This window comes from Lissotriton vulgaris, chromosome 1_1 (genome assembly GCF_964263255.1).
Source record: "Lissotriton vulgaris chromosome 1_1, aLisVul1.2, whole genome shotgun sequence".
Taxonomy (NCBI): domain Eukaryota; kingdom Metazoa; phylum Chordata; class Amphibia; order Caudata; family Salamandridae; genus Lissotriton; species Lissotriton vulgaris.
In genome coordinates, this window is record NC_141685.1 from 806243294 (window position 1) to 806387472 (window position 144179).

General features: G+C 46.4%; 1 protein-coding gene across 2 annotated transcripts; it reads right to left on the reverse strand.

The window, feature by feature from the left end:
* Positions 1 to 6408: 6408 nt before the first annotated feature.
* On the reverse strand, positions 6409 to 120834 carry ZBTB37 (zinc finger and BTB domain containing 37). 2 transcript variants are annotated; one of them, XM_086956717.1, is made up of 4 exons: positions 120741 to 120834; positions 113020 to 113951; positions 48323 to 48422; positions 6409 to 12487 (listed from the first exon to the last, which is right to left on the reverse strand). In XM_086956717.1, exons 2-4 carry the CDS (start codon positions 113922 to 113924, stop codon positions 11957 to 11959), a joined length of 1536 nt encoding a protein of 511 aa, XP_086812843.1. In that variant the 5' UTR covers positions 113925 to 113951; positions 120741 to 120834; the 3' UTR covers positions 6409 to 11956. The 2 variants fall into 2 exon arrangements, with proteins under 2 accessions (XP_086812843.1, XP_086812837.1); XM_086956711.1 differs by lacking the exon at positions 120741 to 120834 and adding an exon at positions 120331 to 120453.
* Positions 120835 to 144179: the final 23345 nt, after the last annotated feature.

A 144179-nucleotide genomic window follows, 5' to 3' on the forward strand; every position in this document is an offset into this window, starting at 1 on the left:
GACGGGCATGCTCTCTGCTCACTCTCTTGTGAGCCTTTGTGCACAGCACCACGCACAGGCAACAGCAGCTTTGTGTACAAGGGGAGATCAGACTCTCTGTTCACTCTTGTGAGTCCTTCGTGCACAGCACCACGCACAGGCAGAAGCAGCTTTGTGCACAAGGGGAGGTCACTCTCTGCTCACTCTCTTGAGATTCCTTCGTGCACAGGCAGCTCGGTGCACGAGGAGCGGTTCATACCTTTAGAGTTCCTTCTTGTCTGGATTTTGATATATTTGGGGTGAGGTGGACTTGTGATATGCGTGGGGTGTGCAGGGTGGGCTTGACCCGTTCCCCCTTCCCCTGCTGTGTAGAAGCGGGGTTCTCCCGGGTCAGTGGGGCCGCTGCCTCCCCCTGCTGTTATTTGTCTGCCCCTCTTCTCCTCTCTACCTGCAGGGCAGGGTGGGAGGGGTGGGGCGGTTTGATATTAGTTTGCACTCGCCCCCTTCACTGGACTCCAAGCTACACGGAAGATCATCGGCCGACGCAGACGGCTGGTGCCCCCTCACCTCTTTCCCGGCCTAAAACATCGTCGTTGAGTTGGACAGGGTGGCAGTGAGCGCCTCGGTGGGTGTGGTCTCCATCGCAGCGCTTACCTGTTCCCCCACCCCAACCCACCGCTCCCCCCTAAACCCCCAGGAACTGCGGCGGGTGGTCCACGTTATGGACCGGTGCATAAGGAGGCAGTTGGTGACGGAGACCCCGAACCTCCATCCACTCTGTGTGCAGGTTATAGACCGGCGCAGAGCAGCAGGGGAGGGGGTGGGTCTGTAGAGGTCCGGGCAGCTCTTGCCCCCTCCCAGCCCCCACCTCCGCCCCGGATACCCCCGCCCCGGGTGAGAAGAGCAGCGATCAGGTGACTGGGCCAGGCTGGAACCTGACACCCCCTCCCCGGAGCGGCAGCGGGCGCAGGGCTCGGCGAGGCCTCATATGAGTATGGAGCTCAGAGAGGCGGCAGCGCACGGGGCAACGCACAGCAGCAGCGGCAGCGCCGGGTCCGAGCCCCCTCTGAGCGAGGCCGCTGGGGCCGGGGCGACGAGCAGCACCGGCAGCACCGCACATACAGGGTCCCTCCTGAACGTACCCAAGGAGCGAGGAGCTAGGAACAGCAGCCCCACGGAGCACGAGCCTCCTCTGAGCGAGGCCGCTGGGGGGGGGGGGCGGGCGGGAGAGGACGAGGGGGGGCGGGAAAGGTCACGGACGTCGGGAGGGGGGCGGGAGAGGCGGGAGACTCCTCCGCTCTGGGGGGGGGCGGTGGAGGCGGGCGGGAGAGGACGAGGGGGGCGGGAAATGTCACGGACGTCGGGAGGGGGGCGGGAGAGGACGAGGGAGGCGGGAGAGGGGCAACTAGGAACAAATAAGGAGACCCGAGCAGCAAGGGAGGTGCCGGCAATGCCGGACCAGACACGGGGGCGTTCCCGGCGTCCCGTGACGTCGGCAAAAGCCAAAGAATGTCGGGAACGCCCCCGTGTCTGGTCCGGCATTGACGGACAGGCCCCTCGTCCAATGGCAAGGCTCCGTTTACGGAGCCAGCCAATCAAGGACGAGGGCCGAACAAAGCCACCTTACAGTTCTCAACAGGATTTCGCCTGCGCCGAAAAGGATGCGCAGAGCGCATCCTTCGGCGAGGCGAAACCTAAAAAGAACACAGAAAAAGTATCACAGGTGGGGAAAGCAAGGTGGGGAGGTCGGGAAGTAACTGGGGAGTGGAGAAGCAGCAAGGTGTGGGTGTAGGAAAAACAGGGGCAGAGTGAGGGCAGCAACACAGAGGGCATGGGGAGGGAAGCAAACAGTGGGAGGAGTGTGGAGCGGTGAAAGCAAGTGGACGAGAGTAAGCGCAATGAGGAGCTGGGGTGGCGAATCAAATGAGTAGAAAACAAGAGATGGAGAAGAACACAAGGGCGTTCGCATCACGGATGGAGTGGGGAGAAGCAAATGAGTGGAGAAAGAGCAAAAGAAGTGCAACGGGGTTAGTGCATGAGAGAGACAGCTAGAAAAACATAAACACTTAGAGCGCTTAAACAAAAAGAAAAAAGTACTGTCTGAAAAGTGAGCAGTGACAAGACACAAGTAATGCGTCAGTGCTCAAGGGGAGGGACAAAGGCACGAAGAGAAAGTAAAGCACACACAAGCTAGCAAGCAAAAGTGACAATGAAGCCAACCAATGGCAAGCAACTGACAGGCTTCTAAGCCCACTGTAAGGGGACAATAAGTCTTGCAACAGACAAACCATACACTGTTTGGTAGGTGAGGCCTAAACACAACGGAGGATAAACCTTGACTAGTTTGAGGGACTCCCAAATCCCAAAAGGATGATTTAGAGGGGAAGTCGTAAAGCATTTAATGTCCATCTCACAAACATCTTGTGCGGAAAAATCATTTCAGGGCATAAAGCATTAACCATTGAAATGCCTTAGGCACATTATTAAAAAGCTGTTCACTTTTAACTCAATAATAAGGTCACTAAAAGTTTACAATACAAAAGTTCTCCAAGACATGCTTCGACAGTGCCTTGAGGACACATTTAAATAAATATCTACCCATCCTAACATTGCACTAGCCCAGCTGTATAACTTTAATTATATTATGTGCCAATGGGAGATGTCTGTTTTTCAAATCGTGAGGATGTTTGCAGTTAGATCAACGAGTTTTTGTGGCAGAAATTGTAGTGGAAAATCAAAATATTTTGGCGCACAACACATGGCAGATAACTTATTGTAAAGTTAACTTCGCTCATATGATGGCAATTTCCTCTAGTGTGTCCACTCTCTGCCTATTCTAAATGCCACAGACCATATGTGTTCCCACCTTAATCCCTAGCATTGTCACAGATACCTTCGGTATACCAATAGTTCAATTCAGTTACTATTCAGTAATACAAAAAAATAAAAAAGATTGTTCATTGCGAATGCAACCGCCTAACACTAGACAAAAACGACACAGATCACATTACTGCAACACTTTCTGCTCAGTTACATAGAAGATCACAGCTCTAAACGAAACATAAGGTTAGGTTAATTACTATTGTATAGCGCTGAAAGCATAAATGATAAAAGTGCTTACGATACTGTGGATACAGTGGCCCACAGGACGGGAAAAATACTGATGCCTACAATTACAAGGGGCATCCATTTAGAGTGGAAGTAATATGTAAAGAACACTAATCATTCTTTCCCTCATACTTTCCTCCATTTGCAGATTTCTTATGATCCAATACAACGAAGGAAATGGCCTACCATCTACCCAGCAAAGAAAGAGCTCTCTGATGTGAGAACATCATCATGATCCATCACTCTCTAAAACAAGAGCACCAAAAATCACTTGACATGCCAGAAAATTCACAGCCACGTCTTGGCAAGTGCAAGACATTTAAGAACTTAAATCAACAGAGTGGTGACCTCTTTTTATTGAAGAGACATTACTCAGCACCTACTGACTTATAATCAGCACGATACATCACTTATCTATAACATCGGTTTTAATGCTTTGTAATATGAAACGATGTGGCATACTAATCATAGGTCTGCTATTTTGAGACCGGATGTGGAAATGTCACATAAAAATTTAAAATATCCTGGAAGCATCAACAGAAACAATGCCTTCAGGCAGACAAAATAACATTCCTGAGATTTCAAGAATATTTTTAGCTCCCAAACCATCTTCAGATGTCGCACATCTAGCACCTAGGTAACAATTAATTTTACTTTAGCTCCTTTGCATGTAGGTGGAACTGTGTGCTGTATGTTAATCTAAAATAATAATAAACTGCAAATAATTTATTTCAGGCAAGTAACCTCTTTTGCAACATGAATTTACAGGAGTTTCACCTGTCTGGGTAACTTTCCGAGGAGATGGGACAGACTTAAAAGTAGACCATTGTTTTTTCAATGGTACGTATTTTGATGTACATAAAATTTAAAGTAACATTGTTCTGTGAAGATGTGTAGCATACACCACTCTGTGACTTTGAAGATTATAGTAAATGTATACAAATGTATATATATATTTCTAATTAGTGCAGTCATGCTGTCAGTTCTCTTAAGGAGGATCTCCTTGGTCCCTGATAGTTCCACTGCTATTAAGAAATGATAAGTAGCATACAAAATACACAAATTAGATCTTTGGTTCGATCTACAAAATCCTTTTAACGTCTTGGGAGAAAATGGCTGGCTAAATAAGGGATTAATACGCAAATAAGACTAACAACTATGAAATTGTATTGAGTGGAAATAATGGAGCCTACTTTATCCCTGTTGACTACTAATACTGTCAAGGGATCCTCAACAAGCCTAACCATTTGCTACGATCAACTTGAATTTAAAGGTCAGAAACTTGCTATCAAACCTCAGAATCGGCTGCACATGCAGGCAAATAAGGTCTTCCAGAAACACCAAGACTGCCTACACCAGAAGGTGGAAGGAGAGGTCTTTTGTTTCAATCCCTTCCCTAATGGCAACATAACTAATGGAACGTAGTAGGCCTCATACAATAAGTAGTTGAAGGAATTTAAAAGCTTCTAATATATGGGTGTGCAAGGTTATTATATGCCAGGCATAGTAAATATAACACTTGATAACTGAAGGGTCAGTCCAGGTATTTGCGAGTCGCCTGCATTCCTATTCAAACAATGATTTGATCAGTTTATTGTCAAGACAAACAGTGGAATCTATCCAGTCTTTCAAACGATGCTAGTCATGTACTGCTGGTCATTAAAGTAAACAGCAGTAACTTTCAAAGGTGTCTAGAAATTGCCTTATGAGAACAAACCAAACTAAAAAAAATTCTCAGTGTAGGAACAAAAGCATTGCTTACACAACCTGCACATATTGTCCCAATGTGTACACTCTAACTTGACCCAGGTGCCTGAACACCTACTCGCCCAAGTACAACTATACACTCAATGTTTTACTGAAATGAAAACCTCTTCCATTACAAATGTGAATGAAGATGGTGATGGTCTGAAATAGAAATTTGGAAGTAAGCATCTCTGAAATCTTTAACTGTCATGATATCTTGTTGTAACAAAGGAATAATCCATTGACAAGTGTGGGTACTGACTTTTTTGTCCAACAACATTACTGTTAAGTTGATTGAGATCCAAGGTAAGAAATAATCATTCATTCTCCTAGAGTAGAAGGAAATAAAGGGAATAAACTCATTACGTCAAAAGAAAAATACATTCACACTCTAAGCCTACCTTGTATATTCACTTTAAGGCGATTAATACAGAATTTCATTAACACCTATGTCATGGTAGAAAGGTTTTCCTATTGTTGCAGGCAACATGTTAGTCTCTAATCTATCTTGAATCTTGGGGGGAAAGAATGGACTCATGAAATATACACGATCTGGGAATGAGCTTACCAGAATTGTAATTTTGTAATTTGTAATTTGTAACTGGGTTTTGTATCGCGCCAACTCACCGACAGGTCTCAAAGCGCTTCTGACCAGGTACAGCAACAAGAAACAAGATGCAAGTATAGAACTGCCTAGAAATGGCGACCTCGCTACGGGGATGTAAACGCGCCCTTGAAGAGTAAGGTCTTCAGGGATTTCCTAAAGCGGAGAAGGTTGGATTCTCTACGTAGCACCTTCGGTAGCTTGTTCCAGATGATAGGAGCCTGAACTGAGAAGGATCTGCCTCCTTTTGTTGCCAGTTTAAAGCGTGGGCAGGATAGCAAAAAGGAGCCGGAAGATTGCAAGGCGCGCTTAGGTTCATATATTTCAAGCCTATCTTTTATATAGGCTGGCGCCTGTCCATGAATTGCTTTGTGGCAGATGCACATACTCTTAAATTCGACTCTTTGTATTATGGGAAGCCAATGTAGCTTATAAAGCAAGGGGGAGGCGTGGGTCCGCCTTGGGACTCCGAATATCAGACGAGCTGCGTCATTCAAGATGACCTGAAGACGGTTAGTGGAGTTTTTTGGGAGGCCTAGGTATAACGCGTTACCGTAGTCAATTCTAGACACTAACTACTTCATAGGCAAGAGCAAAGTTCCATGGACTGTTGCTGTTATCCACAACTCAGTGCCACTGGCATTGCTGATCCAGTGAATAAAGAGACCTATGGAAGTACACATGATTCTGTCCCTTCTACTATGAATGCATGTGGAATGTACACTAATTATCTAAGATTCCCCCATGTCCCAAGATTCCCTCAGTAGCTTTTCTATTGCACAATCAACGTTATGTTCTGGATCAGGGTAATAGCGAATGAATGGCAGGGTCATGTAGTTCTGGTCAAAAGGCATGCAGTGATTTCAGGTTTTTTTATGGCAAGTTTTCCAGCAACAGAATGGCTGCTGCTGAAGAGGCTCCAACGATTCCTACAATAAATATGTTTCTGTCTGATCTCAAAACAGAAGGTTATATTTTAGGAGCTGCTCTTTTTATTATGCTTCTGGATGCAATCATAAGGAGCAAAGGCTTAAATGGCAGAACTGACACTTAAAAAAAAAAGACACAAATCTCCATACATTTCTGTAATGCATGCATTCAGTATGTTCTAAATCTGGGGCGTAGGCTTCACTACATCTTCATCCTGTAAAACACAGCTCAAACAGCGTAATATCAAAGAAATAACCAGCACCTATGTGCTTTGACATTAGGCACGAAGCTGTCAAGCGATGCATGAGAGGAGAGTTCTTTGTTGATTCTGGTATAGTCAACTTTAGCGATCTTGGCACAAGAAATGGTTTGAAAGCAGATATCTATATGATACAACCAATGCAAACTGAGGTTGATAGCTTTGAGGTAGTAGATTGGTGGGAAACTTAAGAATCATCTTTTGAAATGTGATCACCGAAAGGGTTGCTGCTTTTTTCAACAATAAAGTCTTCAATTTAGAAGATGCAGGAGGTAGCACGAACTGCAAGGTCATGGCCTGGATGATTCACTTAATTTTCTCTGTTAGGTCAGCAGTTTTATTGGAGTTCAGGGTCACTAAACTATAGCATTAGCCTACACTGCATATTCCATAAAGCAGCGTGATTAGATGCATCCAATCCTCATGGACAGCATAGCTGCCCATTATCTTTTTAAGCAGAACTTGAAAGAAGCACACTATATGTCAATTCCCTGAAAACGATATGTGAAATAAAGATCATATTCAGCAAAAAAGGTGTAAATAGCTATTTTTCCTATGACATAACAACACTCTGCAGTCAACCAGATAAGACACCAGAAACAGAATATATGGTAAGTCACAATTAGTAAGAGAACATAATCAGACTGATTCTTGACTGTGAAAGCATGAATATAAATCTGAAGATGGCTTTAACAGGCAGTTATTGTTAGGTTCCTGTCAACATATGGATCCTTCCAAATGGGCAAAGAAAACGAAAAGCATAGCACCCAGTGAACAATCCAAGGTATACAATTTTAAAATCTGTAAGAGGCATCACTTTCATGGTCTACTGACTTACAGCCATCGAGATGACCTTTCACATTGTATAAGAAAACCCACTCTCACCACCCACAGACTTAATTACAACCACTGCTAGAACCACTAATATTGTGCAAGATGCATCACTCCAAGCACCAATTAACAGACAACCACTGAAAGAAGACATATCCCATGGTATCAAACATCAGTCACATGACCCAGTATCTTATAATGTTCGAAGGAGGCCTGCTTATACTAGGGACATCATTTTCAGAAACCATTATCTACCATCCAGTGAGCAATGAAGACTAATGCTGTTTAAAAGGCACCCAAAACTCACAAACCAGCCAAAGATGTCCTCCCTATTAATTTACCGGTCATTAATTATAATGCACTTTGTATAACCACTTGAGAGAACATCTCACTACAACATAAAAGATGAAACTCATGGCACTTATTAATGAATAACCAGTAAGAGAAGAAAAATTAAATCCCTAAAGGAGTCTCTTCTAATGAACATCCTGCAGCCTACAGGGCTTGCACGACGCTAACTTGTTTGTGTCTAACCTAGAAAGGCAAAATCTACACCAAACAGGCCCCCTCCTTACACAGCCTGGATGCCCCACTGAAGCTTAACATGAAGTACATTTGCGTACCATGCCAATTATAAATATTTACTCATACTAAGTCTCGCTAATTACATTTCTTTCAACTTCCTTCAGAGGCGGCATTCATTTATAAGCAGTTTGACAGCACAACTTTTACACTAAAAGATAGAGGTCTAAAGCAGTTTCTTACAAAATAGGCAACTACCTTCCTGACTAAGCATGTGCAAGTCCAATCCGGAGTGTCAGCCATGTAAAGAAGAAAACCCCACTACTATTCCATAACTTTACTATCTCGCTGATCAACATGCTGCTGTGTTCCATCTAAATTATACCGTGATTTTCCTCAGCAAGGGATTTAGAAGAAAGGATGTGTGGACCTTAAAACAGGTGTGTATATTTCCAAAGCATGAAGCTGAAGAAGTGAGTCCCAGCCAGGATGAAAGACTATTAGTCGAAGTTCTACAAGAACCAGTCCTCGCTCTTCTGAGCACTCTACAGACATTTGGCACTGAGACACCGCAGTCTCTTAGTTTTCGGGCAGCCAGATAATAGAAGTGTCAAGATGATGTTTTAAGGCAACAGCTTCTGAGGTATGTAGGGCAAAATCCCCTGCAAGTCAATGTGGTGAATCTGAGTATGTAGCACTGGGGTGATCAGTGGAATTGACAGTTTAATAACAGCAAACAACCCTCCAGACATTTTATTTGAAAGGTTGCAGTAGAGTCATGTCCTTAAAAATACAAACACCATCAAAAGTGCGAGCATCTGAAAGAATTAGCCTTGGTTTACCTTCAATTTCAACTAATCTGCCTGCCTAGGGTACGTGCATTCACAGTCTGTGAGTTGATGAAAAGCACTGCTCTTAACCTAACAGTATGGTACTGGAGACCATACCTTATAAGAGAACAGCAGGGCAATATCTTATAGCTTTATAAAGGAAGGGACAACTGGAGAACTAATGTCAACGGTTTTAACATCATCAGAAGGAATAGAGCCTACAGTTAGAGGCCACACGCAGGTACAGTCCATGATCAACATTGCCATCTGCATTTACAAGATAATCCACAACTTAAGTAACAAAAGTGCCAATCCCATCTTTTGACTTCCCAGCAAAGTGAAAGAAATCAAACAACTTGGGATGATCAAAGTGGGTGGGATGGGAACCAAGATGAGACACGCCAGTGTTAGACGACAGCAGGAAAAGCATACTGGAACACAGCTCACCTGTGGCACTCAAGGGACAACTGGGGAAGCTATCTAGCACCACCATGCTGCTAGTTAATGACACATGGGGTCATAAAGTTAACTAGCAACACAAAGTAATAATGCATAATTCCATTAAAAAAACCTCTTTCACAGCACCTATGTAATTTAAAAACTCTTCTTATGTCAGAGGCGTCCACCTGTAGCACCCCTTATTATCAGCTTCACATTAGCAGCAAGAGACGGCATCGTGCACAGAGCCTATAGAAGATTATAAAAAAAACAAGATTGATTTTGTACCAAAAGAAACATTAGACAGAGCTTAGCAATTTATAATAGCTGGGAAGTGAAATTGTTTTATACCCAAAAAGACCATCGCTTACAATGCATAATTATGAAACTATATGTTATATGTAGCATGAAGAGGCTGCTCTTCTGGCAAAGAGGACCTCACAGCCCTGAAGGATTTATAATCAGTGGGGGGACGTCATCTCTTATTATAAGAGACATCATCCTGCTCCTGTTGCCAAAGTCAGAATGAGAAGACTCCTTGCCTAGGATATACTTACCACATTTGTTCATAGCACATCTCCCTACAAATGCAGCAATACATTATATTTAAACAGTACCAAAAAATGGGATTTGGCATTAGAGAAAAGACTAATCTTTTGCAAATCTATCCAATATGCCCTCACAAGGGGCAGTCGGACTCAAATTAGACCATATTCTCTCTCCACGTAATTAGAAGCCATTTCGAGAGGCACTTCTGCCAGTTCAACTGGCGACATTACATCTAGCAGTAGCTCACCCAAGAGAGCGAAAAAAAGAGGGACACATTAGTCAAACTAATTTCCCAAGAATGCGATCTGAGGAGATTGGATGACTGTCCTCAATGAAGCATGGAAATAATGTAAAATATCAATAGGATGAAATACCATGCAACAGAGGATAGCACAAAGTCAATGAGGAGATTTGTTGCTGGCCATAGAAGAGTACTCTGTAAAGAACTGGAGAAACCTGAACATGGAGGGCCTTGTCGTCAGCCCACTGAAGAGTAAAAAAGGATGTCTGTATCAGTTTGTCTATACCTGAGAAATGGCAGCCTAGTACAGGACATGGTTCATTACTTAATCCACCACTACACAGGTAACATGCAACAGGCCCAAAGTGGAGAAAGAGAACTACAGGTTCTACTAAAATTGCACCAAAGTACCAACAAACTCAGCTGGGTTAGACTCTCTTTGCCTTCAAATTATTGTTTAAACATGCAGCCTCTCACTCATAATCCTGGGCTAATATGGAAATTAAAACTTTAGATTTAACAACAGGTGGAAGTGCACTGCTTCATCTTATTTGAAGACCACGCTTTAAAATGACCTACAACTGAAGTCAGTGATGCCGTAGAGGACATACTGATCAAAAACGAACTGCTTATGTTGACCCAAGTAACATGCACTATTTTACATAGATGCACTGATGCTGACAAGAGACAAAGACAGACAACCAACCCCACAAAAAATAAATGATTAGTGTGTTGGTGTGTCTATGTTGCAGAATCCTGACCCCAAATCCTCCCTCCTACTACCCATGCATTGTCCAAAAGGGAGAATATCTCATAACTGGATACGTGTGCAAATGAAGGAAAGAAAATCCTCCAGGATGGACTTCTAACTGCAACGCATCATCTTGACATTAGTTGTTAAATGGCAAATAAGCTTTACCTGAGAATGAACTCTCAAAGAGACCATTCAATTCAAGAGCATTGCTCGAATAAATGAACAAGAGTGAATAGCACGAGGCCCATGCTTTGAGTACCCCCCAAAGGTAAGTTCCCTCTGTCACACAATGCCACCAAACTATCCTTTGGTACATAAGCATCTCATGCTCTAATGGCAACAGTGATAGTCTGACCGCATTTCCACTTGCTGACTTAATCCTCATCTATCGCCCTTGTTACTTCTTGCCCCCTCAAATACAGGATTCAGGAATTTGCGTATGTACCTTTTGCATCTCTGCTAGCAATTTGTTTTCTAATAGTGTTACATACAGAGACAAAAGCATTATCTCTCCTTTCCAGGGAAGATTTTAAATAAAAGTAAAAGAATCAGGATTTTTTTAAATGTGAAAAATAAAGAATACTGGGGTGGCGGAAGCAAAAAAGGAATTAAAAACAATACTAGGGCAGATGACCTTTCAGCACAACCTATGTGCACTTATCAGTATGGAGATGTCAGGACGTCACATTTTTTAGGGTAAGCGGGAGCGTAATCCTTAATGTTACAACTCGCATTCATGTGCCACCTTCTGGAAGCAAACACCGGCTATAGCCGCCTACCAGAGCCTCCACCCATCTGCTCAGTGTGCTTTGGAGATGGAATGAAAACGTCTTTCTTTTCATGACCAAATAAAAATAAAAAAACTATTTCCTGAACCATGTTAAAAACAAAATCCATTGAACATTAAAAACAAAAAAGAGAGGCCCCAACAAATGAACATTGTCCTCAACTCCACAAGTGTTGATCACATGATGGAGGGTGGTAAGAAATTGGGAACGGCTTTTCACCACTTTTTTCTTTTGATCCTCAATTTGGCAAAATCTTCAGAGTTCTTGTTCCATGGAACATTTTTACCCCAGCTCTTCTGTGTAGGGATATTTGCCACAGTGAATCAAAGGACAATAGAACCATTTCATTTCTGTTCAAATTTACACAAGGCTATTGTTCAATCCGGGCCAGTTGTGGACACGGACCCCTGAACTGTCTCCCCACCATAAGTCTCTGCTGGGTATGTTTCAGCAGCAGATGATGCCCCCACAGCAACCTCTTCCTGTGGTGGTGACTCTTCCTCCACCTGCCCTCGCGAGGTTACTGTGGTTTCAGGAGAGATGCTATGAGGCCCCTCCAGAGGTAGGCAGCCTGGGTGATTCTTCCGAAAGTGCTGGTTGAGAATGGCCTGGAAAGGGAAGCTCTTGCCACAGACATGGCAGTGGAACGGTTTGTTGCCAGTGTGCTTCCGGATGTGGTATTCCAGCTGATCCTTTCGTGTATACTTTTTGCCACACATTCGGCACACAAAGGGTGTGATGCCCATATGCAGTCGCATGTGGCGGTCTAGGCTTCCCTTCTGGTTGAAAGATTTGGCGCAGTAGATACAAGTGAGACGCGGGTTGTAGCGGAACCATCTCTCCGATACTTCCTGTTCACGTAGGTATTCCACATAGCCACTCACTCCACCCACAGCAGATTCATCACCCTAGAACAAAAATAAAACAACCAAAAGAAACAATTATATTCAATAGGAAAGTATAATTATACTGTTACAGGTAGACGTTAAGGAATTGAAATTGCCACATGTGTGACTAAAGAAGGCTTGTGATTGGTGTGATACGGGGTGTAATAATAGAGACAGACAAGATCTTGATATTATAACATAATACAACATAAGCGATGAGGGCATACACCACGTGTGCACTAGTCACAATTTCAATTATTAAAGTAGTTTGGAGTTGACGCTCTACTCTCATTGGTCCACCGCTTCAGGCCACTAATTCAAAAGACAAATAATGATTTAAGTGAAAGGAACGTTTTCTCAGTATCCCCAATTATATCAGTCCATAATTAACATATGTCCAAAGAACAATCGACAGGACAGGTTCAAGTTGTAATGAAAATGTTTCAGCTTAATTCCAGCAATCTCAAAAAGACAGTATCATGTTCAATATAAAACTATCTTGACAGCCTAAGAGTTTCGTCCTGTGCTGGACGTCATCAGGGCTAGATTTAAATTCTGCATTTGGTTGGTCCTTGATATGATAACACGTCTTCCTCCGATAGTTTCGACTCAAAAATTTTGATTTCTAATTCGTTATATTGTCCGTATTTATGTTGATTTCCACATTTTGTTTACTTCATCTCTATTCCTCGCTGTATTTGGTTCCAATGAGGCAGTATATATTTTTCCACACACCACTTAATAATCTTCTTATGAGAATATACTTCTACAGAACTTTCTTTATCCTGAATATGTGCTCTTCCAATCCAAATCCTTATTATTCTTTGCAATCATTAGTCTGCAACTGCTCATGTCACAGCAGGATTTATCGGACTGGCTGTTCGTGGACATGAGCGCTTTGTGGCAATTGCGTTCTAATGATTGCAAAGAATAATAAGGATTTGGATTGGAAGAGCACATATTCAGGATAAAGAAATTTCTGCAGAAGTATATTCTCATAAGAAGATTATTAAGTGGCGTGTGGAAAAATATATACTGCCACATTGGAATCAAATACTGTGAGGAATGGAGATTAAGTAAAACAATATGGGAATCAACATAAATACGGACAATGTAACGAATTAGAAATCTAAATTTATGAGTTAAACATATCAGAGGAAGACGTGTTATATCATGGACCAATCAAATGCAGAATTTAAATCTAGCCCTGATGACGTCCAGCACTTGATGAAACGAGTAGGCTGTCAAGATCGTTTTATATTGAACGTGATACTGTCTTTTTGAGATTGCTGGAATTAAACTGAACATTTTTCATTACAACTGGAACCTGGCCTGTCGATTGTTCTGTGGACATATGCTAATTATGGACTGATATAATTGGGGATACTGAGAAGACGCTCCTTTCACTTAAATCATTAAATATCTTGATATTCATCATCTGCCTCAAACAGCATGTCAACTTAGGGTACTTTCTTTATTGCCATACCTGCAGGACAGACCCAATACTCTGCTGCATGTGCCTTAGAGTCACAGATAAACTGAGTGAAAGGAAAAAGAGGAACCAAGTAAAACAATTAACCATTTTCACAAAGTTTTTCCACTAATGAATCACTCAACAAACACGGTCTTATCTTAAATTATTCCAGTGTGTATAATGCAATAGGAAGCCGCTGCCAAAGATCGCCACTGTAAAAACAATGTTACATTTTTAATTATTTCGACCGCATGACATTGAACTGCTGAAAATATTTCTCTATGTTTTAGGATTTTAAAGTTGGAGTAAATTCTGCACTCCTGGTTTTACCTCGCTTAGCTCAGCTAAGGGAGCCATTACCTAAAGCTCCCCACTGGAGTTCTTCCATAGAAGCTTGGGGTTTGATCACTTGTTCTGTAAGTGAAACAAGGGCTATCTGGAGATTGCCATTCTGCTAATTAATTGTATCTAATTTGTATTTTAAATACCCCAGGAAAACACTGCCCTTCAAAATAGAATTCTCAGCACAAGTTCTGAGACATACACACAATAAGGTACACATTAGATTTAAAGAAATATATGCAATATATTAACACGTTACATACGAAGACAGAATAATGGGAACATGTTCTTGTTCAAATGGATTAAGGTTGTACTGATCCTATGTGAATTTTTATATACAGGTCCACTGGCGCACCTGCCACACCCTTATGCATTTGCCGGGTTCACCCACTCTATTCTTCTAGGTCATTATAAAGTGGTCACTTGGGTGTCAGTTCAGAAACATCTAGTTGGTTCAATTATTTTGGACCTGCACTAGGTGAGGTCACATAACTGTGTCTATGACATGCACCTTGTCAGTGTCCTTTTTGGCTACAGCATTTTCATTCAAATGTATAGGTCTCTTGTTTAACACATGGCACAACTTTCCTTTTTTAGTGACAACCAACTGCATCTGCAAGTCGCAGGAAGGTGCGTGATGACATCACTCTATGTAACCACCTTACAAGTGGAAAACTATACGTATACATCACAAAAAAACTGAACAGCACAAGGAAGGAATTGGTACTTAATAGACATCAGCGAAGTTTTCACACAGTTAATCAGGCCCTCTATTTTTCCAGTCAATCTCTGTTGTGCAGAAAGGACCGGGTGCATGAGATTCTGAAAAAGATGCCCTTACTGAAGAACCGGTGTTACAAATATGTAATATTCTTTCTACAATCTAGGTCGGATCTTTCCCAGATGCTTAAGTCAAGTGTCTAGTGGTACCATAAATATTAAGATAGCAGGATGAAGTAAAAATGGACTATCTCAAAAACGGCATCGGAGCAGTCTGATCCATTGGTCAAACTGCAAGGGTAATAGAATTGTTACTTCTGAACGCAGTGGTAGACTATCAAGTGGCAGTCTTGAATATTTAAGAGAGATTAGATCTACCCAAGAGCAATACAGTTGCAGATTTTCCTCAGGGTCTAGGGATAGCCCAGAATAGTCTACGCCTCAGAAGCTTACAGAGTTTAATAAAATCAGCAAACTACCTGTAATAATATCAAGGGGGAGTGAGAGGTATGGAATTAGACTGACAGACTGTAGTCATCTATACGCATATTTTTATGAAATGCATGTAAATGTTATGTGTATCTGTAAAGTGCACTATGACCTGCTTGGTTAGGGAAAGGAGATTCGACTGTTCAAGTAGGTGGGGCCTGAGTTGTGGAGTGCCTTGAGTGTGTGTGTGTGTGTGTGTGAAGAGTTTAAATTGAATGCTTTTGTGTATTGGATGCCAGTGTAGTTCACGGAGGTGTGGTGTAATGTGAGATCTGGGTGGGAGGTTGAGGAGGAGTCTGGCTGCCGAGTTCTGGATGGTCTGTAGTCTTCTAGTCTGTTGCTTGGTGTTCCCGGTATAGAGTGTTCCCATAGTCCAACCTGCAGGTGAATAGGACACGAGTGACAGTTCTTATAGTGTTGCTTGAGGGCCATTTGAGGATCTTGCTCAGCACCTTAAGGGTATGGAAGCAGCATGCAGTCATGGCATTGACTAGTACAGTCATGTCAAGTTTGCTGCCAATGAATAATCCAAGGTTACTGGCGTGGGTTAGGGTGTGGGTATGAGTTCTGCTGGCTACCAGATGGAGTCCCATGGTGAAGAGTTGTTGCCGAAGATCACTACTTCTCTCTTGTCTGTTCTGAGCTTGAGGCAGTTGGCTTTCATCCAGTTAGCGACTTCAGTCACGCAGGCTGTGAACTGGTTTCTTGTGCTGGCGGTCTTGGATGAGAGGATGAGAGGGAGAGTAGAAGTTGTGTGTCATCTGCATAGGAGAGGATGTTGATGTTGTGTGCCTGGATATCATAAGCCAAAGGGATCATGTATGCATTGAAGAGAGTGGGGTTGAGCCATGAACGAGGGACACCACAGATACAGATGAGTTTGCAGGATTCAGAGGAGTACGGTGCCTGGCTGGCAGCATGTGTTCTATTCATTAAGAAGGAGCAGATCATGGTGTATTCACCTACGCCCCTGACCTCTCTGAAGAAAAAATGGAAAATCCATGTAGGGGAATTGGACATGGCAGATTGGAGAGATGCCTGTATGGCCCATCATGCTTTAGCGATCTCTGCTAGACTCCACTTTATACAGTTTAAGTATTTACACCAAGCCTACATGACTTCCCTCCGTATGCAAAGAGCAGGTCTCACCACTTCTCCAGAGTGCTATAGGTGCAACAACACTCTGGGGGAGTTTTTCCATATTTTCTGGCAATGGCCAGTGATTCACAAGTGCAATTTTTGCTGCGTTGTCTGCCGTTGTGGGTGAGACTGTGGCTGCTGACCACAGAATTGCTCTGCTTGGTATGCTTTATGATATGGGAGGACCCAGGGGGGACAGAATACTGGTGGGCGTGGGCACGTTAATAGCCAAACTGAACATTGCCCGAGGCAGGACTTCTCCAACGGCCCCTTCGATAAAGGCGTTGACTCTGGCATGGATTGGTGTGGCAAATTAGAGGAAACCATTTATGAAGCTTGGGGATGCCCGCGCAAATACGATAGAATCCGGAAACAATGGTGGGACTATGATGGCTTATCGAATAGATGAACCTCAAGGGACGACCCGTAGTATTGGGAAAGTTATGGAGTCAGACTTAATTCTGGGATCATAGAACAACAGCGATGTAATGGGTTTTGGTTTTAATGACGAGCAAGGCATTGTTCTATTGTTAACATGTAAACTTGCAATAAAATCTTGCTTTATAAAAAAAAGTAGGAGCAGATCCAGCAAAGTAAGGGTCCTTGGATGCCAATCTCATGCAAGCGTTGGATGAGGTGTGAGACAATGCCAAATGCTGCAGAAAGGTCAAGAAGAATGAGGGCTGCAGTGTCTCCTCTGTCAAGGATCATGCGAATGTCGATGGTGGTGGCAATGAGTGCTGTGGCAATACTGTGGTTGGGCCGGAATCCAGACTTCGTGGCATAAGGAGGTGGTAGTTGCTCCATTGGTCAGTGAGGCATCAGGTGATTAGTTTCTCTAAGACCTTTGCCAGGTATGGTAAGAGGGAGATGGGTTTGTAGTTGGAAAGTGTGGCTGGGTCAGTGGATGGTTTCTTGAGCAGGGGAATGACAGTGGCATGTTATCAGGTGTCTGGGAATGGGACCGAGTCGATGGAGGCATTAAAGATGGGTGTTAGTGCTTCACTGATTGGTAGTACTTTGGTGAAGGTGTGGTGGGGGACAGGGTCAGATGGAGCCCCTGAGTGGATGGTCTTCATAGTGGCAGTGATTTTGACAGTGGTGACAGCAGGCCATGTGGTCAGGGCCCGCTCATCAGTTGTGATGGGAAGTTGACTTTGAACAGTAATGGGGTCCGGTTGAGGGTCAAAGTTGTTCCCATATCTCTGTGGCCTGTTTGTTGAGTGAAAGGGTGCTGTGGAGCATGTAAGTGTGTCGTTTTGCAGGGTAGTGTTTGTTCGGTGTGAGAGTGAGTCAGCAGGGTGCTGTTGGGGTGCGAGTATTGGTTGTAGGGTGTGGGAGAGTGCCTGAGAACTTGCAAGGGGTGCAAGTGAATGCTCTTTCTGTGTTCTGTGGTGCGGTATGGCACTAATGCAGCGAGCTGCAGCCAGGGTGAACAGTATGGAGAAGCACAACAGGGTATTGGTGAGTGGGAGTGAACCAGGGTCCCTGGCATTGGTTGTGATCCAGGTGCAAACAGGCACAAATAGGCTTCTCTGCAACCACTGCCAGTCAGCACTACAGCTCCTAATAAATAGGTCTTCGAAGGAGTGAAGAGTAAGGTGGGTGGAAAACCAGTGATGTCACTTCCTTGTGAAGATGAATGATGAGAAATGAAGCCCTCTTACTGGACTACTTCTAAATGAGACAGCAAGGATGTCTTCAACCTAACAGGAAAGGTTTTTATAAATACAGAACCCTGTTGGGTCCTCCTGGCAAGCTGAACAAAATAGGCAAATCATTTCAATTTGAATAAAATATAGCATTAGAACATCTAAGAGGTCATATGGTTGAACACATATTGTCTAAATCCTTTAGCCTGCATATTATGGAGGCATCTAGACCTTTTTTTACGAACACGAAGACTTAATGCCAACATTCCTGACCAAGACACCTGTATAAATGGACCACAAAAACATGTCAACTAATAGAACATGTAAACACTAGACCAGACTTCTCCAACTAGCAGCTCGTAAGCTACTGGTAGCTCTCCAACTACCTGAAAGTAGCTCTCCTGTGCTTAGAACCTTTTGTTTGGTTGAATCAATATAAGTATGTCAAAATTGAAAAGTGTGTACATGAGATGAAAATGTGTGTATTTTCCGAACCCATAATTTCAAAAATATATTTAAAGCTGATATTTGAATTATAAATCATGCAGCATTGGGAGACTTTTACTAACATTATTCCCTTTGTGTTGGCTGCATTGCAGCTGTGGCGGTTATGCATTACCCTTGTAGAGGTATTCCAAACTGACTAAGCCTTTTTTACTGCTGGCAATCTTGTACGGATGTGATCACTACTGGTAATCTTGCACTAATGTACCCTTGTCTTATGTGTACCACACTAATACTTTTGGTAGCTCAGTATGATTTTCGTTGAACAAAAGTAACTCGTTAGTGAACAGGTTGGAGACCACTGCATTAGACCCTCTTTTTAATCTTGCGCCACAAAGAAAGAAAATCTAGAATACCAGCTCTCAATTTTAATAGGTTCAGATTGTGGTGACTAGGACAAGAATTACATATAAGGTTATGGGATGAAAGTTTGCAAATATTTTAACTACTGTTGGTCGATTGGGGTAGCATTCTCACCAATCGCTTTTCGCCCACTATGCTACTCTAGACTAAGACCGCTACCATCCTGCAGCTGGACCTGCTCAACATGGGAATAAGTCTATCTGTAAATGCCAGGCAGGGACCCCTCCAGAGGGGAACGCAAGCAGCTCGAAACCAGTTTTGATCTCATCAGTGAGGTATAGCTAGGCTCCTAAGGCAAGGGACCCATATTTGGGCATATCATTGGCCACTTAGGGAGTCCCATCAAACACACAAATGTTGAGAAGGATGCTTGCAATAGGCCTAACCACTGGCAATCATTCAGGGTAGCATTACAACCCACTGTTCTTTTGCCCACCATGCCACCTCAGATCAGACCGAGCCATGTGCAACCCGTCTTGGTCCAGCTAATACCGGTCAAGCCAGGTCCTTTCTGAACCAGAACGCAAGTAACCCAAGACCAGTTTTGTCCCGATTAGGTCTCTTTAGTCAGGTGTAACTTGGTTCCAGTGGCCAAGTGAGCAAGGGACCCACATCTGGGCATAACCATGTCCACTTAGGGCATTATATCGAACACACAAAAGATGATGAAAGCAATGTTGCAATAATTGGCAATAGTTTGCCTACAAGAGGTTAGACTTGATGTAAACATTCCTCTCAAAACCTTTTATGTGTTTGATGTAACACCCTAAGTGGACATCAGTATACTCAGATGTGTGTCGCTGGAACACTGTGCCACTGGAACCAAGCTATCCTAGCCTCAAGAGCCCCAATCACATCGAAACCGGTCTTCTATTGCTTGGGGTTTTAGTTCATAGTGGGCCTGGCTTGGCAGTACGGGCTGGATTATTCCTATCGGAGAAGGACCCAGACTTTGCTAACAGAGCTACACCCGACTTAAGAGACCCAATCAGGTTAAAACAGGTCTTGGGTTGCTTGTGTTCAGGTTTAGAGAGGACCTTGCTTGGCAATTTCGGCTGAACTGTTCTTTTTAGAGCAGGAAGAGGATTGATTTGCATGCGGCTGGGTCTCATCTAAGGTTGCATGGTGGGCAAAGGAACGATGTGTTGGAATGCTACTTCAAGTGACTGCCAGTGATTAGGGTTATAGCAAGCATTTCCCCTGTTGGGACGGAAAAGTCCTCTGCATGGTAACAGATATGCACCCCTACTCTGAGTGCCCCAACTATACGGATGTCTGACCCCCAATAGTGATTTGTCTTATCATATACAAACACGGATCAAGCATGTGCGCCATGACATAGGTCTGTCTCACGGTTTGCAATCTTGCTGGACTAGGAGGGGTGCCCAAAAAACTGCCTTCTTAGTGGTGATAGGCTATAGCCTTTATCAGGAGTTAATCAGCACAGGTGCGGTGGTGGCAGCATACCGTGTAGTAATCAGAAAGAGTGAAAACAGTCCTTTTTAATCCGTGCCACTGAAGTGAGGCCTACAGGCTCACTCGCTCAAAGTTCAGCTATGGTGTGTTTAACTTACCCCTTGGCCTACATCAGATTGATTTAGATTGCTGCTCTGGGCACTAGTGATGTATCTGCGCTGGGTGTATATGTGCCTGGTAAGGGTACAATACAGCGATAATGCAGTACTGTGTAATGCATTCATGTGCATATACTGGGTGTAGATGTGCCTGCGAGTCAAACAGCACATGAAGGATAGAGTGCTGTGACGTGCGTACAAGTAAAATACATGTACTGGGTGGTCACGTGGTCAGGATAGGCCTGGTAAGGAACACTGCCATTTACATGCTCATGTTTAAGTTGCCTACTCTTTTATTCACAATGACTTTTGACATACATGTGCTTGCGCGACTATGCCGGATAACATCCTCTGAATCAGCATTGCTTACATTTCTACTTCGTAGGCACATCATCACGACACCTTGAACATTTAGTATAAGAGATAAAGTTCACTGTGCAAATGTCATCATAGTTATTGTCCGGTAGACGACAACGCTATCCAACTAGAATAAACAATTGCGGCCTGACAGGGGTTGCGACATGGCCACATGGGTGCGGTTTATTACATATACAGAACAAATTCCTTGTTACGGAAAGGAGCACTCCGCTGACACTGCCAGGTCACTACATGCCAGAATTCCAGCTCTCAGCTGATTTCTGTTTACCGACATGAGGGATGTCCAGCTCTACACCATGACGGACAGCCTGATGACACTTACTCACAGGTAATAGGGAGTTAGTGCACCTGGCAGGGACTTGGCAGATCACCCACCCCACGCATGAACAGGTTAGGGAGCGATAGGCAAAAGTACACTACAGTACCGTACTCATACGCCAGCATATATTCACCGTCTTAGCAGCTTGGTGAAAATGTTCATTTTTTTCACTGTTCTTGCAATGCTAATTTTGCTAAATCGGTTTCAATCTATTGATTATCGCAGTGCCCGTATTATATGCAAGAATCACAATGTTTCAATAAATATCGAAACACCTTGCTGAGTGTTTCTTGAAAATTTCTTTAGGTATGTGGAAGTCCAAACTAAAGGGTTCTAGATCTGTTATCACAATTTCTTTGGGGTATCAGGGTTGTCATCTTCTAAGGTTGCACACACATTTGTTACCCTGTACGGTTATGGGTGAGACCGGTGCACTGTGAGCTAGCAGGACTATAGGCCAACATATCCTGAGAGTGTGCACGGATTCAGTCTGGCACAATCCTGCCGTTTATGTTGTCCAACAAACACACAGTTTTACCAGACAGGTACAAGCCGTATGACAGTGTGTATGCGTGCCTATGAATGGTCCAATAGTTTCCATCTTGGGAGACCTAGGGCTGCATAGTGAAACATGGAGCGGGGGCAGAGGTATCTCCCCAAACAGATTTGACTATTGCTGCATTCCTGTAAGCTGGGTGGGACACATTGAGGAGGGTAGAACCAAGCTTTCCCTGTACACTTCAAATGGTGGTTTTTGATTCAGATTGGTCACAGGGAAGGGGCATTGGCACACCTCAGGAAGGAGATGAGGCTGATAAGAGAATCAAAGCGCAGGGTTGAGGCCCTGCGCTAAACTTTTGATACATATATAACTGTGACTGACAAACATGCGTGAACTCTTGTCACTTCCATGACCTGTGGTGTGGTTCTATCAGCTTTGGAGTTGCTCCTGTTGTGACATACCACTTTCAAGGAGAAGAGAAGGCAGAGGAGTGGGCACTTAAAAAAAGAAGCTGACACCCAACATAAACTTAAAAGTTCAGAACCTAAATCACATTCGATGTCTGAAAATGGGAGCTTGAGACCCTAAAAATCGCCAACTGCTAAAAAGCCAGATGGACTGTGAGGAGGTGAAGCTCTGCAAGACTTCTACCTGAGACCAGACGGGGGCCAAGGCTTGCTAGTTTCCCTGCTGGGTGAGGGAACATCACCCAGGGAGTGCATGGCCACCTGGCCAGGAGCTTGGCACACCAGCACCTTCCTGCTTACCAAGACCAGTGTGCCCTGTGAGAAAGGGGATGGCGTTTGAGAGAGCAAGCTCCAGTGGTGAAGCCTGTTGAGTTGACTCACTGAGCATGAGGAAACAGACACTGCACCAATCAAGTCATTGCCCATGTGCAGGACAAAATCAATGACCTCTGTATGCCAGAGGAGGGCAGCCGTAACGTGAGCCTGGGAAATCGCTGTGCTGATTGGACCACAGAGCGTGTGGCAGCGAGAAATCTGCAACCCCGTATACCAGGAGGGGTCGCCACGGTGTGTCACTATCTCTGTGCTGATCGTGCCATATGTGCAATGAGGGAGCGCTGACCCCGTATGCCAAGAGGGGCTGCCGTTGATGGATTGCTTGGTAGAGTGAGCCCTAGACGGTTGCACAGTGAAGAACCGGTGACCAGGTGAGTCTGGAGGGGATGCTGTGCAGGCATCTGTTATGCCAATCGAGCCATTGCCCATGTACAGCAGAGATACAGTGACCCTGTACGCCAGAGGGGGTCACTGGAACTAGCAAGGAGTGGGACCTGACCCAGAACTTTGCCAGCAGAGTGAGGCCCCTGTGGTAACACCTACGCACCTATCCCAAGTCAGCATCAAGAACTTTGCACCCCCTTCTCCCCCACAAGGGTTGGACCAAAGACTTACTTGCAAGGAGGAGCCAGGAGGAACCTCCAGTTGCTGTGGGTGTGTGACAGTGTGCAAGGAACTCTGGGATCTTCGGGCCCACCCGGGTGCATGTAGTGAATTCACCTGAACCAGACGCTCGGCACCTCGCAAAGGGGGCACGCTTAGGAACGTTTGGTGCAGGCAAGACAGAATTCCAACAGTCGGGCCCGGGGAATTTGCTTGCTAGATAGTGCTTTGGCGCTGGTACACTTTTGATTTTAAAATAGAGTTGGAGCGGGCTCATGAGTCTCGGACTACTAGCGGGGTTTACTCTGGATGTTGCCTACAGTGAATGGGTACTAACCATTATTGCTTAAGGGAGGAGGGAGTGGGACACAGAACTGACTATGAAAACACTGGGGGACTGTGCAGTTGTTTGTGAATATCCTATTTCCATTTGTGCCGATAGCGGTAAAATAAAACACTTCTTTTATCCTGAAAGAGTATTTGGATGGACAATAATATATTGCTGCTATTGCATGTGCTTTGAGTTGTGAGCCGGTGTCCACCGCCCTGTATCCACCCTCCCCGAGGTAGTCTTGGACTGCTCGGACCACGTTATTTCTGAGAGTCAAGTGTTGAATGGGTACTGGGTTCAGCTGCTTATAATTTATAGTAGGTTGGACCGGGGGACATCAGGAGTAAAAGGCCTCAACTCCGATGGTTAGGACCCCTTCATTACCTCTTGAGTGATTGGACTAGGACAAGACCCATTTATTTATTTATTTTATTTTAAGGGTTTTATATAGCGCTAGCCAGACCCGAAGATATTGGAGCGCTTTACAGCCTCAAGTCATGTAGCAGTCGAGTACAGAGTAAAATACTATGGAACAATAGTAACATATTGATTTGTTACAAATCCTATTCAGGGAAGGGGAACAAAGGTAGCATTCTAATACAAAGAAAAGCAGTAGAACACACATTGATACGTGACGGATAATGATCAGGGAGGAGGGACAGAGTGGCGCGTCAAGAGGACAGTGATGTAAGAGTTTTCATTATCAACGTGATTATATACTCCAATGGGTAGGCTCTTGAATTTTATGAAGGAGAGGTTTGTCCTGATGTGGACTGGAATGACGTTCCACATTTTCGGTGCATTTCCAGAGAAGGAGCATGATAATGGTTTTTTTTTGCGAGTTTTTGGAGGGATGAGAAGTAGAATGTTCATACTCCTGAGATTTCTTTTCTGAACCAGCCTCGTTGAGTTTGGATGCCAGGTAGGCAGGTTTGACAGTGTGCAGAGCTTTGTGTGTGAAACAGGCAGTTCTGAAGCTTGCACGCATTACGATTGGGAGCCATTTAAGCACCTTGAGAGCAGGAGAGATGTGTTTGTATTTCTTTACTCCCGTGACCATCCTGGCTGCTGCATTTAGAGTTGATCGGAGGGGAGCTAAGTGGGCTTTTGCCGTGCCTGTGAGGGTTGCATTTCCGTAGTCCAATCTGGACAAAACTAGGGATTGTGTGGCCTGTTTGAAGTCTTTGGGAGGGATGAAGGGCTTTATTTTGTTGAGAAGTATTAGGTTGAGGAAAGCGTTCTTTGCGGTGTTCTTGATATGTTTGATCATGTCCAAGTTAGGATCTAGAGTGATTCCCAGTGATTTTACTGAGATTGCAGTTTAGAGCATCAATAGTTTTAAGCCCTTCAGTGATTAGGGAGGTCTGCTCTTTGTTGGAAAGGAGAAGGATTTCCGTCTTATCTTGGTTGAGTTTCAGGTGGTTGTGTGATAGCCATTGTTGGACTTCTCTTAGAGTGTTGTTTAGTCTTTGAATGTCGCCAACTGAAGAAGTTTCTAGGTACATATGTGTATTGTCTGCATATAGGTGGAAGGGGATGCTGGCTTTTTTGAGTATGGTGGTGAGTGGCACCATATAGATGTTGAACAGTGATGGGGAGAGAATTGAGCCTTGGGTGACACCTCTGCTTATGGGGAGGAGGTCAGACGTGAAGTTTTAAATTTTTATTCTTTGGGAGCGGTTCTGTAGAAAGGAGGTAAACCACTGTAAGACCACCTCTTCTGCTAAAACACTATCTCGGAGTACATTAATGAGCAATTTGTGGTCTACCGTGTCGAAGGCTGCCGATGGGTCCAAGAGTATGAGTAGACAGTATCGAACTGTATTGAGTGATTTGTGGACATCATCTATGAAATTCAGGATTGCGGTCTCAGTGCTGCAACCTTTTCTGAAGCCCGATTGGTGGGGGTCTAGAAAGGTGTTGCTTTTCAAGTGTTGGGTAAGTTGGAGGAGAACACATCTTTCTAGGATTGTGGCTAGGATTGGATACGGGTCTGAAGTTGTTGAGATCATTTGGGTCGGAGCCAGGTTTTTTTTTTTAGAAGTGGAGTGACTTGGTCGATTTTGAGACAGTCTGGTATGGTTCCGGTTGTCAAGAAGCTATTTATGATCTTGGTCCAGATCGGGGCTAGGGTGTGTTTGAGCTTTTTAGCCAGTTGGGCCGGGATGGGGTTCTCGAAGTGTGACGAAGGGTTAGGATCTTGTAATCATTTCGATGATTTCAGTTTCAGAGATGGGTTTGAACAATTTCCATTCGGTAGGGAGGTGCCTGGTTGGGTAGTTCCCTACTTTGCCGTGGGGCGGGCTTTCAATGGGTGGACCGAGGTGGTCGTCCAGGGAGAGCTCTATCTTGGTGATTTTATTTTTAAAATAGTTGGCAAAGTTATCACATGGGTCTTTGGAAGCCTGCACTGAGGTTGAGCGGGGCTTGGTCGTTTGTTGCCTAATGAGATTAAAGAGACCTTTGGGGCGGTTTTTGGCATTTGTCTAGTGCCCCCTGGAAGAAATAATTTTTTTCGTTTTTTAAGTGTTTTTTGTAATTCCTGCGTTCCGTTTTGAGTGGGTAGAGGTGGGTTGTGGATGTGTTATTCCTCCAGAGTCTTTTTGCAGCTCTTAGTCTTCTTTCCGAGGTTAGGTCTGAGTTGAACCAGGATCTTGATGGAATGCTCCCGATTCTTTTTTGTTTTAAGGGGGCTATTTGGTCAAGTATGTGGGCTATAGTTGCATTGTAGTGTGAAGTAAGTTCCGTTGTAGATAGGACGCATGTGGTGGTGGGAAGGATTGAGCTTATGTTTTCTTCCAGGTTGGTAAGGGGAATCTGTCTAAGATTTCTCGCCCAGTGTAGTGGTTAATGTGTGCTGGGTAGGCAATGGATCTTTTCGATGATGTGAAATAGAATGATGTGGTGGTCTGACCAGTCAACAGGAAGGATGTGGGTAATAGTGACTATCTCTTCGTGAGCTATTAGGGCATCTAGTATTGAGCCTTTGTTGTCTGTTTGCTCTGTGCAGTGTTGGCTAAGATTGTTGTGCGTAGAAGTTCCTTCATGATTTGGAACAGGGAGTTATCTTTCCAATGAAGGTTGAGGTCACCTAGTTTTAGGTTGATCGAGTCCGATAGTGAGCAGTGTGTTATCAGTGCAGAGAGGTGTTCTCCAAATGCAGGGGTGTTTCCCAGCGGATAGTAGAGAAGATGGCACTATAGCGTTCTGTTGTCAGTCGTCTTAATGGTTGATGTTAGATATTCAAATGAGTTATATTTGAAGGAGTCGGTTTCAATTACAGAGATGTTGTTCTTGTGGAGGATTACACATGGGGTACATGTAGCAAGTGCTTAATATGTAAACAAAACATATGTGCAGGGGTCCAAGCTTTTCTTAGGAGTCTGCCGCAAGTACACCTGAATGCCAGCATAGCGTAATGTCAAGGTTGCCTAGGCTTGATTCGCTCACCTTACATTTCAGAGCATAAAATCCCATACCATAACATGACATAACATAACCCAACATGTGTTTGTGAAGTATGTGTTGTCCCTTTGGGGTATCTGAGCGCTGAATAACCGGTGTTTATTGTTACCCAAATCAATTGTAGAATGAAAGGCTTAACGGACCAGCCAGGATTTGAACCTGTGCCCCTGATGTCACATACAGGTTTCTGGGGTGGATGCATTAGTCAACCGAGCCACAAATCTTTTTATCTCAGTGCTCCATATGCTTTTTAACCCTGCTTTTGTCATAGTTTTTTTTCTTTCCTATTTTTAAGTCTCGGCTAGCGTAGCTGCGCACATGCGCAGCTCGCTCGGCAAGATTTAATGTTTTTGAGTAGCTTCAGTAAAGGGCTTTATGCCCCGCCCCTCTTTTCCATTGGCTGGCATCACCGTTTATGCTAAACAGTGGCCAGCCATTGGAAAAGAGCTTGTTATGATGTGTATTTTTGGCTTTTTCCAGACGGCCCACTTGGACGGGCTTGCCTGTTTTCCTTCTGGCGTACAAGGTTTCAAGAGATCGAGCTCAGAGGCGCACAAGGTCACGGGGAGGACAAGGCAATGGTGAGCGCTTGTTTCTGTTCAATCTGACACTGTCTGTTTTTATTTTTTCATTTTTTCTTCACGGCTGATGGGCAGCAAAAGCAAGCTTACAAACTGTTACAAAAAGAGCTGGACTGGCGAGCTACATCCAGGTAGAATAGGGTAACTCAGTGTCTCAGTCTGTCCGTCATCCTGCAGGTGGGCATTCTATTCCCTGCTTCCACTAGTAACCAGACGCCTCATGTGATTCGGGGTAACCAGTGATCTCCCTGGGCCTCGCCCCCCCCTCCCCAAAGTACAGACATTGCTTTGAAATAATTAGCTAACACGCCTTGACAAGGCAATGGCGAGCGCTTGTTTCTGTTCAATCTGACACTGGCTGGTTTGATTTTTTTCTTCACGGCTGGTGGGCAGCAAAAGCAAGCTTACAAATTGTTACAAAAAAAGCTGGACAGGCGAGCTACATCCAGGTAGCATAGGGTAACTCGGTGTTTCGGTCTGTCCGTAATCCTGCAGGAGGGCAATCTATTCCCTGCTTCCACTAGTAACCAGACGCCTTGTGTGATTCGGGGAAACTCGTGATCTCCCTGGGCCTCGCACCCCCCAAAGGGCAGACATGGTTTCGAAATAATTAGCTCACACGCCTTGAAGTACACCAATCGCCCATAAATTGACGACCACACACGTCACTGCACACACATTTAGGAGTGCTCATGGCCTCGCATTTAGGAAAAACCTATATATATGTAATAACGTACACATTATTAATGTGTGCAGGTGTTTCTCTGTATGTTTCCTCGCCGATGTGCAGCTCCGTAAATATGTCAGAGTCTTCTATTAACTAAAAGTGTGGTACTCAGTTTATAGAACCCACAATTTATTTTAGAGAGGACGCCATTTGAAAGTGTAAACTACAGGACACGCACAGAACTCTGCAACTGGTCATAGCCTCTGAGCCTTCTGTTCTCTGTTGGTCTTTGACAAAGTTTACAGAGTCCCAGCAAAATGGACATGGCCCGAGCGAAATCAGGGGGAATGGACCACCCTTGCCCACCGGATATTTAGTGACAGGCGGACGAAATTGGAGTGCAGGTGAGCCTGTAAATGCCTGGTCCCCGCTGCAATTACACCTGCAGCAGCAATGCCAATTAGTGGCGACTCCATGCTGTTCAGAATGAACAGAGCGCGGACGCGCGCGCGCACACACACACACACACACACACACACACACACACACACACACACACACACACACACACAGACAGACACGCACACACAGACAGACACACACACATTCACACACTCTCTCTCTCACTCATTCACTTGCGTATCATAACACAAAACACATTTCGAGGACATCGGGGTGCTGTACATAATCAAAAGACACACACGGGACTGGTGTTTGCTTGACAGTTCGTATAGTAGGTTGAGTTTCAGATTGCTTCATTTGCGTGTAGGAGGTGCATCGAGCTTACCTCTTTCATTGTACGAAATCTATTCTTGAAAGCACCTAGAAGCCATATTTACTGTGTAGTATACAAATAATATTAATAAAACAAAAAATATATATCACATTTTATAGGAGTTGGCAAGGTGTTGAGTTTCTGTCCAAAGTTAATAAAGGGGATGTGCTGGTTGAATAGGCAGACAGTATTTCCCAGGCACGGCCGGGAACGCAGGGCTTGAGTCAGTAACTTAAGCAGGCAGAAGCCCCCGCGGGTCCCACAAGTGCAATCCGTCGGTGTCTTTGAAAACGTTGTTCAATGTCTTTTTGTAGTAATGAATGTTTGGGGGTAAAAAGTGCATTCACAGATGTGCAGCTGGGAAAGGCAGGTTTGTGAAAGAAATTGTGCGTGTGTGAGGGTGTATTTGAAGTGTGTGTGTGGGAAGTGAGTGAAGAGCGTGTGAAGTCAGCGTGAATGTGTGTGTTTCTGAGTGTCTGTGGAAAGATTGTCTTTATGTATGCACGTGTGGCTGTGTATGAAAAAGCACAGGTGGGCCCCTTAGGAAAGCATTTTCTGTGTGCCCCAGAGACTGCATGCACCCCCAGTGGCCACCACCCACGCCGATGTTTAAACTGTGAAATACAGCAATAATCATGGTTCATTGGGTCACGGTGCCCATGCACCTGTTGCACCAACAGAAGCCACGCCTCCGGACACATGGCTGGTCTTGCGACTTACAGCAGCCCCATGTGTTTGAGAGATGCGTCTTTTGTCATTCGCTTTGCAGTTGGATGTGGTGTGCGGTTTGTGCAATAAGATTCCATGACGACACTCTTACTAATCTTGTGTGGTGTTGAGTTGAATACACTTGTGCCATTATAAGAGTCTTCAGGTGGTCTATTTGTGTTTTACCCTTTACGAATACAGGACTTTAAATCCCAGAATTCAAAGTAAAAATAAATGGATCTACTACACTTGGTGGATTTGGGGCTTCTTGCGAGTTCTGCGTTTGTACGTTAATGAAGAGGCGTGTGCATGTGTCAGAAAAGCGTGGTTCTGCGTGTGTTTGTATTCCATGCTCACCCAAGCATCTTATCAAGAAACATTGTGCATGGGCTGAGCAGGCTGTACATAGGAACTTACTGGCAAATGTGCACATGAAACAGATGGCGTGAAGGAGGGAAGAGGAGCGAGAGGGACGACACATGACAGGACGGTTTACAACAGCTATGAGTTGTGGAATTTACAACTGCAAGGGGCAGGGCGTGTTTCTGGGTAGACAGCATTGCATGAAATGAGGGGCCCTGCACGTGCATTTTGGAAACACGAGCCAGTACTTGTGGAAGCATGGCACGTGGTTGTGTGTTCGGAAGAAGCACGGGCTGGTATCTTAGAAGAAGAGTGTACACTTACACCCGGGGGTACAGACTGTGCGCTCTTGTGTTAAGAGAGGGAATGTATGTGACTAGTTTGTGACACTTGTTTCGTGCCTGATGCAGCTGGAGGTAGATTATTGGCTACCAGTCGCATGGATTGGGGAGGGGGGAGAAGAGGGAGTCCTATCTAAAAGTTGCGAGGGCTACATATGTTTACGTGTACACAGGGGATGCATGTTTGTGGGGAGTTGGGGGGTCCTATCTAAAAGTTGTGAGTGAGGGCTACATATGTGTACCTTTACACAGGGGATGCATGTTTGTGGGGAGTTGGACAGTGCATGCGTATGTTTATTCTGACTGCAACCATTAGTGTGTGTGAGAAGAGTGAATTCTTGTGCATAAGATGGGGGGTGCATTTTTAGGTCTATGAAAGAAGGCATGCATAGTCGAAGGGTACACGCTTGTGCATCACAAAGGAGTGTGCGGGAGCGCGCATGTGGTAGGAGGCTGCACCACTGTGAGTTTAAAAGGACAACGCATGCTTTATATTCGGAAGGACGTTGTGTGTTTGAAACAAGAGTGTATGTTTGGGTCATTGCTATATGCAATAGGTCTCGCCTTTTATTAAGTTAAAGCCATTTGCTTTGCTATACAATACCAATATTAAAGCAAATGGCTTCAACTTGATTAAAGGCGAGACCAATTGCATTTTTAATGCTTGTTCTCCTTTGTGCTCTAGGTCAGTCGAACAAAGACAAATAAATCTTGATGCCCAAACATGAATGCCATTGCAAACAATCTGCACAAATTAAGCCAGAATACATTCCACTTCACTAGGGAGCATCTATATATGCTTCTTGAAGAACAGGGAAACTGTTACCTGTGAATATTAGGCATTAGACAATTGACTGACCCACAGCCACCTAGTGTCAAGGTGAAGCAAAATATAGGTTGCCCCTAGTGCGCAATGTGAGAACTCTATGATGACGCATGCCACCTTGTGTTAGTAAGCATTCTACTATCTTTGTAACACATGGGACGCAGGACAAAATCTATGATTTCAAGAACCCTATGCAGGGCCTACACAAGCAAGAGATAGTATAATTTTACAGGGTGCTACACTTTTGTATGTATACGGGAAACAACAAACCGGACATACATACTTGCCAAGGTATCCATAGAAGCAGACTCTGAGATCACTGTGCTATAGGCATTCAAAAGTGCACCTCAATGATGAGTCCCAAACAAGCTAAACGCACCTGAGGTCACTTAATTACCTTTAGAAGATGAAGCTTGTTAAATTGGTCTGAAGTGTCTCTTCTGGGGCACATCTAGGGCTGATTGGTCTACTGTCGGTCCTTCGTTGTGATGGCACAAATTAATTACAACCCATGAATGACAATCCCAGATTAATCACCTGTTTCTCCAAATGGCAGAAGCACTTCGATCTATCATAATTTTGCAGTATCTTCTTAGGGTAAATATTAGATTCGAATGTCTGACTGACCATTTTCAGCCTGTACAGCAGTAAATGATCGTAATTTTCAAAGCTCTTACAATACAATTTGAGATTAACCTCAGTATTGCTGGCAGGAAACCCGCCTGCAAATAAATAACTATCTCTGTGATGGAGAGAAAATTTTAAAATGAAAATCACTAAAATGTAGATTAAATGTATATTTGTAAAGTAAACATAATTTACCACTTAGAAGAAGTGTTTTATCCTGCCTCCTACTGGTGTTATCTGCTGGAGGAACTGTTGTTGGTCTTGAGTTAGTTCTTGTCTTTGTGTTATCCTTTAGTGCAACCATAGATGTTGACTGGGTGTGCGTAGGTCCTACAGAGGAGTCACTTGGATGTGGGTTGTTGACCCCTACTCTGTCCGTTTCCTCTTCCTCGTGCGCGCCCTCAAAAGGATTGTCCTTGGGCTGGTACTGCCAGTTTTGCTGCTGCTGTCCCTGGTGTTGGCCTTGGTTACCTCCTTGATAACCCTGTTGGAAGGTTTGGTGTGGTGCCACAGGTTAGGTGGCTCCCCCCACCCGTTGGTCTCCTTGAAGGTGTTTCCCTTCTCAATCCTCTGAACTGAAGTGTACCCTTGCACCTAGCGGTCTCATGGTCCTTTTTGAGTTGATTCAGTTTCTTGTCAACTGGAGAACAGAAAAGCTGTTCCCTGTTGAAGGGTGTGTTGAGGATGTTTTTTTGTACTTCAGTCTTGAAGCCTGAAATCCTTAGCCAGGCATGCCTTCTCTCTGTTACTCCCAGCATCATCTGCCTGCTTGATGTCTCCGCTGCGTCTAGGGCCGACTTCAGACATGTATTTGCTATGTTCTTTCCCTTTTCTACCAAGTGGCTCACCCTTCTCTGATCGATGTTTTAGGAGTTCGCCCACTTCTTCCCAGTGCTAGTATGCGTGCCTGTTGATGAGCGTATTGGAATTGGCGATGCGCCATTGGAACGCCGCACTCCTTTCCATCTTCCTACCCATTAGGTCCATTCTCCTGCTCTCTTTGTCTGGAGGTGGTCCTGTATTTGTGGGTATATTTGCCCTCTTCCTAGCCGTGGCTGTTATGATTGAATCCGCTGGTACTGATCCCTTAATATACATAGGGTCTTTAGAAGAGTGTTTGTATTTTTTCTCCGTCCTTCGGGTTACTGCTTTACACATAGCAAGTTCCTTGAAGGCCTCCTTCCCATGGTCCAGCACACTTGGTGGCATGGGTAGGAACTGGCTTCTTGTCTGTGATGGCAACAATGTCTCCAAGAGGAAGCAAGATTGGGGTTTCTCCTCCTCTAGCTGCACTCCATATGTGTCTGAAGCCCTCTTGATGACTTGGTTATAGACCCCAATGTCATACGGTGGCGAAGGCCTCGAAGGATAGGATTCTACCCTCTCTTCTGGTGATTCAGCGTCGAGATCCTGCCACCGCAAGTCCTACGCCTCTGAGGATGTCGAGCCCTGGTAAGTTTGTTTGTCTTCCTCACCTTCGGCATCCCCGTAATACAGCTCTTCCTCATCCAGTTCCTCAACATGTTCTGTTGTAGACGGTGGTTGAATTTCCTCGATGCACCCTTCGGCTTCGGCCGTGGGTTTCAACGGAATAGTCAACTGTTTCATCTTCTCATCTAAGTCCCTCTAGCATTGCAAGATACTTGCCATTTCGGCCTCAGGCCTTTTCTTTTCTTCTCAATCTCGGACGCATGTTCGGCGTCGAGAGTTTTGGATTTTCTCTTCGCGTTGTCGACGTCGAATTCATAGCCGCATTCAACCCTTCATTTTTTGACGTGGATGCGTCCCTTTCTTGACTGCTCTTCAACACCTTTGCCGTATCTTGGGTTTTCGCCATCTGGGAGTCCTTGTCGAAGGAACAGATGGGCTGTTTGTCCTTGGATGCAGTTGCGGACGTCGAGTGTTTCGACGGCAATGCTCCTTTTGAGGACTTACACTCACTTTTGCCAGTATCAGTGGAGTTCCTGGGGTTCGTCGACTCCCTTACCTCCTTCGGCGTTTTCTTTTCAACCTCGACGACTATGGCGTCCTCCGGTCCTTCGGCGATGTGGTCTTCTTCTCCACTAGAGCGTCCCAAATATCGGAGCGATGAAGGTGTCCCCTGCTCCTGCATGCTGTAGTTTGCTCTTCTTTGCATCTCTCTTACTCGGAGGGTCTTCGGATTGAATGCCACGCAGGTGTTGCAGTCCTCGCTTCATTGGCCGAGCGGCAGGCAGAGATTGCAAACTGGGTGTTGGTCATTTGCGCATACTTGTGGTGGCAGTTGGCGCAGAATTTAAAGGGAGTTTTGTCCATCACCGCGCCTAGGGAGCCCCCTGTGTGCGCATTTTCTGTAGAAACGTCGAAGTTCCCAGTGTTTTTCTCCTCTTTCGTCGTCCCCGTTACGTGACTCATAATTCACTATGTTCTCAGGTAATTTCTCGATCTTCCTGTTGTTTTCCATGGATTCTTCTCTCCAAAGTTGTGGAGCTCCTTCACTGACGATCCAGACCCAACAGCGGAAAAAAAGAATCTGAAGATGGCGCGCAAAGGTGGGAGCTTCCGGAGGAAGTGTGTCGACGTCAAGGACACCAAATGGTGGTATGTCAATGCCTGCCTGGGCCACGAAAAAAAAAAAAAAAAAGATACTACAACAATTCCAGACCTAACCACTAGATGGCGAAATAATGCACAGCATAGTGAACCCAGAAATATTCACGCTGCAAAATCATACACTGGAGGAAGGGTAGCAGGACGTCCTCTGTGAAAATCGAAGGTCTCTGTGATTCTAAAAAGTTACTGGTGAGTGGGGCTTGGGCTCATTCTCGGGGAGATTGTGGGTCTAATACATTTGGACTGTTGGACCAGGCAATCTTGATACAATGAAAGGCTTAGGCCTTTGAACCTTTGTGAGGCATATTTCAGTGGAAGTTGAGAGACTGGTGTGATCCTGGTTTACACGCTTGGCCTGTGTTGTAGGTCAATCAGACTGTACCTTTGACAAAGGACAGGGCAGAGGGGAGGGCACTTCAAAGGAGTTGACACTCACAACCCTATTTTCAAAGAACTAGACCAATCATACTAGTGCCTGGATTTGGACTTTAAATAGGTGAGCATGTGCCCTAAAATTTAATCAACAGCACTATTGATCAGGGACTAGAAGATTGCCAAGCTGCAGCAACTAGGACTGGGGACCAATGTCTGCCAAGCTGTCTGAGGGACCATCATCCAGGAAGCCAAAAATACTTGCCCTCTGCCTAGAGATCCTACCTACCAAGACCAGTGTGCCCTGTGAAGATAAGGAGACAGTTTGGAGCAAGCACGACCTAGCAGAAATCTTGGCGAGTGATCTGGGTGAACAGAGTGTGAAGTGCCCAGTCGGGACCGGTGTTGCAAAAGAACCATCCACCCTGTTGAGTAAGTCACGAACACCCGCAGATGGCATGGTACAACTGACATCATTGTGGCAACCACTTGTGCACATAGCCCCTGTATGCGTGGACTTTTGGAGCTGTCGCTCAAGTCAGAGCAGAGGGAGTCCAGGTCAAGATCCGAAGCGGTCCTGAAGCATCACTGCTGTCCCATTACCTTACCAACAGGGACCACGTAGTTGCACCCAGCAGCCATCAGTAATTGTAACCGCCAGAGTACGCTGCCCTGCGACCATAGAAAGATGTAGTACAACTAGCTCATTAACAGAGAGAAGGAAGACGCATTCCCATTCCTGGACACTACTTCAGGCCGCAGCTGGGTAAGACTGGAGCAGGGCAGGTGGGGCCTTCTGAGACTTAACAGATTAGTGTCATAGTGAGCTGAATTTTCAGGGCTGAAGCCAGACTGTGTTGTGCATTGAGTGTACAGGTAGCACTTCAGCACTTTCCTACAGAAAACCACCCGGTAGACATTTATTAGCGTTGACGAAGGTGGGAGAGGACCCACATGTGGGCTGCCTATGCCAGTGTCAGTTCACTTGCCCTGAGACTTTTAGTGTGCTGCATTATACTTTGCATGTGTAATAAATACAGCTTTTCTTGCCAAAAGTATTTAGCTGGACAATCAGATTATTGGGAGTCAGTGAACCTTGACCCTCCGCATACCGTGAACCTACTCCCCCCGTAGCACCTTGGAGTGCTCGACCCACGGTAGCACTGACAGTCATGTGCAGAAAGGGTAGTACTTAAAACAGTTACTCAGGACCCATGATAGATCGGACTCTAGGATAGCAGAAGAACTAGCATTTTCATTGCAATGGATCTCGCATTTGCGAGGGTTTAAGCTATTGGCATTGAAAACAACAATGCCATTTATTTATGTGTTTTTAAAAGGAACACATATATAAAAGGCACTGTTGTTTGGGCGGAGCTTGCCTGCAACCAAGATGGCCGCATAAGCGGACAGCTCAGTCCAGCTAGTGAACTATCCGGAAGGTATCATGCTTGAAACTGACAGCCCTGAATTCACGCTGGTTCTTGGTGCGGATGCGGCCACATGCAGCCTGAGCCGTCTCGGGAGAGCTGGTGCCTCCTGAGACCATGTTGGATGGGAGAGAGCGTGAAGGCCCCACGCCGGGGGCTGGAGTGAGACAGAGTGCCCTAGAGCGGCGAAGTGATCAGCAGAGTGTATGGCGGCACCGAGACCCTGACTCAACAGCCCTGGGCGCCGGCCGGCCAAACCTGCCCACCACATGCCTGGAACATCCATACAGCCTCCGGCAGTACTGTGAGTTGGCGGAGGGCGTTCGGCTGCACAGCTCTGGCCCCGATGCCAGCGAGGGGAACAAGCCGGCGGGGACAGAGGGGCCCATTTGCGGAGGTTAGGGCGAGTCGCAAGATGCTCAGAGACGTGGGAGGCAGCGCCGAGCACATGTTCGCCTGCGAGGAGTAACTTATTGCACACCTCTGCCCCAGACTGCTGCTAAGTCTTGGCGAGCGGCACAATCCTAAAGAAGCGAAGTGCGTAGGCTGCCGTCACCATCTTGGGACCTCTTCTGAAGCCGGATACGCGCAGACGATGTGCGGTGGGGTGCCTCCCGTGCCTGAGTTGGTGCGAGCTGCGTGGGATACGTCAAGGTTCAAGGGTGACCCCCAGTAGAGAGGCGCCTGGCATCGGCACATCTCTGCAGCAAAGATAGAGGCTCCCTGGACCAGTTGAAAGCCTGAGATAGCGACTGGCTCAGCTCTGCCAACTGGAGTCATTTGAACCCCGCATACAGAGCACACAGCCAGTGGCCCTGGGCATAATATTTGTGTAAAAACACACTGGAACTCAGTGTGGCCCCATCTATTCTACGTGCCCACGGGCAGCCTATGGCGCTCTCCCCCCTGTGTTTGGCCCTGCTACAACTTACCTTGCAATGACAATGCGACCTGCAAACTCCTACACGCGGGGGTTTAGCAGGCACACTGTCCAGGTAGAGGTGACACTGGTGTGACAGCCTAACTGGTAACTATGGGAAAAGTGGACAGGACTCAACCGAACCTCTACTTTGAGCAAAGGAAAACCAAACTACGTGATCAACCGCTGGAGGCGGACCAGAACACTAATGATGAGGCTCCAGAAATGGCGGAGGGGGACATCCGTAGTATATTAGCTGCTATGCAAAAGAATCGGTCATCCATCGGCAGCAAAATTGATACTCTAGTATACAGAATGGATCGGATGACCGAGCGCATGGACAAGCTGGTAGAGAGACAAGACATGACCGAGCGCAAAGTGACAGAAGTGGAGGAAGCGCAGACGGAAATGGACACAGAACGCAAGCAGATGGGCAAACTCTTGCTGACTCTCCAGGACAAGGCGGAGGACCTTGAAGTGCGATTACACAGAAGCAACATCAGAATTACGGGCCTGTCGGAGTCCACTAGCATGGGAAACATGGAACCGTACATAGAGGAGCTCTTGATGAAGCTGCTGGGCCGCGAAACGTTCTCACAGATGTTCATCGTGGAGCGTGCACACCGATCGCTGGGACAGAGGCTGGCTCCTGGGGCAGCCTCTTGGCCTATCCTTGCCAAACTGCTAAATTACATAGATAGGGACGCGGCCCTGAGAGCCGCCCAAGAGAAACAGTTGCTACGCTACGAAGGATCGCCCATTTCGCTGTACCCGGATTTTACAATGAGAGTGCAGAGGCAAGCAGGCAATTTGCCCCGCTAAAGAAACAGCTGCGTGACCACAACTTGGGCTGTCCCATGTTGTACCCGGCAAGGCTACGGGTCAATAGACAAGGCAGATACCGCATCTTCACGGGCCCCAAGTCCCTGCAGAAAGCTCTGAAGGAGTGGTCAAGAGACAAGGCACATGGGAGCGCATCTTCTGCGTATGAGGGCGTGGCTGGAGGTGCCCTTGATGACCAGGATTAACGCGGACTATTTAACTGCCAGATAAGACAATTTGTTTTCTTTTCCTTCCTTTTTTCTAGACTAGCAAGCTTAACATTGCTACCTGGAATGTCTAAGGCCTGAAGGATTTTAGGAAGCTTAGGAAAGTCCTGTGATATTTGACCAGACACGACATAGATATAGCTTTACTACAGGAGTCACACTTGCAACTCAGCAGTAGTATGTTTAACAACAGAGGTCTGAAGGGATGCACGCATGCAGCGGGGTTCACGACTCACGCCAGAGGGGTGAATATTTGGATAAGCTTCAAAAAGGAATTAAAATTAGATCCATCAGAAACGGATCCAGAAGGGATATATGCAATCTCGCAGTGTAGTGGGAAGGGACTGACCTTAATCCTAGCTAACATATATGGCCGAACTATGATAACCGCAGTTTTATGCTTCCCTGCTGGTGAAGATGTGTAGCTTTTGGGGGGCGCCTCAACTCTGGGGTGACAACTTCAACTGCGCATTAGACCCGCAGCTAGACAGATCGGGGGGGCCCGGACCAACGATCAACAGCAACTGCGCGAACTATAATAGACACAGTGACACAAGAAAAAAAGTTACTTACCTGTAACTTTGGTTCTCCAGTATCAGTAACTTTCATAGATTCCCATAGCTTGTATCATTCCCCGTCGTCGGAATTTGAGTTTCGGTAACCAAAATAACATAGCAGTAGATACAAAAGAGAAAGAAAAAATGCCTAGGACTCATTCTTTTTTGTAGCATATCCACCTCTTTTTTCAAAAGAGACCAAAGTACAGCAACAACCAATCATATTAGCCTCTCCCCATAGGACCCTCCTGAGAGAACCTCAGAGCCTCAGATTTTCGCAGCCGTTGAGTAACAGTATAACCAACCTGCTGAGGGCAGAGCTTTCCCAGGGGAGGAGGGCGGGCGCATGGGAATCTATGAAAGTTACCAATACTGGAGAACCAAAGTTACAGGTATGTAACTAGTTTTCTTACTCCAGTATTAGAACTTTCATAGATTCCCATAGCTTGTATCAGAGTAGATAGCAGTCAGAAGCACATTTTGCTCCCTCATTGTCACCTCTCCCTCTTTTCACCATTCTCTATTCACCCTTTTTAAAAAATTTTTTTTTTACATCAAGCAAAACATTAATCAACCATGCAATAATATTAAAAACACATGGCAAAATGTGATAATCATAACAAAGAAAGGAAGGAGGGAAGAAAGGAAAGCTCACCACTCAATGGAAGAGGCTCCTCAGTAATGCCTGGCTAACAGCTGTGTCTTCTTGTGCCGAGGTCTCCAGGCAATAATGTCTTGTGAAGGTGTGTGTGCTGCTCCAAGTTGCAGCCCTGCAGATATCTTTAATCTGGACTGCCGCAAAGAGAGCTGTAGATGAAGCCATGGATGTTGTAGTGTGTGCTTTGACACTGCCCTCTAGAGGCTTGCCCGCTGCTGCATGACAGAATCGTATAGCACTGGATACCCACCGAGCAATATCCTGCTTGGATAGGGATAAGCCCTTGCGGGGAGCACTAAATGCAATGAACAACTGAAGACTTCTGAAATTCATTAGTACGGTCCAGACAAAACTTCAAGCATCCCTGCACATCCAGCGAGTGGAGTGCCCTTTCCGCGGGCGTAGAAGGCTGAGGAAAGAAAGCCTTAAGAATCACCGGCTTGTTTAAATGCAAGTTCGATGGCACCTTAGGTATGAACTTTGGATTAGTCCTTAAAATCACTGTATTTCTCTTGAACTAGAGGAAGGGTTCCTGGTTCGTTAGAGCTTGTAACTCACCAATTCTTCTTGCCGAAGGGAGAGCCAGAAGGAGGGCCATATTGCACAAGAGGTATTTCATATCTGCCCGATGAATCGGTTCAAAGGGATACTTCATCAGCTGGGTGAGAAACAAATTTAAATGCCACGTGGAAGGCGGAGGCCTTACTGGAGGAAAGACTCTAAATAGGCCCTAGAGAAATTGCTTAATAATCCTGGCTGACCAAAGGGAAGGCCCAGATGTAGTGAGTCTTTAGCGAGAAACTGCAGCCGAATGAACCTTTATGGATGAATGAGCCAGTCCCCCTTAGCCAAAGGCAGGAAATAAGGAAGAACCTGGTGAGGCTGAAAGGAAAAAGGAGTCGATGTTGTCCTGCTGACACCAGATACAAAATAGGTTCCATTTTAAACAGTATGTCTTGTTAGTAGAAGGAGCTGTAGCCTGAGAGAGAACCCCCCCCTTATTTCTTCCGAGAGATCTATACCAAAAAACTCTTGCAGCTCCGGAGCCATGCTGACAGGTGTAAGGAGTGAGGGTCCGGATGCCAAACCTGACCCTGGGACATCGTGAGAAGATCCGGGACCGTCCGTAGAGAACGTGAAGGGTCCAGAGAGAGGAGGTGAAGCTCTGTGAACCAAAACTGCCTCGGCAAAGCTGGAGCTATTAGGATCATCCTGCAAGGCTCAGTTTTGATCTTCCTGAGTATTCTTGGTATTAACGGAATGGGGGGAAAGGCGTAGACAAATGCGCCTGACCAGGTTATCGAAAGCGCATTCCCTAGTGATCCGCGGTGGTAGCTTGCTGGTGTAAAACTGACATTTTTTGTTCCCTGGGGGGGCAAAGAGATCTATTGAGGGTTTGCCCCACCGGTGGAAAAACTCCTCCAAGACAGCCTGGTTAGTTCCCATTCGCGGCTGACTGACGAAAGCCTGCTGAGCATGTCCGCCTTTTCGTTTAGCACTCCTGGAAGGTGTTCTGCCTGTAGCGATATTCCGTGCAGGATCGCCCACTTCCAAATCTTCTGGGCCGCCTGCGACAACGGATGAGATCTGGTACCCCCTTCTTTGTTTATGTAGTGCATGGTCGTGGTATTGTCCGTGCAGACGAGAACCACTGAACCTTGCAACCGTGGAAGTAAGGCTTGAAGTGCCAGACAAATCGCCCTGAGTTCCAGAAGCTTGATATGAAGAAGGCTGTGCAGAGGCAACAAGTGTCTGCTTACATGCAAGTCTTGAAGCACTGCACCCCAGCCTACCAGCGAGGCATCTGTAGTCACTACTTGAGGAGCTGGATTGATGACGAAGGATAGACCTAGGGATACATTTTCTTCCTTTGTCCACCACAAGGCTGCTTTCTTCATTGCCGTAGTGACTACTATCTTGTCGTCGAACGATCCGTGAACTTGCTGTCATTGCATGTCAAGCTGCTCCTGAAGTGACTGCATCCTCAACCGGCAGTGGGGTATTAGAGGAATGCACAAAGAAATCACTCCTAGTAGGGATTTGTAAAGGCGTACTGAAAGACGCTTTCTTTTTCGCAATAGATGAGCCATGGACATCAGTTTATCTTGCCTTTCGAAGGATGGAGAAGCCTTGCTGAGAGACGTGTCTAGGATGGCCTCCAGGAATCGTGCCTTTGTAGCCGGGCTGAGAGAAGACTTCTCCCTGTTGAGTCAGGCCCAGATTGCTGAACAGATTTGTACATGCATCAAATGTTTCTTATGCTGCTCGCCTGGTCGGGCCTTCAGCAACTAATCGTCCAGGAAGGGAAAGACTTGAAAATGTTGCCTCCTTAGGAAAGCTGCGACTTGTGCCAGCACATTGGTAAAGATCCTTGGAGCAGACCGAAGTCCAAAAGGTAGACCTTTGAACTGGAAGTGGCTCTTGGCTACTGTAAACTGCAGAAACCTCCTGCAGGCTGGATGAATGGGTATGTGAAAAAACGCATCTTCGAGATTGAGAGTGGCCATGAAGTCTCCCGGGTTGAGTAGACGTAAAATATCCTGAAGAGACACCATCCGAAAGGATTAGCTTATGAGACAGGTGTTTAGCTCCCTGCGATCTAAAATGGGGCGTCACTTCTCCAGCGTCTTCTTGACCAGAAAAAATCTGGAATAGAAACCTTCCCCCCTCTGAGAAAAGGGGACTGGCTCCACAGCTCCCTTGAGGAGCATCTGATGAACTTCGAGCCGCAGAAGACGCAGATGTTTTGAAGGCAGGAGGCTTGGAAGATGGAAATTGAACAAATTCCAGCGTATGGCCACCTTGAATGATGTGGAGTACCCAACGGTCTGATGTAATCCGCTTCCAATTGTGGCGGTATTGAGACACCCTGCCTCCCACAGATGTTGTCGGGGAGGGGGGGTACAGCAGGCAGAGCCAGAACGCCGCTATTGTCGTTTAGTGGTGTCACGCCCCTGGCCATTCTGCTTCCCTCTAGAGGTAGACCTAGAGAAAGAAGAGGTCTGGCCTTGCCTCTGATGATAAGACGGGCGATAGGACTGAGGTGTTGAACCATAAGAAGAATACAGTTGCTGCTGGTATGAACACCTGTAGGATGTGGTGCTCTTTCCTCTGGCTCCACGTAAAGGAACCTTTCGATATTGTAGCGTTCCTAGGGATCTTGCCGTTTCCGTATCCTTTTTTATGTCCTGGGGGGCATCATCAATATGTTTGCCGAATAATGCCTTACCATCAAACGGAAGGTCCAGGATTTTGTTTTGGACCTCCGGCCATTACCATGTCGCCCTGAGCCAGCCTTGGCGACGAAGCACAGCTGCACCTGCCAGCACGCGGAAAGCCGTTGTGGCAATATCTATTGTGCAGTGGGTCACCTCCACTGATGTAGCCTCTCCCTCCAGTAAAATCTTCTTCGCTTCCACCTTGGACACCTGCGGCAACTGGTTTAAATATGGTGAGAGGTCGCACCACATCTGGTGAACGTACCTGCCAAGGATTGTCAACACATTAGCCGCTCTAACCACAAGACTCACCATCGAGGAAAACCTTTTCCCAGCATTATCTAGGAGCCTGCCTTCTTTATCAGGAGTAGTAGTGAGGGGCGCAGAAGGATTGCAAGATTTTCTTTGAGCCGCCTGCTATATTACCGAATCCAGCTTCGGTTGACCTACTAAGGATGCTGGACTATCATCAGGGGCCTTGTATTTCTTCTCCAGGCGTGGCGAACTGGAACGGCATTAGACGGATTCTTCATTGCCTTTAATCCTTCCCAGACGTGGCTGACAATCGGAATGGAACGGCCTGTTTTCCGATAAGGTTCTTTAAAATCATAAAGAAAACAATCTGTTTGAACAGAAGGAGTGGGAAGTTTAAATCTACTTGAGGCTCTTTCCATCAGTTTGTGAAACCCCCCAACGTCTGCCGGGAGAGAATCAACTGTATCCGGAGTAGGAGAAGCTGGACACGGAATCACATAGTCATCCCACTCCTTACACTGGTTAGGCCTGTTGCTATCATCTTGATCATCGTCTGAGGAATCGTCCTGTACCTCCGGAACCATTGGAGATATACCTGGGCTGGAGACCTGCAGCTGCGACACCATCTGGGCTGGTGCTTTTGGTGAAACCACCGAAGAAGCTGATGGAACAGTCACTACTTGCACAGCAGAAAATGTAGGAGGAGGAGGTTGTGAGAATCTCTTCCTATAGTCCAGCAACTTGCCCTGAAGATCTGCCAAGAGGGAAGAAGGAACAGAAATCTCTTGGCCCGCTTCCTCCTGACGATGAAGAGTGCTGGTATGAATGCTTATGAAGGTATTCACCTTTAGAATCAGTGTCTTGGCATTTGACCAGAAGCTGTGAGGGACTTTTGGCATAGTCAAAAGAATCATTTTAATCTTCCTCAGAATCCTCTTCTTCTTCAAGCAACAGTGCAGGAGGCAAGGGGGTAACCCTCCTTGGAGATGTCATATCCAGCGTTATTCTCTTCAAAGAAATGGTTATTTTCTCCGTCGTCGACGGTACCGTTGGCGGTGGGGACAAAAGAGAAATCATCGACGATGAGGTAGTCGACGGGAGATCCACTGTCGACGGTTGAATAGTCGACGAAGAGATGGGCGTCGTCGACACTGCCGTCAACGAAACCGTCGACACTCCCGCAGCCGTCGTAGATGCCTTCATCGACGACATCCGTGGCCGCTACTGTCGTCAACACTCTCGTCGACATCTTCGTCGACGTTGCCATAATAGTCGTTGATGCGCCCGTCGACACTGACGTCGAAAAGGGGAGACTTGAAGGTACCGTGACGAGCCCGTCGACGGTGGTACTTTTTCACCTGTATTTTAGTAGTCTTCGTCGACGGAGTCTTCTGCAGTGTCGTCGACGGCTTGGTATCTTTATCGGACTTCTCAGATGTTGGAGAAGGCTTTTGGAAAGTTTTAGCAGACTCCACCACTGCTGTAGCTGAAGATAGTCCGTCCCCCTCCTTTGCACCACGGTGAGGAGATTTGCTAGGACTCCGGCTCTCAGACTCACGGGGGGTCTTTTTTGAGGCCTTTGCAGGACAGTCTGTGGGTGGTGAAGGGAAAGCCCTACCCCTCTTAACTGACCTTCTAGATGAAGTGGCAGATGTTGAATCCTCGCTGTCACTTGACAGAGTTTCCTTCCTCGACTTCAGCTCTTGTAGCCAGGTGAGGAGGCGACACTCACGGTCCCGGAGAGGCTTTGTTGAGAAGGTGCGGCAGATCTTGCAGTCCGCTGCCTTGTGGTCAGGGTACAGGCAATAAATGCAGTCCTTATGCCTGTCCTCCACATACAACCTTTTCTTGCCACAGGTGGAACAAGCCTTAAAAAGGGCTTTCTTCTCCTTGTCAGACATTCCAAGATGAAATATTAAACAATTCTGAAGAAAACACTGCTGAAAAATAGTCAACTAGAGTTGTAGTGAGCAGAGCTCAAAAGAGACACCCCTAGCCTAACATGAAGTTGAAAATCTGAGGCTCTGAGGTTCTTTCAGGAGGGTTCTATGGGGTGAGGGTAATCTGATTGGTTGTTGCTGTACTTTGGTCTCTTTTACGTCCATCACCACCCCCTTTTGTACCGCTTTTGGCCGCCATAAGTGTGGCAGGGTATGCTCAGACGTGAGTCCCTTGCTTACTTTGCCACTGGATTCAAGCAAGCTGGGCTGAAGACGGCTGGAATGCCAGAAACCGGTCCTCGGAAGCTTGTTTCCGGTCCAGGGAAGAAATGGCTTGGCAGTTCGGGTTGGACTGTTCCCATGAGGCACAGGGTCAGACTGATTTGCATATAGACATGTCTGAGCTGGGGTGGCAGAGTTGGCTAAAGAACGGTGATGAATTAAACCCAGATCTTTTGACTGGGTATGAGTGTTTGATTGATTCAGATGCTTCGTCCATCACCACTCCCTTTTGTACCGCCTGGATATGGAAAAGGCATTCGACTCAGTCGAATGGCCATCAATGATGCATCTCCTGACGAGACTAGGGTTAGGGCGGATATTTTTACAATTGGTCAGAATCCTATATAACAGCCCCACAGCTAGAATAAAAATGAGCGATATGGTCATGAACCAGATCCAAATAACTAGTGGTACAAGACAAGGGTGCCTGCTTTCCCAAATGCTATATGCGATCGTGGCGGAACCACTAGCCTGCACGTTGCGAGAGAATCATAGATTCAGAGGGATACATATTAAAGGATACAAGTTGATCATATCAATGTACGCTGATGATACATTGCTATACGTGAGAGACCCAGAACAAATCTTATCTCCTGTACTCCGCCAAGTTGTTTAATTAGGGGCGCTGTCAAGCCCCCGGCTAAACTGGACTAAATCGACCATCTTCCCGCTCACCACCGCCACATCCCTCTTTACCTCGGACTTTCCATTGCAATGGATTACTGAACCGATCCATTACCTGGGTATTCAGGTTCACACTGACACCGAGGTAGTTATTAGGGAGAACTATGGGGTCGCGATCAGCTAACTAGAAGATGATATCGATCGCTGGATCAGGTTGCCCCTTTCCCTTGCTGGTAGAGTCTTGATTATGAAGATGGTGGTTCTCCCTCGATTCTTGATCCTGTTCAGCAACATGCCAGTGGTACTCCCTTACACATTTTTCAGACAACTATCTTCCCTAATGATGAGACTAGCTTGGGCTGGGAAGCAGGCATGTGTAAAGTGGAACATACTCACGGTTCCATATCACATGGGGGGTGGACTAGGTGCCCCGGACCTCGACCTATATTACAGAGTGTCGCAAAGCGCTCATGCGTACTATTGGATACACGGCCCTGCGGGTACTCCGCATATTCAGATTGAGAAAGTGGTGGCACAACCGCTCCCACTGCCGGCGCTTCTGTTCAGGCTGCCGGATCGCAGAACTGGAATGCTAGACTCCATTAACACAACTGTGCACGCATGGCACCACCTTTTCAAATTACAGGCAGGAGCTATTTTGTATTCCCCATTAGCACCTCTAAAAATGACATGTGGAAATATTGTTGTGAGAGCACCAGACGTATCTACTAGAACGGACGGCACAGGCTGGTCAAGCTTAAGTTTGTTAACAGAGTATACTACACTCCTGAGAGACTGCATAGGTATAGATTACGCGGTTCAGCTAACTGTGAGCGCTGCAGTGCCTACCGGGCTGACTTTTTCCACTTAGCTTAGTTGTGGCCTGGGGTTGCCGGTTTCTGGGACCAGATCTTCAAGAAGATGGAAGATATAACTGACACTCCCATCGCACCAGATCCCAAGCTTTCCCTATTGGGATTCTCCAAATACCTACCTAAAACTATTAGACGACTGGTAGGCATGGCGCTGTTAATAGCGAGAAGCAGAGTGGCCACATGCTTGTCCTGGGCCCGACTCCTACCATTGCATGCTAGTCAAGAGATATGCTATACTTTTGTAGCCAGACGGAGAGTTACAGCGAACCTACTCCCCCACGTAACCGCCCTAAAAATTTCTGGGCCCTGAAAGAACAGGAAGAGGGGGCGCTGAGGCCACTGCATAGATGATAGGTAGATCACTGTACACGGAGATGCCGATGCTGGCAGGGGGAGGCTGTACAGAAAATGTTCCTAGTTGCTATTCCCTGTGGGACTGGGGCTCAGGCGTAGACTAATCGACTGGGTAAGGTGCGTTGTAAGTGACTACAGGCCACTTTGAGTAAGGTTCTTTCGGCCTTCGTGATATCCAGGTAGCTTGCTATAAAACGTGATTGCATACCGTCATAATTTGAAAGCACTCTTAAAATAAGTTGCAGCTACATATTCTGTTTTTTTTTTATATTGCATGCTTTGATATCCTAGACAAATGGTCTCTGTTTTGTATTGTTTTTTATTTCGCATTTTCTTGTGTTGCAAATAATTTAAATAAATTAATAAAAATATATATATAAAAGGCACTGTTGTTTTTAATGCCAAGAGCTCAAACTCTTGCAAATGCGAGACTACTATAATGGTGGCCACGCCGCTTTTTTTAGACGCTGCTCGCATAATCAGGTTACCGTGAGCAGCGTCTAAACGGAGGGGAGTGGACACCATTATAGTGAAAGCAAGTATGGTGCTTTCACCCAAAGTAAACAAAATAAAATTTTAAAAAAGTTAATTCAAAAGCTCTGTAGCACGGCCTGCGCTGGTAATTAAATAATTTGATAGGCGCTGCCACTAAAGTGAATGCAGACAGCATGTGTATTAAATAATTAAATAAGCGTGGCCGCTATAAAGCCGATCGCACTGTAATTTGAATAAAAATATATTACTATTTAAAACAAAGTGGGCAGGAGCTCTGATGCCGGTACGGGTGCCCCGATGCAGTGGGTGGAATAGGGGGAAGAGCATTAAAGAAAATAGTGCTCACCAACTTATAAAGCAGACCGTGTAACAACTGAAGTAAAAGGGGCCAGTCTTTGTGGAGGGTTACAATGAAGACAAGGTGGTACTAAGTAGGGACTAACAAGCCTATGTACGAATCAGAAGCCAGCATTTACGAACGGCAATGACATAAGCCAATGACAAATATGGGCGGAGAGTGGGCAGGCTTTAAGAGCATACTCCAATACAGCATGCCTCTCAGAGCGAGGCTCAACCTAAAAAGGACACATTCACTGGGGTTGGGCCCAGGATCTGCTCTTTGCCCCATGGTCCTCTGAAAGGGCCTCTGACAACGAATATAAAATAAAACAATTGATCTTTTCACAAACCTGAGAGCTGTGTTGCTTGGGCTCATCCGTGGGTATCGGTGACTCGCTTTTTGCCCGAAATCTCTCTGTCTTGGTCACCACACTGTCGGATGGGCTGAACCTGCAAGGGGTGATGGGAGAGTTAAGGAACCAAAATAAATGCAATGAAAGCTAGGCAGTAGGAAGAACATCTGTCCAGTCACTGCATCAAAAATGGTGGAGAAGAAAGATCCTTGTGAAATTTACACTGTACATAGTAACTATTGGTATACGTATTACATCAATTACTTACACCTTTGTAAAATGCATACACTATGGCCCACAGTCCCTCCTGCTATCAGTAAAACACAGCTAAACTCTTCTTAGCCTAACAAGATTTGCTCCATGCACCTCTGTGATTCAGACTGATAACCAACACTTCAATATCTGGACTAGGAAACACCAATGTACCATATTTCGGGCCTGTAGCACTCTATGTAGTTTCTGCCTTAAGACCACAACACACACCTCTGCCAGTGCATCCACAATTCTAACGTTCTGCAACCAATGCTAATATAACAGTCGGAGGCAAAGACAGCTTTGCTTTTATACTTCAATCCGGTTCAATCCCAACATCTGAACACACACACACAAAAAAATAAAGCTTACAGGGACGTTCCAGTTAGGCTCTGGTTACACTCGTACTAAACCAGTAAATTTCAGCAGGTATATTTACCTGAGATAACTATAACTTACGCCCCTGCAATGTACTGCTTATGACCAGACAATCAGATTATTGGGAGTCATTGAACCTCTGATTTATTCAGGTGCGCCTAAGATAGTATGTCTGCGACCGAACAGGACCAGGGGCCAGGAACGCGGCCGGTTGAGTACAGTTAAGCACTGGTTGAGCTTCACGAGGCTGACCCTTATTAACCTCGAGCAGAGGGTGAGGTGTGGGGGAGGGGTAGTGTTGGACCCTAGGATGGTGGGACAATGGTGTTGCTCTTCGTGCAACTGGACTACCGGGAGCCCTAAATTAGGGGGGATGTTGGCTCCAGAGAGGGTACCCCCTAGAAATCTCTGGGAAACTAACACTTGTTTGGGGGGTATCAAGGATAGAGGAGGCCCGATGCTGTGCATTATTTAACTCCCGCTCCCTCATAAAACATAGCTTAGAAATTAGCAAGATGATTGGGACAGCCCAGTTAAACTATTTGTATGTCACTGAGACCTTGGGCAAGGAGGACTTCAGCCAGGACTTTGCAGCTGCCAATCCCAATCCACCAAGTTATGTGGGAATGAGACTTGATAGGAGTGTACAGAGCGGGAAAAGGCCTAGACATTATTTTTTAGCGAACAGCTCAACCGCACACTACAGCCCGTTAACACCGCTATCAAAGGCTGCAAGGTGGGCCACTTTAGAATCAAAAATAAACATTCAGTGATTTTGGCAGGGCATGTGACCTACCGTCCGCCTGGTCCTAAAAAGCAATTTATTTAAACCTGGCACCAAGTGCTTGAACCCTTTATCCCTGGTGGTAGCCTCACCATTCTGGAGGACTTTAACCTTCACTTTGAAGAAAAGAGGGACTGCAACTCCAGAGCTTTCATGGATCTCATGCTCAGTTTCGGCTTCAGTCAACGGTCAATATCTTGACTCACAAAATCAGACACATGTTAGATGGGATCTTTTCCAATCAAGAGACCCTGACTATACGCAACTGTCTGCCATTAAGCTGGTCTGGCCACAGTTTGATATTGTTTAATGTACACAAGGTATGTGTGGTGGAAAGCATCAGAAACTGAAGGGAACAAAAAAATCACAGTTGGCGAGTTTGAGAATGCGCTTGTAAAATTCAAAAGAGAAGGACCTTGGGGGGCCCCAGCATACCCACAGAGAATTTTAATAAGTGAGCTTGGTCGGCAGTTAAGGAGGTTAACCACCCTGACAAGAGCTTTCCAAAAGAGTAGTAAGAAACCCTCTGCCCCGTGGTTTTCTGAGGAGTTCAAGGAGCTTCTAAGGCAGGAACTGAGTTGGAGACTGGCTCCTGAGTTGGAAAAGAAAATCAAACACAGGGAGCTTACTCTCAAATATAAAAGTGCGATCAAAGAGGCAAAATCTGTGTATTTCACCTAGAGAATTACGTTGGCTATCAACATTCCGAAGAACTTTTTAATACAGTGTGCACCCTTATGTCACCTCCTATACATCGGGTGGTAGAAAACTCACAAGTTTTCTGCAAAAAGGTGGCAGAGTTCTTTCAAGATAAGATCTTTGCACATTTCCCTGCTCTCACTAATAGCCCCTGGGATTCTGGGATGGTAGAACGAAAGAGGAGACATAAATTCCGGTGGGGAAGGGGCGAGTCTGAACTGCCTAACCCCAGCTGCTTAGCTAGATTCTCCCCATTGCCGGCAGCAAACATCAAGACTCTGTTAGCTGATACGACCTCAGGCTCACAGGACGACACTTGCCCTTCCAGTACTGCAGTTGGTCCATAACCTTATGGTGGAGGCCTTGGAGAAGATCTACTCGCAGGTCTTGGAGTCCATGGTGTACCCGTAGGGCTGGATGGAGGCAGTGAAAAAAAAAACCTGAAGGAGATTCTAGCGATTTAAAAAACATGCACCCAATCTCATTGTTGCCTACTCCATCTAAGATCCTGGAGAAGCATATTAACCAGGATTTAGCTCAGTATCTCCTAGATCAAGACCTCCTGGACCCTTCTCAAAACGAGTGCAGGGAGAATCACAGCACTTAATCGGCACTTATAGCGACTGCTTATTCCATTCACAGGCAAGTTGACAAGGGAGGTGCGGCCGTCCTGGTACTGCTAGACCTGTCCGTATCATTTGACACCATATCACCATGTCTACTGGTGCAATGGCTGCGTCTGGCCGGGCTGAAGGATGTGGCTCTTAAGTGGCTGGAGTCCTTCCTGTGGGGGAGGATGCTTACAGTCAATTGTGGTGACTTCAGAGCCAAAACTTTTCAGCTCCCCCGTGGGGTTCCTCCCTGAGCCCAACCTTATTAATTTTGCATGTCGCCCCTCTGACGATACTGGTGCTTTATTTTGGATTCTAGGTATCGTCCTTTGAGGATCACACTCAAATCATCACCTCTATCTCCGGTGACTGGGAAAAGGTGGCTGACAGGTTCAGAACTTGTATGATGGAGATCAGCAGGTGGATGAGGGAGAACTGGCTCAAAATGAATGGGGAGAAAACGGAGATTATTGGAGTTTAGAATGGATGGCTCAATTTGGACCACTGTTGGTGGCCACGTGTTGTGGCCAAAAACCTGGGTGTGATTTTTGAGAATACCTTGACCTCCAATGCCCAGGTTAATAGAACAGTGAGCTCCTGTTTCTGGGTTATTAAGATCTTGAGTCAAATACAGCTTTTTCCCCTGAAAGAGCTTAGTGTCTCAGCAGTCAATGCGCTTATCACCTCTCGCTTAGACTACTGCAATGCCCTGTGTCTACATGCGAACCAGTATTCACTAAACAAGCACCAAATCATTCAAAATTCGCAGCACTTTTGGTCCTGGAATTACCTAAACACTCAGCTGTCATGGAAGAAATGAGATCCTTTCACTTCCAGCCAGTAAAGAAACAGGTGTCTTTTAAAGCTCTTTGTTTGGATCACAAGGCTCTCCACTCTCAGAGCTCGACTTTTTGGTTTTGTCCGTTGAGGCCTCTGAGATCAGGTGGACGATATAAGGTGGTGGTTCCTAGCTACGGTAAAGCCAAGAAGACGGGGAGGGGATTTCACAGTGAGGGCCGTTAGGCTGTGGAACTCCAACCTGGAACACATCAGGAGCTTAAACTCCTACTTGAATTTTCGTAAGCAGGTGAAAAAGTGGTTATTTACGTACTAGTCCTCCCTCACAGTTGTCAGATAGAGGAGGTTCTCTCCCCTTTGGGTCCTCGCCTTTCACACAGTTTCCTAGGTTTTAGCGCTTTGATGTCTGCAGGCTTAATGGGCTCTGGAAATACTACAATTACATATTACATCCCTCATGACATGGCCAGTGACATCACTGATGACATCTAATATGACATTACTGATGACATCATGCAGTGAATGTGAGTATTTGTTAGAATTGGGGGTCTCTAGTTGGCACAGGTAGGTACTTGTGACAAATAGGGACCCTCTCCTCTAGTCAGGTTAAGGGGATTACACTCCTAAAATAACCCCTGCTCACCCCCTTGGTATCTTGGCACGAGCAGCAAGGCTTTATCTCAGAGGCGTTGTAAGTTAAGCATTTGTGACCACAAACAGTAACCCGGTGACAACACTACAAATGGACACCACACAAGGTGTGAATAGGTTTATTTAAGATGCAGGAAGGGCGGGCAGGCACACGGACAGCGGGAGAGAGGCGGGCAGGCACACGGACAGCGGGAGGGGGCGGGCAGGCACACGGACAGCGGGAGGGGGCGGGCAGGCACACGGACAGCGGGAGGGGGGCGGGAACGGCAAGAAAGGCACTCACCTGGACTTCCTCCGGCGGCGGTCGGCCGCGGAATGGCCAAAACAAACCTGGATGCCAAAAAAAATAAACCCGGCCCACGGCCGCGATGACGATGCAGAGGGAAGAAATCGCGGGAACGCCCACGAATCTGGTCCGGCCATGACAGACAGATCTCTGTTCCAATGGCTAGCCTCCATTTATGGAGCTAGCCAATGGAACAGAGGGTGTATTCCAAAGCCACATATCATTCTCATTAGGTTTTCACTTGCGTGAAAAGCCTGCGCAGTGCGCAGGCTTTCACTTAGGCGAAACCTAAAAAGGCAGTACATACTAGAAACAAACCAGGGGAAGGAGCTTATCCTGTGACACCCTTGGCATTGCCCTTCATGCCAGGAATCATAAAGGTAGCGGCAGAACGAGAAAGTAAACAGTTTTAGGTCACTGCATGCTTTCTGCGGGTTGAACGCCTTGCCCTTACTCAAGTCCTTCGGCAGTAAATAGGAGGCTATTACAAAGGTACTGTGTGAGGTCAACGTTATGACATCTAGGGGTCAAAGGCTGTGTGATGTCACCGCGCTAATCCTGACGTTTTGATGAATCAGTGACCGTGGTTGTGCCGTTGTCCTGGGTCTAGGCCTCTTATCAGGAGCTGGTTTTAAGATCTGCAGAGAATGTCGGAGGGGGTAGTGGGGGAGGGGCGTGGAAGGGGAAAAGGTGACGAGGTGGGTCTGGCAGCTGACCAGAGATGCTCGGGGCGCTCGGCTCGGAGCAGGCCCGGGATGGGGCTTGGAGGGGATCCGACAGGAAACCTCAAACCATGACCCACTTCTATGGCTGTTTTAAGATAATTCATGGCATACCTTGTAAGTCCTTTGTGGGTTTTGCGAAGAATGTGCACTAACAGCAGTCCAGCTCTGACTCAGGAGAGAGGGAAATGGAGGCGGGCAGGCTGAGTGACGGGGAAGTGGGGAGCAGGAGAGCCATGCAAACGCAGGAGGACAGGGAAAGGCCAGCAGGGAAAACTAGCGGAAGTCAGGTAGCCTTCCTTTGGGACGTGGGCGGGGTCTGCAAAGAAACAGGAAGGAACTGCGGGAGAACGTCCTGGAACCCTGCACGCTGAATGCTGGCTGCCGAGGGACACGCGGAAAGAGCCAGTGAGTGGGGGGAAGGGGGGTACACGCGTGTGTCTGTGTGCGTTTGAGTGTGTCTGTGTGTGTTTCAGTGTGTCTGTTTAAGGGTGGATGCGTGTGTGTATGCAGTGTGTGCGCGTGTGGCTGTGTATGTGCACATGCGTGAGTGTGGCTGTGTTTGAGGCAGGGGATGTGCACGGCGCCGGGCGTGCACGCCCACGAGGTGAAGTCGACGCTCGTGCCCGGCCCCTATCTCAGATTCCCAGGAGACGGGCGGCTATAATTGTCGAGCTGGACTTCAGCATGCTTCGCATGCTTCTCCAGCTCGACCTAAAAAACTCAATTCACCCTTCTGATGCTGTCCTTTCTTGGCTGCACCCTTGGGCCTCTCGTGCTGAACCTAGGTCTCTCTCCTCCGCTCCCCTCCCGTTTTCTCCTCTCCCCTCCCATGCAGCCCACAGGCCACCCCTGTTGCTTTCATTTTCAGCACTACGCTCTTTTCTTTCCCATATGGCTCTGCATTTTTTCCTTCACCAGCACACAGGAATCGGAGGCCAGAAAAAAAAACAGAAGGGGCAAGCCAGAGTTTGCCAGAAGGCAGGTTTGCAGTGATATGTTTACCACAAACTAAAAGCCTAAACCTTACTGTTTGTGATACGATGTCACCAAAATCTTGCACCTGAAGCTGAGAGGCTTTATATGCTGTTCTGTGCAGCACCAAGCATGACTTTAAAGCAGCAATGGGGCGCTAGACTAGGGGCGATTTCTTTAAGTCAGTAGAAATTCCATCCATTAGCATCTGCTAGGTGATGCAACCTCAGGCCCTCACACTGACAATAGCCAGGGCCACTGGAATTGTGATCGAACGTCCGCAGTGTTTGCCACATAATCCATCATCTGCTGCAAAATTTGTTTCTAGCTCAAACAATTTAATAGTGACAAAAAATGCAACTTTGCGTTTTGCCGTGCAGTGGAAGCCTCTTTGTAAAGCTGGACTGGTCACCTTTCTGTTAATTCTTGCTGTATTTGATGTTCACCTCATACTGATTAGTTGCAACCAATGCCCACAGGGTGTTACCAAGTTTAAAAATGATGAAATAATAAACTAATACTATTACAAAATGTGCCGAATTAGGTCACATACTTTGCCTTTTCTTGCTGCATAATATACTCAAGCCTGACACATAATTTCGTCCTCTCTTGCTGCATAATTCCAGTGGCCCTGATTATAGCTCTGTCGTGACTGACAACAGGCGTGCCCGCATGCGTTCCAATATCCCACATTTTACCTAATTTACAACAATAACAGGCCAGTCTCTGAAAGCTCTTTTTGTCCCTAATACCCCAAGCAAACACTTTTAAACTTTTTGGTGCTCATGACGAGCTCAGCTCGTCATGCACCGTGGAGCTCTTGCATGCGGGGATAATTCCCCTGCTGTGCTGAGCGTTCCACGAAAACGGGTGTGGTCATGACGAGCTCAGCTGGTCATGAGCACTCGAGCACTGTGCCTCATGAGGAGCTGAGCTCGTCATGAACACTGGGGCGCTGTGCGCGCCCCAGCAGAGCAGGGGAATTACCCCTGCACGGAAGAGGTTAAAGTTAGGGCTAAAAACAGTGCTCCGTTGTTGTTTAGAAACTTACTGCACTTTTAGGTAGTTCTTATTAAAATGAGTTAACCTTTATGTGAACACTGCTAATCTTGCAAGATTGGGAAATGAAGGACCAGAAAAATAAAACACTTGCCCAGGATCACACAATGTAGCTAAGTGGTGGTGAGTCTAGGTTAGAGGCTCAGCACTCTCATTTGGAAGCTGATAAACCACAAGAAGCTGGTGCACTGCACGCTAAGATAAGGCAGATATGTGGAATGGTTACCTCAAATGTACCGGGAGGGGGAGATAAACAAAGGAGCATGTATGGCTGGATAGTGTGTTTATGCAGTACATAGAAATGGACTTCTTAAAAGAGTACAGAGTAAAGCGGACATAGTAATGTAAATGTGCCCAAATAAAGTAGATAGGTTGGTGAGGCCCTCTGTTACTTCACAACAGCAAGACTTGTGGTTTTCAGGCTGTAAACGCCTCTCTGGGCCTAGAAGTCTGTCCTTTGTGTTGTGCTGGCTTTCTATAGCCTATGCCCTGGATTCTATATTACAGCTACATCTTTGCAAGAGAGCGGTGCTTCAAATGGCACTACAGAGATAAGGTCTGTACCCCAAGGCAGTGAGAAAGGATTGTTTTTTTATGCTATTGGAAAGTAATCGGAAGCAAAGCAAGTGAAGAGACTACATGTAGAAGGTCCTGTTAAAAGCTGAGAAACTCAGAAAGAGCTAATGTTACAAACCTCTCCGGAGATGCAGCAGAAGAAAGTGAAATTGTTCTTATACTGTGTGCTTTAGTTTATATCAGAAATCACAAAATGCCAACAACAGAACCTTCCCTACTTAACACACCAACCACATCAACTTGTGTTAACGACACTTCCTTTTTTTGTTTACTATCTCAGCACGCTGTCATTTTTCGAATTCCCTGTCCAACTTGTCTTTGTCTTGATGTCTCAACCTTCTGCCATTTGTCTTGTGCCTAGTCTAAACCTCATGTTACATCTCTTTCCCCATCTAAGTTGCCTTCCTTTTCTTCCTTTTGGATCTAAATCCTCTAACATCTCTAGACAATGTTTACTATTCTTTCTTTTGCTCGCAGTTGGATGCTCATCTCTGTCCCCTTTCAAACCCCTGATGTAAAACCACCATCTCCCCTCTTCCCTCTTCCCTTCCCTTCCCTTCCCTACTGCTCTCCATTCTGAAATTAAAAACGATTCACCAACTATTGTGGATGGTCACCTCTACGATGTCTGCACCCTTACCATCTCAAAATGCCCTCACAGTTTGATAGACCAGTCTCTAGTCTACAGCTGAGATGGGGAATGTTTTGAAAACAAAACCGTTTTTACTTCTGGCTTTTTTCTTAATAGACTTCTGGTTCTTTTTGCTAGGAGATTTATCCTGCAAGATATGTTCCTCATGGTTTTCAAGGGTTTCCTCTTACACCACTGTATACTTTATTTAAAAAGCAAGTCACCTGACATGTTATTTTAGATCATGTGCAGTCAGTATATGAACTGCCCTTGTATTGGTTCCATATAGCAAGCTGGGGCAGGGTAATTCACCCCTGACCTCAACTGGAGTGTCTGCACTGTTTTATGAGCCTGTATAACAAATTGAGTCTTGGGCTTGGTTGAAGATAATACTGACCAGCAAACCAGTATTGCAGTAGACTTTCGAGCTGCTGCAGATTTTTTCTTTGGGTTGCTTAGATAGACGTCTCTGGTGCAGTAAAGATTCAAGCTTAGTGATTTTTTTCACATGCTCCAAAGGGAAATTCATTCCCTAATAATGCTTCTAGGACTGACTGTGTAATGTTGGTAAGACTTCTACAGCATAGGTCTAAGTGTGCCTCCCCACCCCAAACTTCCCGTTACGTATCACAGTGTCACAGATTGAGCCATCCAAATGAAAACCTTACACACTTTCAGAGATGATGTTTTGATCTAAGTGGGGCTTAAATCTGAAGACCCGTCCCTTTGGAAAAAAGGAATTGTCTCATACCCTTCCCAGGACAGCTATAAATGTCACGCTTTCCTGAGCAGGACACCCTAATCTAGACATAATCACAAGTCACATTCATATCCACCCCTGGCTATAGCATGAATCTCAAATACATTGTGGGTGGCAGCTTGGTTCTAGCCGATATGTGACTGCGTTTTATATTGTTTGTACATACCTTATGCAAAAATGTTATCCTGTAAATATGTAATACTGACTTACACATTACCATGGTGTACATTATACTGGGACTTTGATTTGAATATGCAACCTTTGTTGACACTGTTCTCCCAAATGGAAGCTTCAATGTATTGAATGTCTAAAACACATGGTCTAAAACCTAATTTACACTTTTGCCTGTCCATCTTATTGATTCAGTAAAGAGGTGAGGCAAGTAGATTTTTTTTTTGTAAGACGAGTAGATTTCTATACAATTTTGTCCCTTGGACAAGTAGATTTTTTAAACAATTCCACACCCCTGACTCTACCCCTCTCTCAGTGTGTGGAGCTTGGTAGCCAACCCTAGAGTTGTGGCTACCTGAGGGCTTCACTCCCACGGGAACTCTGGTTTGACAACTGTTTTCAACTCTCTGTCCCTGACACCATATGTCCTTCAATGGTGGCTTCCCCTTTGAAGTTCCCCTTTTGGGCTCACACAGTGTGTGTCTTCTTGCCATGGAGAGAGGACTCCTCTTCCAACGGAAGGCCTCGATTGGTTCCTTTCCTGGGAACCTTTGCCACTTCTCCCCAGAAGGGCAGAAGGTTGTCTTGTGACCAGCAATTGTGAATGGCCCCTGGAAAACCTAGGTAACAAAGTGGCATGTTCCTACAAGTTGCATTAATTCCAAAGCTATATTAAATTTGACTTGGGCATCAAGTCATATTTAATGTGATTATTTTAATACCTTGAAGTACCAACTTTAGTAGCCCCGTTCAAAAGTTAGCATAGCGGAGTTGTCAGCATGTAACCCTGCACTCACCAATAGGGCTACTAGCCTTTCCACAAACAATAATTTGGGGATTTTACTGTTTGGACATATAAAAATGCATACTGTAAGGGTGACCTATATATTAACAGGCATTGGCATAGTCAATAGGTCTCGTCTATGGTGTTGCCAATATGTTTGTCATGTTGTACAGTAGTTTGGCTGCTATTCAATGTGGCTAAAAGTTATTGGTGTAAAGGGGTGTGCAGTGAAGTGTTGTAATGTGGAGAAGAGTGTAGTGTTATGGAATGGTGTGGCATAAAGTGGTGTAGAGTTGAATGGTATGCTGTATTATGAAGTGACGTGTTGTGGAGTGTAATGTAGGGAGTACAATGTCTTATAGTGAAAGGACATATAGTTGAGTAGAGTGGAGTAGAGTGTTGTGGAGTGCTATAGAATGTTGTGGAGTGGTGTAGATTAGAGCTGGGTCGCATAAAGGGGTTCAAGTACATTGGAACAGAGTATACTGACCATTGGTGTTAATAGATCCATAAAATATCAACATCTGTGTAAGCAAACTCCATTTAATCTCAGTAAGCAGATTAAATAACAGATAGCAGCACTTAAAAGTGAATGAAAGTGTCATTATCCCTAATGTGCATTCGTGTTAGTACTGTGTGGTGAATGCCCTCTTTATTTTAATTAAAACACAGCTATTTGTCAGTAAAATCAGACTGTGGAAAGTGTGGTAACTGGTTTGGTAAAAGGAAAGGAGGGTGCACTTGTATAAAACAAGGATTTCTCGATCAAATATCGCTAAACTGACTGAGCTGTCAAGTGATACCTTAAGTTTGTCACATTCATGTTCCTCGTTACTGCAAACTAATATTGTTTGTTAAAATGAGTCCACGCTTGATGTTCAGCTATGTTGAAAAATAGATCAACCTAGTTCATGTGGCTGGTTACGACTGACTGATATTATTTGTTAAAACGAGTCCACGCTCTATGTTCTGCATGCAAAGAAAAAAATATTAGTGACCACGCCACCCACTGGATGAACAGGGCTTGCTAAAAGCCCCTATATGTAAGTAGATTTTATAATTAATTTCAGTCAAATACAAGACCATAGCTAATGGCCGACCTGAAAACGGACTTCTGAAGGCGACTGGCTGCACATTAACCATTCAGTCCTAGAAAAAAAAAGCTATCATTGACAAATTCAATAGGTTTGTGTTTATAATGTGGATGCCAAGAACGTATTCAAGCAAACAGTCCATACGGCATAAAGAAAGAGGAACCCGTACACAGACCAAAATATCTAGGACAGGGGAGCCCACTTAACAAAGCCTCAGAACCTGAGGGCAGTACTTACTGGACTGCGATCCGGAGCTATGCTTTGTGAAAATGAGACCCCGATCCATGATCACCACCACTTGTTCTGTGGGAAGTGTCATAACACTGGCCTATCCCGCAGTGACCGGTCCGGAGAAAACACTGTGCTCAGCCATCACACACCAACCACAAAGTACACGGCCTGGGCAGGGCCGGGGGGAGGATGAGTGAGGAAATGGCACTTAGGGCACATACTAGGGTGTAGCGGAATGAAGGGTCGACAGAAAAGGGGAGAAACAAAAGATCAATTTTAGCTCTTGCGAGAGCAGGTCAAAGTAGAGCCAAGAAGGCGGTGTATTTAAGGCAAAAAAAGAGGGCGAGGGAAAATAAAATACCTAAAAGAGATAGTAAAAAGCTATTGTGCAATGAAAGAGATGTAGGTAGTGTAATGGTGGGACAGTTAATGGAAGACAAGGGGGCAGGCAGTGGGCGGCAGGACAAATACCGAAAAAAGGAGGTACACAAGGTAGAACGGAATGGGAGGAGAGTGCCAACAGGGGAGTGAAGGAGAGAGAGCACATATAGAGGAGAGCAACTGCGAGGATAGAAGGTAACACAAAACAAGCATAGATTAAGAGGAGCGTAAAGAGCATTAACGGGACTGGAATGGCAGATACAATGGGAACAGCAGATACAACGGTGGGGGATAGACGAAGAAGAGTAAACAGCTTCAATATACAGGCAGCAACAATAGATACATAAAGAAATGAAACATGAACACAGGCGCCGTGCTGAAATATGAAGCGCGGCGGCTGTGAATCGGGTTCATGCGTGCGCCGTGTAGATAAAAGTTAGGCGAGCGGCCGCCATGCTGAAACATGAAGCGAGGCGGTCATAAAGCGGGTGCCTTGCTGATAAGATAAAAGGAGTGCAGTCTCCTGATGTGGATGCAGTGGTGACACATGAAAGCTGGCGCCATGATGATAAAGAAAGGCACACAAGATTTACAGGGCCGTCTGAGCTCCAAGTGACATGAGCGCTCGCGTTAAGAGCTCAAAACAAGAATTACAGCCCTGTTTACAGAAAAGTAAGTCGGAGCGACTGAAAAGATAGAGTGCTTGTGTGCAGTGCTCTTGGACAAAGGTAAAGGAGTCCCTTTTCATTTTTTTTTTTAAACGGGACAAGTGGAAAGCTACAAGACTAGAACGCTACTTCATGGTAGTGAACAACCGATGAAAAGGAGGGACAAATAGAAAAGATTAACTACTTGAATTTTTAAAGGACACAAAGAAACAAATGACATGCATTGGGAGGGCTGTAAGCCCACAAAGTCTATACAACATGTCTCGAAGAGACCACACAAACGCTGTCTAGGCTCGACCTAAAAAGGAAGATTTGGCTTTGTCATTAGTTTAAATGGCAAAGTCGAGTTAGCAAATTAAAACTGCTCTTCCAGTCTGCAGTGGTAGACCGGGAGACCTGTTTTACCTTGTGGCACTCAAGCTGGCACATAAGTGTCATCACCCCTGAGGGACACATTAACTTTCAGGCCCTTGGTACCCCTGCTACCATTTACTGGGGACTTATAAGCAATGTAACGTATTCCAATTGGGTATAAGCCAATTAAACATACACTTTATGGTTCAGAGCACAGGCACAAAGGTCTGATTAGCAGGCCTCAGTGCAGTCGGAGTCAATACCCCAGCGCCTAACAGTCAAAAATGGATTTGAACCCAAAAAAGTCTGTTTCCTCACAGTCCACATCTATTAAGATAACTGCTATAGGTTCCTGGATTATTTGTATGCAATTAATGAGGCATGTCACAAGATTAGTGTGGGAGGTGGGACAAACCCATATGGAAAGCATCAGACAAGAGTATCTAAGATCATGGTCATTCGGTGTGTCAGAAATTTGGAAAATATGTTAAAATGGTAGTTGAGCAGGACCAAGAGTTGCCCACATCTTTCTTGTTTGTTAAGGATAGAGTAATGGGTGCATTGGTCCCTTGTTTGGGTGCCCTACCAGTCTAAATGACTCTCTTGAAAACTTTCAAGGACAAAGGGGAGATTTCTGCAAAAAATGCTTTTTATATCAGAGAAGGAATTAAGTAAAACCATATTGATTTCCTGCAGCTTGGTTTTCTTTTGTCCGTCTGACCTAAACCTGCCCCTGGGGCAGCAAACTCATTTTTTATTTTGCTCTTTTCCAAAGTGGCATTGAGCTCAGCAGGCACTACTTTTATGTCAAAACCCCATGATTGCAGCCCCGCCAGCTTTTTCATCAAATATGCCTGAATCTGGGTCAGTTTAATTATGTAGTAATTCGCGGTAAATCCGCCATATCTGAGACAGTTATATGAGTGCCTTGGACAAATCCACCTCTGTTTCACTGGAGCAAGGCAGGTATTATGTTGGTAGTTAAATCGAACCAATTTGAGCTGGACGTTGTTGGTGGTCTCCTTTACCAATATTCAGTCCCTGTCCCACTCTTCCCACATAATAATAGGCTAATTGTAGCCTATCTCCCATTTATTTTTCATCTTTGAAGCGGTGTTTCTCCCCACACCCCCTAGTCTTAAGTGCTCTATCTGAAAAGGCCAAGCCTTTGAAAGCAGTATGAATCTTAGAAAGAGGCAGCCCTTACCTTCTTATTCTCCTTGACTTATATCTACTCAATCACTCCTCTCATCAATAAAACGTAGAAGGACGAATGGGGTTCACTTCGTTCTCTCTATTCTCTCTATCTCTATATATCACTAAAAAACAAAGTTAAATGTGACATTATAGTTAGTTGAAAATGTCAGTCTTAACGTAACATTTAAAAAAAAAAAAAAAATTCGCCATTTACAGTTAACTAAAGTAACTCGTGCTCCCACTGTGCGCAGTGTTGTCATCAAAGATGTAATTTTTGGTGTTGTATTGATGGTTATCAATAATGTCATCGAATAGGTCACGAGTGATGTAAGGTCATAAGCAGTGCATTGCGAGAGTCGAAGTTATACTGAATTTTCATCTGTTTTTTTTCAAAGAATTTCTTTTTTTTCTTCTTAAGTTAAAGTAATATGTTATTGCCATAGGTAACTATACCAACCCCTCCCCCGCTGTGCATATCGCCAGGGCCTGCACCCTACATCCCACAATCAACCAACGCCCTGCCACACACAGCTGTCGGCTGTGTGCAAGGTGGGATTGGCTGCAAGGCTTGGCCTGTGGGTGGCCACCCTACCACACAAAGCTGTGCTGTGCTGCGTGGGTTAGCCGCAGACCCAACCACCTGTATGTGGCAAGCCCTCCACAGACACACCTAATGCCTCCCACCTTTTTAGGTCTCGCTGAACCAACTCGCATGCGTTGTTCTGCAAGAGTATAGAAGGGCTTTCAAAAATGCTCCCAAAGTCTGCAGATCAGGCACAGTGCATGTGCGCCGGGCGCGCACATCATTTGTCCGCCTGCAGTCTTTGGGAGCAATTTTGCGGCCGCTTTGATGTTCTCAGTGAGCTGCGCGGCCACTGACAACATCAAAGCGACCGCGAAATGCTCACCATTTGTAACCACCTCCCTTCCTGCTGGCATTCTCACCTCCCTTCTCGCCCAGTCCTTGTTTCCCTTGTTTTCTCAAGAGACCGGTCAGCCCATGTCTATGATAAGATCACAGACGACTCTGATATCAGAACCTGCTCGTTACTCCCCAGTCCGAATGAATTGTTAGAGGAAATTGGCCTGTTATTGTACGTGCCTAGAAACAGTTTGAGTCTCGCGGCCAGCCCCAGTAATATGTCCAGACCCGCCAGCAACAATACTGGAGAACATAAAGGGCATCCCAGTATTCAATCTCACGGGTGAAGCCATTGATCCATCGGCTACTCATTTACTCACCAGGGGCTTATCCTTTGTTCCCTCTAGCAATTTCGATAAATTTGAATTCCATCGAGATCTCCAATTATTTATTCGAAAAATTCGTCTTAAGAAATTTTTCTCGGACAACCCTCCTAACATCCCCACGGAGAACAAATCAGGTTGTAAACCCCCCTCATCCTTCACTCCTTCTTTGGAAATGATTGGTCCAGAGGTTAACATCTTCGAGAAGGCAGTTATGAGAAAGATCGAAAAAATGACCAGGTAAGTCCCCATTCCAGCTACCAACTTGTCCGAACCTGAGAATACCATCCTCAAGGAACTGAAAAACAACAAGAAAATTACCATCAAACCTTGCGACAAGGGGGGAGGGATTGTCATCTTCGAGACGACCAAATATCTCACCAAAATGAATGAACTTCTATCATCCTCCGGGCACTATACCATCACTCATCGCAACCCGGAAAACAACCTGAAACAACGGATCCTGAAGATAGTAGAACGAGCAGTAGACAACCAGACCATCTGTGAGGCAGAAGCGGAATTTCTCACACCTAAATACACCAGGATTCCAATCATATATGGTGTTCCCAAAACACACAAGGACAAATTAGACCCTCCGCTGAGACCTATTGTCTCCACCATAGGCTCGGCCACGGAGCCTCTCTCGAAGTACATTGATAACTTCCTCAAACCCCTGGTTGCTGAACTCGAATCATATGTAAAGGATACAGGCCATTTTATTGGCCTCATTGAAGACACTCCATTTTTTTGAAAACCGTGAACTTCTGGTTACGCTGGACGTCGAATCTTTATATTCCAATATACCCCAGCAAGGAGCATATAATACCATCAAAACCATCTTATCTACCAGACCCGAGATCATCAACTCAGAATTCATCCTCCAATGTTTGGAGATAGTTCTCTTTGAGAACTATTTTGAAATTGGGAACACCATGTATAGACAGACTGCCGGAGTGAGCATGGGAGCCAGCTGTGCCCCCAGCATTGCTTGTCTATACATGGGGGAATTCGAGAGAATAAACATCTTCAATGAGATGGCCCCCTTCCATGAAAATGTCAAAAACTGGAAAAGATTCATTGACGACATTTTCTTTATATGGGAGGGGGACCAAACCACACTGGATGAATTCATTCTGTGGCTCAACTGTGCCGACCCTAATATAAGATTTACCTGCCACGCCAGTTCTCAAAGGATTGAGTTTCTGGACATTTGGATTGAACATCATGATCAAGCCATCAAAGTGTCTCTGTACACCAAACCGACTGCCCGGAATACTCTCCTTCAATTCAGCAGTTTCCATCCCCGCTGCCAAAAGGAGAGTATTCCCAATATAGCCAATTTCTCCGCATTCGGAGAAATTGCTCGAACATCCATGATTTCCTTACCCAATCCGACATCCTCAAAGAGAAGTTATTACATCGCGGATATCCCCCCAAACTGGTCAAGGATTCCTTCAAACGAGCAAGATACACGAACAGAGAGAATATGTTCCTACCTAAACATACAGAGAATGTTCATCAACTAATTTGCATTACTCGACATTCGAACCTAAATCACAAAGTACGTCAAGCCATCAATTCTAGCTGGCACCTTTTGAACCTGGAGAAGAACAAAATTCCAATACCCAGACCAATTTTCGCGTTCAAAAGGAACAAAAACCTGAAGAATCACCTTGTTCGAGGAAGGATACCTGAGACCACCACTGGCACTCAAAGTGCAATAACCAAGATGAAACCAGTTTTTGGAAATCACAGATGTGGTTCATGCCATGCATGTCCACAAGCCATAATTGGGGACTCCATAACTACCACGGAGCGAACTTTTTCAGTTGCTCGCAATGAGACACTCACCAACTGTCGAAGCAGTAATGTGGTGTATGTAATCTTATGCCCATGCAATCTCCCATACGTCAAGTCAAGTCAAGTCAAGAGATTTGTATAGCGCGCTACATACCCATAGGGTCTCAAGGCGCTTGATGGAGGGTGGAGAATTACTTGTCGAATATCCAAGTTTTAAGTTGTTTTCTGAATGCTATGTGGTTCTGAGTAAGGCGAAGGTTAGTGGGAAGTGAGTTCCAGGTTTTGGCTGCCAGGTAGGAGAAGGATCTACCTCCCATGGTGGTTTTATTGATGCGAGGTACAGTGGCAAGGGCTTGGTTGGAGGATCGTAGCTGACGGGAGGGGGCGTAGAAGGACAGTCGTGAGTTGAGGCATTCGGGTCCAAGTTCGTAAAGTGCTTTGTGTGCGTGGGTTAGGAGGCGGAAAGTAATCCTCTTATTTACGGGGAGCCAGTGGAGGTTTTTCAGGTGACCAGAGATGTGTTCTTTACGCGGGATGTCTAGTATGAGCCTGGCTGAGGCGTTCTGGATGCGTTGGAGTTTTTTCTGGAGTTTTGCGGCGGTACCGGCGTATAGGGTGTTTCCGTAGTCCAGGCGGCTCGTGACCAGTGCGTGGGTGACCGTTTTTCTAGTATCGGTGGGGATCCAGCGAAATGTTTTTTTGAGCATGCGAAGAATGTTGAAGCAAGATGATGAAACGGCGTTGACTTGTCTGGTCATCGAGAGTGAGGAGTCCAGGATGACGCCCAGGTTCCGTGCGTGGTCCGTCGGGATGGGTGCTTTTCCAAGGGCCTCTGGCCACCAAGAGTCATCCCAGGCGGAAGGGGAGGTGCCTAAGATGAGGACTTCTGTTTTGTCTGAGTTCAGTTTCAGGCGGCTGTGCTTCATCCACTCGGCTACTTCTTTCATTCCTTCGTGTAAGTTGGTTTTGGCGGTGTTAGGGTCTTTGGTGAGTGAGAGGATCAGTTGCGTGTCGTCAGCGTAGGAGATGATGTTGAGATTGTGTTGGCGAGCGATGGTCGCAAGGGGGCTCATGTATACGTTGAAGAGGGTGGGGCTGAGTGACGATCCTTGTGGCACGCCGCAGATGACTTCAGTGGCCTCTGACTTGAATGGTGGGAGGCAGACTCTCTGGGTTCTTCCGGTGAGGAACGAGGTGATCCATTTCAGTGCTTTTCCTTGGACACCGATGTTTCTGAGGCGCTGTAGAAGGGTGTTGTGGCAGACTGTGTCGAAGGCTGCGGAGAGGTCGAGGAGGATGAGGGCGACTGTGTCTCCATTGTCCAGAAGAGTTCGAATATCGTCTGTTGCGGCGATGAGGGCGGTCTCTGTGCTGTGTTTGGCTCGGAAGCCGGACTGTGAGGAGTCGAGGGATTTGTTGGTTTCGAGGAAGGCGGCGAGCTGGTTGTTGACGGCTTTCTCGATGACTTTGGCCGGAAATGGAAGAAGCGAGATGGGGCGGTAGTTTTTGAGTTCGGTGGGGTCAGCAGTGGGTTTTTTCAGAAGGGCACTGAGTTCTGCGTGTTTCCAGCTTTCAGGGAAGGTGGCGGTGTTGAGGGAGCAGTTGATGACGTCTCGGAGGTGTGGTGCTATGATGGAGTCTGCTTTGTTGAAGATGTGGTGAGGGCATGGGTCCGTTGGGGATCCTGAGTGGATGGAGTTCATCAGGCGGATGGTGTCCTCAGTGGAGATTGGGTTCCAGTCGTTAAGGATGTTCAAGGGGGGTGAAGGTCCTGCAGAAGGTTGGGTGGGTTGGTCTCCGGGTCGGTTGTCGAAGCTGTTGTGGATGTCTGCGATTTTGTTGTAGAAGAAGGAAGCTAGGGAGTCGCAGAGGGCTTGGGAGGGGGTGATGTCGTTGGAGTTGGCTGATGGGTTGGTAAATTCTTTGACGATGTTGAATAGTTCCTTGCTGTTGTGGGCGTTGTGATCTAGTCGGTCTTTGAATGCGGCTTTCTTGGCAGACCAGATTAGTTGGTGGTGTATGCGGGTGGCGTTTTTGAAGGCGTCCCTGGTGCTGGTGTTTGGGCTTTTTTTCCAGGCCTTCTCGAGGGAGCGACAGAGTTTCTTCGATTTCTTAAGATCATCGTTGAACCAGGAGGCGTTTTTGCTGCCAAGTTTGCTTTGTCGTTTTTTCAACGGTGCCAGGATGTCGGCGCTGTTGGATAGCCATTGGGTGAGGTTAATGGCTGCTTGGTCGGGGTTAGAGGAGTGGGCGGGGGGGTTGAGAAGAAGCGATGAGGAGATCTGGTCGATGGTGATTTTGTTCCAGTTTCTTCGCAGGGTGGATTGAGGATGGTTGTGGATTGTGGTCTTATTGTAAGTAAAGTGAACCCAGCTGTGGTCCGTCCAATGGAGAGCTGTGGTGTGGCTGAATGAGCTTTGTGGAAAAGGGACGTGCACCGCCTGTATATTTGAAACTTTTACCGTGCTGGCATGGAAATCACTCCCCTCCTGGAGTGTATGTGTTAGAACTAACTAGTTGCACACCTATGGGCTCATAGGTGTGTCTCCCATGGCACCAGTATCAATTGCTGTATTCTTACAGCTAAAGTTATAATCCAAAAAGAAGACTTCAAACGAAAGTTTATATTGTTCAAAATAAATTATATTTCGGATTTTTATCTTTGGTTCATAACGTGTAGCAACAGTCCTGTTTGTTCCAATGCATTTCGGTGATTACATACACCTTCATCAGGGAACGTCTACAAATGAACGAAAAATGTACAATATAACAATTCTCAATCTGAACATATTAATTCACACGTTCTATTTTGTTTAAGCGAACTGGTTATTGGCTTCAAAGTGATGTTAAGGCGCCTTTACAACTGACGTGATACTCGTGCTTTACACTAATGTGACCCCTCCGTTTATAATCGGTGTTAGCTTTTATGCGCTAGGCTCTTGCTTCTATCGTCTCATGACTCGCATTGTCAGTTCTCTGAGGGTGAGGGCCCTTCACTAAGTATCGCGTGCCGCTTACGCTTAGCATATCTACGTTTGCCAATGCTCACCTTCGTCGCTATAAAATATAATCCCGCTACTGCGTGTGGGTTCCTGCTGCTGTTTGCGTCCTCACTGATTGTGAAAACTCCAACTGACGCCGCATCCCTGGCGCATGCGCAGTGCCTAACTCTGACGTTTTTTATAAAGAAACCCGTTTTTTTGAAAACACAAAACTTTAGCATTCAAACCTCGGTCTCCGAACATAATCTGCAAGTAGAGGTTAATCAAGACACCACATATTGTATTTACAAGCATCTCATGTGATGGTTCTAATCAAACTGCATCATGATTAAATAAAGGTACATTAATTACAAATAGCACAAAAATTCAGTGCGATCATTTAAACCATGCGGTTTAAGGCTGTTCAAATAATAAATCCAGTGATTTTCACGCTTTAAGAGGTTTTTTTTGTTCAAGGCTCCTTCTTTCCTCGGTACTATTTCCAATACACACGCTCTCAATTGATTCAAGTTGTGGCGTTTTTCTGTGAAATGTATCGCTACCGTGGATTTCGTGGAGTGGGTTCTGATGTTGCTTTTATGTTCAGTTAGTCTCACTTTCAAATTCCTTTCCGTGTGTCCCACGTAAACACTCCCGCAAGGACATTTCAAAAGATATACCACATTGGTGGTATCGCAAGTGGCGTTGACTCTTAGGGGTATTTTGTGTCCTTTCATGGGGTGACTGATATTTGTCCCCTTAATGATGTTATGGCAGTTTGCACAGTTTAAACATGGGACTGTTCCTCTGTATATCTGATGTGGAGTAGTTTGCTTGGGTTTCTTCAATAGTTCGCCTAAGTTTTTACCTCTTGAGTGTGCAAATAAAGGTTCTTGATCAAATATCCCATTGAAGTCTGTTTCCATTTTGACTATTTGCCAATTCTTGTATATGATTCTTTTGAACTGGGTGCTCACATTTGAGAATTTGCTGACACACGTTATTCGTTGAGGCTTTATGGTTGTTTTATAGGTTAATAACTCTTGCCTCGTTTTTATCTGTGCTCTTGCCTGAGATTTCTGAATCATTTCCTCTGGATAGCCTCTGGTGGAAAATCTATCTGCCATGGTTTGTAGTTGTTCTTGGCATACGTGATCCTCAGATACCACTCTCCTAACCCTGAGAAATTGTGTGTACGGGAGGTGGTTCTTCAATGATGGAGGATGATGGCTAGTGTATTGTAACAAATTGTTCTTATCTGTGGGTTTACGGTAAAAGTTCGTGGTGATAATACCGTTTTTTAATGTGATTTTCACATCGAGGTATTGAATGATAGTATCATTGATATTCCACATGAATTTAATTCTCTCATTTCTGTCGTCCAAAATTCTCAATTGTTGTTCTAATGATTCCTGTGTGCCTTTCCATATAATGAACATATCATCGATGAATCTCATGTAAGCTAACAAATGTGTGGCCCACTCCTGGTTATTATAGATATGTTCCTCTTCAAAAGATCCCATAAATAGATTAGCGTACGCCGGTGCGGCGCAATTTCCCATGGCTGTTCCATTGAGTTGAATGTACCAGCGTTTCTCATAGGTAAAGTAGCTATTCATGAGGGTAAATTCCATCAATTGCATCAAAAAGATCTGTAAGTCTTGAGGATAAGTACTATGTAGTAAAGCTTTTTCAATGGCCTCCAGGCCTTCTCTGTGGGGTATGGCTGTGTACAACGTTTTCACATCTATGGTGGCCATGATGCAATCTGTTTCAATTTTTACAGCTTGTAACTTAACCAAGAAATCAGTAGTGTCCTTGATGTAGGAAAGATTTTTTATGACCAACGGTTGCAAATACTTATCTATGAATTTTCCCACTGGTTCGTGGATACTCATTTTAGTGGATACAATTGGTCGGCATGGTTTTTTTTTTGGATCTTTATGTACCTTGGGTACTAGATATATGGTTGGGCTCTTTGGATTCTCTTGCATTAAGTATTTTTTAGTCTTTTCATTAATGATGCCTTTGTCTGTTGCTTGATTCAAAATGGTTTGCAATGTTTTACGAATGTCCATCGTTGGATCTTGGTTTATTTCCATATATGTGTTGATGTCACCTAAATGAGTGTTCATTGCTTCTTCATAGAACTCTTTGTTCATTATTACCAATGCTCCTCCCTTGTCAGCCTTTTGGCATATGATTTGTTGGTTGTTCGCTATGCTTTCTATGGCTCCAAATTCCTTCTTCGACATGTTTGGATTTTTGACCCTCTTGTTGGTGTTGATTTGATTGATTTCTTGTTTGCACACATTTTCAAAGAGGTCAATCATCTTGTGTGATGTAGGAGGCATGTAATTGCTGGGAGTTTTTAATCCTTTTAATTCGTCTTCCTTTGGAGGTGGTTTTTCGGTTATAACATTCTCAAAAAAGTGTCTCAATCTCATTTTGCGTGTGAGTTTAAAGAGACTCACTTCTAGTTCTAGTTGGTTAGTATGGGTACTAGGTACAAATGATAACCCTCGTTGTAATGTTTTTATCTGAAATTCATTCAAGTTCTGATCAGAAATATTCAAGACTAAGTTCTCTTTCATGGTTAGTGTTGTTTCTTTCTCTCTTTCCTGGTCGTGGTATTTCTCGTTTGTGGTGGGTTTGTTTCTTTTGTTTTTGTTGCGTCCCCTCCTGGGTCTTCTGATGCTGTTGGGCCTACGTCTAAAAAAGGCTCCGAGGTAGTTGGTTTATCAGAGGGTATATTTCTTGTGGGTTCTTTTCTATTGTCTGTTCTATCACTATCCGTGGATGAAGTATCTGTCTGGGATGTATATTGTTTGGTTTGCCGCCTTCTGGCGTATATTTCTGCCCATGTGTAGACTTCTTGTAATTTATAATCAAGGGTATCCCTGCGATATTTTCTGAGTTTACGTTCGTTTACTTCCTGTGTGTGATGAACCAATTGAGAATTGATGTCGTCTAGGATTTTTTGTAACTCTTCTCCAGTGACTCCCTTTTTCAATTCTTCAGTTACAGTCTCAATTTCTGTTTTTAATTCTTCCAATATCTTTGCCAATTCCTCAATAATGAGTAATATTAAATCCAAACTGCATTTGTTCAATATCGCGAACCAACGTTCAGTGAATGGTTTTGAATTTTTGCAAAGCGACGGTTTCAGGGCTATTCTGAGGCCTCTGGGGATTCGTTGTGCCTTGTGGTATTTAATCATGGTATTCGCATGGAGTCGTTGATTAATTTCTCTACGTGTGAGGTACATTAATTGTTTAATTTGCTGTTCCTTGTTTCTCGTGACTTTTGGTTCCGATGTTCCCGCTTGTATTAATGAATATATTTTCTCGCTGGCTTCCGCCGTGTAGGCGAAGGTATCTGCTCTTTGATCTGTCGAATGCGTAATTTCTTCATATTGCATGTTTTTCTTTGGGGTGGGCGTGCTACTTCCCTGTTGGGGGGAAATGCTACAAGCTTTGTGGAAAAGGGACGTGCACCGATTATAAACGGAGGGGTCACATTAGTGTAAAGCACGAGTATCACGTCAGTTGTAAAGGCGCCTTAACATCACTTTGAAGCCAATAACCAGTTAGCTTAAACAAAATAGAATGTGTGAATTAATATGTTCAGATTGAGAATTGTTATATTGTACATTTTTCGTTCATTTGTAGACGTTCCCTGATGAAGGTGTATGTAATCACCGAAATGCATTGGAACAAACAGGACTGTTGCTACACGTTATGAACCAAAGATAAAAATCCGAAATATAATTTATTTTGAACAATATAAACTTTCGTTTGAAGTCTTCTTTTTGGATTATAACTTTAGCTGTAAGAATACAGCAATTGATACTGGTGCCATGGGAGACACACCTATGGGCCCATAGGTGTGCAACTAGTTAGTGTGGCTGAATGAGACATGTTTGCTGGAGGTGAAGATGGGGTCGAGTGTGTGACCTGCAATGTGGGAGGGGGTAGTGACAAGTTGTTTGAGTCCGAGGTTGGCAAGATTGTCCAGAAGGGTGGTGGCGCTACTGTCGTTGCTCTTTTCCAGGTGAAAATTGAGGTCTCCCAATAGAATGTATTCCTCGGAGGGGAGGGCGTGTGGGGTGATAAAGTCAGTGATGTCATCACTGAATTGTGCACGGGGTCCTGGAGGCCGGTAGAGGAGGGTGCCTCTGAGTGTGGTCTTGGGGTCGGTGTGGATCTGGAAGTGAAGATGTTCGGCACTGGCAAGGTTGACGTCTGAGCTGGTTGAGATGCGGATGGAGTTCTTATGGACGATAGCGATGCCTCCTCCTGTATGCTTGATGCGGTCCTTGCGGATGATCTTGTATCCTTCCGGGATGGCAATGGTGATGTCTGGGGCTGAAGTAGCATTCATCCATGTTTCTGTTAGGAAGGCGACGTCCGGCGAGATGGTGTCTAGTAGATTCCAGAGGTCGATGGCGTGTCTGTGGACCGAGCGGGTGTTGAGCAGGATGCATTGTAGGTGGTTGGTGTCAGGTCTCTGATTGGGGTTGGTGGATGAGGAGTTGGTTTTGGTGCCGTCGAACTTGCAGGAGTTGCATGTGAAGGGTCCATGGGTGTGTCCAGGAGCGGCTTGGATGCATTTGGGGGTGCGGCCGGGGTTAAGGGCTAGGAGGGTGGTGGCATCGTAGGTGATGCGAGTGGGCTGGGCAGTCCGGGAACCAGGGGGTCTGGCGCTGGGCGCGGTCCAGGCGTGGACGGGCGAAGACGGGCTTACCTTTGGCGCACCTTCGGCGCGGCCGCAGCGCGTGGACGCTGCGCGTTGGAACAGCTGCTATAAATGGATAGTGGAGGGGGCGGAGCGTGGGAGGGTCAGCTGGGAGGCGGGGAGCGGGGAGGAGCCACGGGCAAAAGAAAATAAACAGTAAGATGGCCGCTCGCTATCCAAATCGAAACTGGGGCAGTGCTGGATATCGAGTTCGAGTGAGGTTCCCTAATAAAGTAAATAGACACGCTTCTTAGCCGCACTACAATGCCAGGAATGCAAGTAAATTATATGCTAAGGAGAACGATAGCGCGCGCATGCAAAGTAATATAGACAGCGCTATGAAATTGATTATAACGATACCAAGCGCTATGGATTGCACAGTGCGCTGTGTCAGGGCAGGCAGGCAGCAGGTCCCAGGACAGGCAGGCAGCTGGGAGAGAAGCCTCCGAAGTGCAAGCCGAGTGCAGGGTGAGCGACCACAATGGAGGGAATCCAGGTGGGAGAAACTGGACGTGAATGTAGGGTGAGAATTGGGGAACACAAATCTAACATCAGGAACCTCAAGACTACCCCCCCCCCCCATTGTGTCCCACTGGATGGAAAAGGGACATACAGAAAATGACCTCCGGTGGTTTATACTGGAAAAAATAAAAACAAGATCTGGAACTGACCCCACAAACCCCCCCCCAAAAAAGGGAGGTCTTTTGGATCTTTCTGATGAACTCTGTCACCCAAGGTCTTAATGAAGAATGCCCATGGCAAAACACCTTTCTATGATATTATTGACATTTTTTTCCCCACCGGTTTCCACATTTGTCTGAGCCTGTACCATCGCACTTACCCCTAACCCAGGATACTACCCAGCGTCCCATGTTGATGCCCCCTTTTCTTTGCTCGTACCTTTGGTTAGACTAACTAACCGGCCCTGTTCATCACTAGCTCTCAATTTTCATCTTAGTCAATCCCTGGCGTCCGAATTGGATAGACTACTTGTTCATAGTAGCCTTTCTCTTGCTCTTCTGTTGTCCCAAAGCAGTACTTTTCCAAGATGGCTGCCATTAAACAGACTCAAGTCCTTTGTCGACTCCTAACACCAACTTAGGAGCGGTTCTCCCGTTAATTACCCCTTATGCACAAGATACTAAAAAATCCTCTAGATCACTATTTTCAGTACCGCGCATTTTTTCATCTTCTCACTACGATCCACCTATTGGCCTTTATGACGTTCGCGCTTTTTGAATCTCAGTTTAGTAACCCTTTCCAAGATGGCGCCCAAACTTTGCCGATAGCTCTTCATTAGTCCTCCCTCTATCATGTCAATCCCACTCAGGTGTACATAATTACCTGAATCAGACTGATATTTAAGTCGGCCGATTTTGCTTTGCATTTGCGTCCTGGTATCCAGCCAGCACTTCGGGCTGACCTTTCCGCGTCTGGGACTCGAACCTACAGACAACTTCAGAGGTGAGCACAGGACTCTGCCCCCTTATCTCCCCATCCGCCTTTTCCTCACCGCCATCCTAGCCAAACTTTTTTATTAATTTCTTCGTATCGTTTATATATATTCCAGACCTGAATCCCATTCCCCACCAGCCTTGCTGATATGTGTTTGAGCTCTATGCCGCCTCCTCAACGCCTTTAAGCAGCGTGAATCTCCGCTATCTTTGGTGAGCTCCCGCTAAGATATTAATGACCGATCTTTAACCTGATCACCACTGAGCACACTCTTTCTATTTGCTAAAACTTATTTTTACCCTTGGTATTCTGTTTTTCTGCTTAGCTTCCTACCGGCTCTACCCACCTAGCGTCCTACCCACGCAATTACATCTCTAGCCTCCAGACGCGGCTGTACTTGCGATATCTCATCCAGGTAAGCCTTCTTATGAGACTTTCTCCCTTTGTTTACACATCCTTGTACCTTTTTGCATCTTTGCCGAGTTAGATGTCTCCCCTCTGAATTATACTATATTACTCTTCCAGTGCTCCTCTAACTAAGGAAGCCCCCGCCCCCCCTTTTTTTGAACTTGATCGACCGTCATTTCCCCGCTGATCGGTTATTTACATCCATACTAGGTAAGCAGATTTTTACGTTCTGCTCTGTCATTTTGTCTCCTGATTTCGATCCACATCCCCCCCCTTTGAAATATGCTTTACTTTTCATCCAGTGCTCCCTAAACGAAGAAAGCCCGTGCCTCCCTAAAACTGACCACGTGCTATCCTATCGTTGATCAGTTTCCCACCTAGATTCCAGGTAAGCAGACCTACCTGTCTATCTCACTTCCACTCCCCGCTCTTAACGATTTAAACTACAGTAGGTTTTTCTCTATCTCCCCCCCTTATCCCAGCACCCTTAAGGTTCAACTAGGGAACCTTAAACATGGAGATGTGTATAGGAAACACGATTGTTATATGTTTGTAGTATGTTTGGAAATTTTGTGTCTTCACCGTACTAACCCCGGTGGGTCCGGACTGTCTGCCTACCCTCGGGGCATCCTATCCTGGGAGCTACCTGTGAATACCTAGAACAAGAACATCTTTTGATGGACCACATAGATCTTTATAACTTCCTCTAGTATAGGAAATGTTAAGACAACATAGATCTTTATAACTTCCTCTAGTATAGGAAATGTTAAGAAAACTCAAGAAAATATAGAAAATATGCCTATTTATGTCATGCAATAATCTGTGCAATATGAAATCTTTTAATATGTAATATACTCAAAATACTCTTTATCTTTGTACCCTTTCAGCTTGTGTGTTCCCCTCCCCACTCTTTTCTGCCAGCCCTGACGAAGGTGCCCCTCAACGAAACGCGCGTTGGCGTTATTACGGCGTTTGCCATCAGGAAAGGCAACAATATTCCATCTCCTTGCCTTTCATAAAGTACACCTACGTCCATGCAACCATAATCCCATCTTGTTTTTGTTGCAGGCTTTATGTTTGTTATTTATATGAAGTGATTGAATGTGTTAGAGTATGAATGAACTTTTAGATCAGAGTGCCTGTTGAGCCCCTTGTTTTATCTCCCGGAGTGAGTGGAACACCATATTTCTTGTTTATGTTTTTCTTTTGTGCATCTTTTATGAATTTATCTTTAAAAATAATGAACAGCACCTAGGAATTTTTTATATGTATAATCTCTGAACACGTTGTTAATATGACCAAATGCGCTAAATCAATAAAATAAAACAAATATATATTTTCTATGATCCTCTTTGTGGTCCATTCGTCCCTCTGGTTCTAGGTATTCTCCTGAAATCTCCTCCCCTTTTAATCAAATACGGATCCAATCTGGGACCTCTATTTATCATTCCTGGCAGGGTGACTTTTTCTATTGGCTTCTATATATTTTTTCCCCCCCTCGTTCCTGCCTACATCATCTATCAGCCTCGGGGAACCCCCTTCTATACCTGACAGTTTGAGTCTCATGCCCATGGCAGATGACATAGGATTTCCTGAGCTACCTCTTTACTAAAGCTGTCGTTTTAGTTATCTCCATCGACATTAAGTTCCCTTCTTCCCACATGGTGTATGTCCTGACCTTGCTGTTTCTTGTAAAGCAGTGACATTTAGTGTTCTCTGCAGAGAAGTCACTGCTGCACCAATGTGTAATAACAAACCGTTTACCTCTGTCACTTTCTGGCTGCCATGCCTTGGTTTGGTTCGACAATAACTGCCATACCACGCAGGGAGGAAAGGCCAGAGGACACATCTGCACGATTGTTCGCGGACGCTTCTGCAATGTTTTGGGACCCTTGTGACTTGCTGTTTTCCTGAAAGGCTCACCGTCGTGCACCCTGCTTTGGTGTGTCTGCTGGGCGGAGGCGGCTTCCGTGAACAACTCGCCGGACCCGCTTCGCGGGTCCCGCAGCGCGCCCGTGACAGAGGAGGCGGTTGGGCACAGGCTGCTGAGGACTGCGGGAGGAGCGCGAGAGAGGCGTTGGGACCAGCGGGGTTGCGAGTGCCAAGCAGGGACTCCAGTATCCAGGAGCCCCTGCGCGCCCAATCAGTAACACCTGGGCTGCTCTCCCCGCTGGCCACGCCCCCCCGGCGAGGAAGTGAAAACCGGCATCCTCCCCTTCCCTCTTGGGACCCTTGTGACTTGCTGTTTTCCTGAAAGGCTCACCGTCGTGCACCCTGCTTTGGTGTGTCTGCTGGGCGGAGGCGGCTTCCGTGAACAACTCGCCGGACCCGCTTCGCGGGTCCCGCAGCGCGCCCGTGACAGAGGAGGCGGTTGGGCACAGGCTGCTGAGGACTGCGGGAGGAGCGCGAGAGAGGCGTTGGGACCAGCGGGGTTGCGAGTGCCAAGCAGGGACTCCAGTATCCAGGAGCCCCTGCGCGCCCAATCAGTAACACCTGGGCTGCTCTCCCCGCTGGCCACGCCCCCCCGGCGAGGAAGTGAAAACCGGCATCCTCCCCTTCCCTCTTGGGACCCTTGTGACTTGCTGTTTTCCTGAAAGGCTCACCGTCGTGCACCCTGCTTTGGTGTGTCTGCTGGGCGGAGGCGGCTTCCGTGAACAACTCGCCGGACCCGCTTCGCGGGTCCCGCAGCGCGCCCGTGACAGAGGAGGCGGTTGGGCACAGGCTGCTGAGGACTGCGGGAGGAGCGCGAGAGAGGCGTTGGGACCAGCGGGGTTGCGAGTGCCAAGCAGGGACTCCAGTATCCAGGAGCCCCTGCGCGCCCAATCAGTAACACCTGGGCTGCTCTCCCCGCTGGCCACGCCCCCCTGCCTATCAGCCAACCAACAAACCGGTCCTGTGTACTTTGGCCTGCGCAGTAACCGCTACGCGGGAGCGTGCCGGGAGAAGCCCGGGACAAGGGCGAGACCGTCTGTGGCCGTCCGGGGCAGGAGGTGGCAGAGCAGGGCCACCCCATTTACATCTACCGTACCGGTTTCAACTTGTGGTGCCGCAAGTCAGTATGTCAACCCGTTCCGGTAAGGCCTTGAGGGGTGGCGGGGAAAGTGCCCTTGGGGGTGCTATGTTCGGCTCTATGGACAAATTCCTGACAAGGGTGGCGGCTGTCATCGACAATGAACTTGCCATATCTGAACGGCGCCTTTCTCTTGACTTTCCCCCTTCTAAAAGTCCATCTCCAGCAATAGTGTTGTCCCCTCAAAACTCTATTTCCCCTGCACTTTTGCTTGGGGATCTACCTGGGGATTCTTTTATTGCACCACTAGAGGGTGGTACAGAAGGGTTAGAAAGCTCACTGACCGGTAACCACGGTACTAGCCCTTGTGCCGTGCTTACAGATCCATGCAATGAGTTTTCCCTAGCAGGCTCACCTGGCATTCAGTCCCAACACTGCCCTGAGGCCCCTGTTCTTGTTCCACAAGCTCCGACTAAAAATCGTTCTAACCAGGAGCCTATTAAAAGGAAGGGGAAAAGGGCAATTTTCACTCGAAAGGGCTGGTTACCCAAGACTACTAACCATCCCAGGCACCCGCCCCAGAGGGATTCTCCCCCCCTGGGTGCCGCAGGACCTGTATCTTTAGGGACACCTTCTTGCGCTCCAGCTGTCATCGATACAGTACTACCTCCCCTGTTGGCCCCACCAACGCCTGTCCAGGCCAACGTGGGTCCCTCTTTGGAGTCGATTGAGAAGCTGGTCAAGTCTCTCGTGTTGCCACTTATAGATCAGGTCAAGAGGTTGGGGGACAGGCTCGACTGTTTTGAACAGGTTACTAGGGACAATTTTTTTGCCCTAAAAACCCTTCTCAAGCTCCAGCCAAAGCTCAGTGAGGATAGGACAGATAGGTTAGATAAGTCCAATAGGATAGAGGTTCCAGTGAGACCTCCCTTGGGAGATCAGCTGATGCAGCCGCCCAAGCAATCAGCCCCTGGGAATACTGCCTTGGCTGCTCCTAAGGCTGGTCCTAGACAGATAAAGCCGAATGCTTCCACTCATGCCGCTCAAGTGCATGCCACCCCTCCCCCAGTAGTAATAACCCCGGTGTCTACCCAGGGCCCAAGGCAATATCAGAAGGGAGGGACGGGCCCTACTCTGCAACCTGGGGCTGTTATATCTGATACAACTGGCGGTGTAGCATCAACTCCTAAAGTTGCATCTATTCCCGTCCCATCTAAAAACCGTCCCCCTTTAGGTCCTCCTCAGAATAGTAGACAAAAGTGCCCCCCCGTTAACCTCCCCCCCGAGTGCCACCCGTATGTTGTCATTCTTACCAAAGTCCCCCCTATTGGGAGTACCCAGCGGGAAAACCATCAGGCACTCAAGAATAAGGTCATCCACTGGCTGAGAGCCAACAGGCCCCTGCCTGCGGGAGTGGATGGTATTATTCTTGGTGTACGCAGGGTGGGATGGATTGGAAACGGGAATAAATCGCTCGAAGGGGATTGTGTGGTGGTAAACTTCCAGGATGCTAGGGTTGCCCATCTAATATGCTCTCAAGGTCAACCCACGGTTGGATCGGGTATCGACATAGTCGATTTGACATTTTTTTACCCACGGTCGATTATGACCACTCCCTCCATCCACCCTGGAAAACCCACCTATATTAGCAGCCCTGGGGGCCAATTTCTTGTGGAGAACATTGCCCACGGCCTTTCGACCCCGGGAGTTTTGCCCCAGCAGCCAAGCCTAGCTCCAGTGATACCAAATTGGGGACCCTGGAGCCGTTGACTCAGTTATGATCCGGGGGAGGTCGCTGTGGCTCCAAGCTTTGTCGCTGAGCCAATACCATACCCCAAATCCAATGGCTCCTCTTCCTCGTCGCAGACTCAGGCTACGGCCGAGTCTGTAGAGGGGAAGGGGGAGACTGGGGCATCCTATAATCTTTTTGCTAGCCCCCCTGGTGCGGGTTCTGTGGTCTTATCACCCCCTGTCGAGGCTTGTAGCACTGCAGCTGTAACGGACCCCCAGATTAGGGTTTTCAGCTGGAATGTGGCGGGCCTCGAGAGGAAGCTGGCGCTGCCGGACTGGAGCGAGCGTGTGGAGCAATACTCCATATGCCTGTTCCAGGAAACCTGGAGTCGGGTGCCCCTACACAAGGCGGGCTATTCCACCCACTTTTTGCCGGCAGTAGAAAGTGCAACCGGCAGGGGCCGCCCCTCTGGTGGCCTGTTAATCTGGGTAGCCACTGAACTCAACTGTAGGGTGGAGGAGAGGGACACTAATTGCCCTGACCTCCTAAATATTTTGCTTAGAAATTCCCAGGGTAGAGTTATTTTAAATATTTTTAACATCTACGCCCGTGGCACTAAGGGGGGAAGAGAATCCCCAGTAATAGCTTGCCTGGAAGCGCAACTCCGCTCATCTCCCCACAGGTCTTGTACCTTGGTGGCAGGTGACCTGAACTGCACTTTCGAGCCCCTGGACCTGGACATCCTAGCAGACCAAGAGGAACTTGATAATGGGTGGGGGATTCCGCCCCTCGAGCTTAGTCCTGTTAAAAAGTGGACAGAAGTGGCCCTCCAGATTAACTCATTAGTTATGGAGTTTGGTCTTAGAGCTGCCAATGGCAGGACCAGATCCGACAAAGTAGGGGCGTACACCTACAACAGGCCAGGACACATGTCACGGATTGATTATTTTCTCCTTGACATACACCTGTGGAGCCGGGTGGTAGACATGGAAATTGTACCTTCCGTGGAGAGTGACCACAATCTCCTGTCCCTCACCCTGTCCCACAGGTGTTTCAATAGCACCGTGAGTAGATCTCCTTGTAACCCCGCTCCGGACCCGTTAGTGGTCACAAATTGTGGTCGAAGGTTAAAGTGGGCGAAGCTAGCTCTTTCGGAGGAGAAAACCTCTGTGATTAGGAAACTTCTGGTCTCAGCCCTAGCCAATCTTGACTGCCAAGAGGAAGGGCTGATGGAGGTGGCACCCAGGTTTTGTGTCATAATTCAGGCCATTGGCGACCTCTTTGTAGTCCCAGCTCACCCGAGCGGAAGGAAACCAAGCCCACGATCGGGTCAGGGCTGGTACAACCAGAAGTGTAGGGAGGCGAAATCACTTCTTATCGAGGCAGTCAAGTCTAAATTACCGTCTAGGACTAGGGAGGCCAGGAAACACTATGCACTCTGCCAGAAAAATGCAAGGATGGAGTGGGAGGTTAATTTCTGGCAGGACCTCCTGGCTGCCAGTCGTGGGAAAGACGCCAAAGGTTTTTGGGACATGGTGGGTAAAAGGAACCGTCCCGACGATTCCCGGAGGACTTGTGCCATCAACGCCCAGACTTGGTTCTCCCATTTCCAAAATCTTTATTCTGCTGTCGAAGGCCCACTTAATGACTCCTTTAATATCCCTCCCTCTACTCTAGTTCATGACCTGGAATTGTTTTCTCCCCTGGATGTAACAAAGCAGATCAAAACCTTGGTCCCTTTGAAAGCAGCTGGTCCGGATGGCCTACCGGGGGATATCCTCCGTGCTTACCCGGAAGAATGGGGGGTACTAATCTCTGCACTCCTCAATGCAATCATGGGGGGAGGGCTTGTGCCTGACTCCTGGAGAGGTGCGGAGGTGGTCCCCATTTTTAAAAAGGGCAGTCGGGACCTACCCGGGAACTATAGGCCCATAAGCCTAATAGACTCCAGCCAGAAATTGGCCGGGAAAACCATCTTGGGGAGAATCACTCAATGGGTGGATGACAATCACATTCTGTCCGATATGCAGGCTGGGTTCCGATCGGGCACAGGAACTATTGAACAGGTCTTTAGGCTCTTGTTGTTACACTGGAAGGTGGTGGTGCTGGGCAAAGGCAGTCTTTACTTGGCCTTTATTGACCTTAAGACTGCCTTTGACCTGGTACCAAGGGAGGAACTTTGGAGGGTGCTTCATGGTTTAGGGATGCCCCCGTACCTACTGAACCTCCTTATTAACCTGCACACCAACACCTATGCCCAGGTTAGATGGGGGCTGAATGGGGAAAAGACCGATAAAATCAGGGTCGAGAGGGGAGTAAGACAGGGCTGTGTCTTGGCCCCTACCTTATTCTCCCTCTATATTAACGGGGTGGTAGATCATCTACTTGGCGAACCATCAGACGCTCCCAGTTTGGGAGGAGTAAAAATTCCAACTCTGTTGTTCGCCGACGACACCCTCCTCATTTCTAAAACCCCCCAAGGTTTACAGACATTGTTGAACCGCTTCCAGGACTTCTGTACCACCAAGGGCCTCGTCATCAACATAGACAAGACCAAGTACCTAGTCATGCATCCACCCCGCAAACTTGGCCGCCCTCCAATTCTGAACTCTATACTCCTAGAAAGAGTGGCGGAATTTGATTATCTGGGAATCCGACTAAATGATGCAATGAGCTGGACTGCCCACATCGATAAAATGACTCTGGCCCACAAAAGGGTGGGGGGCGCCCTCCTTAAGGAGTACAATAACTCTACAAAACATTGTGTTGCTCCTATACTTGAGATCTATAGAGCACGTGCGGTCCCAGCGTCACTCTATGGATCGGAACTGTGGGGCTTGGGCAAAGTTGACTCATTGAGCAAGGCCGAAAACAAATTCATCAAGGACCTTCTTGCCATTCCATCGAGCAGCCCGACCATCCCAGTGCTTATGGACACTGGCTGTAAAGCCATAAGGGACCAGGCTCGGCTTCGTCCCCTTCTGCTCTGGGCACGCTTGTGGAGGGTCCCGGAGCTACAATCTTATGCCAACGGCCTGGCAGAAGTGATGCATGCTGATGGTTGGAGTAGCATCAAATGGCTGAAGGACATAAAACATCTCTTAGGGGAACTAGGTTTGGACTCTTGCTGGCATAGTCACTCCGCTCCTCCAAAGAAGATTTTAAAAAAACTTTTCTGGGAGTGGGTTAGTGTGAAGCGCTCTAGAAGCCAGCAGCACTGCAAAACCACCGCAGCTTTCCTGCTGTTCAAAGACGATGTTTTGTATGAGCCATACATGGATATTATATCAGTTGCTATGGATAGGTCCTTGTACATTAAATTTCGGCTAGGAACTTTGCCCTTGGCCGACCTTTGTTCAAGGTGGAATAAAGCCCAGTCCACATCACGCTTCTGTGCCTTCTGCCAGGACAAACCAGAGACGGTGCCACACTTCCTTTTCGAATGCCCGGACTATGGTCGCCCCAGATCACGTTGGCTTGGTCCCATTTGCAGAGAACTGGGGACTCGTCAGTACTCTGTTGCACTTCGGATTCTTTTAACTAATACAGCCCCTCCTATTGTCTGTGCTGTTGCTAAATTTTTAAAATGGGCTTGGTTGATTAGACTTAGAAGACTGACCATATCAATTTAATTCCCTTTTATCCTATTTATGCTGACTTAACGTGTTTTTAATTTCCATTCAATCTGTACAGTCTTACTTATTTCGACATGCTGTTTTTATCTTTTTGTACTGCTTTTATGATATGTGCATATCGAAATAAAGCAATCAATCAATCAATCAATCGCAATGTTTTAAAGGCAGCAGTGTAAAGAGGCGTGTTTATGTGCGCCTGGTACGTGACTTTTTACATCTCCTTAGCGTTTTGACTTTACCAAACCGCGGCACTTAATGTGCGCAAAAAATTACATCATGGCACTTTAAATTCTGATACGTGACTTTTTACATCTCCGTGGCACTTTCACTAGCTTTACCCCGAATGCCATACCACAAATGTGGCACGTAATACCCCTCATCCCCGCCGATTTACGACCTATTTGAGGACATTCTTCTTAAATGTATTTTCGGATTATTCATCAACTATCTTTTTATAGGCTAGGCAGTAAATATTCTAGCTCTTTACTAGGAGGTGCTACTAAAAGGCAAATGGAATGCAAGTTCTGACAAGCACACAGGGTACATATGTACGGAATACGAGCAAGCCACTGGTCACTTCATTAAACCGCAGCGCTATGTGTGCGCAATGATATTAGCGCTATAGTATAGATATATACAATAATTACCATACCACGCGGGGGGAAACAGCCAGGGGCCACTTTTGCCCGATCGTTGCCGGACGCTTTTGCAATGTTTTAGAGGCAGCAATGTTAAGAGGTGTGTGTTTGTGTGCGCATGGTACGTGACTTTTTACATCTCCTTGGCGCGTTCACTTTACCAAACAGCGGCGCTATGTGTGCGCAATGATGTACATTGCGGCGCTTTATATTCTGTTTTGATAGCTGAGCGTACTAGTGTGCCTACGAATTGCAGGAATATGTGCCACACCCAATAGTCACAGGTTCAAATTTGTGCTAGTCCGCTTGGTTTATCAGCCTCCCAATGTTGATAAATCATTTGTAATTAATCGGACACAGCACTTAATATTCCAGTGCTCCACACACATATATATCCTTTACACTTGCCATCTCGCCATTCTGTGTTTGTGTGCGCCTGGTACATGACTTTTTACATCTCCTTGGCGCTTTCACTTTACCAAACCGCGGCGCTATGTGTGCGCAACTAACACTGCACCCAATGCAGCATACACTCCATACAATACCACTCAGTGCCACATAATTGCACACCACATAATTACAGTGCACGCAATGCAACATACACTCCAAATACCACTCTGTGCCACATAATTACACACCACATAATTACACTGCACTCAATGCAACATTCACTCCAAATACCACTCAGTGCCACATAATTACACGCCACATAATTACACCGCAATCAATGCAACATACACTCCAAATACCACTCTGTGCCACATAATTACACACCACATAATTACAGTGCACTCAATCCAACATACACTCCAAATCCCACTCAGTGCCAAATAATTGCACGCCACATAAATACACAGCTCTCAATGCAACATACACTCCAAATATCACTCAGTGCAACATAGTTATATGCAAAATAATTACACTGCACTCAGTGCAACATACACTCCAAATACCACTCCGTGCCACATAATTACATACCACGTAATTACACTCTACTGAATGCAACACACACTCCACACAATACCACTCTGTGCACATAATTATATGCTACATAATTACACTGCACTCAATGCAACATACACTCCAAACAATACCCCTCAGCGCCACATAATTACACACCACACAATTACACTCTACTGAATACAACATACACTCCACACAATACCACTCACTGTCACATAATTATATGCTACATAATTACACTGCGCTCAACGCAACATACACTCCAAATACCACTCCGTGCCACATAATTACACACCCAAACGTGATGTGGGGAGGGTCACCTGCCCACCAAAATGTGCGCACAGTATGTCATAAAACGCTCGGGTTTCTTCACAAAGTTCAACTTTATTTGATTCAATGTTCATAATCCAATCAAAAGGCTTGATTTAAATTCCATATTCAAATTAAATTTCATATGCAGACATAATTATCATCTTATGTTGCAATTGGTTAATGTTGTTCACAGTTTTTCATAAGTTCCCAATGCATTTCGGGTCAACAAAGCAGGACCCTTTGTCAGGGGTCTGTAAAGAAATGAAATGAAACGGGACCTGATCACTTACTCCACTAAACAATGGATGATAACAATACTGCAATCGTGCCCAACGTGAATATTGTGAAAACTTTGTCAAAAATAATCTCGTGAATAGGAGGGTGCATCCTAATTCGGTAGTGAATTACTCAAAACAAAGTGCTCGGGAGAGGCATCGTGCAGTGGTTATTTTACAAAAGCTAGTGTAATCAAATACGAGACCTGCGGGATTTATCCAAATTGCAAGCGAGCATCAGTTTTAGATAATCAAAACGCTATGCCGAAGCACACACACTCTATAACGATACTAATAAACTGGTAGTCATGACTTACAGCGTACTGGAACAATCCGTGTCTCTACTCTTCTCATTAGTATAGGCGTTTGGGAAGTGAGACGGACTAGGAGCAATCACATGATCGGGGTAACGGCCAATGGGGATGCAGGGAATACGAAATGCACTTGACACGGGTGTGTGAGATTCATACGGAAGTGAGCAATAGTTCACAAATAAAGTTATATTGAAACACAATCTGATGATAAACAAATGTGGAAGTTGATCAATATATCTCAAACAGCATCATACGATCAAAAACAACTCAAGTTGAACCTATCTCTAACCCCTTTTCCTATTTATCATTCGAAGACATGTACAGAGTAGCCTAGGATGTTTGTCATTAGAGATGCTGTATGGACGGTAACTCAGGATGCTTTTTGAAATGACAAAAAAAACATGGGAACAGGCGAAGCTGGAGGAGACACAGGAACTACTTGACTTTACAAAAGGCCTAAGGTCCCGCCTGGGGAAATTGAGAGACTTAGCCTATTCCAATTTAGAGCGAGCGCAAAGAAAGCAGAAAATGTTCTATGACAAAGGGAAGAAGGGGAGACACCTCCATGTCGATGATTGGGTCTTGGTACTCATTCCCCCTTCTCTAGCAAAAGCAACAAGCACTGGCGTTGCCAATAGGTCTCGCAGTAGGAAAGTTGGAGCTATTGGTTTTGTAAATGACAAAGCCCTTTATGTTTTTAAAATGAAAACAAAAATAAAAGGCATTGTTATTTGCAATTGTAATAGCTCAAACTCTCGTGAATGCGAGACCTATTGCATTGCAAATGCTTGTTTGTTTTTTGTTTTAATGCCTGCTGAGAGGTCACATTGTGCAATTTTTCTATGTTGTTAAATATTCCCGAGCTGTCAGCTGGGCGCTTGTACAAAAATGAAAAGTATCTTCTTTGACTTTCCATGCATTTTGCAAATTCTGCTGCCATTACAGGTAGAAACACTTTGGGCTTTAGAATAGTCCTAATTTTCATTTATCTCTCGCACTGTGAAATCCTATCACACTGAGAGACACTCAGATGCCAAATTAATTATTTTCCTGGGATGTGCAGTTGACTGTTGTACCAAACATATTTGAAATATGCTTTATTTTGTAAACTGGTGGCAGATCTCTCGCTGATGAAGGAACTTCACAGCTCGATTAATGCATTCTTAAATAATAAACTGAAGGGAGAGATTTGCGTACCTGTAAAAGTCTGTATGTAGTTGAATTTGCACAAACTCTCACAGCTTGCATAGGCGAAAAGAGCCTACTCTTCTGATGTGCTCTTTCTTGGCAAGCGTCATCCCTCATTAAAGTGAACATATTGTATTTGCAACAAAGCCCCCATTGATATTTAGGGATGCACTGGAAAGGACAGGAGTGGCTCACACAAGAGGCACGCCACAAGTCTAGTGAGGAGGGGGCCACTGCTACATGCCTACACACCTTGAAAGCGCTGAACTCAACTCCTGACGCTCTGCAACTGTGCAGATCACGACACGCATTCTCTGCCGCGCTGAGAGAAGAGCCATTCCAGTGCGATCCACAGCCGCGAGCAGCACTTAATGCCTGGGTCGCACCGCAATGCGGGGGCTTATTCTAAGCACTCCGACCTGGTCCCTCTGGCAACGGCACACCAGTGCGGCTCTGGAGTGGTAAGTGGCACTGGCGCTGAACTCGCCGCTGTACAGGGTGTTACAGACTTGGCACGGTGCATGTTAACAACCAAGTGAAGTGCAAGCAAAGTGTTTTTAACAAATTAGACAAGGACCGCATTGCGAGGGTTTTAAGCACCCGATCCCGGCCGAGCCAGCATTGGCACACACTGGCTTTACCCCAGGGGCGGTAAGCGGCACGCGCACTGGATGCGCCGCTGTGCAGGGAGTCCCAAACTAGGCGGGCGCATGTTAATGAATAAAGGAAGCGTTTAGCAGAGTGAACAAAAACCAACATCATGGGGGGGATCACTGTGCCAAACAAGCATCTGTTACACGTGACACCTTCTCACACCAGCCCCTCCTGATGTACCAGGGGTCAGGCCTCTTGTTTTAGTAAAGATTCGTAACACCGGGCCCTTAACTCTTCACTCGCCCTGCGGTGTGTAATGAAAAGAGCTTTTGTACATGTTAGTCATTCAGCATGTGATATTAGTGCAAATGAAAGGGGCAGTCCACGCTCGGATGACCCTTTGTCGGAATGGGGTCTGAGATGCCACTGCCCCAGGGCAGGGTTCTTGTGGTCTGTAGCTGGGTAGGCAGAACAATTGTCTGGCAAGAAAGTTTCAATTGAGTAAAAGACTCAGAAGAAGAGGGCTAAAAGTGTGGGTGGGACGAGATCTTGTTGCAGAAGGAGAGTACTGAAGCCGCGGACAGCCTTGTGGGGGGAGTGGCTGATGTCCAGCTGCAAGAGCCAGCTCTCAGCTGCGTTATCCTTCGTTAGCCCTGCTTCCTCACATAGAAGTTAGCTTCAGACAATGACCCCAGCAGCTGCTTCGGTTCTCACTCCTCCCTGCGCTAGAGACACTGTCTATGTGGGCTCTGGCTTTATACGTAACACAGGTATTCGCTGTGCCTGTTCCAAACACCTGAATTCATTTACACTCCTCAGCTTTCCCACTCCTGCCGTCCAGATAGCGCCTTATTATTGCACGGATAAGTCAGTGGCTAATAAAGATGTGGAAGAGGCTTGGCATGGGGGTTATACTTTAATAACATAGGAACTAGTCGGTCCTTAACTAACCCCTTTCTCGCCCCTCAACTCTCCCCTCACCAAATGCAATGGTTCTTATCCGGTCTCTACCTCCAAACAAGAACAATGAGCCAAAGTAAAAAAATGAAAAAATAAACTGAGCGCAATTTCCCTGAAGCGGGCGCTGCGCTCCGAATTAAAGTAGAAAAATAAATAAATAAACAGAGCACGGTGTCCCTGAAGCGGACGGCGCGCTTTGAATTAAAGTACAAATAAAGATATAAACAGAGCAGTGTCCCTAAATCGGGCGCACGCACCGAATTAAAGTAAAATAAATAAACGGAGCGCAGTGCTCTGAAGCGGGCGAATGCTTTCAACATGAGCATACAACAAACAAGAGACACTTTAGTGACAAGTAGGCTATCCTTTACACAATGCTTCTAGTTATTAGGTGACTCAAAAACGTGATTCTTTCTGTGAAAATTAGACAACAAGAGAGGCAGGGAAACTGAAAGTACAGCCGGCCAGCGGCCAGCCATGAATAATTAGGGGAGGAGAAGCCGCACAGCACACGCTGGGAGAAGCCCTTTGATGTGCTGTGCGGCAGTGAAAAAATGCAATTAGGAGGGAGGGAGGCTGATGCGCGTGCTTGTTTGGTCACGTGATTCATGTGAACTCAAAGAAAACCGCACGAACGAAAGCCTTGGTTTCACGAGTATTTTGAGCACTTGAATTCTCCCTCCGCTCAATGCGCTTGCGCGCATTGATAGGTCGCGAGACCTAAAAACAGAAACAGCCTGGAGGAAAACATGGCGGCCAGTGTGTAGCCGGTCGTGGAAGGACCCTCGGAGCGAAGGAAATGCGTTGAAATCTGAGTAAAACGGAGGTTGTGAAAAGCAACAAAACCAACATAAAATCGACACTTACATAAGGTTTGGAGCACCTCAGTTCGGCGATTCGGAGCGGAGGAGCGAAGGAAACGAAGGAAGCTTGAGCGGCGGCAGCAGCAGCAACATTGGAGCGGCCGTGGAGGAGGGCGGCCCTGGAGCTCCGCAGAGGCGCAACTGTTAGGATCTCCTTCCGGGGGAGAGGAGGACGTCGCACCAGCGGGCTTGGGTACGCGACCGCAAGAGGCTGCAGCCTGGAATAGCAGCCAGAGGAGAGTGGAGGGGTGTCGGCAGGAAATCAAAGCTGGCCCCTTCTCCAAGAACCAGCATTAGAGTTAGAATCTGATGCAACCAGAGACTTGAGAATACCGAACATCAGCGGCAAGGAACTTCATACCCAGGTAAAAGCTAACAGAGGCAACAAGAAGATTGTACAAGGTGAGATACCCCCACGGTATGCCCTTAGGAAATTGAGGCAAGACAAGGGGGAAAAGCAAGGGCATGTAATAAGCTTAACTGGGGACTTGCAACTACTTGGGGTTGAGAACAACGGTGAAATAACCAAAAGCAAGGCAAGTTCAAAGAAAAAACTCGGTACGAAAGCGAACAGCAGATCAGAACATAAAGGTCACTCCATCCTTAAAAACATATTTTAAAGTCTTGCCCCAAACAATAATACTGGCGGACAATAGAATGGAGGGAGATATAATTACAGAGAAGGAAGCTCGCACAGAGCAGGCCGAAGTGTTTGCAGGAACAGGTTCAAAGGACGCGTCAGACTGGAGTAAAGTTGCATCTCCAAATAGGTACCAAGTGCTTGCCACGCTCCCCACAGAAGAATGCATGGGTAATGATCAGCCTCTGGTAGAGGCGAGACAGGGGAAGGCTACGCCAGCAACTCCGGAGCAAATTCCAGTGCAAGTGGAGAGGGAGGACCCAGCTTTAGGTATGCTTTTAAGGGCTCTGACTGTTGAGATTAAAAGTAGGTTTGAGACTTCGGAAGGAAAGCAGTAGGAAATAAGGCAGGCGTGTGGCACTCTAGAGAGAAAGATAGATGACCTCAGCAATAGAACAATTATGTTAGAGGGCGAAGTTAAAGAGCTTAGAGAGAAGGTAGTCACAAATTCAGCCGAGATCGTAAAATTCAAATCTGCAGAGAAGGAGTACATCGATAGAGTCGAGAAGTTGGAGGACTTGCAGAGAAGGAATAATATAAACATTTTTAAGGTGCCTGATGGTAGGGAGGGCGAAGATATTGAAACCTATGTAGTGCGACTGATAGAAAAAGAGTTACAGATAGAAGAATCTGGAGAGAAAATAGAGAGAGATATACAGCGCGTGCATAGAGACCCATACAGGCTAAACACAAATAGGACAAAGCTCAGAAAGATTTTGCTCAACTTTTGAACTTTCACCTTAAAGGAGAAGATATTATCAAAAGCCTTTAGTTTGAAAAAGATAGAGGTTGAGGGGGCTCAATATGAGTTTAGGTTGGACGTTTCAAATGCTACCTCAGATAGGCAATGGGAGTTAGGAAAAAGGATGTATCAACTTAAAGGTTTAGATGTAGTGGTTCAGCTCAGATTCCCGGCCTTTTTGAATGTGATGCATGATAATAAAGTGCACATTTTTCACTCCTGCGAAAAGGTAGATGAATTCATTAAAGACCTTCAAGCAGGTGGTCTGTACTCTCAACTTACTCGGCTTAGTGCACTGAAATTAATGGGAGTGAAGGTTAAGAAAAAATAAAGACAAGGGAAGAGGAAGGACGGGAGGGAGGGAAAAGGAAAAAAAAAATTAAAATATATACATACATAAAAACAACAATAATACATTTTAAAAAAACATAAATAAAAGATTTTTTCTTCTTCCTAACTATGTTTTCCCATAGTTGATAGCTCTGAACATGGTTATAAGCTTACTCAGATGTTAAACATCTTAAAGCATAGTTCGCTCTGTGGGCATACCCATATGGGTTTCGGCCATGTAGAGGTAGGGAGGGGGCTTTACATGAGAGGGGGGGAGCAGTGGGGAAAAAAGGACAAAAATATTTTCTCTGAAGTCTTATAATTTTTCAGAAGTTGGTTATCTATTTAGTTTGTACCAATGATGGGTGAGAGGAAGGAGAGAACTATTAAAATTCTGTGATGGAATTTAAATGGCCTTAGGGTAAGTGGAAGGAGGGCGAAAATACTACAGTCTCTTAAAGACTGCCCATCAAAAATTATAATAATTCAGGAGACTCATCTAACAGAGAAGGAGGCAACGGAACTGTTTAGGTCAAAGAAATGGATTGCCCACGTGGCATGCACAGCCCAATCAGCTGTAACAAAAGGGGTAGCAATCTTAATTAAACAAGGGCTACAAGTGAACCTAGACTCCTTTATATCAATCAAAGCGGGAAGATGGATAGTAGCTAAAGTGAAAATTTTAGCCCGCCCCTACACTCTGGCAGGCTTCTACGGTCCAAATCAGGACGAAGTGAAACCTTTACTTTAGGAGAATTAATGGCCGAACTTTTGCACTCCTCTGACCCAATTATTTTAGCCGGAGACTTTAATGTGGTGCTAAAGTACGCTTTAGAGAAGTCTTCACGCAGCAGAGCACTGGTTAATCCTAAAATGTCTGGATTAATAAAACAAATGATGGAACAACTAGGTGTGCATGATGTATGGCTGCAAATAGCAGGGTCATAAAAAGGTTTCACCTTTTACAATAAAAAATATCGACTTCAGTCTAGGATAGATTACTTCCTCATAGACTGCAAAGTAAAAGATGATGTACAGCAGATTGATCATGTAGGAGTTCATCTGTCCGACCATTCGGCAGTGATGCTTTAACTAAAGATTAGTAAGGCGAGCACACAATTAAGATGGACTCTCGATCGCACGATATTGCAGGACGAGGGAGTTATTGTGTTACTAAATAGAGAGACGGAAGATTTTTTCGAGCACAATTGGGGAGCTATAGCTTCTGGAGTGACCTAGGACGCTTACAAGGCCTTTTTAAGGGGTAGACTAGGGGTGTTGGCTGCGAAGAAGAGGAGAAGTTATTGCAAAAACAGAATGGAGAGGTCTGTATAAAATAGTGGGGAAAATCGAAGGACATCCTATTTGGTACAAATAACTCCTAGAAGAACCGAGAGGTACCACATTAACAACCTAAAGAAATGGATAGGACCCCCTCCAAGGTCCACCAACCTAGTCTAAACCCCTCCCACAAATAGTCTTCCTACTATAGAACAGTTGGTTATCAATGAGACCTTAACATTGGAAGAGGAAGAGGGGGGTGACCTAGTTTAGGACACCCCCCGCGCCGCACGGCCACCAGCTGCTGCGTGTGATTCCCGCCTTCCTGCCTCGTTCCCCCGGCCGCCGCTGTGTGACCACGCCCCCTACCACCGAGCGGCGTGGTCTCGCTGTGCTCGCCTGACCTTCTGCCGTTTTTGCTGTGTCCCCCTCTGCTTACAGAGCTTTTTGCTGATTTGTATTGCTTTGCTTTGTGATATTGTAAAGTTGTTTACTGTTTAACTGTTCTTGTCGCCTGAATCTCGCTCCCCCGGTCTCGTCCCACCCGCTCCCCGCCTCCCGCCACCCCCGCTAACCACGCCCCCTTTCTTTTTGTACCCTTCCCGCTCCCGCCTCCCAGCTGCTCCGCCCTCCCTCGCACTTCGCCATATATGGCGACCGTGCGAACGCGCAGCGGTCACGCGCAGCGGGAGCGCCGATTGTGCGCCGAAGGCGCGCCAAAGGTAAGCCCGTCTGCGCCCGTCCGCGACCGGACCGCGCCCAGCGCCAGGACCCCTGGCCCCCACCGACGGATGACGACCCGATTCTCCTACAACGCCACCGAACTCATCGCACTCAACACCGGCGGGATCCCTGGATGCTACCGAGCCACCCCGAGGCGCACCCACGGACCCTTCAGCTGCCACGCCTGCAAGTTCACCTGCATCCGGACCTGCCCCACACCAGCACCCGCCAAGCCGAACACCAGCAGCAACCACCTCAAGTGCATCCTGCTCAACACCCGCTCCGTCCACAGGCACACCATCGAACTCTGGAACCTCCTCGACACCACATCTCCTGACGTCGCCTTCCTCACGGAAACCTGGATGAACGACTCCTCAGCGCCCGACATCGCCATCGCCATCGCCATCCCAGAGGGCTACAAGATCACCCGGAGGGACCGCACCGCCAACCAAATGGGAGGAGGCATCGCCATCATCCACAGGGACACCATCCACATCACGACAAACACCGACGACACCCTGAAAACCGCCGAACACCTACACTTCCAGATCCGCACCGACCCGAAGACCACCCTCAGAGGCACCCTGATCTACCGACCCCCGGGACCACGCACACAATTCAGCAAGGACATCGCCGACTTCGTCAGCCCGCATGCCCTCCCCTCCGCTGACTACATCCTCCTGGGGGACCTCAACTTCCACCTGGAGAACAACAACGACCACAACACCACCACCCTGCTCGACAACCTCGCCAACCTCGGACTCAAGCAGCTGGTATCCACCCCCACCCACCTCGCCGGACACACACTCGACGCAGTCTTCTCATCCAGCAAAGACATCACCTTCAGCCACGCCACTGGACTCCACTAGACGGACCACAGCTGCATCCACTTCACCTTCAGAAGAACGACGATCCACCACCACCAGCAACCGGTTGCTCGAAGAAGCTGGAACAAGATCACAGCTGACCAGCTCGCCACCTCCCTGAGCCAGCACCCCCCCCGCCAGATCAGCGAACCCCAGCCAGGCCGCCGACAACCTCACGAAGTGGATCAACAACTGCGCGGACGAACTCGCCCCACTGAGGACCCCGCCTAGCAGACCCGGCAGCAAGAAGGCCCCATGGTTCACCGACAAACTCAAGAGCTCCAAGAAGAACTGCCGAGCCCTCGAGAAAGCCTGGAGAAGGGAACCAACACCGGACAACACGACCGCCCTCAAGCTTGCCACCCGGAAGCACCACCAACTGATCCGCGCCACTAAGAAAACTGCTTTCAAGGACCGGCTGGACAACAACGCACACAACTGCAAGGAACTCTTCAACATCGTCAAAGAGCTCTCCAACCCCAACGCCGGAAACAACGACATCACCCCATCGCAAGACCTCTGCAACTCCCTCGCCTCCTACTTCCACAACAAGATCGCAGATATACACAACAGCTTCAGCACTCAACCGACGCACGCCACAACTGAACCACCGCCCCCCACCACCACCCTCCGCGCCTGGACTCCGACCAGCACCGAAGACACCATCCGCTTGATGAACTCCATCCATTCCGGATCTCCGACCGACCCCTGCCCTCACCACGTCTTCAACAGAGCCGACGCGGTCATCGCACCCCACCTGCGGGACATCATCAACACCTCCTTCGACACCGCCACCTTCCCGGAGAGCTGGAAGCACGCCGAACTCAGCGCTCTACTCAAGAAACCTACAGCGGACCCCACCAAGCTCAAGAATTACCGCCCCATCTCGCTCCTCCCGTTCCCAGCCAAAGTCATCGAGAAGACCGTCAACAAGCAGCTGGCCGCCTTCCTCGAGACGAATGGATCCCTCGACCCCTCACAGTCGGGCTTCCGAGCCACCACAGCACCCAGACCGCCCTCATCGCTGCCACCGATGACATCCGATCCCTGATGGACAACGGAGAAACAGCGGCCCTCATCCTCCTAGACCTCTCCGCGGCATTCAACACTGTCTGCCACCGCACCCTAGTGCAGCGCCTCAGCAACGTCGGAATCCAGGAGAAGGCACTGGATTGGATCACCTCCTTCCTCAACGGAAGAACACAGAGAGTCCGTCTACCACCGTACAAGTCAAAGGCCACCGAAGTCATCTGCGGCGTCCCTCAAGGATCCTCGCTGAGCCCCACCCTCTTCAACGTCTACATGAGCCCCCTCGCGGCCATCGCACGCCAACACAACCTGAACATCATCTCCTACGCTGACGACACCCAGCTGATCCTCTCCCTGACCAACGACCCGGCCGCCGCCAGAGCCAACCTTCACGAAGGGATGAAAGACGTAGCCGAGTGGATGACGACCAGCCGCCTGAAACTGAACTCAGACAAGACTGAGGTCCTCATCCTGGGCCCCTCACCCTCCGCCTGGGACGACTCCTGGTGGCCCCCCGCCCTGGGCAGCGCACCCAAACCGACAGACCACGCACGCAACCTGGGCTTCATCTTGGACTCCTCCCTCACCATGACCAGACAAGTCAATGCCGTCTCCTCGCCATGCTTCAACATCCTACGCATGCTACGGAAGATCTTCCGGTGGATCCCCACCGAGACCAGGAAGACGGTCACCCAGGCCCTCGTCACCAGCCGACTGGACTACGGCAACGCCCTCTATGCCAGAACCACCGCCAAGCTCCAGAAGAGACTCCAGCGGATCCAGAACGCTTCAGCCAGACTCATCCTCGACATCCCACGACACAGCCACATCTCCGGACATCTGAGAGACCTGCATTGGCTCCCCGTCAACAAAAGAATCACCTTCCGCCTCCTCACCCACGCACACAAAGCCCTACACGATCAAGGCCCCAGCTACCTCAACAACCGCATCAACTTCTACGCTCCCAAACAACATCTCCGATCAGCCAGCCACGCCCTCGCCGCCGTCCCCCGCATCCGAAGAATGACAACGGGAGGAAGGTCCTTCTCCTACCTGGCCGCCAAGACCTGGAACTCCCTACCGACTGACCTGCGCCTGACCCAAGACCACCTCTCCTTCAGGAAGAAGCTCAAGACCTGGCTATTCGAGCAGTAGCAGCACCCCCCCCCCCCCTAGCGCCTTGAGACCCTCCGGGTAAGTAGTGCGCTATATAAATGCCTGTGATTGATTGATTGATTGATTGAAATACAGGACAGTTAACGTCCTTTTTCTGCCATCTTCTCAGACCTCCCTGGTAGAACCTCCTTGGTGGAACACATGATAGTCACCAACCAAGATGGGAAAACAATAACCTTACTGAATACCCGATGCCAGAAGGAAGGCTATGGATGACAAGATAGAAAACATGTTGGCAATGGATGTCATATGACCCTCACAGAGCAATTGGTTGTCTCCAATAGTCATAGTACCGAAACCGGATGGCTCGATACGATTTTGTATTGACTTCAGAGCGGTCAACTCCATTTCCAAATTTGACTTTTATCCACTTCTCCGAATAGACGAACTGATTAAGCGATTAGGAGAGGCATAATATACATCTACCATCTACCTAACCAAAAGTTACTGGCAGGTACCCCTAAAGATGGAAGATCAAGAAAAAAACGCCTTTGTCCCACCCAATTGTCTCTATGAGTTTACAGTACTGCGGTTTGAATTACACGGCGCCCCTGCTACGTTTCAGAGGCTCATGAACAAAGTCCTTCAGGAACAACAGAAGTATACCTCTGCATATCCAAATGATATTGTGATCTTCAACTCCTCTTAGAAGCAGCATCTTGCACATTGTCGACAAGTGCTCCAAGCATTAGAAATCGCGGGACTTCACATTAATGCCAAGAAATCCCAAATGTCCTTCCAAAAGGTGAGAAACCTGGGATATCTCCTGGGGAAGGGAGTCATAGAACCCCAGGAGGATAGGATCAAAGCCATTGTGAAGACTCCCTTTCCTACCACTAAGCCAGAAGTCAGGGCATTCTTGGGGCTACTATCGTAGATTTATACCAGCTTATTCAGACATTGCAACTCCCCTAACCGACCTTCTAAAAAAAGAGGTGAAGAACAGAGATCTGACAAAACCCCCTCCGGACGCCAGAAGGGCATTCTTTGAGTTAAATAGAGCAATAACATCCAGCACCACATTGGCTTCTTCAAATTTCAACAAACCTTTCATCAGATTTGGGACTGGGAGCTGTTCTTTCCCAACTCTCCGACAATGGCATTGAGTTCCCCATTTTGTTTATTAGTCGGAAACTCTTTCCTCTGGAACGTTATACCACATTATACAGAAGGAGTGTCTCGCAATCAATTAAGACGTTGAAAAACTCTGCTATTACTTGGAGGGGTCCTCCTTTACGCGCTTTACAGATCTTGCGGCCTTGCTATAGATGAGTCAGAATAAGGGAGATAATCCCTGGGTCCTCCGTTGGTTCCTCTCCCATCAGCCCTTCCGTTTTGAGGTCAGCCATCAGAAAGGCTCTGCAAATGATAATGCTGACTTCCTGTCCTGTATACCCTTTTTCCCCGATCGGAAAAGTCTGTTGAAGAGGTGTGTCACGAGGTCCCTAATCTCCCTGTGAATGAAGGCCCGAGGATGTGGAGCCCGATCTCTTCCCGGCTCACTACTTCTGCCGAACACAGGAAGAGCTACAGAGGTTCCTTTAAGGGGGAGGGTTTCCTGGATTTGCCTTCAGCCCACAAAGATGACTCTCACAAAGATGGCCCCCGCATTCCTGCCAAAAGGAGCCGATGAAGAAGGGACCGGATATTCAAATCCAGGAGGTTCCTAAGGACTAGGAAGACTGCGAGTATCGGAGGAGATGCCACCAGTCGCGTGGAATGAAACAGACATCCCAGCCGAAACCTGGTATCGAATCCGGAAAGAAGACTCCAGTCAGAGGGACGCTAGGAGTAGCTGGCCCGGCTCAGTCCAAGAGGAGACTACGGTGGAAGCCACAGCGGTGGGTGAGAAAACGGGACCAGACTCAAACCCCACGCAGAAGCCAGCCATGTTCCAGGAGGAGCGTGGCTAAGACAGGTAAAGGACCGCTTAAAGGATTTAAGGGGGAGGTGGGCTCATAAAGCGACATAAAACCTAACTAGAGGGGGAGGAGGGGGATACGAGTTATGAGCTCGGACGGAAAACAAACCCTGGCACTGGTGAAGGATTACTAAGGTGTAAACCCCTCCCATCCCTACCCACCTAACGACCCCAAGACCAACGAAAAGGCCATTCACCCAGGTATCTCTTTTTCCTGAGGTACACCCGCCGCGTGGAAGATTCCAGAGGTCAACCCCGCGACGCCAGTCAAAAGGAGCAAAGAAAAACAAGACTCTGTATATATGCACTGTTAAGAATCACTATGAAATAAAATAGTGAACAAACCCAGATACTCCTCGTTATGTAAGTCAATTCCCAACAAAGGCAAAGATCTTTTAGAATCCTTGTGATTTTAGATAACAGATTCCATAGTCCACCACTCCACTTTGAAAAGTTTTCTACCTCCAGTGCAGTTAACCATCTGCCACGTTTACAGGCAGATCAATAACTTGGCCACAGTCCGATAAAGACACATTGAAGGTTGTGGTCAAGGAAGTGACATTTACAGACAATTGCTGTTAGAGAGGAACACAAACAACTGTAAAGAGTATATTATTTTGTTAATTCAAATAATTTTTAATGCATGTCTACTAGTACATCAAAAAATCACCTCCATCTCATGTTCATTAAAACTAGGTGGATTGCGCACGTTTGTCGTTCTAAAAACTGGGCCTTGGTACTAAAACATTTGGGAGGCACTGATGTAAACAATTACTTCACGACAAATTAATGGCATCCAGCTTTAAAGTTAACTGCTACCAACTGTGTAGCTTTTGCACACTCTTGAGGAATGCTGACAACTCCATGATTGTATTGAAATGATAAAAATGATCATCCTATGTAAATTTCTTTATTTGTTTCACATACAACCACTTTATGTCCCTAATTGCTTTTTTAGCGAATGAAACAAGGCATTTCCAGCATCATTTGGGGATAACAAGCAGCCACATAAGACATTTGTTTGCGGTAGCTTGCTTTGTTAAGAGGAGCGCTGCCCTTCTCAGCAGACAGCTTCACTATTGAGATGCCTTAGCGAAAAGACTGATCACGTTCACAACCCCCCTTGTACTCCATCTACTTTTGGCATCTCTTAGGCACCTAGCCGTCGCGAAATGCTATTTGAGATATCCTACTTTTTTTGTTCGAAATTTAATTTACACTAATTGCTTTTTTCATGTCTATGCTGTAATTACAAGATATTTTAAGCTATCTCCAGTTCAAACTAGCGACATACACAGGGAAAACCTCCAACATGCAGGGGTATTGAATTCCTATATCCAGACGCACAGGACATATTGCTTGGGGACAAGGACAACAAGTTGTCATACTTATTTTGTCCTTGGGTCAAGTAGGTCCTCCCTGCTGCAGCACAAACACCTTGACTGCCAGCTTCGTGTTCCCTTTGTGCTTCAAGTCTCCACATCCAGTCCATACTGGCCTCCTAACGGCTGCTCATCTCGTGTCCATCCTTTCCAATGAATACCAAGGAAACACGAAGCCACACATGGCCATAGAGTATTCTGCACCCAGATATACTAAATTGAAGGAGGAATAGAGTATGCAGACTCAAATCGTGAATCTAGAGCCCTCATAACGTCCTTTTGGACGAAACGCGTTGGCTGGGCTAAGTTGACAACTTTGATGAATAACATTGATTGAATAAAACAATTGGATTGAAATGAAACTCAAGACTCCCAAGTAATTATTTGGGTGGAATAAGTTTTGGAATGAAAACGACTATTCTTGGAATCTCTGAAAGAAAAAGTATTGACTAATTTAGCCATGCTCCTTTTTTTAGGTCTCGCTGGTACTGCATCCGAAGGATGCGTCCAGCTGGAGAAGTATAGCTGCCCATCTGGGGGAATTAGGGACAAGAGAGTGTTACGAGCTTTTCTGCCGAATTTGGGTGCGCGAACGCGCACGTTCCGTCCCGCGCCGTGCACATCCCTCCGATGTCTTGAAGTTGGCACACATGCACGCGCATATACACACACAGACACTCGCTCACACACACCCCCTGCCCCCCACAGTCATCGGCCTCTTTTAAACACACACACACGCATACACACAGACTCCAAGACACATATACACACACGCACGCTCACACACATACATACACAGCCCCCCACCGCCGCACGCGCACACACACATGCCCCCGCCCTCGCAGTTCAGCAACAAGGCGAAGCCCCACTCACCGGCTTCCTTGGTGCGGCGGCTCTCCTCTCATCGGCAGCTGCAGGGCTCCTCTATGCCGGTTACCACGGGCTCTCCCTCACTCCTGGGAGCCTCGTGGAAGGTGCCGGCAGCAGGACTCTTCCTCCCTCCTTCTCAGGGCGAGTGCACCAGGCGCAGGGTAGGCTCCTGCCTGCTCCGGTGCTCAAAACAGCTGCGTCTCTTCCGTGGGAGGCGGGGTAGGCCCTCCTACTTCCGGTTTCCGGTTGTCCCGCCCGGCCTGCCTGACTTCCTGGTCACAGGCCGGCGGCGATGTTCGGTTTGTACCGGGCTACTCCAGTACTGAGCTATTGGGTTGGGCTTTTCAGTCTAGCGCTGCGGCTATTGTGGTTGAACGCTTTTGTTTTCTTGTGAGCGGCGGGAGGTCACAGGGCATCAAATCTTAGGCTTCAGACTAGGGTTGCCCTTCAGTTCCATGGTTCGATGGGCTGCCCTATTGTGGGTAAAGCCCCTCTCCGCTATTTGTTGGAGTCCCTGACCACCTGCTCAGACATGTGTAGCTACTCTATTATGGTTTGGCCCTCAAAGTCCGAGCTATTTTGATTGAGAACCTTACCGAATCATAGCATCTGTTTTGAGCGCCGAGAAACACGTGGGTTGTATGAAGCGCTGCATAAAATGCATCACTATAGTTATTAGGCTAGAGTCGGCTAACTGTGTTTTGGTTGAAGGGGGAGCTGAGCCCCTACGCCGTTTTTCATCCGCACACTCTCGCAGTCTGTTGTAGTGCACAGCACCTCTGGGCGGTGACCTCCCTGGGTGCGAGTGGAGGGCGTTCTTTGCCCTGTCATGCAAGGCTGCTGGACCACAGCACTATCTTGTTCGGTCCTGCCCGGGGTGCCGGGAGCAGCCTGTGACTAGTGTTTGTGATGGTGTGAGCAGTTGGCTTGGCGCCTGCTGCATGTGCCCTCTGGCAGTCTGCCTCTGCAGTCCCCGCTTGTATCTGCGGCACCTCTGTCCACAGTGAGAGACTCGGAGTGTTTTCCTTTCGCAGAAGCGTTTCTTTTTCGGCGTGAATGTCCAAATACTGGTTTAACAAATAAAAACCATACGGTGGACCATAGACTGTCGTAACTAATGTGTGTGTTTCTCCTACATACAGACAGTATTCAGAGGCAGCGACTGCGGGGTTGAGCGGGGAGGGAGAGGCATCCCATGATCTAGATAAAAACGGCTGCTCAGGTACGGGTGTGGTTCTCCCTCTCCCTCTTCCTCGCGGGAGCAATGGTGAGCCCAGCCCTTCCCCGGAAGCCTGGGTTCGTGTAAAGTAAATACCAGAGAAGTCACATGACCGGGCCTGAGAACTGAGGCCGTGCAGTGCTCTCTGCCCTGCCTTTTCGAGGGAGCTATACCTCGCCTGTGTGTAGAGTAGGAACCCTGCTCTCGGGCAAGGACCCTCCGGGCCTCCCCAGCCCTTCTGTGGGGCGCCCTGCAGTGTGAGTGGCAACCTATGTCCTCTTTCTATGGACGGCATGACCTAACCAAATCGGTGGACTCAAGCGTGCGACAAAATGTAACCCACACTATTTGGTACTTGCGTCCTGTCTTGTAGCATGTGTGATGTATGAGCTGGTCTTGCCTGTGCATCCTGCAAGGCCCGCATGGGGGTGGCAGTGCTGGGTTTCCTTTCCGCAGACGGGTGCAGTTTGTCTGCCTGCAGCAGGACGGGGTGCTCTGGCTCGCCTTCCCTGCAGTATGGTAGAGTTGCTGTGGCGATGGTGTTGGCTGTTGGGATTTTTGGTCCCAAATAGCCCAATCCCCTGTCTGGGTGAAGCAGCGGCTCTCTGCCAGATGCAACCTTGGTGTGAACGTCTGCTGTAGACCCCAGCGGCATTGAGACCACTTTCACTGATGCCAAGTCCCCTGGATTCACCCAGAGAACAGCCCCTCGCCTTGTACCAGGTCTCTCTGCTACAGAAAGGGAAGTTATTTCCTACAGAAAGCGATTGAAGAGCTTGTTTTCCCTCTGATGGAGGTAATTCCTGCTCAGTGGCCTCCCAGACTCCACACGGCACGCCTTAAGTGCACTCCCCACCGCTGACACCTCTTATCTAGGGTCAGAAGAAAAAGGATCTCATCACCTCCAACCTCTAAACCTATGCACCCAGAATCTTGGCATAACATGGTCCTATCCAGGAGGGCTGCTCCACTGCGTGCGCCCATGCAGGGATGGGTTGGAGAGTGCCCCATCACGATGCATTCCAACTGCCTCAACTCTATAATAGTCTGTGACAGTGCACGCTGCTCACACAACCGCATTGGAGTAGACCTATAAAGAGGGGCATTAAAGTGGCGTGTTTAATCTCTGCTGGACCTAAAGCAATGGCATGTGTGTGCAGGGCGATAAGCTTGCAGTTTTGTCCTATCGCTGAAGGTTGGTAGGTTGGGGAAGAAGTGTCTGGGGCGTCCTTTAAACAAGCATTTGCAATGCAATAGGTCTCACTTTTGCGAAAGTTTAAGCTATTAGCATTGTAAATGACAATGCCTTTTATTTATGTTTTAAAAGCAAAAACATAAATAAAACGCATTGCCATTTACAATGCCAATAGCTCTAACTTTAATAATGCGAGACCTATTGCATTGCAAATGCTTGTTATTTGAAAGTTGGACTTTCTTTTGACGTGGCCCTGGGCAGGGGGACCACAGAAAGTAGAGCGTGTAGGTGTGCTAACATAATATGTCTGGCCAATACATCAGTGCACCCTTGCTTTGAGCCCTCACTGCCAGTGTGTGTATCTTTGGATTCTTAATTATTATGGTAAGCACTCTAGGCAAATGTAAGCGCGGACTGCACTACTGACATTGGTTCCAGTATAAAAATATGTGCACACGTTTGCAAAGATTAACGAAATGAGGCAATGCATAATGTTCTCAGAATTAGATGCAAATATTTGCAGGAGCTTGAAAGCAAGATGGCTGGTGCTTTCAAAATTAAATGTTCAAAACAAAAAGGTAACAAGGAATAACATGTTTGCTAAACGACTGCAACATTTTTGGAATACTTTTTTTGAAGCATCATTTAGTAAAATGTGCTGATACATGCTAGTATTTCCAAAAATATTCAGAACGGAAAATCAGTACAACCAGTTTCAACAAGATTATGGGAAACATGAAAATAAACAAGCATTGGCAAATCCGCTAGGTCTGACATTCCTGGTCAGCCTTTTAGTTTTTGTCAATATATGTCGTCTTTTGCCTTAGTTAAAATAAAACTATAACTGTGCTGGAGCTGCCTGGTCCTCACCCTTGTAACAAACATTGGCAAAAATATATTTTGGTCTTAAAATTCACTCATTTCCACAGTAGTCCCCGATATTGAAAAAAAACTACTTTGTGTGTCAATATCGTCCTTGTGAAAGAGCAGAATGTTTCACTCGCAGTGAAGCTAGCCGCTAGAGAGAGAATGTTAATAAATAAATAAAAAAATCTTCTTTGATACCAGACCTAATTAGGGGCCCAAGTCTTAAAGAAAGTCACAAAACTGCCCCATGGTATACGTCCTTGCATTAGTGCAGATTTACGGATTTCATGAATTTACAGAAATAGACCAGGAAATGGTCCTCATAGAAAATATCTGTGAGCTACATTTTAGCCCAAGCAAATATGCATGTGTAGATTTGCTCATGCGAAAATCTGCTGAAAGCTTACAAATTCACTATTCCTACAACTTCTTTTTTTCACAACCCTGGAATATGTTCCACTTCTGCCCTGGTCATGAATACATTTCCAAAGTATGAGAAATGAGTAGAGAAGAGCTGGTGAAAACCCCTAACACATGCAAGTTAGTAGGTTTGCACAGACTCAAAAGGGCATTCCAACCCTAAAACTATTGCTAAATCGCTACCTCCCCAATATGTAAATCTGCAGGAAGGTAGCTAAATCAGTGAACTGCTAGCATTCATACATCAGGCCTGGCATAATTAGAGAGGTTATCAGAGCTCTTTAATGAGATTGCTGCCATACTGTTTCACCATACTACCTAGCACCAAACGAACAAGTAGGTTTGTTTAGAGGACAAGTACATTTATGAAGCCCGATATCCTCCGGGATCAAGTTCACGCTATATAAAACTTTATAAATAAATAAAATAAACCTGTCCCATGGCCAAGTAGATATTGTATTAAATTCCAAACCCCTGAACTTGCCAGAAATTTTCATTGACTCATTTTGTAATCCTTGGGGCACGGTTTAATCACAGCGTGCAGATGGTTATTTTCTAACTGATCACAACTTTCAGGCATCTGAAGTAGTGAAGCAAGAGGTGTCAATCTCACACGTTCACCTTTTTCACATTTCTACAGATTTCATACAATTTCACAAAACACCCTCTGATCCAGGATATATTACATTAATTCTCAATTGTTAATTGAATTTATGAAGGATACATCACCAACTTTAACAGGTTGTTTTAAGTGCTTAATTAATTAGAAGGTAGATGCAGGTTAAAAACAGGGAAAAAATTGACGTGCACCACTTCCTGATGCCTGTGCATCCTACACCCCAACAATACTGCACATGTTTTACTTTCATGTCAAACCTACTTGAGGAGTAAAGTGGGATAATCGGAATGCTCAGAATGAATCAAGTGTGCAACACTGTTGGCAGAGAGCAAGGAACCCTTCTCTACAGGAATAGTGGTCAGCCATTTTTGACAAATCTGGTTAACTGATTTTTACACTGTATGCGGACATGACTGCTAGAAAGCTGATAACCAGAGATGGAAAACTAGGAAGCATTCACTTTCAGGATAAGGGGGATTTTCATGAAGGTCAATTATTAGACCACCCAGTGGCAACTGAGAGGGGCAGCCTACAGTCAGGATATATGCTGAATCAGATGTTTAATAACTTTATTTAAGGTTTCTCAACCCTATAAATATTATATTACTATAATGTTATTATCACAGTATATACTATACTTAATTTGTGCAGTATAATTGTTATATGAAATAAATGTGTTTTGATGAACAAATGAACCTTCAGAAAAAAATTAGAATAAACTTCACACATTATTCAGTTTTCTGAGGTGTCCGCCACATTTTAAGTTTTCTCGAGGTTTGGGCACAATTTGAAATTTCTCATCCTTGCCCTGGAGAAATACTGTTGCACAACATTGGAAGCATTTTATTCTCCAATGTACCTAACTAACATTATTGCCCAACATTAAATTAAAGAGGCCAATACTTAAAGCTACAGGTAGTACATGGTGCGTTAATTTCACCACTTTTAAGCAGTAACGAGATTCAATTTCTATAAAATCACAAAACGTCTAAAAACTACCATGATGGGTTCTGTTTAATGAAACATTTCTGGGAAATTCGTATATACTGATAAAAGGTGTTTTCTCTTCTAATATGTCATAAAAGTGTTCTCATTTTGTTTTCACTGCAGATGTTTTTCCCCGATGAAGGGCACTGAGTTGCCCGAAATGCATTGGGATTGATGTATTCAAAATGGATGTAATATACAACACAAAGTCCCTGTCTGGTTTGAACATGGAATGTGATATGAAGCCTACAGGTTGATGTGAATAAACATCACAACTTGAACGAATTGGCCTAAGTGGCGGACTATTATATTTTTTGGTTAAACTTTTACCCAATTTTATTTGGACTCAGAGGTTGTGCATTGGGGGACATCTCCTGAGGGGATTACACTTTTGGGACTAGAAAGTGAATCCCCAGTAGCACACCACACTGTTAACAACATTGATAGTATCCCCCACCACGTCTTCAACAAGACCGACTCCCGTCATCGCACCCCAACTCCGGGACATCATCAACTGCTCCAACACCGCCACCTTCCCGGAGAGCTGGAAGCACGCCGAGCTCAGCGCCCTCCTGAAGAAAGCATCAGCAGACCCCATCGACCTCAAGAACTACCGCCCCATCTCGCTCCTCCCCTTTCCAGCCAAGGTCATCGAGAAGACCGTCAACAAGCAGCTTGCCGCCTTCCTCGAGACGAACGGATCCCTCGACCACTCGCAGTCCGGCTTCCGAGCCAACCACAGCACCGAGACCGCCCTCATCGCAGCCACTGACGACATCCGAGCCCTACTCGACAACGGGGAAACAGCGGCCATCATCCTCCTGGACCTCTCCGCAGCATTCGACACCTTCTGCCACCGCACCCTAGTACAGCGCCTCAGCAACCTCGGAATCCAAGAGAAGGCACTAGGGTGGATCATCTCGTTCCTCGCTCGGAAGAACTCAGAGTCCGCCTCCCCGCGTTCAGATCCGAGGCCACCTAAGTCATCTGCGGCGTACCACAAGGATCATCGCTCAGCCCCACCCTCTTCAACGCCTACATGAGCCCCCTCGCAGCCATCGCACGCCAACACAACCTCAACATCATCTCCTACGCCGACGACACCAAACTGATCCTCTCCCTCACCAACGACCCAGCCACCGCCAGAACCAACCTACACGAAGGGATGAAAGACGTAGCCGAGTGGATGATGAACAGCCACCTGAAACTGAACTCGGACAAGACGGAAGTCCTCATCCTCAGATCATCGCCCCCTGCCTGGGACGACTCCTGGTGGCCCCCCGCCCTGGGCAGCGCACCCAAACCAACGGACCACGCACGCAACCTGGGTTTCATCCTGGACTCCTCCCTCTCGATGACCAGACAAGTCAACGCCGTCTCCTCTTCATGTTTCAACATCATACGCATGCTCCGAAAGATCTTCCGATGGATCCCCACCGAAACCAGGAAGAGGGTGACCCAGGCACTAGTCACCAGCCGACTGGACTATGGAAACACCCTCTACACCGGAACCACAGCCAAACTACAGAAAAGACTCCAACGCATACAGAACGCCTCTGCACGTCTCATCCTGGACATCCCCCGACACAGCCACATCTCCAGACATCTGAGAGACCTGCACTGGATCCCCGTCAACAAGAGAATCAGGGGTGTGGAAATTTTTAAAAAATCTACTTGGCCAATGGACAAAATGTTACAGAAATCTACTTGTCCTGGGAAGATATCTGCTTGCCCCACATATTCCATATATCACTGAAGTGGGTCTGCACGGAGAGAACCTGCACTGCAATCAGGGCAACATATTATGCAATATAAACTTCAAATACAAGTCAAATTATGCAATGCATGGTCATACACCCTTAAATTCAACTGTTGCACTGGCTGGATGTACAGCATGTGTGCAGATGTGTCAGTGTGCACTGCACCCAATTATTACTCTGTATGAATGTTACAAATTTTCAAATTTAAAGAAATAGTGCCGAAAGGCAGAGTACAGGCTGGTTAATGACTAAATTTCTTGAAGCGAATTTGGCATAGACTGTGTCGGAATATGAACCTGTAGGGCAAAAGGGTGTTCTCCATCCAAGGGCCAACTCCTAGATGTCCAGATTAAAAAAATACTCACATGTCCTCATGCTCTGATAAACGTGTGGAGGGGAATAACGACTTCTCGGCAGAGCTTATGAACTGTTCATGGGGCAGCACAAATCACATAGCAGAGGTGTTTAGTTCACTGAAGCAGTATCCACAATTATGAATACACAAGATGGAGTAATGGGCAGTTAATCAATCTCTCTTTTTACACTCCTGGGCAGGTGTGGTGTGATTATATTATTATGCATTCACTGCTACATTTCCACATTCTTCTACCACACAAGGAGCATATGCGACACTGGCAGTAGCAGTACAGGGTTCTCTTGTGCACAGTACTGGTAAGTAACGGAAACAGCAAAATAAGCTTACCTAACATGAAGGGGTGCATATCAGCAATAGATGTGCAAGTGTGTCTCACTGAGATTTGTAAAGTACTCACTTTTTTCATTAAAATCCAAGTTCTCTGCCACTTGTCTCTCTCCTTCTAATGTCCCCAGCCCCCCCACTGCCCACCCAAATGTGCGTGTTGTCTTCTGGTAAGTCCTGTAATTCTGTTGCAGGATGCGGATATGAGTATTGGGGAACCTGGTGAAAGATACTGTTTTACAGTGCAGCAACTTGGGCAATCAGTTTCTTTATTTCAGAAGCTGAGCATCCTGAGGGTCCAAGGGATGATACTTGGATATTTGAAAATGGGCACATGCATAAAGAAGGCACAAAGACCGTCACACAGGAAAAACACCCTTTGGCAAATCATGTAGGGAAAGAAAAACATACCTTTATGTCTACATAGGACGAATATTCACACAAGCGGAAGAGTCACTTTTCCTTGGATCTTGTATGGGCTTGTTTTTACTACTGACGTAACTGTGCAACAAACATGCAACACTACAGCGGTTGCTTAAAATTCTGAGGTGGGAACATTGTATATTTTCACCCAGTTGTGAATAAAACGTGATTGTGAGACCTAAAGATTTATAATTTGGTAATTTCTGCTTTATATTGAGCTCGCTTCTGCAATTTTTGCCAATTTACATAGTTGCAAATGAAAGATGGTCCCCCACAGGTGACAGGTCCTGTGTGATTTATATACAGAGCCACTCTAATTGCGAGAGTCTACAGCTGAGGCGTTTTCCACATAATTTGCCATGTAATCCAACACATGCTGCTTTATCAGCATATTTTAACAAAAAAATGTTGATACTATCTCAAACAAATCAAATGTTACTAAAAAGGGGGTAACATGTCCTGCCTGCCACACAGTGAAAAACCCTTCACAAGTAGTGACTGGTCTCTCTTACATTGCTATTTTTGGACCTTAATCTGAAAGTATTGAGGCAAAACATTTATACAGTGTTAACGTGTACAGATGTTAAAATAATGAAGTAATACTGTCAATGAAAGTGTGCTGCATTGTGCTATATAATTCTCATTTTTGTAGCCACAATAGTCAACCCTGCCGCGTAATTTAGACCTTCCCTGCCACATAAATTAGACATTCCCTGCCGCTACATTACAGTGGCTCTGCTTATTTAGCACAAACTGCCAGCGTACTGTGCATGGTGGGGGTGGTTTACAGTAGGTACAGAAGTTGAGAAATGCAACCAAATGAAGGCACAGGCTAACAGAAATGTGGAGAATACCCCGTTAATTGACAGGATTAAGCCAATAAAAATTGACACGGACGTGAGGCTTTTCCTCTGCAGCAGTGGCAAGATTAAAAGATAAATTGTGGGCACTGATTAAGTGAGAAGCTGTGGAGCGAAGGGAGAGGTAACGGAATAAGGAAAAGGTAATAAAGACTAGGGGGGAGGGTTTGGTAAAGGAGACCTCATCTTGGGCAAAATTGTGGACATTGCAACGTTTGAGACGCCAAGAGAGGCCCACATCTCAGTCAACTGTGTGAAATATGCTACACGCACATCATTGCCTGGATTACGAATATACTTTCTGCCTTCTGCATTATGTGACGTTTCCTTTATTCAACTTTAGCTTAATTTGTTTAACACCAGGAAAACAATGCAATTTAAAAAAAAAATTCTATTAACAGGAAACGCATAATCTTGCAAGGTTGCATTTTCTGTAAGCCTGCCAGGTATCATCATTTGCTCTGTGCTCCCAAATGCGACCTCGTCCATAAATGCAGAGACAAAGTAAAGGTCAATGTCTCTATATAGTAAACTTCCTTTCATCGTTTTTTCCTCCTTATCAAAGCTGCACTGGTTCCACTGCTAGATTACAAAAGGAGAGATTCCTGCCTTATTGTAAATTGTTAACTTGTCACACATTTGACCCTGACCCCACGCTCACTGAATCCAGGCCATTTCACGCAGAACCACAGTTAACATACTTTTATTAAGGTTCGGAACGCTCAAAACCCATTATCAGACTGACTCACCTGCTGGGGAGGCATACAGTGTGTCCGAGACGCAGACTTGTTGCTCTCGATTCCAGGAAGTGCGCAGCAGCGCACCAAAGATTAATGGCCTGCCTTGGACGGATCCCACTAGACAGGGTGATGGAGCCACGTAGCAATCAGCGGCAGAGAGGCCACCTGCCCCCTCGACCCACAGCGCTGGGACCTGGCAGTGGAAAAAGTGTTTCCTGCCTCGGGACCTGCCCTTCGGTTCCAAGAGCAGGTGGGCAGCACCAGTGTGGAATCTGCGCTAGAACACTGACGTACTGTCGTTTAGCGCAAGACTCCCCCAGCCAAACACTGGCTAGATAGAGGCCAGTCATGGGCTGCCAGTCATTCAATGTCCTCCAAAAGCTTTCTGACCGCATTTCTAATTGGCTGTGAGCCCCGAGTGCCCGCAGCTCACATATTTTTTGTGATTTAATGTCTCCTTGTCCGTCGGACAAAACAGACAATAAATCTTCTAGCCCATTAAAAAAATCTGCTTGGTTCGGGCGTCGGGCGATAGGATTTCCCCACCCCTGAGAATCACATTCCGACTCCTCACCCACGCACACAAGGCCCTCCACGACCTGGGCCCCAGGTACCTCAACAACCGCCTGACCTTCTACACTCCCACCCGCCAGCTACGATCAACCAGCCACGCCCTTGCTGCCGTTCCACGCATCCGAAGAACCACCATGGGAGGAAGATCCTTCTCCTACCTGGCAGCCAAGACTTTGAACTCCCTCCCCATCCACCTACGCCTGACCCAAGATCACCTCTCCTTTAGGAAGCAACTCAAGACCTGGCTGTTCGAGCAGTAACAGACCCCCCCTCCCCCAAGCGCCTTGAGACCCTCTGGGTGAGTAGCGCGCTATATAAATGCCTTGATTGATTGATTGATCTGGTTGTGCGTGTCCTACCATCCTTTGTTAAACATCCATCAGGCACATGAGCGAGTCTACACAAACTGCATTATAATGAAATGTGTGAGGAAAGGGAAGAGGAAGGTTAGAGTAGATAGGTGGTGAATCATGAGAATGTAAAAAGTGGGATTTGGAGTTACTGTCACAGATATAGGTTGCAGAGGGAAGTGCTGCTAACATTAAGTGAATAAAAATCCTGAAAGAAATACACAGCATGGAGTTAGAATTATTATTTCTAAATTACAATTTTGGACTTCCTTCTTGCACTGTCAAACTCGCCAACAATAACTTGTGATCATGTCACATTTTAGTAAAGGGAGCTAGGGCTTTTCTTATTTCTGCTTTAGAACTTCCTACCTTGGAACATCGATAGTCACTTGGTTTTCAGGACACTGAATAGCCCTCTGTTATTTCATTAGTAAATATGAAAGGATTCGATTTACAGGGGCACAGAGTTACCCTCCTTCCATCTCCGGACCCCTGATAGGACACGTTCCCCTCATATCATTGGACACTGAACAACCCGGACTACAATATAAAATCATTTGTGTGTTCATCCAATTAGACTTGTGGGATTGGAGACCAACCGCGCAATGTTTTCGCTGTTTTACCTGCAGGTTATGCAAGGGTTACAATTTGGTGTTTGTAATGATATTCCTGATAAAGATGGTCTTCAAAATGTATACATAGGGTCAAGGCCAAGTATGTGCCATGAAAACTTAATAAAATATATTGTTATAAAAAAATATGAAAGGATTACATTATTTTGAGTAACATATAGCACATCCAAACAAATAATAAACGTATGGCTTCCTCTTAACCATTCACTGCTCACTCACACTGCTTATATCCAATCATGTGAAAATCGTACATTATCTATCCTCTTATCCTATCACACTAAACATCACTATGTCTACTGTAGGATGCGCCGTCACACTTTATTTTGATAAAAACACAGAATATGCACCTAAACATGCTTATCATTAGGGGTGGGCAGAACTTGCAGAGTTACCTAAAAACCCAGCGAGATTCAGCTGAGTTCTGCGTTCAGCAGAATTGGGTCCGTCGCGCTGCTCACGATAATTTTTAGCTCCAGGAACTTGTCCCGTGCTGTACAATTAACACAAATGGCACCACGTGGCGAGTAAGAGGGTGGTGCTTCTTTCTAACGCTCAACATGACTTTCTATTCGAGTTGCAGCTTTCTCAACGCAAGCAGTAGCAACCTGCCGTGGCAGGCCACGGTGAGAAATCTTGCCAGGAGGCGGATAAGCGCTCAATTTTCCCGCTCGCGCTCACAAACTTAACTTCGTCGAGACGTGCACGAGAAGAAACTCTGCCACACTGCATTTGTCGGTGTTTTTCCAGAACTCTCTGCTCTAAGCGGAGCTGGCAAAACTGCCTGTGAAGCAGAGTTTACTGCCCACCCCTACTTATCATCCAATCAAAGGACAATCTCACATGGTTTTTATCCTATATCAGAATGGCAGAATGAACACACTTTTTTTGTATCTACTCACAAGAAGCAGAGCTGCACATTTGCTAATTTATTCAGAGAAGATAACTCACTCACACGTAGTCCTATTGAGGACTGGGTCCCATTCTACACTTGTCCAATTAATAAAAGTCTAATCGCGTCATGATTTTTTCCAATCAAAATACTACATTACTAGGTTATCGAGCTACATGAAACTCGATCGTACAACCAGCGGTGGACTGCTTTTAGTAAGTTGTATAAGGAACGCAGATGTATAGTTAGTTCCTCTTTCAAAATTAAACAACACAGTTGCAAAAGGAAGTCAATATTGTGTGTGAATAAAAAAATAATGCACACTCACCTGTCCATTTCACTGCTAGTTGGCCGGGCTACCTTGATTCCAGATGACCCCAGTCCATAGCTCTCCTGACTCCCAGATCCATGGCCCGTGGTATCAATCACCATAGCCGTCACCTCCTCAGCACTGCTCCCATCTTCTCCAGATGGCTGGTTTTCCACTCCAAGCCACTCCTCCATGTTCTCACTCTTGATTCTCATCCCATCAACTACTTGCACATCATCCTCACTCCGCCCACTGCGATCCGCCGCCCCTGTCTCAACATACCACTGTCCTACCCGGTTAATGCGCAATATTGGCTCACGACTTTCTGCGTCCGAACTCTGTTCAATTATTTGAGGGCTGGTGGACTCCTCGGGGGGGCTCAGCTCCCGGAGGTCCAGCACTGTGCTGACCTGACCATGCCGGCTGCCACGTGGGGTGCTGTGACGTGGGCTCAAGCTCTGGCTCACTCGGTGAGAATCAGGCAGTCGCTCTGCAGGTTTTGGGTGACTAAGTTCTTGCTCTGTGTCCTCAGTGCTAATTTTGAAGTGGATGCCCTCCAGAATCTGCGTACATTTGTCAATGACATGCTGCATCTGCAGGAAACTGGCAGCAGTCAGATAACTGATGATGTCCGCCAGCTGCAGGCAGATCCGGCCTGTGTAACAGAAGGATAGGAGACGTTCAAACACGGTGGGGTTCTTGATGACAGAGAGGGAGACAGCACTCATCTCGTTTAATGACATGTGGTCACGGAAGTAGGGCGAGCTGGCCGCTAACACCACCTTGTGTGCACGGAACGATTGCCCCTGCACATTCACCACAATGTCACACAGACGTCCCTGCATGCGCAGTTGATTTAAGTGGCTCAGAACCGAATTGCTGTATTCGGGAATCTCCAGCTGAATGTTCCCACTCTTCTCCATGGCGACGCCAGTTTCAGGCTCAGAACCCTAAGGGAATATGAGCAAAAGAGAGACACTTTTAAGCAAAAGTCATCCAGCTACTCGGGGAACAACAGCTAAAAACTTCTTGTAGGATGCAGTTCCAACGGGCTGTAAAACACAATGATAATAGGGTTAGAGTGAGTTTATTTCAATGGCTCAAAGCTAGGCAAGGTGGTTGATGGTTTTTAATAGCAACGCCTCTCTTCGCAGCCTCTGACAGACCGCCAAGGCACTCACCTGAGACTTGGCACCTTGTCATTTCGGATTCTCATTCTGCCTTATTCTCATGGAGAACTGGCATACATCTGTACTTTGAGATAATAGTTCCACATGTAAAAAAAAACACACCTCTCCGTAAAGACCTGAATCAAGTTGGGTGGAAAACAAACTGAAAACCAAGGACCAAATGATATGACAACTCAGTATTGGTTTGTCTACAATTACTGTGCATTTCTAAAAGTTCACGTATCAACTTGCCTTTTGCACCCTGCTGCACCCTTTCACACATCAGTTCCCTACATTCAACAGCTTGGGCCAGGTTTCCCTTCACCACACTGCCTAGAGAAGCCAGTTCTGCCATGGCGTTTAAATTCTCATTCATGAATTTGTCATCTTTTGCCAGGAAAGCAAAAGCATCTCACGTATCAAACTCCTACCTTGTGTCTCTGAAAACCACTTGTCACAAACTGTGGTAATGTAACCCTTTGGCTTAGAATGTTTAGAATGTGTCATGAAGTCAATGAAGCTCTGCATTCTGATTGTTAGCAGTTGCTCCAGTGCCCCTTTAATGAAGAACCACCTTTGACTGCCTGAATTCATCTTTATCAGACAAACCTTACCCAATCGCTAGTATCTGCAATAGTCGCCTCATCCTTATTTTACTGCCTGCAAAAAATCCAGCCTATGACAAAAGGGTTCTATTTTGCAGTCACGTCACCTTTAGTAACTAATATTTTTTTAAGCGATTCGTGGCCCAAGGCATCAGATTGCTCAATAGCAATCCTGGAAAAAGCTTAAATCTTCAATATTCATCAAATGCTTCAAAACGAAGGATGCTCTAAAACATGCAGCCGGTGCACTACTCATCTCCTGGCCTGATTACGGGGAAGTCACTTGTCATGGGCATCCTTAGGATCCAGCTCAGTGCTCGAAGCAGACCCACATGCAGCAGCAAAGTTAATATCTTGCATCAAGCATCAGGGTACATAATCCCAGTATTAGCTTTCAAGAATTTATTTTAGATATTTGAAGAGCACATGGTTACATGGTTACCCACTAGCGTGTTCTAGCACTGAATGCAGTAACTTAGGTTTCATTCAATTTTTAAGCAGAAAGTGGGATAACATGTGTAGGGCCCATGATATTTATAGCCAATGACATACGCAAAACTTAGACAGTGATAGCTTAATTGTTGGTTAATTGTTGAGGAAGGTTCAAGAGTAGGTGGACAGAAATCGCACCTGGTAAATTAAAAACTTTACTTTTAATTTCACTTCACAGACCCGTACAACAAATGTACATAGCACGAACCACATATTTGGCCATGTGGGAAAGTAGTAGAAAGGCCGGCTTTTGCAAATGCCCCATATCAACAACCAGCAGATAATGTTTTACTGCCCATGACAATGGAGAAAGCTGCCAAATAAATACTGTTTTAAGGAAGGTCAATACATTACTAATAAATAATTTATTGACAGAGAGTCTGATTTACTATATCACACTTTCCTATACTACCGAGTATATGCATCAGCCAAGTCTGCATTCTCATCCTTCATCTGTTAGCAACTCACCTTTGTCCCGTTGCAAAGCAAGATTACATCAAACAACTAGAAACACTCAGTGCCCAGGCTATAGTTAATGTTTACTGAGAACTGTGTTGTTGATATGTCCAGTTGCAGAGCAGTTGCACCAAGACTTTACCTCCCCAACTGATTATTACACATTGCTCTACTGCTGCAGATAGACTGAATTCATAAACTAGAGACACATAAATTCCTATATCATGTCCAAGCAAGGAAGCTCAGTAAGACAGATGGAAATATTGCCCCCATGTGTTGCCACTGCTAAGACCTAGTGACTGACTTTATTCATCGAGCTTAGTATTGCCCTAACATACGTTCTGGAAATCCATCTTTGGGACGCTTAGCAATATAACTACCTGCCAGACAGATATGCCAGACCAACAGCCCAACTTCTGATCAGGCAGAGACACAGAGTGAACCATCATATCCATCTGGATTATCTAAAACTCACAGTGGACAAGAATAGAGTAGCTGCCTTGTTGCGTCTAATTTATCAGCTGCATTTGCTACAGTCCACTACCTCATGCTACTACAAAGGCTTCACTATCTCGGAGTCCATGAAAATGCTCTAAAATGGATTGCTTCTTATTTCACAGACAGGCACAGTGTTGTTTACCTACCACCTTTCACAACAGATACTCCGAAACAACACTGTGGTGTCCCTCAGGGGTCTATCACATCCCCCTATTATTAAATTTCTAACAAACCCTGATACCAAATCTGATTGAATCAGTCGACTTCACCTATGACAACTGTGCAGATGACCCCAAAAATCATTTTAAAAATGAATAACCAGGAAGACCTCTACAAATCAAAACGTAATGACTGCCTTTATGACAAACATCCAGTGAAGAATAACCATCTAAAAGCTCAATACCACAAAGTCAGAGATTATGACCTGTGGACAATGGCCAAAATACTAGCCTATCACCATATTGCCTAAGGAACTATATGCCCCACTAATAACATCAAGAGAAGTTAGAAACCTTGGGGTAACCCTGAATTCAAACCAATTCTTGATACTGCATGTTAACAATGTAATAAAAAGCGCTTTCTACACAATGAAAACACTACATTGCATCTTCCCATAGTCTTTACACCAACAAAACAGCAAGCCAGCCTCACACTCATTATCTCCAAGCCTTACTATGCCAACAGCCTTTATCATAGCACCCCACATTAATTTGCATGACACTCAATCTGGCTTTCGCGCCGGCTTTAAGAGACAGCTCTCGTAGAGGTAGCGGATTCAGTGAGGTTGGCGATAGACTCTGGGGCATCAGCCATGCTGGTGCTCCTGGATCTATCTGCCGCATTTGATACGGTGGACCATGATATTATGGTTCGAAGCCTTCAGGACTTCGGCATTAGGGGAACCGCCCTTGAGTGGGTGAGGTAATTCCTCCCCAAGCGGACTCAAAGTGTGGCATTACAACCTTATCAGTCTGAGCAGAAGCGCTTGTGGTGTGGGGTGCCCCAAGGATCAGCTTTAAGCCTACTGCTGTTAAACATCTATTTGGCCTCCCTGTTTTCACTTTTTGCCAACTGGGGGGTCAAGGCAATATCTTATGCCGATGACGCCCAGCTGGTGTTCCCTTTTAAAGACCAGTCGGCTGATTCCTTTAAGAGCTGATTCATTTGAGAGCTTCAAGAGTTGCCTCAAAGATGTTGCAGTTTGGATGAATAATAATATATTAAATTAAATGCTGAAAAGACATAAGTGATGTTTTTTGGGACCAACAAGCCCCCAGACTCGGACCTGTGGTGGCCACAGGAAATGGGGATACCACCCACCCCAACAGGCACAGTTAAAAATCTAGGAGTACAATGGGAAGCAGATCAGTCTTCTTCCTCTCAAATCCAGCAAGTAAAATCCTCCTGTTTTGGAAAATTGAGGTACATGAGGACATTTTTACATTTGCTACCAGAAAACTGCAGTCGAACCGTAGTTCATGCAACTGTGATGTCCAGACTGGACTATGCGAATGGCCTTTATCTGGGCCTACCTGCTTACATGCTTAAGACACTACAATTGGTTCAAAATGCGGCTGCGAGATTGATTAGACAGTACTTATGTGTCAACATATTTCTCTGCATATTAAGGAACTTCACTGGCTACCGGTGGCCAGCAGAATTAAATTTAAGGCCTTAACCTTAGTTTTTCGGCCGTTCCATGGTCTTTGTCCCAGATATTTGAAACAACGATTATGTGCGTACAGACTCGCCTATTGCGGTCCAATAATCAGAATCGGCTTTCCACCCCACGAGTTAGGAAGGAGCGATAGAGTGGCAGAACCTTTGTGGTGAAGAGTGGCTAAGCTTTGGAATTTTTTGTCGCCTGCCTTGCGACAAATTAAATCAGAATGCCTATTCAGAAAGGCAGTTAAGACTTGGCTTTTTAACTTGGATTAATTCCGATGGATGGCTGGTGTCTGACCTTTTAATTCGCTGTCACTTGTCGTTATAGCGCCGGGACACCTCCTTTGGGAGGTAGCTGTTTTGCGCTCTAAAAATGGCCGTATTATTATGATGATTATTATTACATGCAAAATACAATTCAACCAAAAGGGTTCTACTCCGCTTTAACCCCAAAAAAACACAGGACTCCAGTACTGCAATCGCTTCACTGGCTAACTTTGGCTAGAAGGGCAATGCTCAAGGCACTTTGGTATTTTATACTGAGCCTCCCAAGGAAAAAGACAGCTATACCTACAAGTAAAATTCAAGCAATACAAACAAAACAGATTACTGCGCTCTAGGCTTGTACCAGTTCTCATCATACCATCTTAAGATAAGAAATCTGTAGGAGGCACTTTTCTCAAGAAAAGCCAAAAATCTCTGGAACTCACTACCAGCCAGCCCTGGATACATTCAGGAGCATATACACTTCGAATAACAATTGAACATATGGCAATTTCTAAGATAACTACACCACCCCAAATCCCAGCAACAGAACCTAGAAAAGACAGCAGAACCTTCAGCTTACAACACACACACAATGGAAACAATCTAACCTGCAAATTTCTTTAGATATGCATGTAAGCTAAAGAGGGCTGGCCTGTGGTTCGCTGGGGAATTATATACTTATGTAATTTTATATGGAACATTTATGGCCCACAATATTACTAAGACCATTATACTCGGTGGGCAGCAGCCAATCGTAACGTACACCTCCTACTCTCACATAAGACATCTGCTAAACATGGAATAACTGAAGAGATTTGTCACACACTGTTGGACAATTTGGAGAACTTTATTCCAGTCCACCTCTGCAGGTTCCAAATATCTATACATTCTAACCACTTCTTTACATCTCACAATGACACTCAGATATGGGATGATAGAAAAAATTGCCATCTTATAAGATCTCGCCCACCAGCCATGCCATTTTAAGACTACAATTGTACACAAAATCTCAGCCTGGATATTCCAGTACACCAGCTCAGCAGAATATAATCTTAAAAAATAGCCTGAAGGGACCTGCAGAGCTGTTCAGTGCTGCCAGCACACTGAAACCCATAAAACTGCGTGTCCCTCACACCTCATCATCCACCACACCAAAGTGTTACTCACAAAGAACTTGGAAACACTTCCCACATTGGATAACAAAACAAAGACAACACCATTCCATCCACATCCCCTACAGTGCGTAGCTTGCTACACATGTAAGTAAGTGCTTCCGTGCATCCCCTCCCCCCGGCATATTATGTGCTATATAAATGATGCAATACAATAGGTCTAAAACGGTTGCCTTGTAGGATACGTTGGTAAAATTCCTAAATGGTTTAGAAGACTGGCTGCAATGCTCTTTCCAAACATAGACTTGCAATACCAAGGATGCGCGCCATTGCAGCAATGCCTGAAAGATTCAACCCTTTGATATGATTTAGCAAATAAATACTCATCCACACTATCCATTAACTCTTTTGGGATCCTCGAAGACCATATCTACCCAATAGAGTAACTTTGCCTTCTGTAGATATGGGCTCTAATTATTGTGTTCTAATACCAGTGATAAATAAAGTTTTAAAAAAACCTGTAGGCGGACAGCAGCATTCTGCATGATCTTTATTTAGTAAACAGGCAGATTGAGATAAAAATCCTGGCGTGAACTAATGATGTACTGTAACACCGCAAAGGTAAAGGGAATGAAAGCAAATACCATTTTTCTCGGCATTTTCAGACAGAAGATATAGATGCTAGACACTTTATTTATTTATTTTTAATAGAGGAGCCGAAGTCATAGACTCGTCAAAGATAAAACACAGGGTCCCACAAGAAAAGGAAAAGTGCCTTAGTTTGGTGACCATCAACATTTGGACTACATAGAACTAACGGCCAAAACTAAGCCTTCCTTCTTACTGGATTGGAGTTCAAATGATGTACAGTATATCGAATGCCCTCACCCCACCCACTGAATGTCTGTCGCTGTAAGTGATTAAAATACTCTGCGGCCAACTGCGTAACATGCCTCCTCATCCTCCTTTAGGGTAGAACAAAGTGTGGGTTATAACCCAGCAGCTCGTACAACGCGTGGTTTTGTCACCTCATGGTTCCTGTTACTCTATAATATCAATACTGACCACATTAATGAGCTTATGCGGAGGGTGTAAGCGTTCCACTGCTGTCACACATTTTACAGGACCAAGAGCCCAGGAATCCTACGCGACTGGTGGCATTGGGACGACCGCAAGGCTCGTGTTGTGGCTTGCCTGCTGTCACACCTTTTAATGGAGCATGGGTCTCTGAATTTTGGGGAATGGTACTAGGACAATGTCAGCAGGAGTTAGGGGGTTCCTGCTGTCATCACACATGACTACAGTTACCAGAATACACTGGCGCCAAAGGAACCAGGTCCCTGGGGCATTTATGGGGTCCTCTCCTGCTGTCACCCCAGGGTCTATGTCAGGTCCCTCCCCTTGCCCTACCACTAGTGACGTCACATCCGGCCTCGAATTACCCCCGCCTTACACCCGGTTTTGCTGCCCCCTACCTGTAGGGTCTCGGCGGACGGGCCAGCGCCGGAACACACCGTGCCGGAAGTGGAAGGTCCACTCTCCCCCCTCCCCCCTGACCAGCATCCCGGAAGCAGACGGCCCCTCCGATACTGTCTATGTGTCCCCCCGCCCCTGTGGCAGCAGCGGCGCCATCTTCGTTTGGAGCCAAGTTGCCAAGTCTGAGAACAAAAACAAGCACCATTCCCTTTGAAAAGAAGTTTGAAAAAAGCGCAAGTCCCACCAAAAAAGGCCGAAAACAAGCCCAGCCCTCAAAATCACGAAGAATGTTATAAAACGGGAAACTCAACTTTAAAAAAAAGAATTAATGTTTCTTTAGCATGAATTAATAAATCATACGCTTTAATCTGTACAGATAGAATATATTGAGTGTTATGCAAGAAGCCACAAAACTAAGCACCGAATATGTATTTACTTACAGACTGATCTGAGAAAGAGGTCGGCGAACCACCGAAAGCTCGAGTCAGATGGATGCTCTGGTTTAGCTCGAGGTCCTGTTGGACCCGCAGGCTCAAAACGAGCTGGGCTTTCATCTGGCTTCTGCTTGCCACCCAAGCTCCAATGTCAAGTGGCAGGAATTAAATACAAAAGTAGAAAGTTTGTGAAGGCCAACATGCAACTGAAATAAGGGAGATTTTGGACAAAGAACGGGGGAATGAATTAATTGTAAATTTACAATCTATGCCTGTACTATCTTCATCCTAATGTGTTTTTTGTGTGACTGCCATCTATTGTTTTATTTTACTTTTTAGGTTTCGCCTGTCGAAAGCTGCGCAGCGCACAGCTTTTCGGCGCAGGCGAAATCTTATGTGTACAGTATGTATGTGTTGTCCCGCCCCTCTGTTCCATTGGCTAGCTCCATAAATGGAGGCTAGCCATTGGAACAGAGATCTGTCCGTCAATGCCGGAGCAGATTCGTGGGCGTTCCCGAGAATTTTTAGGCTTTTGCCCATGTCATGCGGCTGTGGGCGTGTTTTTTTTTTTTAAGCTTTGTTTTCGCCATTTCGGAAGTGTCCTTTGCAGGGGTGAGTTGCGCGATGTCCCGCTGTCCGTTACCGCCCCCCTCCCGCTGTCCGTGAGCCCGTTCCCGCCCCCCCTCCCGCTGTTCGTGTGCCGGTTCCCCCTCCCGCTGTCCGTGTGCCAGTCCCCCTTCCCGCTGTCCGTGAGCCCGTTCCTGCCCCTCCCTCTCGCCTCAATTCTGACCGGTATCGGTAACATCTAGCCCATGGTTTTCTTGTTCCGGCTCTGCAGGCAGGGGCTAGCGGGTGTCTTACCCCTCCCCGGACCCTCCATGCGTTCTTAACTAAGCAGTCAGTTAAAACAGACAGGTACCCTGTTACTCCTGCTGGGGCTGGTGAACAGCGATGGTTTCTGGCCCCGTGTAGCTCACAATCTGTCATGAATTTGGCATTGCAGCGCCTGTATTACAGAGAGGAATAATGCGGGTTTGCTTATAACCAGATATGAGGATACTACCTGGCATGGATCCGGCTGTGGTGTGCGCCAGGGGGGGGGACCCGTTCGTGTCAAGAGACAGAAGAGGGCCTTTTGTGCCAAGGCATGGGTGGGGGCAGACACGGTGCCAGGCGAGGGAGCTGGCGCGTGCTGGGTACCTCGGCAGGCTATTCTGGTTGTACTTTGCGGCGCCAGCAGCAGGATGAATTGTGCTCTGTGTCAGGTGCGAGGTAGTCCGTTTTGTGTCAGTGCTTTGTATAATTGTTTCGCCCTGTGCCAACAATATGCGACTGTTGGTTTAGCTCCATGCCAGGCGGGTGAATCGAGCTCTGTGCCAGGCTGTGGGCGGGTTAGTGTTGACACCAGGCCGCTGCCTCTGCTCAGAGCTGTCTCTTCCCTGTGACGTGTCTTATCTCTTGCTGGGAGTGATCCTGCCGTGATGGCTCATGTGTCCCTGTGATGCACGCTCTTCACTGGAGATGGACGGAACTGTTTGAACTTTGCCCAGGCGTGACCCTGGATGCTGGCAGTCAGAGGGCGACCTGCGGGGGAGGGGCTGGGGTCGGGTGGTTACTGTTTGCTCTAAAGCCCGGGCAGTGGCCTTGATCCTGCCCTCCCCGTCCCGCCGCTCCCCGGGGTGGTTGGCGTTGCATTCTATCTGTGTTTGCTTTCCCTGCTGCCGGTTTGCACAGTGTTGACTCAGTGGGCCCTAATCAGCAGGGAGTGGGCGTCCTCCCCTGTCCAGGGGGGCTTCTGTCTGTGCTGCTCTTCCTGTCTCCACCTCTCGTTATCTCTGGGTTATTGTTTGGTGGTGAAAGCTGTTGCCCCTGCTGCAGCGGAACAAACTTTGGGAGAGTGTTGATCTCTGCCCGCGCACCTATGGCACGGACACGCACCCAATGACGCGCTTCCGCTCGTACCGCAGGAAGAGTTGGTTGCGTGGGTTTAGTCACAGAGCAAATGAAATGTGTCCTTTTGGTAAACAACCACACATAATGTTAATGTGGAGCACTTCCTGAGTCCGAGCCTCGTATTTCTCCTGGCGCTTAAATTATGCTTGCTATTGCCAGTCGGCGTTACTCATGTTATCGTCCCTTGGACGATGAAAGGCTGAGTTACACTCAAGGGGTTCGGACCCTTGCAGCATGCAGCTCACTGGCTGCTGTTCATCACTGTCATGTTTCTTGAGATGTTAAGTTGACTTATTTCGACAGCTAGAAAGACGTCCTGGTGAATTGGGGGTGCGAGCTGGGCACTGCCGCGGAAGCTGCAGGCATGAGCCAGTAAAGTGCTGGCATTTCCACACCTGCGCCCAGGGGGTCTGGGATCAAGGGCAGCCCTCGTGCACGGCTGTGCTTGCTTCCCTGCCCCCTGGCTGTGCTTGCTCCCCTGCCACCTGGCTGTGCTTGCTTCCCTGCCACCTGGCTGTGCTTGCTCCCCTGCCCCCTTGCTGTGCTTGCTTCCCTGCCCCTTCGCTGTGCTAGCTTCCATGCCCCCTCGCTGTGCTTGCTTCCCTGCCCCCTCACTGTGCTTGCTTCCCTGCCCCCTTGCTGTGCTTGCTTCCCTTCTCCCTCGCTGTGCTTGCTCTCCTGAGTGTGTGTGTGGCTTTGGGTGGGTGTGTGTGGCTCTGGGTGGGTGTGTGTGGCTCTGGGTGGGTGTGTGTGGCTCTGGGTGGGTGTGTGTGGCTCTGGGTGGGTGGGTGTGGCCCTGGGTGGGTGGGTGTGGCTCTGGGTGTGTGTGTGTGGCTCTGTGTGTGTGTGTGGCTCTGGGTGTTTGTGTGTGTGGTTCTGTGTGTGGCTCTCTCGGTGTGTGGCTCTCTCTGTGTGTGGGTCTGTGAGTGTGGGTCTGTGTGTGTGTGTGGGTCTGTGTGTGTGTGTGGGTCTGTGTGTGTGTGTGGGTCTGTGTGTTTTTGTGTGGTATTTGCCAGAGATTAAACTATTGGCATTGTAAATGACAATGCCATTTATTTATCTGTTTTCAAAACCAACACATAAATACAAATTTTGTCATTTACAATGCCAATAGATCAAACTTTTCAAAAGGCGAAACCATTGCATTGTAAATGCTTGTTCTTCTTTCTCGTTTGCATCTGTAACGTGTAACTATGTAAAATTCTCCTCATGTAACATACTTGGTTCTATTATGAAGCGGCCTGACACTTTTGAGTAAAGTCCGTGCTATATAAAAATTCATTAAATTAAATTTTCCCCATTAGCTTTCAGTTAAGTGATAGAGGTTTATGGGGGATGACAGCTGACGTAATTCCCTCTTGAGCTTGAAAAATCTCCCGCCTGAAGCAGGTCTGGTATGTGTGTGATTGAGAGAGAAAGAAAGTGATACTTCCCATCTAGTGGCTGAATTATACAAAGTCAACTCAGAAAATAGGATGACCAACTGGCATGGGTGCCCATTCAGGAAAGCGAGTGTAAAAATTCAGGACAAAGAGTAAAAATTCTGGACAAAAATTAAGGACAGGAGGTCAAAATTCAGGACAAAACATACGTTTTACAGACACATCAGAGGAGGCCGCGCAATAGTACATAAGTAAGCCCATCCATATCCAAACATATTCAACCATTTGCAAATCTATTCATCATGTATCCTTCCATCCATCCTTTCGCTCATCCATCCACCCGTTCACTCATCCATCCATTATCCATCCACCCTTTTACCCTATCCATCTGTACACTCATCCATCCACACTTCCACCCATCCATTCACTCATTCAGCCAGCCATTTACCCTTTCACCCATCCATCCTTTTACTTACTCATCCATCCACCCAGTCACTCATCCTTCCACCCATTCAGCCTTTCAGTATCCATCCATCCTCCCTTTCTCTCTCCATCGACCCTTTCACTTAGCCATCCTTCCTTCCATCCACCCACCCATTTACTCATCCAGTCATGAATACATCCACTGACCCTATCACTCATCCATCCACCCTTTCACTCTTTCACTCATCTATCCATCGTTTTGTCCATCTACCCTCCCTTTCACTCTCTCATCCATCCTTACAGCCCCCTTTCACTCACCCGTCCATCCATTCACCCTTTCACTTATCAATTCATCAATCCATCCATCATTTCACTCAACCATCCGCCATTCACTCTCCCATCATTCACCCTTCACTCATCCATCCATCCTTTCACTCATCCATCCACCCTTTTGCCCATCCATCTACCCTTCCACCCATACATCCATTTACCTTTTCTCTCATCCGTCCTTCCACTCACTCATCCATCCATCCATCCTCTCTCATTATCCATCCATTCACCCTTTCATTCATCCATTCACCCTTTCACTAATCCATTCACCCTTCACTTACTCACTCGCCCTTCTTTTCACATTAATTATGAGCGAAGCCTTTGTCTGCAGAGTTACAGACAGAAGAGACCCATCAAGAACTCCACCCTTGCTGTAGTTCCTAAAGCATGGGGTGGGACGGAGGAGGGTTCATTATGCCCCTGCACATAGGCAATCTGAAAAGGTGAAAGTCATGAGTCATGCATGATGCACAGTGCCAGGCCATGAGGTGACAAGGTGTTGTTTCCAGGGCTTTAAGTGGGATAAAAACACTGGGGGGGTCTCTCCAAAGGGGGTGTTCGATGTAATTAAGGGTGTGACTTAATACACCTGAGCTAAAAATCTGTGCTTAGTATAGTGTACCGCCCGACCAGTATTTTGCCTCTTCTGTCGTTGTGTCGAGATATATGACACAACATGTAACGTTACACCTACAACAAGCGAGAACTATTGGCTTTGTCAATGGTTGTTAGATGCATAAAATAAAAAGCAGCAACTATGGCTTTCTTGAATATAATATTGAAAATGCATCAGTTCTAAAATGATGAGACTGTGAAAGAACTCTAGCCCCCTTTTTCTTTTTTAACTTCTTTCACCAGCTTCTTTCCTTGAACTGGATTTTTACGTAGTAGTATTGACTTTTTTGCACATTTCTTCCATCTGACATTCTGCCTGCCCTAGACCAAGGCTGGGGGTGGCTCACCACATGCTTTTCAGCCCAGGCTGGCCCACTGTAATTCTGTATGTGGCAATCACCAGCTTCATACAGAATGACAATGGGCGAGGTGGGGCTGCCCTTGTCCTCCGAGGAGGTGTGCGAGGCGGCCCCATCAGGGAGTTGAGGCTTCATGCAGGGGAACAGTGTTGTTCCCTGTAATGCCCAAAATTATGGACAAAAAAAGTCCATAAAAGGGATCATCGCAGACAACGGATGTGAGATCCAAATTATGGATGGTCCGTGAAATTTACAGACAGTTGGTCACCCTATCAGAAAACCGGGGATCAATCCCCAATAATTCTTGATCAAATTAGTTGATACTAAGTGAATATTTTACTTAACCAAACGTCCTGTTTCTTCGTCATAACAAATGAGAGCACCTTTAAATACTTGAGTTCAGGATGTGCATTGTATAGCAACCTGTAATGTTTGGTTCAATAAATGATAAGGTAGCTCCATGTATAGGGTTACAAACTGGACCGTTTTATAAGGGAATCTCTGGTATTTTAATGTGCCTCCCAGTACAAAAAATAGAAAAATCACTTAAAGTTGGTATTTTACCCCTAATCAATACTTTAAACAGTAAATGTTAGAAGAAAACATTATAAAATGTCTTTTACAAGTAGCCTAATGGCCGCTGACTGATAAATTTAACAATGACAGAAAGAGCATGTAAAAAATGAATTCAGACAAGTTCGAATAAAGTTCTATAAGAATCATGTCCAGGCCGTTGCAAAATCTTTAAACATGAACAGATAGCGGGTACTTTTCTCTGCACAAGATGACAACCATATCCATGTATAATAGGAAAATACCAGTAATGTGTGTAAATGACATAATAGCTATTGTCAGGGGTTCCAGTATCAGGAGGAAGAAGAGGGGAGATACGGGACAGCCTTGCCTTATGCCTCGAGCAATGAGTATTGGATCAGAGAGGATGCTGCTGCAATTTATCATCGCCATAGGGGACTGGTAGAGGCACCGGATCATTTGGATGAATTTGGGGCATGTTTCGTATCTAGGCATAGTGCGAAACAGGTATGGCCACTGGACTTGGTCAAATGCCTTTCCTGCGTCAAGGGAGAGCAGTAATTTTTCAACTGGACCAGACTTGGTAGGCCACAGGGCAAGTGCCAGAGTGCGCAGATGGCTCTGATATGATCTGTATGGGATAAAGCCCACCTGGTTGTTGTAAATTAGGGACCTGATGACACCCCCCCTTTCTGGTGGCCAGAACCGTAGCCATTATTTTCACATTAAAATTCAATACCGAGATGGGATGGTAGTTGGCTCACTGGAAGTGGTTATTTCCCAGTTTTGGAATGAAGGATATGTGGGCTCCATTGAATTCGGGTCGAAGAGAACTTTTAGTTGTAGCTTCTTGTAGCATTGGAGTGAGGAGCAAAGTAGTTAGGTCACTGTGAAAATTCAGAGGAAAGCCATCTTCTCCTGGCGTTAAGCGCCCGAATTTAAGGATTTAATGGCTTCAGCAACCTCCTCTTCAGAGATAGATGATTTCAGCTCCTCAAGATTACTTAGAGGAAGAGTGGGGAGTCACAGGTGGGACATAAATGCTTGCTCTTGTGTGGTGTCAACTGGGAATTCCGTGATGTAGAATGTAGAGAATTACTGTACAATGTCTAGTGGGTGAGTCGGGATGGGTCCAGTGGCTTTACCAATAGCCGGGGTCACCAAGCGTTCTTCCCTTTGTTTCAATTACATCGCCAAAAGGCGTCCCACATTTTTGCCATGTTCATAGGTGTTTTATCTGATGCGAGATAATGCCTTTTCTATTGCCAATTTATATAGACTGTTGAGGGTGAGTTTTTTTGCCATGAGGGTTCACAGACCATCCATAATTGGGCGGTCTCGAGTTTCCCAAGGAGGGTTTGGATGTCATTTTCTAACACTGTCCTTTTGGAGATCATGCAATACTGGCCTCTCTCTCATCAGCATGCTGCGTGAGCATGCCTTCCAAGGCACCCATAAGAGTTGTTTGGAGGTAGTTATCAGTTCTTTGAGTAGTCACGGAAAAGGGCCTTCTGGTGATTTGAATTGCCAAGTATTTAACCACCAAGTGCGGGACACAGGCAAAGTCAATTGCAAATCCAGAGTAAGGGCGATGGGAGCATGATCCGAGATTGCTCCAAAATAAATATGGCATGAGTGGGCCTGTGGTAGTTAGCATAAAAAAGTTGAGACGTGACTACAAACCGTGAGCGGGAGAAAGGTACGCGTATTCCAGATCTGTAGGGTGCTGTAGGCGCCTTACATCGTGTAGGGAATGGTCCTCCATGAAATCATGGAGTACAGCCCAGTCATTATCACGTCTCATATCTGGTCTGCCCAGTTTATCTAGGAGAGGATCCAGGATTAAGTTCTAGTCTCAAACGACAATGAGTTTATGAGAATCAATTTCTGTCAACAATCAGGGGGCATATATTGAGCCAACTACCAGGATTCAATCCAAAATGTTCTTCCGTGCAAAGATGTAGCGTCAATGATCGTTGGTCCATGTTTTCAGAATTTTAACTGGGAGTCACTCATGGCACAGAATGGCCAATATTTTGTTCTGAGGGGGAGATGTAGCTGTGCACGTTCTAGTCGAGTCCCCATCAGATCTTGATGGTAAGGGGATAGTACCCATCCAATCTTGCATACATTTCACCAATTCTTTCGTTGTGAGGTGCGTTTCCTGCATAAGAATAATATTTGGAGACTAAAAAGGCAGGAGTCTCTTTCCATTTTAAAAAGTGGGTCATGCCTTTCACATTGAAGGACTGGAGAGTCAGCTGTGAAGTACGATGTTGAGGCATAGGGAGTTATTCAATGGGAGGTGAAGGGAGGAAATAGAAGATCATCAAACATTCGGTAGGGGGGATAGATCACCACGAGTGGCCATCGCTTCAGAAGGCAAGGAGAGAAAGAACGGGTCGGGATGGGGATGGGGAAACCTCTGCCTGTCAAGTAGTGGGCAAGAATTATTGTAGTGTAATTGCATTCTGTACCCCTGCCGAGGCATCAACGTACTTTTCAGTGAGTAGCTCACTACTCTGGAGCCCAAAAAGATTAGTGTAGGGAAATATGAGTTAATTTGAGAGGTGGACATGCAAGTCTGTTAGTTGTATTGAATAGGATAACGGAGGGATAGAAGAGGGAAAGAGCCCAGAAAGTGTTATTTGGGAGATCACAGTAGTAAGATAAGGTTTGGGATGAGTAAAAGGAGAGATGGAGAAGGTAAGAGTCTCTAGAAAGGGATTAGGGAGATCATAGTAGTAAAAAGAGGTTTGGGATGAGTCCAAGGAGGGATACAAGAGGGAAGAATTTAGACAGGGTTTTTTGGAAGATCATAGTAGTAAACTGAGGTTAGGGGTGAGCCAAGAAGGGCTAGAGGAAGGAAAAGTCTAGAAAGGTTTATTTTGGAGATCATATTAGTAGAATGAGTAAAAGAGTGGGGGTAGAGGATATATTCAGGGATAAGGTAGCTCACTCAGCGCTGCTGGTGCTAAGCGCTCCTTTATTGTAACGTGTTTTTAAGCCTGTGTTTTATCCTATTCTTAGCATGTGTGCTAACTGTGTGGAACGTTTTAAATTTGGATACTTTTGCCTATTTGCACTTTACTCTGCTCACCTCTTTAAGTGTCCTCCTGTTGCTCTTCTCCCTGGTCCACCGCAGCAGCTAGCCTGGTGTTTGAGTGGGGGGAGGTCTTCCATTCCCAGGAAGAGGGCCTTTTTTCACCCACTTCCGTTGGGCCATTATACGGTGGCCATCTTGGAGGTGAGACGCTCTAGTCTCCCTCAATTCCTACTAGGGCTCCGGCTATAATTGAAGCGATGGCGCCAACCCGCAGTGGACACGCGCAGCGGGTGGTCCGGTAGTGCGCCAAAGGCAAGCCCGTCTGCGCCTGTCCGCGTCCGGCCGGGGCCAGGGGCCACTTCCCCTATCGGGTTCACTTCAAATTGACTTACATACTCCTCAGAGTTACTCAGGAGACTGAAGGTATCTCCCAGCAATATTTTTCTACACTCCATTGGTCTATCTAGGAACGTTCAGAGTTGTCCTCATTGTTCTTACACACCACTCCCTATACCTAAATCCCACCTGACCCTTCCTACTCCCTCAGTTTACAAAATGCTGTCTATAAACTGCAGATTTGTACCGAACACAGCACGCAAATCTCTAGCCTGCTCCAAGAGGACCATCCTGAGTTGCTGTTCCTTACAGAAACCTGGCTCAATTTTGAGTCAGAACCAGACCTGGTGCAATGTCTCTTACCAGGATAATATGACCTGAGTACAGACGGGGAAAAGGGGAGGGGAGGAGGCATTGCCATTTTCTTAAAAGAAGGTTTTAAATATATCATCACATCTAATATCCTTCCTGACTGTGAGAATTTTTCTTTTTCCATCTCACTCTCCCCAACCCACGCCTTCTCAGGTATTCTTGTATACCACCCCCCTGGACCCCATGGTCAATTGTTTAAAATATTACCAGATGTTGTTGCCAGCCTGGCAAGCTCACCCTCTTGGAGCAGTGCACACTTTTCTAAAAACATTGTTGCCAAACTTTTGCCTTCCCTTAACAATTCGTACCCTAGAAATAGGACACCGAGGTGGGCAATTTTTGATTTTTCAAAATTACATTTGTAACCCAGGTGAGCAAACCCAAGTATTATGTGGTTCATCCGAGCCAAGTGTATCATTAGTTCATCGTCCATCAGATAGACGTCATCTACCTAGGACAATGCCTCCTCATTACATTTTGAAGTAACTCAGTTACCCTGGCTGAAAACAGCCATGGGCTGTTCTGATACCCCTGTGGTAATCGACAAAATTGACGTTAAGACCCGAGTTCAGAGAATGCTGTCATATATCTGCTCCCAGGCGCTATATTTTGGCAGAAAAATCCATTTGAGATGTCTAGTGTTGCTTTATATTTTTTCCGCACTATATTATTCATTAGTGCAGCACCATGTGCATTTTGTACTGCAAATGTATGTGTGGAAATGTTAGAAGGCGACCTCAGGGGAGGGCAGGAAGTGTACCTGACCACCCTGGGACCCACCTCCCTAGTTACCAAGACGAGCACTGTCGGGAGACTTCTCAGGGGGGAGAGTCTCGAACTTAGGATCGTACACACTACACAAGCACCACACGACAAATAGACACCACACCGTAGCTTCTTAAGAACGTTTCTTTGTCTCGCAATTCAAGGGATCTTTATGATCGGCAAGGGCAGGTAGTTACAAATAGAGCAAGGTTCAAAGAGTCTCGGTCAGGGTAGGGGTAGCGGGACAGTCTTACGGGATCAGTGTCAATATCGGTGCGTATCCGGCGCACAGCTCTCAATCCTCGAGCCGGGGGATACGATGCGATCTTTGGGGTCCAGCCGGATCCGGAGAGTCAGGGAGCCGCGAGTCACTCCGCAGGGCTCAAGCAAGATGTCGGAGTTCTTACGATCTTCAGGGGAGCAGCGAGTCACTCAGCAGGGCTCAAGCACGATGTCGGAGGTCTACGATCTTCAGGGGAGCCGCAAATCACTCAGCAGGGCTCAGGTGTTTCAAAGTTGCCAGGGAGCCACGAGTCACTCAGCAGGGCTCAGGTGTTCCAAAGTTGCAAGGGAGCCGCAAGTCACTCAGCAGGGCTCAGGTGGTTCCAGCAGAAGTCCTTCTCTGCCAAACGAGCCGCGACCACATCAGCAGGGCTCTCGTCGTTCCAGAATCGAATCTGTCGATAATCCCGGAGCATCCCCAGTTATAGGACTGTTCCTCTTTGATCTCCGGAGTTCTGGTCTGCAGGGGTCTTAGCACCTGGGGGCCGCTTGTTGGGGCTTCCTGCCACGCGGCCCCTTTGATCCATTCATGTCAGGTTCGGGAGGAGTCCCAGACACACAGCAGGCATGGAGCCAGCCTCGGGGTGGCCGGAGGGGCAATCGAAACCCACTTCTTGAGGAGAGGTCGGAGGTGTGAAAGATACTGCTCCTCCCTCTCTCATTCAAGGGGAGCGCTCTGTCCTCCAGCCAGGGTGGCGCCTCTCGTCCTAGGCCGCGCTGGCTCGGGTGGCCATCTTAGGTGCCGGGAAGTGGGCACACAGGGCCTACGGGCCGGGAAGATTGAGGCATGGACTGGGAAGTCCTTGGACGGTTATGGTTAACATGGAGGGAAGGGTTGGCTTAGCCGGGGGACTCAGGGGTCTGTTGTGGTGTAAAGCTCGGAAGGGTGTTGCTACGGGTCAGGGAGGACCATGCCACGAGGCCGGGTCTAACATGCATCCCTTCCAGCTGAAAGTCGGTGAGAACTACCCATCCTCTTGAGGGTTCTCTTCGCTGAGGCGGAAAAACCTGGAGAGGCCGTCAGCGTTGGCGTGGTTGGTATCAGGGCGATGCTCTACAGTGAAATCCATCCCCTGGAGGGAGATCGACCATCGCAGCAGCTTGGGGTTCTCGCCCCTCATCTGCATCAACCACCGCAATGGTTGATGATCCGTCTGGACGCGGAAATGGGTTCCGAACAAGTAGGGCCGTAACTTCTTTAGGGCCCAGACTACGGCGAACGCTTCTCGTTCGATGGTGCTCCACCTCTGCTCTCTGGGGAGTAGCCTCCGGCTAATGAAGGCTACGGGCTGGTCTAGACCTTCCTTATTTAGTTGGGATAGTACGGCCCAATGCCGTGTTCTGAAGCATCAGTCTGTACCACAAACTCTCTTGAGTAGTCAGGGGCTCGTAGCACGGGGCAGTACACATGGCTCTTTTGAGGGCCTCTAACGCCTCTTGGCAGGCAGGGGTCCACTGCACCTTCTGGGGCTGCTTTTTGAACGTTAACTCTGTGAGAGGACCTACGAGGCTGCCGTACCCTCGGATGAACCTCCGGTAGTAACCGGTGAGGCCCAGAAAGGCTCGGACCTCCGTTTGGGTGGTGGGGGGTTCCCAGGCTTGGATGGCGTCGATTTTAGGCTGCAGAGGGGCAACATACCCACTTCCGACCTGGTGCCCCAGGTAAACCACCGATCCTTGCACGATTTGGCATTTGCTGGCTTTCACTGTGAGGCCTGCCTGGCGCAGGGCCATCAACACTCTCTGGAGGTGCCGGAGGTGCTCGCTCCATTCTGAACTGAAAACCGCAATATCGTCCAGAAATGCGGCGCTGAACTCTTCCAGCCCGACCAGGACTCTATTTACCAGTCTGAGTGGCCGGGGCATTTTTCATCCTGAAGGGCATCACGCAAACGCAATAGTGCCCGTCTGGGGTGGAGAAGGCGGACCGCTCCTTGGCTCCCTCTGTGAGCGCAATTTGCCAGTATCCGCAAGTCAAGTCAAAGGTGCTGAGGAAATGAGCAGACCCGAGATGGTCAATGAGCTTGTCTGCGTGGGAAATGGGGTGAGCGTCGGCTCGGGTGACTGCATTGAGCCCCCGGTACTCCACGCAGAACCTCAGTTCAGGGGCGACCCCAGGGGCAGCGGCTTTCGGGACCAGCACCACTGGGCTGGCCCAGGGTCTGTCTGAGGGTTCGACCACCCCCAAGGACAACATCCTCGAGACCTCGGCCTGGATGCAGGACCGGACTCGATTGGGTACTCGGTAGGCTCGGTGTCGCACCGACGGGCTGTCTCCGGTGTCCACGTCATGGACACACCAGTCGGTGACCTTGGGGATGAAGGAAAACAGGTCAGAGAACTGCCCCAAGAGCTGGCGTCAGTCTTCGCGTTGCTGGAGAGTGAGGGAGGAAGAGAGGTTCACTCCTTCCACGGAGCCATCTTTCTCTTTAGTACACAGGAGGTCAGGGAGGGGCTCCATTTCCTCTTTCGCCCGTCATCTGTGGCCAGCAGCAGGCTCAACTCAATCCGCACGAAGTGAGGCTTGAGGCGGTTCACGTGCAAGACCCGCAGGGGGTTCCGGGGGGACTGGACGTCCACCAAGTATGTGACTTGGCTTTTCCGCTCGATCACCTTGAAGGGCCCCGTCCACTTATCTTGGAGGGCGCAAGGTTTTACTGGGGCCATGACCCATACCTGCTGGCCCGGCTGGAACTCGACCAGAGTGGCATTCTGATCGTACCAGCGCTTCATTTCTTCCTGGATCGCCTCCAGGTTGGCCTCGGCCAGCTCTCGGAACTTCCTAGTCTGGTTTCGGAGTGTCAGAATGTACTGGAACACCTCCTGAGGAGGGTCTCGGGGTGCCGTCTCCCAACCTTCTCGGACCAGGCTGAAGGGCCCCCGGACAGGGTGTCCGTACAGTAATTCAAACGGGCTGAACCCCAAGGATTTCTGGGGGACTTCCCGGTAGGCGAACAAGAGGCAGGGGAGCAGGACGTCTCACTTACGCCAGCGGGGCTCCTCTAGGCCCATGATCATCCCCTTTAGAGTCTGATTAAACCGCTCTACTAGGCCATTTCCTTGGGGTTGGTACGGAGTGGTGAACCGATAGGATACTCCACATTGCTGCCAAAGCAATTCCTATCACTTGTCATTATCAAGGGGAAGCCCTTGAGACTATAAGTGATCCCCTAGCCAGATGGGTGATGGGGAATTTGAGACTGGGGGAGCAAACTATCCACTTAATCAGCTATTATGGCCCCTTCCATGATTAAAATTTAGCATTGGAAAAACTTACTGAAATTTTAATCCCTTTACAAGGAGCCATAATCATCGGAGGGGATTTCAATTTTATTCAGAATTAAGGTTTGGACTCCTCCCGAAAGAACAAATCCCAAAATAAACCGTTAACTGCTGATACTTGAATAAAATGATGCAGGACTTTGCGCTAGTCTATCCATGGCGGACTCAGCACCTCACAAGTAAGGAATTTCAAAAAAATACAACACAGCATCCAGGACTGATTTCTATTTAATTTCCCACCAGTACAAAAAAGGGGAGTCTTAGAGTATTCCTAATTCCTTCTCTGACCACTCGGTCCCAGTAGTGGAGATCAAGGTAAAATCTGGTCCAAGGGAGAGATCCAGGTGGACATTAGACAAAACTCTGCTAACAGGTGAGGGCTTGATTTAAAAAATGCAGTCTTTACTTGCTGAGTTTGCCATCAGAAATGTGGGAATTGCCCCACCTTTTGCTGTATGGAACTCCTGCAAGGCTTATATCAGAAGGGAGGCAATCTCACGTAAAACCAGAATCATCAAAGAGAAAAAAGAATTAGCTAGACATCTTCAATATAATCGTGATGAGGCAAGTTGAATTAATCTTTCATTCCATTCCGAAATAACTGTACTCAATTTAAAACAGGTCAGAGTCAATATCAGAAACTTTTATGAACATCAATCATACAAATTTGTAAAGCATGCTACTCACACGCTCGCGTCTCAAGGCGCTGGGAAGGGGGAGGGGGAGTTGCTACTGCTTGAACAGCCAGATCTTGAGTTGTTTCCTGAAGGAGAGGTGGTCCTGGGTCAGCCATAGGTGGGTGGGTAGGGAGTTCCATGTCTTGGCCGCCAGGTAGGAGAAGGATCTTCCTCCGGCGGTGGCTTTGTGAATTCGTGGGACGGAGGCGAGGGGGAGGCTGGTGGAGCGGAGCTGGCGGGTGGGTGTGTAGAATGTGAGGCGGCTGTTGAGGTATTTGGGGTCCATGTCGTGGAGAGCCTTGTGTGCGTGGGTGAGGAGTCTGAACGTGATCCTCTTGCTGACGGGGAGCCAGTGCAGGTCTTTCAGATGGGCAGAGATGTGGCTGTGGTAGGGGATGTCCAGGATGAGTCGTGCCGAAGCGTTCTGTATGTGCTGGAGTCTTTTCTGGAGTTTGGCTGTGGTTCCAGCGTAGAGGGTGTTCCCGTAGTCCAGCCAGCTGATGTCGAAGGCCTGGGTGACCATCTTCCTGGTTTCGGTGGGGATCCACCGGAAGATCTTTCGGAGCATGTACAGGGTGTTGAAACAGGATGACGAGACGGCGTTGACTTGCTTGGTCATTGCGAGGGAGGAGTCCAGGATGAAGCCCAGGTTGCGTGCATGGTCCGTTGGCTTGGGGGCGGTGCCCAGGTCCGGGGGCCACCAGGAGTCATCCCAGGTGGAGGGGGATGGTCCCAGGATGAGGACTTCCGTCTTGTCTGAGTTCAGTTTCAGACGGCTGAGCTTCATCCATTCTGCGACGTCTTTCATTCCTTCCTGGAGGCTGGTTCTGGCGGTGGCGGGGTCATTGGTGAGGGAGAGAATCAGCTGGGTGTCGTCAGCGTAGGAGATGATGTTGAGGTTGTGTTGTCGTGCGATGGCTGCGAGGGGGCTCATGTAGACGTTGAAGAGGGTGGGACTGAGCGAGGATCCTTGCGGAACGCCGCAGATTATTTCGGTGGTCGCGGATTGGAAGGGGGTTAGGCGTACTCTCTGGGTTCTTCCGGTGAGGAACGAGATGATCCACTCTAAGGCCGTTCCTTTGATACCGGTGTTGCTGAGGCGCTGTATCAGGGTGAGGTGGCATACGGTGTCGAAGGCTGCTGAGAGGTCCAGGAGGATGAGGGCAGCTGTTTCTCCATTGTAGAGCAGGTGCCTGATGTCGTCGGTAGCTGCGATGAGTGCGGCCTGGGTGTTGTGGTTTGCTCGGAAACCGGACTGCGAGGGGTCTAGGGATCCGTTTGTCTCGAGGAAGGCGGAGAGTTGTTTGTTGATGGTCTTCTCAATGACTTTGGCAGGAAAGGGGAGGAGCGAGATGGGGCAGAAGTTCTTGAGGTCCGTGGGGTCCGCGGTGGGTTTCTTCAGGAGGGCGCTGAGCTCGGCATGTTTCCAGCTCTCCGGGAAGGTGGCGGATGAGAAGGAGCTGTTAATGATGTCCCGGAGTTGGGGTGCGATGATGGAGTCGGCTTTGTTAAAGATGTGGTGTGGGCATGGGTTGTTGGGGAGCTGGAGTGGACGGTGTTCATTGTGCGGGTGGTGTCTTCGGTGCTGACCAAGGTCCAGGAGCAGAGGATGGTGGTGGGGGGCGCTGGTTCGGTGGTTGGGTGCGTGGTCTGTGTGCCCAAGCTGTTGTGTATGTCGGCGATCTTGCGGTGAAAGAATGAGGCGAGAGAGTCACAGAGATCTTGCGAGGGTGTGATGTCGTTGTTGCAGGCGCTGGGGTTGGAGAGTTCTTTAATGATGCTGAAGAGTTCTTTGCTGTTGTGGGTGTTGTTGTCCAGATAATAGTAAATCAAAAAACTTGCCTCCAAAACTGGTACGAGGAAAGTGAGCATGCACGCAAATTCTTAGCATGGTCCGTAAAAAAAAAAATCATTAATAATGTCATGGTAAAAACCATCTTTGATGATGTGAAAGGTCAAAATGTCCACCAGGCCGACAAGATCAATAAGGTCTTTTTATCACACAATGAAAGACTATATACATCTCCGACACCTAGACCACTAGAAGAAATTGATAATATTTTTAATAGAATCACGGTACCATATTTAACTTCCTCTCAGAAAGCCCAACTGGTAGGACCAATCTCAGAAATAGAGATCTGTGCGACCGTAAAAAATACACCTAGCTGTAAAGTCTGTGGCTTCAATGGAATACCGATCAAATTATGTCAAATACAGATATACCTGGATCTTATCGGCCCATTAGTCCTTTAAATAACGACTATAAAATTCTCAGGAAAATACTGGCAACAAGAATTACTTCAATCGCCTAAAGTTTGGTGCACGAACACCAATGTGGCTTTTTACCAGAAAGATCTCTCACCAATAATACAAACTTCTTAACTGAGACCATCGACTTTTTCTCAAATAACAACACGAAAGCAGCAATAATTATGACTGACGCAGAAAAAGCCTTTGACATGGTAAACTGGAATATTCTTTTTGCAATTCTGAAAAAAAATGATTTCCCCTAATCTATAGTAGACCTACTAATGAAAGTATACAACAAAGCCCAGGCAAAAATAGCTATTAGTGCACATACTGCTAGTACAGTGGAGATCCAGAGGGGAACCTGGCAAGGCTGTCCTATGTCCCTGGTTTTATTTGCCTTGTATATTGAGCAATTAGCGAATTTGATACGGCAAAACACCTTAATTACACCGCCAATAACTGGGGCGCCCAAATTGAAATTATTCACAGATGATTTAATCCTCTATCTTGAGGCATAAACTGCAAATATTAAACAAACATTTGAAACAATTGAAACATTCTCAAAGCTGGGGGGATATAAAATTAACTACAGCAAATCGGAGATTTTACTATTTAATTGTAACAACCTGATACTGCCCCAGGCCCTCCAAAGAAAAGTGGCAAAACAGAATCCTATTCAATATTTAGGTATCTGGTTTTCAAATGATTTTACACAACTTTTCACACTTAATTACACTACAATATTGAATAAAGTTAGCATGATCCTCAATAGCTGGGATAATTTACCTTTTTCTTTAATCTGAGGAGAGTGGCATTGACCAAATTTATTTATTTATTTATTTATTATAGAGTTTTGTATAGCGCGAACAAGACCCGTGGGTATCAGAGCGCTTAACATCGAGGTAGGTTACACATTGACAGTACAATATCAATTATAAAAACAAACAGATATAAGGTAAAAGAAACTATGGCTATGAGGGGTGCCTAAATATATATATTCCAAACACATGTGCAATTAGCATTAAAAGGTGAGAAAGGCCTAGCTTATATCACGGTCCTAATCAATAGATAAGGTGAGGTAGAGGTTATATAGTTTGGCTGTGAAAAACAGCTTTGGGTTCACATAGGACTGTGGTAGCAATCAGGATACAGCCGAGGCTTGTGTGTGGAGTCAGTCTCTTGTCAATGTTAGTATTCATGAAGAGGGCCACCCTTCAGCTGATGTAAATGTTCATACCAGCGATCCGTCGGCTTCCCTACGCAGGGTATTTACTCATCATATGGCTTTTCAATTCCCGTTTGAATGTTACAATATTTTGAATCTTCCTAATGCTTGGAGGGAGTGAATTCCAGACTCTGGGGGCAGCTCCAGAGAATGCTCGATCATAGGTCTTTTTCTTTCGGAAGATCGCTGGCCTCAACAGCAGCTCCTTGGCGCTTCTAGCTGGTCTGTTTCCTCCCGATAGCTTAATTTTCTTGGCTAGGTATCCTGGCGTGTTATAGTGCACCGCTTTGTGAGTAATACATGCTATCTTCATTTGAATTCTGGCCTCATAAGGTAGCCAGTTTAGTGCTTTCAGGTGAGGAGATATATGATCAAATTTCCTAGATCCAGTGATGAGTCTTGCCGCAGCGTTGAGACAGGCTTTTAGTGGTGCTGTGGATGTTTTAGGTAGGCCAGTTAATGTAGAGCAACCATATTCGATCCTGGATATGACTAGGGATTGTATAGCCAATTTTAGATCTGCCTCTGAGCTGAATGGTTTTAATTTTCTTAAGCAGCTCAGATGGAAGCGGGCACTTTTCACCATTGAATTAATGTGGGCTTTCATGTCGAGGTTCTCATCTAATATGATTCCTAGTGATTTAGCTGAGTTGACTAGGGTTGGTGTGCAGTTTAGCACAGTCACCAATTTGGTCCATTCCTTTACTTCAGGGTGGCTCCTTGGAGGTGAAATTAGCAAGAATTCTGTTTTCTGGGCATTTAATTTCAGATGATGGTACTTCTATTAATTATTTTAGTTTTTTAAAATGTTCTTTTCTATATTGCTTACACTTATTTCACAGAAACAGATCAATTAATTCGGAAATTTATTTGGAGAGGGAAGAAACCACGGACCAAATTAGCAACAACGCAGTTGAGATCGGAAGAAGGCCTTCAGGGCCTTCCTCTTATACAAAAATATTTCCAAGCCACTCTCTTGGATTGGTGTGGACAGGTATTATCAGCACAGGACTACGGCCACAACTTCTACCTACATCAAATGATATTAGAAAAAAATACAGATCTAAAATATTTTATCAAAATCCCTAAGCTTCCTAAACGCTACCGATATGACTCCCCGCATAATCCATGATAGACTCAATAGATTAAAAGAGGAGTATCAATTTACACCCTTACACCCAGAAACCAAACCTACACTGTAGGGAACTAGGAGTTGCAATCAATGTACAGACATTGAAAAAGTGGGAAAGGCTGGGAATCTATCAAACTAAAGATTTAGTAAAACAAGGAGAGATAAATTATTGGAAACAAATTTGACAAGATAACATAGAAGAAGTCTTGACCCTAATATTCTCCTATCTTCAAATTTTTAACCGAGTTAAGAAATTACAACTCCCAGAAGGTCCACTTCCCGAAGCCGTCACCTATGCGTTGTATAATAAACAAATGGCGGATATCGGAAACTGGTACCTCATTTTGTAGCAACATATTTATGATCATGTATTACCGAGCTCTCTTCTAAAAATACAGGAGACTACGGGTTGTTGCATAGAGGCAATCCAATGGCAAGAATATAATAAATGGTCCACCAAAGCCATTTGTGGGGCGGGCTTTAAACGAATGCCATGCCTCTCAAAATGGTAACTATACTATACCCCACAAAATTGCACACCTTATTCCCAGAAACATCATCGGAGTGTCCTAGATTTAATCACTTAAGAGGGGACTGGTTCAATATATGTTTCTCCTGCTTCTGACCATTTACTGGACTAGAGTCTTTAAGTCTGTTAGTCAACAACTCGAATGTAGTATAGCCCCCCGTCCTATGGTAATTTTATTTGGGATCTCCAACACTAATTTAACTGTGCAACAAAAACAATTTGTTTTTAAAGCTTCATGAATAGCTAGATCCTTTATTTTACAAAACTGGAAATCATCCAATCCACCAAAACATTCACAATGGGTAATCAACATGAGAAACACAAAAGAAAGAGAAACACTGGTGAAGATTCTGGGAGCTGACTTGAGGCCAAATGGGAGGACTCTGACTTGGTAATGGGTACCGGCTATGGTACAATGAAGATATTTGTGGTGTTTGAGATATATGGGGATTTGGAAGCATACATCCTGCAATTCCAGAGTTGTCATATAGTCTCCTTGGTTGAGGAGGTGCAGGATGTTATATCTTGTGAGTTGCAGCCTACCTGTGCCCCAGATTGCACTGAGCAGAGTCCAAGATGTGGTAAGGAGACAGACTAGTGCTGTCTCTTCCCCAAAACAAAAGTTGTTAAGAAAACAATTTGCCCTTTCTGTGATTACAGTCTTTGCCTGTGTTTGTTACAGTTTAAAATTGTAGTTTTAACCTGCCTGTGATTGCATATTTTATCGCCTGTTTTGTGTTTTAAACTTATGGTTTTCCCTGCTAATGATTGCTTCCATTGAATGTGTTGAATTGTGGGATTTGCAGTCCAAACTCTGTAGTTTATCCCTCTCATTCCTGGTGACAATTCAGTTTTCCCTCCAAATTTCTCCTTTGTTCTGTGCTAAGACCTGTATGTTAAAACAGTGAACCCCCAGCCACCATTTTGTGTTCACAAGCCAGTGAACCCAGCCCCCTGCCCCCTGCCCCAGCAACAGGGATATTCTACATCAGAGGGTGCTTCTGTGAGCTATTTGAACTGTGTTTACTAGGGACTGTGCACTTCGTTTTTTGGCCAGGAGAGGGAGTAAAGTTGTATTCAAACAGTATTGTTAGATTTCAAGTTAGTGAGGCCTTTACCTGCAGAAGTCCAAAGTGTGGATCGAGCCTGTCTGTCTCCTAGGAGATTCTGAACAGGAGAAGCAGCTTCCAACTACCTGGCTAGCAAACCTTGTCTGAGGTCGCTAGGACCTTATATGGTCTGCTAGTGGTTGGTACATATGTACACTGATTGATGGTTGTATCTGGTGTTTCTATTGGATTAGGGTTAGTGTCCTCATTGGTTGGGTATTTGAGGGTTCTGATTGTTTTCTGGGTTTGTGATTCAATCAATGTAGGGCTGGGGATAGGGATAGGATTTCTATTGGAAGTAGGGACTAGGGCTTCCTATGTTATCGGTTGTTGGGAATAGGGTGGAACTAGGGCTAGGGTTAGACTTTTAATTGGAAGTAGCAATTAGAGCTTCTGGTGTGATTGGTTGCTGGACTAGTTGTGGGACTAAAAGTAGGGTAAGGCTTTTTATTGGAAGTAGGGACTAGGGCTTCCTGTGCCATTGGTTGCTTGGACTTGGGTTGGGACTACTGGTAGGGCTAGGGCCTCTATTGGACGTAGAGATCTTGGTTTTTGAACTGATTGGGTGCTTGGACGAGGGCTAAGGTTGGCTGTAATGTCCTAGTCTCCTATTGGTTCTAGATTTTAGAGCTACGTTATGATTGGATAGTGTTACGGCTAGGGTTCCCATTGGCTGAAGGGGTCACCTGAGTACTAGGGCTATAAAAGGCCAGGGTTAGGGCGTTTCAGCCCGGGCGTCGTGGCTAATGGCGGAGAGGACAAGGGCAGTTGCCTGTTTGCGCCTGTTCAAGACTGACCAGGGACAGGGCCAGAAATGCTACCCATTAACACATTTAGCAATACCCAGCCCACGCCATCCACATCCAAAAACTTATGGCACTTATTGATCTATATATTTATCACTTTCTTCTAATTTAGCATTTCCAATGCACTACCCTATATATTTATCACTTTCTTCTAATTTAGCATTTCCAATGCACTACCCTATTCCTCAGCCTATACTTTTCTCAATATATCTTCCAACCCAACCTTCTCACACATCTCAAACATCGTTCTACTACTCATTCCAATGCACTACCCTATCTCTCATCCTATACATCTATCAATATATACTCTACATCCACTCTCATTTATCCCAAAACCCATACCACTACTATGATCCAAAATAACCCTTTCTAGACTCTCTCCTACGGGAAACATCCTTTACAACGCAACTTTTACCACGCAGTGCTATTACAACGCAGGTTTTACAACGAAAACCATTACAACGCATTGCGCTGGGGCGTACTCTAGGATAGGGAATAGATTTAATTTACTATCCAACACCTTCCCTAGTGTCCACGGGGACTGGAGTTGGAATAGTAAATTAAACTATTCACTATCCAGCACCCCAAAGCGCTATGCGTTGTAATGGTATGCGTAGTAAAACCTGCGTTGTAACAGCATGCGTGGTAAAAGCATGCGTTGTAACGTCATACATCCCTCTCCTACTCTACCCCTCCTTGCATAATCTGACACCTCTTTTACTATACCGATCCCCTAAAACAAACCTTTCTAAACTCTTCCCTCTAACTCTTCCCCTCCAAAACTCCTTTTACTCTTCCAAAAACCTCCTCCTACTGCTAAAAACAAAAAAAAGTTTAAAAAAAAATCTTTCACTCTTTTATCCCTCCACTATCCTTTTCAATCATAATTAACAGACTAACATGTTCACTTCTCAAATTCCATATTCAACTATACTAATTCACCACTAATCCTTTATGGGTCCGGAGTGGCGTGCTACTCGCCAGAAAAGAGCTTCAACACCCGTCAGAGGTAACAAGTGCTATATGAATGCAAACCTTTCTTCTCCTTTTATCCCTCCGCTATCCTTCTCACTCCGAATAACTGACTAATATCCACCATTGAAATTATTTCATATTACACCATATTAATTCACCACTAATCCTTTATGGGCTTCCTGAATGGCGTACGTCAACACCCCATCAGGGGTAACAAGCGCTATTTAAATACAAACCTTTTTCCTCCTCTATCCTTCTGCTATCATTCCAAATCCAAATAACTGACTAACTTACCCACCACTTAAAATGTACTTGCATGTTTCACTATACTAATTCAACACTAATCCTCTATGGGTCCTGGAGTAGCTTGCTACTCGCCGAAAAACCGCGTCAACGCCTCCTCAGGGGTAGTAAGCGCTATTTGAATGCAATCAAAATACAATACAATACACCCTCAGGGTAGGGGCTATCCGAAAATGTGCACAAATATGGGGAGCAGCATAAAATCAAAGCGGCAGGTACTGCAACAAAGAATAAAGGAAGAAATAGATGTTCATAATTTATTGTAGCCACAAGAACCTACAATCCAATCTTCACATTTCTTTGATCTATGTATTGCATT

What these genes read in the sequence shown, in the direction of transcription:
- ZBTB37 (XM_086956717.1), bottom strand. Translation starts at nt 113,924, where the DNA reads ATGGAGAAGAGTGGGAACATTCAGCTGGAGATTCCCGAATACAGCAAT. An exon ending in ACTAGCAGTGAAATGGACAG is followed by an intron (nt 48,423 to 113,019) that starts GTGAGTGTGCAT and finishes CACCCCTTGCAG; the next exon opens with GTTCAGCCCATCCGACAGTG. An exon ending in CCAAGCAACACAGCTCTCAG is followed by an intron (nt 12,488 to 48,322) that starts GTTTGTGAAAAG and finishes TTTTTGTTCTAG; the next exon opens with GGTGATGAATCTGCTGTGGG.